This window comes from Panthera tigris, chromosome B4 (assembly GCF_018350195.1).
Source record: "Panthera tigris isolate Pti1 chromosome B4, P.tigris_Pti1_mat1.1, whole genome shotgun sequence".
Taxonomy (NCBI): Eukaryota; Metazoa; Chordata; class Mammalia; order Carnivora; family Felidae; genus Panthera; species Panthera tigris.
This window is the reverse complement of record NC_056666.1, coordinates 100,911,530-101,033,505: the sequence shown is the minus strand read 5'-3', so window position 1 is coordinate 101,033,505 and position 121,976 is coordinate 100,911,530. Positions and strand designations below refer to the sequence as shown.

Sequence of the window (121,976 nt, the reverse complement as noted above, 5' to 3'; positions counted from 1 at the left end):
CAATGTAGGGAAGCAGTAAAAGCAGTGTCTTTATAGTCCTTAGTGGGAATGAGTTCAGGTTACAAAGTTATAAGGAGAGTGTGAGGCTAAGCAGGGAGTTACTACTCTTAAATCTCACTTAAGATTTAGGGGTCGTTAACGAAGGGAAAACAGTCTTGTCTTTGCATTATTGCTACCTTGTCACTTCAGTCTTCTTGGAAATAAGACACTTAGAAATTTTCTGGAAAAAAATCAATATGGCTTTTGGGGATGTTAAGACCTTTAGTAAATATTCAACAGTGGTAACTTGAGGATATAGATCAATTATTTCAACCTCGACTCCAGTATGTGCTCTTACTCTTGCTTCCACATTATGGAATCAAGGCTAGCAGACTCTGACTCTACTGAGATATTTTGTTTATTTTTCCAAGCCTGATTGTCTTCTCTCAGATTTTTCAAATAGGAATTGTACCAGCAAGCCTTTTGCCAAACACTAAATTTACAGAATTGTACAAGTTTTACTATAGACTCTTTCTCCTATTGCTATTTTTTCTCTATTGGAAATTTACGGCATTTGCTAATAAAATCAGCAATGTAAAAAAGAAGAAGTGTTTCCACACATTCTAATATTTAACTAGTTCAGCCTCAATTCACTTTAGGTTTGCTCAGGGGTCCAGTTTCTTGAGACAGAAGTAAAAGACTTAAAAATAATAGACTATATTTTCAAAGACAAAAATTCTAGATTGTTTTTCTTCAAACAAAAAGCAGACACCCAAGACTGCTTATAGCTGACTTCAAACTTCATTTCTTGGAAAATTAAATGAAAGATGTCTGCTTTGCAAATTTAAGAAAACCATTTGGGGTTGTGTGGGAGGCAAGTGACACATCAGGGCTCCTCTTACAAGCCTCAGTGCAGTGGGCTCCAAAAGCCATGAGGAAGCGAGGACAGCTTTCCTCCTCACTCCTTCCATCCTCCATCCAGATGGCTTCTTTCTTAAGAAAGAGGAAATCATTGTTCCTTTTCACTTGGCTAAAAGTAGAACTTACTCTATGACATTACCTTCTCTGGGAAAGGTGTGAGGGAGACAGGTTTTGGATCCCTGTGACAGCACTTTGAAAGTAGGATCCCATTAAACACGGACATTAATTTGGACATATATAAGAGGACCATGTGTGGTAAGAACTGGAAGGTACCAACACAGAGAGGGTTGATGGGAATCTCTCAGAAATCTCATAGCTACGGAACTTAGAAGAATACTTTGTGATATGTAAAGCACTCATACAACTCAAGAACAAAAATCCCAAACAATCGTAGTCAAAAAATGAGATCTGAGTAAACCTTTTCCCAAAGAAGACACACGGATGGCCAACAGGTCCACAAAAAGATGTTCAATATCGCACACAGGGAAATGCAAATCAAAACCAAAATAAAGTATCACCTCATGCCTGTTAGAATGGTTATTATAGAAAGCAATACATAACAAGTGTTAGTGGGGATGTGGAAAAGAGAACCCTTGTGCACCATTTCTAGAAATGTAAATGGATGCAACAATTCTGATAAACAGTATTGAGATTCCTCAAAAAACTGAAAATAGAATTATCACATGATCTTGTAGTTCTGGGTATTTATCCAAATAAAACAAAAATAATTCATAAAGATATATGCACCCTCATATTCATTGCATTAGTTTGTAAGAGCCAAGACATGGAAAGCACCTAAGTGTCCATCAATGGATGAATGGATACACAAGTTGTAGTATATACACATAATGGAATATTACTCATCCATAAAATAGAATAAAATCTTGCCATACGTAACAACATGGATGGATCTTGAAAGTATTATGCTGAGTGAAATAAGTCCTAGAAAGACATATATCATCTCACTTATATGTACAATCTTTAAAAAGCAGATTGGGGATGATGCAAGAGGCAGGAGATAGAGGGGTGAGCAAAATGGGTGAAGGGGTTCAAGAGGTACAGACTTCCAGTTAAACAGTAAGTCATGGGTATGTAATCTATATCATGGCAACTACAGTTAATGATAATATATTGCTCATTTGAAAGTTAAGAGATTAAATCTTAAAAGTTCTTATCACAAGAAAAAAAACTGCAACTATGTACGGTGATGGGTGTTAACTAGACTAATTGTCCTTTCACAACATATACTATATTGAATCATTATGTTGTATACCTTACACTAATGTCAATTATACCTCAATTAAAAAAAAAAAAGGTTACTGCCTGTAGGCATCTATCTGTTCACTTAATAATGAAAATAGAGGTTTAATTAAAATCATTAGGATTATTTTGCCTTAATTCTCCAACATTTTACAATGGGATCTTGCTACAGGAGTCTTCAGTCTCAAAATTTAGGCAGTTATCTAGTTAACTGATTCACCAGTGACTTGCACGTATGTTAAACAAAGTCCTAGGATTAAACTTTGATAGTTGAAGGACCAACACTCTCAAGGATCTGGGATTAGGACTGGCAGCATTATCACATATCAATTGCAAAACAATCTTCCATGTTTTTCTCTTTTGTTTTGGGGGGAAAAGGTATTTATGAAGCCTGTCAGTAAGAAGTCCCCGAGTAAGAGAGCTTTGTTTAACATCTGTCAGCTAACTGCATTACTGTAGGGAGACCAGCAGAGTCTTCTGGCATTTAAGCACGAGTCCTTGTGTTTGTCAAAAGTAACTTCCAGCCCATTTTTCACACAACAGGGGCTGCACACACTGCACAATTCGAGAAAAAAAATTATCTTACTACCTCTATCTTTTCATTTTCTATTATTTAAGAAATTTTTGGACACAGTCTGAGTTGTGTAATCTGCAGGCTTGGAATTTTCCATTGCCCTTTTTTGTTAGTTTAAAAAACAATGTGTAATATTGGGGTGTTTACAATGTATTTCATTTTTAAAAGGATACAGCCTTCTGGAAAAAAAAAAGAAAGGAAACAATAGACTAGAGTATCTCTTCCTCTAGGAAAGGTCTAGGCATTTCATTTTCAGGGTTGGCACGAAAATGTGCACAGAAAAGATTTCTGTTTAAGTTACCATAAAAGTAATTTATCTAGTTGTTTTGTTGGCTTTGAATTTTATTTAAAAAATTCTCTAAGTTTGGAAATCTATGAATTTCTATCACATTCAAGTACTAAAGGAAATTTGCTATTTCATGGTTCCTGATGAAAATGATCAACATCCATATTTCCAGGAGCTTTTAATTGGACATTAATTTGTAAGGGATAGAATGCTCATCAGTTCATCCAGATCAAAGGCACAGATGGAAGAATGCTGAAAAATGATGCTTTTAAAGTAGGATTACTTTAGATTAAAGCAACACTGCTGCCATTTAATTTCATGTATACAACATGAAATTTACCACATAGTATCTATAAATTATTTGGTAAAACGTCTATGTAATTATAACCCACCCATTTATCAGAGATAAACTTAAGAAATGTCATTCTTTTACCCATATGAATACACACAATTGGTATGTGGTTTTGGGAAGTGGAACAGAAATAATCTTACAAAGTCTCATGCTCAAGCAGCAAACACACATGATGGGAAACCATTTTAACAAATTATCTTCTAAAATCGTTGCCTTAGGTTCTGGTTCAAAATGGCAGTGTATGAAGGTCCTGAATTCATCTCCCACAGACACATACCAACGATTTCCTCTGCACACAGACCAACAAAAACCCCTGAAAACTAGTGGAGCAACTCCTTCCTATTGGGCAACTGAAAATAAAACCACGTCAAGGTGGATAGAAAGGGCTGAGACACAGTTTTGCTATAAACTCACCCCCCCGCCCACATTGCCTCCACCCAGCACATTGACCCATAATTAGGAAGGAACTTAAAAGCCGGAGCTTCTCTCTGAAGAGCTAAGTTTTCATATCCCACATCAAACACCCCAACTTTTAAAACCTGCACCTGAGAGATGAGCGCCCACAGCGTATAGTTTGAAATCCAGTGGGGGTTACGCTCATGAGACCCGTGGGGCTGTGGGAAATGGAGGCACACCTCTTAAAGGTAGCGCACAGACTCAATGGCACACACTCACCCCAGGGCCCAGGGCAGAAGCAGCCATTAGAAAGTGCCCAGGTTTTACATGAAAGGGGTTCATTTGCTATATATGGTGTTGTATGTTAACTAGACTTATTATGTTAATTATTTCCCAATACATGCAAGTATGAAATTATGTTGTACACCTGAAACTATTATGGTGTTATGTCTAATATACTTCAATAAAAAACAAAAGGCTCTTAGGACTTGGATCTGAGAAACAAGGCAAATGGGAGTCATTTGTGGAGACAGAAACAACATTTTCTGTCTGGAAAAGATGAAGTAGGTGGATTTAATTAAGATTTTTTTTTTCAGACCCACTAGGCTTCCAAGTGGTAGTTGGTTAAATACGTGCAAACTTAAGAATTATAAGTTTTGGATCCATCATCTTATTGATTCTATTTTAGACACATAGAGTTGAGTGCTATTTTCCGGGGAGTGAGCACGGTAAACTGTGTAGACATGTCTTTTAAGGAGTTTTGCTTTAAGAGAAGCACTCAGAAAAGTAGCTGCCTAAGCACATTCATTAAACACCTGTTTGGTGTGCTTACCTGGATATACTGAAATAAGCCTCAGGTGATGGGAAAAGTCACTTTTAAAAAATGTGGTGAGGGGCACCCAGGCGGCTTGGTCGGTTAAGCATCCGACTTCGGCTCAGGTCATGATCTCACAGTTCATGAGTTTGAGCCCCACGTCAGGCTCTGTGCTGACAGCTCAGAGCCTGGAGCCTGCTTCAGATTCCGTGTCTCCCTCTCTCTCTGCCCCTTCCCTGCTCATGCTCTGTCTCTGTCTCTCATAAATAAATGAACAATAAAAAAAATTTTTTTAATGTGGTGAAAGGCTTTTTCTCTTCAGGAGAAGAATATCCAAAACCAGCGTCCCCGACTTCAGTTTGTTTTTTTTTTTTTTTCATCCCATCAGCTCACATAATTTTCTAAACAAAATCAATAGTTTCTGGTTCAAAACGGTCTCTGACTAGGAGTTTCTAAGACAACCTCTATCACTAAGATTTCCAGAAAGACAATTTTTTTTTTAAATGATTCACCACCACTTTGGAAACCACAATGTCAGAAAATATAGTAACAAAATGGTAGAGAAACTGACACCAATTATTAAGTAGACAGAACTAAAGTGGGGGGGGGGGGAGCGGATCACGTAGCACAGCTTGACTTTGCTTCAAGTGTTAAGTACAAAATGGAGACCAGACTTGAGAATTCCCGGAGCAGACAAAAATATTTAAGCCACACATATAAGTAAAAACTAAATTGAGCTTATTTCATGAACATAAGCAAAACTCAAGTTATTTCTTGTAAATACTTCTAACCATCATAAAAAAAAAACATTTAAATCATCTTCCTAAAAATGGTAGGAGATAATCACTTTTAACCAATCCCTTACCATCTAGAAACCCCCACTGATAATCACGTAAAGATTAAAACAACTTCCTCATTTTCACTTTATAATCCATCCTGTAACTTCATGCCCCTAAGCTTTACATCAGTTTTTATTTTTGGAAGCTTCCAGTTCATGAACTGTTCTTATATGCACAATAAACTTACTAAATACTATTGATTTGATGATTTAAATTTGGCTTTTTCTGAGGTTTTGACACAAGAAAGAGACAAATTAATAAAGACACTTCTCCCAGTGAAAGAATGGTATTCCTTGCTTCCAAACAATAAAACAGCATGATTTTTTAAAGTTGAAAAGTAAATAGAAAAGAACCAACTTACTCACCAGTCCTCACAGCGCTGGATCCCAAAGCAATTACAGAGAAAACTCGAAAACAGCCCAATTTATACTATAGAAGTTAACACCTGAAAATCTTAATGAGTAACACCTCACACCTGGTGCCTGTGAGGCAATGGTGGAAGAGGGGCTACGAAGAGAAGCATTCATTAACAGTTTGCCCAAGTTGGTAGTGCCTCAATTCTGCCCCTACTCCCTGTAGCTGGATGTCTTTCCCTCTCCAATCCTGGCCGAAGGGGGCAGATTTGTTCTCCAAAGATTGTAGAACAGATACTCTTCAGATGGGGGAAAGTCAGGCACAGTTAAATGTAGGAGTACCATACTAACAAATGAAGTAAGTGAATATTTACATTCTAAATGCTGCATCCACTTCAGAGGCAAACACACCCCTGGCTACGTGTAGGAATGAAAGCTATAAAGCTCTTGGGTGAAAGCTTGGGTGTAATCCTTCATAAATTTGGACTAGACAAATATTTCTTAGATGTGGTACCAAATGCATAAACAATAAACGAAAAAATAAAGTGGGCTTAATCAAAATTTAAAGCTTTGGGCTTCAAAGGACACCATCAAGAAAATGAAAACACAACCCAGAGTGGGAGAAAATATTGGCAAACCATATGTCTGATAAGGGTCTAGTATGAAGAATATATAAAGAACTCTTAGAATTCAACAATAAAGAGACAGCTTGATTTTAAAATGGGCAAAGGATTCGAATAGATACTTCTCCAAAGAAGATATACAAGTGGCCGCTGAGCACATACAAAGGTGCTCAACATCATTAGTAATTAGGGAAATGCTAATAAAATCCACAAGGAGATGTTCACGAGGAGATGGCCACAAGCAAAAAGACACAAGTTTTGGTGAGAATGTGAAGAAATTGGAATGCTCCAATATTGCTGGTGGAAATGTAAGACAGTGCAGCTACTTTGAAAACCAGTTTGCGGGTGCCTGAGTGGCTCAATTGGTTAAGCATCCAACTTTGGCTCAGGTCATGATCTCGTGTTCATGAGTTTGAGCCCCACGTCAGGCTCTGTGCTGACAGTTCAGAGCCTGGAGCCTGCTTTGGATTCTGCGTCTCTCTTTCTGCCCCTCCCCCCACTCATGCTCTGTCTCTCTCTCTCAAAAATGAGTGAACATTTTTTTAAAAAGTTTGGCATTTACTCAAAATGTTAAGCATAAAATTACCAAATACTCCAATTATTACACTCCTTGGTATATAACCAAGGTGAATGAATACATACATCCACAGAAAGATTTGTACAGGAATGTTCATAACAGCATTCTTCATAATAACCAAAAAATTGAAATGTCCACAAACTGATGAATGGATAAAGAAAATGTATGTGTGTATATATATGTATATATATGTATATCCATACAATAGAATATTATTCAACCATGAAAAAGGAATAATGTTCTGATACACACTACAACATGGATAAAACTTGATAACATCATGCTAAGTCAAAGAAGCCACAAAGACTAAATACTATATGATCCTATTGATACAAAATGTCTAGAATAGGCAAATCTATAGAGACAGAAAGTAGGAGCTGAGGAAAAGGGACAAAGGGTATGATTCTATTGGGTATAGAGTTTATTTAGGGGGTGATAAAAATATTCCAGAATTAGTTATCAGTGATTAATATGCAATTTTGTGAATATAATAAAACCACTGAATTGTATACTTTAAAAGAGTGAACTATATGAATTAGGTCTCAATAAAATTATTTTAACAGAAGAAAAAAAATAAAATAAAATGATTGCCTTAAATGGATCCAGAGAGGACTTAACTTTTCCTTGAATCTTGTTCCTTGTTAACAAAACAAAGCAAAACATTAAAGTTACACGAAACATACAAGATTGTTTCACATACAAGATTGTAGGTTTTTTCTTGGGCTCCTAACACATAGTAGCTTGTTCTGAAGGAGGCAACTTTGGTCTTCTTTTTCTTTGTTCTTTTTCTCCTTGCCTTGCCTTTTCAGTTCCTTTTCATATTTTGAGCCAGAATGTCTTCATCTGCTCTAATCTTGTAACCTATCATGTCTGCAACAATTATATAATTATGAGTCCATCCGGTCCCACCTCTCCAAATGCCTACTGGGCTTTTATATTTGGACATACCATGACCGCCTGTCTAATGCTGAATATAAAATTTCTGAATTCTCAGGTTCTCAATTTTTCATTTCATTTTCGATTGTATTTCTTAATATGCATGCTCTTTATGTCTTTCTCTATAGTTATCTATTGATTTGTCATGTAATAATAATTGCATACCACGCTTCATGTTTATTTCTTTTGATGTTACTCTACTTCAGGACTATTTCACATCTGTGATTAGCGATCATAATATTTATTATTTACTAAGCATGAAAGGGTAGGTATTTACCCAAAGGATACAAAAATGCTGATTCAAAGGTGTATTATACATCCCAATGTTTATAGCAGTGCTATCAACAATAGCCAAATTATGAAAAGAGCCCAAATGTCTATCGGCTGATGAATAAAGAAGATATATCTACATATATCTACAATAGAATATTACTCAGTGATCAAAAAGAATAAAATCTTGCCATTTGCAACAACATGGATAGAATTGGAGTATGTTATGCTAAGTGAAATAAGTCAGTCAGAGAAAGACCAATATATGATTTCACTCACATATGGAATTTGAGAAACAAAACAGATAAACAAAGGGTAATGGTAGGAAAAATTAGACAAGAACAGAGAGGGAGGAAAATCATAAGAGACTCTTAAAGAACAAGTGGAGGGTTGCTGGAAGGGTGTTGGGTGGAAGGATGGGCTAAATGGGTGATGGGCATTAAGGAGGGCACTTGTTGGGATGAGCACTGGGTGTTATATATAAGTGATGAATCACTGGGTTCTATTCCTGAAGCAATACTAGTATAGTAGCTAACCTGAATTTAAAGACATTTAGAAAATAGAAATAAAAAAATAAAATCACAAAATGCTTAAAATCAACTTCTATTCTCAAACAACTTTTCTATTTCACTCTGTTCAAATCTGGGGAACAATTCTGAATCTTGAGCTGAAGAACGTGTCATGCTCTTCTCCAATGCTTCTATGCCTCCCCATTATATAAAATTTCAAAACTGAAGCTCACTTTCTAGTTCCTCTTCTGTTGAATTCCTTACCTGAGACACCTACTTCACTGAGTTGACTTCTAGCACCCCTGCCTTAATAACTTTACTTTCTACTTTGTTAATGCTTCACCTCTTTTATTTTCAGTAGGCTTCTCACCATCTTGCTACATTTTCATATATGCAATGCAACCCAGCCTTTAGCTTTATATAATTTCTCCTTTAATTAAAAAACTATCTATTGAGAACATGGTTTGCACTCAGCACTGTTCTATCTATGAAATAGCACCAAAGTCCTCTCTGCTTCCTAGGAGCAAATATCTTCTTGAGAAAGTATCAATTCTAATAGTGTAAACAATGAAGGAGAGGGGTAGGAACCAATATTCCTTGACCACTTGTATCTCTCAGGCATATTATGGGCTATAGACAACCCAATGAAACAGAAATGATTTTCCTTACACTTGGAGAAGTGGAGACTTAGAAAGGTTAGGTGAGTTGTTGACACACACAGCTAGCAAGAGGCACTCTGGTCTGCATGAACCCAAAGCTTCCCATGCACTGTGATGCAGTGAAAAGTTGGTTCAGGAAACTTGCTCTGTTTTGAATCCCTACCATATTTTTTCTGTGCCATATATTTGGCATTTATCATACACCAGATTAGTTATTTCTTGTGTTTACATGCAACAACATTGTTTGAAAATCTAGAAACTGCCTGACATTGAACTAAGTGCTAAGAATTAAAAAGAGGAACATGATAAAATCCTTACCTTTAAGAAGCTTTCCCTCTAGTGTGAGGAGACAGCCTAAAGGGACATTTACCAAATAGTGTACCAAGGTCTCTATCACGTGATGGTTCTACATTTAAAATGTCAAAATCCTGTCACATTCTATTTCTTTAATGAGTCACCCTGCAGCAGCACCTAATCTCTTCAGGTCTGGCTGTGTTTGGGCTTCTTTAAAACAAAGTGGGTAGGGACATCTAACAGCCTTAGGGTATCAGAGAAGGTTTACTTAGCAAGGGACTGTTTCAATAGAATTTTAAAGAGTGACAAGGGTGACTAGGGGAATTCCACTTTATAAGGAAAGAAAGTTCATTCCAGGGAGAAGGAAAATCATAGATAAACACACAGTTGTGAAATAGTATGTCATATTCAAGAGACAGCCTACAATCCCGAGTCTGCTTAGAGAACAGGTAAGAAATGGGACTAGAAAGACAGCCACAGTCATTATATGCCATCATAAGGTACTTAATCTTAGGAAGCTTTAAAAAATGTTGCTGCCTGGGCCCCACTCAAGAATAATTAAATCAGAAACTCAGCATCACAGTGGGGAGGAAAGGCTGGCACCGGACATTTTTTAAAGCTTACCAGGGTGATTCTAATGCGCAGTCATGGTTGAGAACGAGTGCTTCAGGCAAAGGGGGAACCAAATAAGTTTAGGAAGACAAGGGCAGGATGAAATCTGTGTTTCTGACAGAGCATTCTGGCAACAGTGCAGAAGATAAACTTAAGAGCAGTATAGCAGGAGGCAAGAGATGTAGTATGAATCTGTTATAATAGATCAGGCAAGAGATGATAAGCCCTTAAAATTACTTTTGATACCTTTTTGCCTTTATGTTAACTAGATTGCAAGCATGGTGTCTCATGGGTTCCTGTCATATTGATTTTCCTTAACAATTTTTTTTTTTTTTGCCAAGTGCAATGTAGGTTTTTTAACAATACTTGTTGAATCAAACCAGTTTGCAACAAGACAAAGGTTAACAGTAATGAAAAGGAAAAAAAACATCTTAAAAGTGTGCTTCATAATTGTAATACAATGCATGATTTAAAAAAAAATTGGAAAATGCATAACGATATCAACAAGAGAATAAAAGTGGAGTCCACCACTTTAAGATATACATTCTTCATATTTTGGCATGTGTTCCCCTTCTCTGATTTTTGGTTACATAGCTATTATTCTCTTTATAAAATTGGGGAAACTGAGTCACGATGTACTGTGATTTTTCTACCTTATTAAATCTCTTGATCAGGTTTATTTAAAGGATTGAATAACATGTGTGATATAATTTACATAATTCTCCAGTTGCTGAACATTTAGGTGATTTCTAGTTTTTTACTATCACAACTGAGCATATTTGATAAAATCCTATGTTTTCTGATTCTTTATTATTATTATTATTATTCTTTTATTTATTCACAAGTTAGTTAACATACAGTGTAGTCTTGGCTTTGGGAATGGAATCCAGTGACTCATCACTTACATATAACACCCAGTGCTCATCCAAACAAATGCCCTCCTTATTAGTGTCCATAACCCATTTTCACCACCCTCAACAACTCTCAGTTTGTTCTCTGTATTTATGAGTCTCTTATGGTTTGCTTCCCTCTCTGTTTTTATTTTTCCTACCCTTCCCCTATGGTCATCTGTTAAGTTTCTCAAGTTCCACATATAAGTGAAATCATGTGGTATCTTTCTCTGACTAATTTCGCTTAACATAGTACCTTCCAGTTCCATCCACTTTGTTGCAAATGGTAAGATTTCATTCTTTTTGATCGCCAAGTAGTATTCCATTGCTTGCAAATATATATATATATAGATACACACACACACACCACACCTTCTTAATCCACTCATCAGCTGATGACATTTGGACTCTTTCCATAATTTGGCTATTGTTGATAGTGCTGCCATAAACATTGGGGTGCGTGTGCTCCTACGATTCAGCACTCCTGTATCCTTTGGATAAATTCCTAGGAGGGCACTTGCTGGGTCATGGGGTAATTCTATTTTGAAGTTTTTGAGGGAACTCCACACTGTTTTCCAGGGTGGCTGCACCAGTTTGCATTCCCACCAACAATGCAAGAGGGTTTCCTTTTCTCCACATCTTTGCCAACATCTGCTGTTTCCTGAGTTGTTAATTTAACCACTCTGACCAGTGTGAGGTGGTATCTCATTGTGGTATTGATTTGTATTTCCCTGATGACAAGCAGTGTTGAGCATCTTTTCATGTGTCTGTTTGCTATCTGGATGTCTTCTTTGGAAAAGTGTCTGATTATTTCTTTAGACTGGTTTTCAAGAAATGGATTTATTGCAGAAGAGAATGTTTGGAAGGATTTTGATAAATATTGAAAATTATTTCCTTCCTAACCATGTAATAGACTTAATTTTTACCTATAATATTGCCACCATTATGCATTTCCATATGTATTTTTTCTTTTTTTTTAAGTGCTGAAGAATATCAAATCGAAAACAAAATTGTTGCTTTCAAGATGTTCTCAGTCTAGTAGGAGAGAAAGGTAAAGGAGCATATACAGAACAATGTGCTGAGGACTTGCTCAGAGTGATGTTTCTACTTTGGAAATGTCAAAAGCCTCTATCATCTTTCATTTTCTTGCAGTGGCCCATGCAATTGAAGCACCTGCACTTGCTATGCCTGGATGTTTGGATTTCTTTGAAGTAGAGTGGTACGTGACAATACATTTCGTGATTTTAATTTGTATTTATGTGATGTGGAACTTCAATCATTTTTCAAATTGTATACTTCCTCCTTTATGAGTTATATGATATATATTTTCCACATGTGTACATTAGGATTTTAGGATTTTTCTCTTGGATATATATCAGGTGAGTTTTAATTTTTAAAAGATTCTCCTTCAAAATATATTTAAATATATTAGTACATGACTTTGATAACTGTATCATCAATCTTTAAAAAGTCATCTCTGTATATTTTGACAATATCAATGTCTTCTTAACATGTTTTCTGCTTATAAAGCTTTTTATTAATTTGATTTTTCAGAGTTTTGCTTTTTTTTAATGTTTTTTTTATTTCTTTTTGAGACAAAGAGAGACAGAGCATGAGCAGGGGAGGGGCAGAGAGATAGGGAGACACAGAATCTGAAGCAGGCTCCAGGCTCCGAGCTGTCAGCACAGAGCCCGACGCGGGGCCCAAACTCATGAACCATGAGATCATGGCCTGAGCTCAAGTCGGACGCCCAACCGACTGAGCCACCCAGGCGCCCCTTTGGAGTTTTCTTTTTAAAGTTAAAGAATAATTTTCTTAATTGTAATGATTTTTGGTGTACTAATTCCAGTATTTACTACTGTTTAGGACTTATTTCTTGCTGTCCATAAAACTGATTTCTTAATATTCACGTTATAGCTTCCTTAGTTAAATGCCTTTTTAATGAGTTTATTTATTTATTTGTTTTGAGACAGAGAAAGCACAAGGAGGGAGGGGCAGAAAGAGAGGGACAGAGAGAGAGAGAGAATCCCAGCAGGTTCTGCACAGAGCCCAACTCGGGGCTCAGTCTCGCAACCATGAGATCATGAACTGAGCTGAAATGAAGAGTCTGATGCTTAACCGACTGAGCCACCCAGACGCCCCACCTTTTCTATTTTAGTAATTATATTTTTGAGGATTGCAATCTACTTTTATTTATTAAACTCATGTCATTTTCAAGTTCATAGAAGAGGATAGAGAATAATATGGCATGCCTTTATAATTATCACTTAGTTTTATCAATTTTTAAATGTTTCTGGTACGTGCTGTAGATAAATTTCAAGAAATAAAAAAAAGTGACTGTATTAGTTTGTTAGGGCTGCCTAACAAGCTACCACAAACTGAGTCACTTCAACAACAGAACACAGTTCCAGAGGCCAGAAATCTGCAATCAAGGTGCTGGAAGGGCCATGCTCCCTGTGAAGGCACTAGGGAAGAATCTGTTCCAGGTCCCTCTTCTAGCTCTGGTAGTTCCTTAGGTAATGGCAGCCAGTCTTCACATGGTATTGTGTGTGTGTGTGTGTGTGTGTGTGTGTGTGTGTGTGTCCGAATTTTCCCAGTATAAGGATGCTAGATATATTGCATTAGAGGACCACCCTACTCAGTATGAACTCCTCTTAAGTAATTACATTTGCAGCAACCCTATTTCTACTATTTCCTTATAAGGTCACATTCTGAGGTACTAGAAGTTAGGATTTTAAAGTATGGATTTTGGGGGAACAAAGCACAACCCACAATAATGATAAATATGCTTAAAGCTTTTTGTATAATCCTTCTTAAATGGTGTTTTTCCTCTCAAATGGAATTTTAGAAACTTCTCCAGTATTTTATACTATTTTACATATGAATTAATCCATAAGTGAGACATACATTTGCTTGACATATTCTCAATCTTTATATAAATATTACATTATACTTACCACTTTGTAATTTGTTTCTTTTGTTCAATCTTATGTTTTTGAAATGTATGCATATTGACATATTTAACTCTAATTCATTCATATCAAATGCTGTTTGATATCCCTATATATAAACATACTAAAATTGACTTATTCAATCTTCCAGTAATGGATATTTTGGATGTTTCCAGCTTTTATTACTATAAACATGCTGTAATTATATACGCATACATTCAAGAATTTCTCACAGGAATATACCTATAAATGGAATTCCTGAGTAGGAAGATATGTGTTTCTTCAATTTCCTAATTTATCAATTTACTCTTTGAAATTGCTTACCAGTGGACACACCCATCCACAATGAGGGTATTTCTCATGAATATTTCCTAATTTGTACTTGTTTTTCATAGCATTTTGAACATAGTCAATTGGATGACTGCAATGGTTTACTTTTTGGTTTAGCTTCTTTTTGTACTTTTACAGTTTCTTGGTCAATTGGTTTTTGCTCTACAGATTGTCAGGATTTTTTAGTTGTCTCTTTCCCAATGTTATTATTTTGGGAGCATGCATGTTTATAATTTGACAATATTTATATTCATTCTGGATACTATTATTTTACTGGTTTTGTGCATTTCAAATATCTTCTCCCACTTATGGCCTCTCTTTTCATTCAGGGTGTTCTTTGTGATATAAAAGTCTTTCATTTTAATTAAAATATTCAGCTTTTAAAATGATGTGTATTATTGGGGCATTTTCTAAAAGAAATAAAACCTTATCTTGAAATCATGAATATATTCTCTTTTTTTCCTAAAACTTTCAAGATTTTCTCAAAGATTTAAGTTCAGTTAGAAATTGTGGTGTGTGTGTGTGTGTGTGTGTGTGTGTACATATGCATATGTATATAACATGATCAGAATCTACTTTAATGTTTTTTTTTTCTTTTTCATTTGGATGACCAATTTACCTTGGCATTATTTTTCAGTGATTCATTCTTTCACCTTTCCATATAATAATTATAGAGTCTGTTTCTGAGCTAACTATTCTGTTCCTTCACTATATTTGTCTATACTAAATTGTCTTAATTACTATGACATTATAATAGTATATTTTGATATCTTACAGGAAGAAAATCATGACATTTTGTTATTTTTCGAAATTACCTTAGCTGTTCTTTCTCTTTTGTACATATCTATGCTTTTTTGGGTCAGCTTGTTCTGTTCTTTGAAAATCTTTACTGGAATTTTGATTGGAGTTGCATTGAATTTATACATTATTGAGGACAATTTGATATGTTCAAGGTATTGAGTCTTTCTGTCCATAACCATTTTATAATTTCCATTTAGTGCAGTATTGTTTTATGTTTCTCAATGTTTTAAAACGTATACAATCTTGCATACATTGCTATATTTATTTCAATGTAACTTGATTGTATGAATAGTATTTTTAATATTTTATAGTATTATAAGGTTAAGTATAGAGAAAAATTATTAAATTTTATATTTTAAGTTTTTTATCTAAAAATATTTTGCTTAATTTTCCTGTAGTTTTAATTGTTTACATAAATTCTCTTAATTTTTTTATGAACACAAGGAAAATGGCATTGAATTTTTAATCTAATCATTTCTACCAATTTTCTAATACATGAGTTTAAGACTCACTTATATTATGATTAATTTTGTATTTACCCGTTCTGCCTTTTGGTGACTTCACAAAATTTTGTCACCCTCCTCCATCCCGCTTTTCATCTGCCGCTTTTGGAGCTACATACTGTGTTTCTGATTTTTTGTTACCCTTTTGAAACATTCCTGTTTAATTGTAAATTATAAGTGGTAATGCATTTAAAGTTATTTTACATTTTGTAGTGTAAAGGAACAAAATTAGCTTTGCAATTGTAGTAGAAAACTTCAGCTATACTTTCTTAAGTACAAAATTATCATTATTTTATAATTCATATACAAAATATTGTATTAATGTATATGTTCAACATTCTTTCTTGCTTGCTGATTTTACTTGCTTTTCAAAAAAAATCCTTAAGTACTTTTTTTTTAGTAAACTTTCTTAAATCTGGTATGACTACAAAATACCTTTATTGCTCATGCTCATAATTTATAGTTTATCAAGCTACAGTATTTTAGTTTTACATTTATTGTCCCTCATCCTTTTAAACTAATTTCTTTATATCTGTTGATCATCTAATGTGTTTTATTTGCCGTTAACCTAAATTTACTTTGTTAACTTTCCAAAATTTGTCTCTGTATCTCCAATGTTCTCAGGTTCCAATGTAATATATTTAGATGTGATTTTATGATGTTTATTGGTCCTTACCTACAATAAACGTTTAATCTGAGAAACTTTGTCTTTAATTTTGGAACATGTGCAGTATTTTCCACTTAAATATTGCTTCTTTACTATCTCCCCCCATTCTTGTATTCAAAAAGCTCAAATTGTTTGAGCTTTTCAAGCTATCTTTCAAATCACTTACCTTTTCTGTCCATACGTGCTGAATATCTGGTACTATTCTCCTCAGTTCACTAATTCTCTACAATTGAGCATGATCAAATATTTATTTCAGTGAATATAATTTTAATTTCCAATATGCCTAAGTGCTTTTTCTTCATATACATTTTTCTTATTTCATTTCTGCCAACTTTTGTTTCCTAATTTCTTGTTCATTTTAATATATACCATGACTTCAAATGTGTCTTTCAGAACATTAAACACATGTATTTAAAGTTCTTATTGACTGGTCCACAAAATTAATTTCACCTGTAGTGACATAGCAAAGGCTGGGGAGAAAGAGGGATGTGGGAGTAGTCTGCCCTGAGGTGCAGGCAACAAGGGGGTATATTGATAGAGAATTTAAGAACAATTTTTAAAAACTGACTTAAGTTTACTCTACTTTTTGTCATTCTCATAGTCTAGAGTTCCTGAACAACATTAATGAGATTAACCAAGAGGTCCTTAACATTCCTGTTCCTCTTAGCTTGACTAAACTTTAAACCAGTTTCTTCCCGACTATAAGCCAACCATACTTCTTTTTCTTATAGTATCTCCCCTTTGAGATATAAATCTTCTCCCAGCCTGTTGCCATTTTTATAAGCCAGGAATTCTTTTTCAAGAAACTGGGAGTCAGGGGTGCCTGGGTGGCTCAGTCAGTTGAGCACAGGACTCTTGATTTCTGCTCGGGTCATAATCCCAGGGTCGTGCAATTGAGCCCCGTGTTGGTCTCCATGTTGGGTGTGGGACCTGCTTAAGGTTCTCTCTCTGCTCCCTGCCCCTCTGCTCTGCTTGCTTGTATACGCTTTCTCTAAAAGGAAGGAAGGAAGGAAGGAAGGAGAAAGAAAGAAAGAAAGAAAGAAAGAAAGAAAGAAAGAAAGAAAGAAAGAAAGAAGAAAGAAAGAAAGAAAAAGGGAAGAAGGAAGGAAGGAAGGAAGGAAGGAAGGAAGGAAGGAAGGAAGGAAGGAAGGAGAGAGGCAAATAAGAAATGGAAAGAAAAGAGAAAGGAAGGAAGGAAGGGAAGAGGGAAGGAAGAAAGAGAAAGAAAGAAAAGAGAAAGGAAGGAAGGAAGGAAGGAAGGAAGGAAGGAAGGAAGGAAGGAAGGAAGGAAGGAAGGAAGGAAGGAAGGGGGAATCATCCCTTCAAAGTGTAATCAAGATAGCTTGCTGTCTTCCGGTCTCTGTGGAGGGTAGAAGCCTGACTTCCACAAGCACCAGGTGGCAAACACAGATGGCCTGATCAAACTGATTGAGCTCCCCTCAAACCAAGGCCTTTCAGTACTTTCCCCTTAGCTCACCAGAGTGCTTGCAAGTTTCCCACCTTCTGTTCCAATGGAGTTTAGTTCCATCTCTTTGACCTCTTGCAATCCTCTTATATAATGTCCTCTTTGCCTGTTTAACTCTGTATGGTATAATTATTCTTTGACAGTTCAAAGTACTCTGCTCTACAGTCACCTGTAGTACTCTACTCTTCTTATTAAATGAGATTGTATTCCAATTGCTGGTTATGTTTGTCTGTCTTAACATGAGGAATTCTCTTACCATTCGCTTCCAGGACTGTTGTTATTGGACTTGATATGTGACTAAGTGTGCTATTATACCCATTTGTCCTTTTGTCTTTACTATTTAGTTGAATGTGGCAATATTTCCAATTAAAAAATTAATACCTTGCAGGGAGCATTGGTCAGGTGGCTAATCTCTGGATGATGAGATACAAGCGAAAATTAAATCATCTTTCCTGACAGAAAAATAAACTTTACTTTGTTTAATCTGCTATATTTAGGTTTTTAGTTACATTCAATAAGCCCAAACCTTAACTGATTCAGCTTCCATGGCACATCGAATCTGCCACAGAAATTACTCCTTTCATGAAAAAGAACTGGAATTTGAAGAAGCAGTACTGTTTTGTGGCAGCTGGTGATGAGTGTAGGTCACTGACTGTGTGTCTCAGTCATGCATCTCCTTACTAGTCGATATTCTTTCCTGGAGCTTACAAAGCATTGATTTTATACTTACTTTTCAGACATCCATACCAGCTTAGACCAGAATTTACCAAGCGTTTTTTTTTTTTCTTCTAACAAAATTAAACACACAACATAGCAGTAAATCTACACACTAAAAGTAAAAACAGGGAGACAAGATAGTAGCAGAGTGGCCTCTGGAGTGAGAGAAGAGGAATATCAGACCGACCCCAGAGTGGCATTGTGTGCTGTAATGGAGTCTATTAGCCTGTAATCATATCAGCTCATTATCTTGCATTACAAGGTAGTTTAAAATGCTATTTTCTTTTTGGATAGACAGGAGTGCTTTCACTTAATTCTCTCTAGCAGTCACAGATGTGCAGGTGCATTACCCTGCATGCTCAAATTTCTAACGAAGAGGGAGAACACTGAGAAAAATTCATACTGACTAATCATCAGGCTTACTTGTTTTTCCCACATATACTGGAAATTTTCTTCATTCCAGGTCTTGGGTGTGTTATTCTGTTCTTGACTAGCATTCTTTTGATATCTAATATGTATTGTCTGCCCTCAAGTGGAAGTACGCTCTTATATATTAAAAATTAATATTAATTAATAAACTAGGTACCAGTTACATTTAGTGATCCGGAAGAACATTACATCTGTGGAAAAAATCGTTACTGCTAGCTAAAACTCAACTATTTCATACTTACCAATGTAATTATTTGGAGATCCCCACCTCTGCCAAGTTTTGTCCCTACTAGGGGAAAAAAATCATACATATCATTACTTTCAACCATACTTATGAAAGTGAGTATTTTGGTGACAATATTGGTTGAAAAGATAGTACACAGAAGGAATTTGGAATAAAAACCTGAAATAGTTACATCCTAATAAAGACATTATTTTTAAATTATATTCCTAAAAAATTATATCCTATGTAATGATCAAGGTTTCCTATAATAAATGTTTGATGGGAGAATGTAAGTATCATGGAGAAGATTTATAAATCAGGATTTGGATTTACTAAGGTACAGGGTGGGACATTGCCTCCTGACATCACCTGAGGATTTCATCTTTTTGGCCAAAGACTCTCTCACACATGCCCATATGATGCCACATAATTTGAAATGTCACCGTTTGGTAAAGGGTATCAAGATGCTCACCAAATTAATAGGAAGACTGGAGAAACACTCTACAGCAGGAACCAAAGAACTTAAGGCTCAACTAAGTGTCAGCCATGTAAACATATGCATAGAACATGTGGCAGATTACATTATGCTCTCAATTCTCCATTCCATTATGATAACATTATACACTCACATCCTTGCTGTGGTCTCTTGGTAGAAAAAATGTATTTCCCTAGTCTCTTGATTTTGGGCTTAGCCATGTGACTTCCTGTGGCCAATGGGATGTCTGTGGGCATGATAATAGCAAACACTTGGAATGTGCCTCCGACATGCATGTGCCAGGTATCCCACTGTCTCAGAAGAATGTAAGTGATAGGGAGAAATTCTAAACACTAGGCATGGCTTGGAGCCAAGTCCAGCCATGTACAGTCTAGATCAGCAGAGCCCCAATTAACACGTAACTCACAAGTAAGAGGCAAATGCTTTGGTTTTATGCCACTGAGATGTTTGTGGCTGTTTTCTGGTGCAGTAAAAGCTACGTAAAACAGGAAAACAATGGCTCCAATGCTACTGGACACTGGCAGTCACAGAATTTGCCAAAAGCAGCAATAAATATCCTGTACCTTCCTAATTTTCCCTCAGGTATCAAACTCCCAGATAAAAATAGGTAATAAGACATCAGACCTCAATAGATGACAGAACTCCTTTTGTTTTCATGGTGGTGAGTAAAATCCTGTTTCCCAAATATTTAAGGGTTATTCCAAAAGAGGAAATGTATTCCAACATTGGATACCCAAAATAGCAAAGATCCACTACAACACTCAATGTAGGCATTGAACAGAATCCCAATTTAGGGGAATAAATACTAACTGTGCAGCATCTTCAAAAGAGGTTCCTTAATAAGCATTACACCAAAATAATGGTTCAAAGTTTACTTTTCAAATCTGGAAAACAAAAGAAAAATTGACGTCTTTCCTTCAGGTCTTCTATGAACTTTAAATTGTTAATATATTTTGTGATTTTCCGAAGGACTAGAAGTCATAGTGTGTAGCATTCCCCAAACTTGACTGTAGTGACCTGTTCCTTGACATCTCATAACAGGAATTGAAACACTGTTAAAGGAAATCACAAAGTACTTTTGGAATACAAGTAACTAATAGGAAATAGTAACTAATTGTGTCTGCATTTAGATGTTGCATTTAGAGAGGGATGCTTGTGAGCAGAGTCTAGAATGCTGCGTAGGACTTTTCCAAAACAATTTTTGAGAGAAAAATATTTCAAGTATAGGAAGCACAATCCAATGTGAAAGACAGATATACAATGAAATAGGAATTTTAGTCAGAGATACACAACAAAGACAAGGAAGAATGATGGCTGTTTAGATAGCTGGAATTATGATTAAAGTGAAGGCAATATGGGCTATGCGACATTGTGTTTAGATGCATGAATGTTGGCCTTGAGCACACCAGAGTAATTGCCTCCATGAATCTGGGCAAAGCATGTTACTTCCCTCTTCCCCAGTTTCTTCAGAGAAAATCTTGTGAGATTCTATGTTAAGTAACGTTAAGTAATTCAAATAGGCTGTAGTAAAGTATGTGAGTAGGGAAGGGCAAGTAAGGTAAAGCCATAGACTAGAGTAGGAGCCAGATTTAAAAGCAAAACAAAACTAACTAAAACAATGTAGCCTCATAGTGTCCAAACAATAGGGTTAACATTGACTGAATACATACTTTGAATCAGGTACTTTTTCATACAATATATATACTTATTAATGTTCAAAATAATCACAAAGGTAAATATTATTCTTTGCCTAGTTACAATGTGAAAACTGAAGCACAGTGATATTAAGTAATTTGCCCAAAGTTACACAATTAGTACATTGCAGAACTGAATTTGGAGCTCGGGTTATCTTGCCCCAGAGTTCATGCTTTGAACCACTATGCCAGTGGCATTCAAAGTAATTGTTTTTTTTTTTTTGTTTTGTTTTGTTTTTTTTTGTTTTGTTTTTTTACCGCAGTCAGTAGTGAGAAATATATTTACGTGATAAATTTGTGCGTGTGTGTGTGTGTGCGTGTGTGTGTGTGTATCACGTTCCACAAAATTATAGGTATTTATACTATGTGTGATTTATTTGGCTATTTTGATTCTAGTACAGTCTTTTTAAATTGTTTCTAAAGAAACAATTTCATCACAAAAGAGGAAATGTTCATCACAAAAGAGGAAATTTATTTTGGAACCACTAAGTAATCATAGTCTACTGTTTAAATAATAGTGCACTGTTCCATAATTTGCACATCTTTCTAAGGAATTTAAAGTTTATCCTACAAAAAGAAAAGTAGAACAAGTGAAGGACTCTAAATAAGGGAATAACCTAATCAGATGATATACTTTAGAATATCACTCCCAGTGTGGAGCTTAGGTTGGAAAGAGTTGGCGCTGGAAGTAACAAGCCTACCTAAGAGACTGTTGCAATACCACAGAAGAAAACAAAATGTGGAAAGCAGGAGTCAGGAAATGTAATCAAAGGGCATAGTGATTATGCCCTTTTCCTCTTTGCCAAGTGTCAAAAATTAAGTAGAATCACATTTTGACCTGATAGTAGCTAATAAACAACTAATTACTCTTTAATTTTATCTATTACTTTTTTACCTATTACCAAATTTTATCTATCTGTATAGTCTAAAACAAATTAGCCACTTTATTCTGTTTTCACATTGTTGACTTAGCTTGAGTTTAAAGTCTACCAACACCACTGTTTTCTTTTCATATGAACGTTGGGCAGTGGTTTTGTCTCCCTGTTCAGTTCTCTAACCTTAAATATTTCATCCACTCCATCCCTGTCCATGTCAGCCTTCTCAGGTCACATTTGCAAACATAATTATGCCACCACCTATGCTGATTTCTTAGTGAGCTCAGGTGGGCCTGCCAGCAACCACCTCTTACTGTTGGGAGGTTCATAAACTATGTTTAATCATCTCATCTAGAGCTTTACAGAAAATCTATGTTTGCCACTTTGAATTTTTTTTAATTGTTAAAAACAAAATATGAGGAAACTTTTCCCACCTCAATTCTTTCGGCATCACTTCTTTTTTTCCCAAAATGTAAATGTGATTACTCATAATGATTCCACAATTAAACATGTAAATTCCTTATATAATACGATGTTCCATTACTTTGGACTAGGGATTTGATTTCAGTTAAAGTGGCTATCTACCTTGAGCACTGTGTCGAAAACAGTCCAAAGTGCTTACCACACCATTTCCTCTTCCTAGGCATACTGTTTGATAAATTCCCCAGCCTCCCTCGAGGCTCCGTTTAAACCATGTGACTGATGTGGAGAGACATTATCTATCTATCTATCTATCCATCCATCTATCATCTATCTATCCACCTATCTCTTAAACCATTTATCTATCTATCTATCTATCTATCTATCATCTATTCGTCCATGTATTTGTTTTTATCTTATAACTCTGGCTATAAAATCCCTATATAATTTCCCACCCTTCCTTACTATAGTGAACTTGGGCACCATGTAATTAAAATATCAGCAACACAAGACGAAAAGAGCCTGTAAAGCTGTTTCCTGCCAAAGAGAGTCCCAGACCTACACTGGACTGCGGAATTATAGGCTCTAATTTCACTCCAGAATAGACTGATCTATCCTGACATGTGCAAAGATTAATTTCCTTTTTAATATTTGTTCTTTCCTTTCCATTTTGAGAACATTCTAGTTATAGAAGATAAATGTAAAGATAAACAGTTATGCTTTCTGTTATCAGTTAACTTTATATGACCTTCCCTAATTAATGCACTTATATCGTCTTTGTTCTTGATCTAAAAGTCACTTACACATTTCACAAATTCCCTTGTTCAACAAATAATAGCATGCACTATGGGCCAGGTACTGGTCTAGGTGCTTGCAGGATCACAGTGAATACTAAAGTAGATCAGTTAGAAGCCTGACGGAAATAGAAGTCTCTAATTCTGTGTGTTTGTGAATGCGTTACTAGAATATTGCTTAGAGATGCAATGGGCTACTTTTAACTTTGAATTTTCACAATCAGAAAACAAGAGGAGATTTAGGAAGCAACAGCTGCTCTAGAGCTATGTCTCTGATGTTCAGCATGAATCCTTGTATCTTACAAAATCACTGAAAGAATGTGATGAAAGGCGCTAGAGAGGATGGTCACTACTTGGTAAATCAAATAACAAAGTAGTGTGAAAAAAATAACAAACTAATGTGAAAAAAATCACAAAGGTAAGGAAGCAGACTTTTTGAAAGGATGAAGTTTTTGGTACTGAAAAAGCTGTCTTCGACTTCAGGTATGACTACATTTACATTTCAGTAATTAACAGAGGCATCTGAACAAATGTGTGTAATATGTGTGCAGTGTATAGAGTACTGGGACCTAGAAATTTTTGTTAGTATGTAGTGTCATGAAAATTTTTAACAAATTCTCTTCCTATATTTTCAATGATTCCATCTGGTAATAAACTATCATTTCATCTCCATTTTCTCACTGGAATCCAGGAAAAAGTTGTCTTTATTGTTTTCACTGTCTTTTGAAAATTCAAAGTACAAGCAAAATAAATTAAGATGTACCACATACTCTCTTCTTAGTACTGTAGTAGTTTTTGAGTGACACATCTTGCTCCTTTACTAACAGGTAGACGATTAGGAAGAAATTGACATTATTTTTTTAAAGCAATGATATAAAATTTTTTTCAGAAATCATCTCTGATTTCTGTTGAATAGAAGTGTGTGTATGTGTTGGGGGGAGGGCAATCTAGCCAGCCTGGAAGGCAGCTACATTTACTGCTAAGAACTTGGCACGGATGATGTATCATCTTCCACACTTGTTAACATCTACATGGAATGCTCCTGCTACCTGAGAGTATGCATCGTGACATATCACATGTTGTTTCTATAACTTTAAGAGTAAGATTTCCAACAACACAGATATCATGTCTCAATTATGCAGTGAGAATAAAACTCTCAGGGAAGTTTTATCATGTTAAGAATCGAAGGAATAAATGAGTCATTGTTTATAAATTGAATTTTTACAAAGATGAACTCAACCGTAACAGATTCATTTTGAACAGTTTGTGCTTCTAGGGGAAACAAGTGCTCCTCTGAAGAAAGATGGTATATTTGAGTGTGTGTTTTTCATTTTTTTCCAGAATTATCCACATGTATATATTACTAAGTTGAAAGATAAATGCTCAATTTTAAATGTTACGTTACCTTAATATGCATAGCTTGCCAGCATAGGCTGCATTTAAGCCATGACATGAGTCCAGATTTTACTCATGAAAGAAACAGAAAAGAGAATGTATTATTAACATTTAAACATGTACAAAAGTTTAAAGAGAAGAGACAATAACATAAAGAAATTCTCTCTACCTACCTGTTTAATCCCTAATTCTTAATAAAGGAATCTAGTAATACCAGAAAATATACAAAACATAAATGGCACATTGAGAAAAATTCTCCAGTGGTGATTGAACTAGAGCTTTACATGTAATGCAGAAGTATATGGATTCATGTGCACAATATGCATTGAATACTTACAATGCTCCATTTTTGAAGTCTTAAACCTGTACCATTGCTTATATAGCATTTGAGGCTTGCTATGGGATTACTTTACAAAGGAGGTAACTTTGCATTTGTACATCATATATATATGTATATATATGTATATATATAAACATACATACACACATATCCATACATGACTACAATCAGAGCCTTATCAAAGTTTACACTATAAATTCCTGAGGGCAATGATCAGAAAGTTTTGTTTGCCACTCTATTTCAGCATAAATTCTTCATAAATACAATTTATTTACAATTGATTTACCAACCTAGGCAGTGTTTTGCAAACATTTATTTTTAAATACTTAATTGCCTATTTTGCATGTTTTTCCATTATACTGTTGGAATCTTTGTTTTTTTTATTCCGCAGCTCTTTAATTTTTATTTATTTATTTATTCATTTTTAATATGAAATTTATTGTCAAATTGGTTTCCATTCAACACCCAGTGCTCATCCCAACAGGTGCCCTCCTCAGTGCACATCACCCACCCTCCTCTTCCTCCCACCCCCCATCAACCCTCAGTTTGTTCTCAGTTTTTAAGTCTCTTATGCTTTGGCTCTCTCCCTCTCTAACCCATTTTTTTCTTCCCCTCCCCCATGGACTTCTGTTAAGCTTCTCAGGATCCACATAAGAGTGAAAACATATGGTAACTGTCTTTCTCTGTATGACTTATTTCACTTAGCATCACACTCTCCAGTTCCATCCACGTTGCTACAAAAGGCCATATTTCATTCTTTCTCATTGCCACGTAGTATTCCATTGTGTATTTAAACCACAATTTCTTTATCCATTCATCAGTTGATGGACATTTAGGCTCTTTCCATAATTTGGCTATTGTTGAGAGTGCTGCTATAAACATTGGGATACAAGTGCCCCTATGCATCAGTACTCCTGTATCCCTTGGGTAAATTCCTAGCAGTGCTATTGCTGGGTCACAGGGTAGATATATTTTTAATTTTTTGAGGAACCTCCACACTGTTTTCCAGAGTAGCTGCACCAGTTTGCATTCCCACCAACAGTGCAAGAAGGTTCCCGTTTCTCCACATCCTCTCCAGTATCTATAGTCTCCTGATTTATTCATTTTGGCCACTCTGACTGGCATGAGGTGACATCTGAGTGTGGTTTTGATTTGTACTTCCTGATGAGGAGCGACGTTGAGCATCTTTTCATGTGCCTCTTAGCCATCTGGATGTCTTCTTTAGAGAAGTGTCTATTCATGTCTTCTGCCCATTTCTTCACTGGATTATTTGTTTTTCGGGTGTGGAGTTTGGTGAGCTATTTATAGATTTTGGATACTAGCCCTTTGTCTGATGTGTCATTTGCAAATATCTTTTCCCATTCCGTTGGTTGTCTTTTAGTTTTGTTGATTATTTGCTGTTAAGAAGCTTTTTATCTTCATAAGGTCCCAATAGTTCATTTTTGCTTTTAATTCCCTTGCCTTTGGGGATGTGTCAAGTAAGAAATTGCTGCGGCTGAGGTCAGAGGTTTTTTCCTGCTTTCTCCTCTAGGGTTTTGATGGTTTCCTGTCTCACATTCAGGTCCTTTATCCATTTTGAGTTTGTTTTTGTGAATGGTGTAAGAAAGTGGTCTAGTTTCATCCTTCTGCATGTTGCTGTCCTGTTTTCCCAGCACCATTTGTTAAAGAGACTGTCTTTTTTTCCGTTGGATGTTCTTTCCTGCTTTGTCAAAGATTAGTTGGCCATACGTTTGTGGGTCTAGTTCTGGGGTTTCTATTCTATTCCATTGGTCTATGTGTCTGTTTTTGTGCCAATACCATGCTGTCTTGATGATGACAGCTTTGTAGTAGAGGCTAAAGTCTGGGATTGTGATGCCTCCTGCTTTGGTCTTCTTCAAAATTACTTTGGTTATTCGAGGCCTTTTGTGGTTCCATATGAATTTTAGGATTGCTTGTTCTAGCTTTGAGAAGAATGCTGGTGCAATTTTGATTGGGATTGCATTGAATGTGTAGATAGCTTTGGGTAGTATTGACATTTTGACAATATTTATTCTTCCAATCCATGAGCACGGAATGTTTTTCCATTTCTTTATATCTTCTTCAATTTCCTTTATACGCTTTCTATAGTTTTCAGCATACAGATCTTTTACATCTTTGGTTAGGTTTATTCCTAGGTATTTTATGCTTCTTGGTGCAATTGTGAATGGGATCAGTTTCTTTATTTGTCTTTCTGTTGCTTCATTATTAGTGTATAAGAATGCAGCTGATTTCTATACATTGATTTTGTATCCTGCGACTTTGCTGAATTCATGTACCAGTTCTAGCAGACTTTTGGTGGAGTCTATCGGATTTTCCATGTATAATATCATGTCATCTGCAAAAAGCGAAAGCTTAACTTCATCTTTGCCAATTTGGATGCCTTTGATTTCCTTTTGTTGTCTGATTGCTGATGCTAGAACCAGCAACACTATGTTAAACAACAGCGGTGAGAGAGGACATCCCTGTCGTGTTCTAGTGTATTTTTCCCCATGGGGTGAATTATTTCCATTATATTATTTTTCATTATTAAATTATTTCTGATTAAATGTCACCCATTCTTTGAAATTGTGGCCACCTTCTACATATCTTCCGCAAGCAGAATGTATTCTCCCTCTCACCCCTGGCATCCTATGACTCTTTACTCTTTCCACTACCACAGCATTTATCATACTTTGTTGTGGTTATTTGCATATATGACTATACCTTACACTAACCTGTTACTCCTTTGAGACTTTTACTTTATCATTTTTTTAATCTCCATCCTTAACACAGGATTAGACACATGTATCAGTCTCCATATTTTTTCAATGTAATTGCCCAAGAACCGAAGACCCCCTGGTTTGGAAAGAATTGTGTTTTACAGTCTTTTTCTTGTTAAATGTTGTGATTATGGGTTATGGCTTAACAAGGGATATGGCATTTGGGAAACATGTAACTCTTGGCAGATAGAAATTCCCAAAGAGAATTGTAGAGAACAGCTAGGCACTCCTTGAAAGGTGCCTGCCAGTCATAAAGTACCCATCTTAAGAAGCTTGAGAACCACTGTTACGCACTCAGCTTCTTCTGAAAGTCTTCTTTTGCAGGGTCACTTTTTAACCAGAGAACACCTGAGGGAACCTAGAATTGGCACCTACTGTGCCAATGAATCTGACGAGAGACTGGCTGGTACCCTATGAGGTTTTCATATCTCCATGTGTGTTTTCATATGTTTTTTTTTTTTTAAGACCTATTTCCATCTTTCCCAAAATGTTTTCTGGAGCATTTTTTTTCCATAGAATGGCAATAGCTGTTAGTTTAAGAAAGCATTTTGTCATTAAAAAAAAAAAAGAGAGAATGAAGGGTAAAGTAAAACAAAACAAAGCAAAAAAATGTAGGAACCTTGAATTAGGATTTTTCAGAGCCTCTAATACAGAAATGAATGCTAAATTTTCAAGGAAAATAATATGTAATGGTTTTCAAAAATTATTCAACCATGGAAACTTGTTATTTAAAAATTTTTTTTTTTACATTTATTTATTTTTGAGAGACAGAACACAAGTAGGGAGGGGCAGAGAGAGAAGGAGACAGATCCGAAGCAGGCTCCAGGCTCTGAGCTGTCAGCACAGAGCCCGACACAGGGCTTGAACCCACGAACTGTGAGATCACGACCTGAGCCGAAGTTGGACGCACAAACAACTGAGCCACCCAGGCACCCTGGAAACTTATTATTTTTATCTTTTATGATGTAACTATAAAAATACACTTTATGAAATATAAATCAAAACCATTAGATTTTTCCTACTCCTAGACACCCTCATCAAATGTTTCCCTTATTCATATACACAACTCTTCCTGCATGACTCAGATCCTGAGAGAAGTTCAGGAACATTTCCTCAACTGGTGCTAATGGCATTACAAGCCATGCCACATGAATATTCTTTCCTAAATTAAGTTTTAAACGAATATGTCGGCTCAAAAGTAACTGCCACATGAACAAATAAAAATGTCATGCTAATGTACAAATTCCAAATCTATTAGACTTTTAAATAGTATTATATGTTATTACAGTGACAGTATGTTCTTCTTTTATCCCTTTGTCCTTTTCAAAATCAATTCTACCCTTACTACAGTAAAAGTAAAAATTTAGAAACATGAAATGCAAATTACCAAGGGTTTAACCATAAAAATGCAGAATATGTTCATGCTATTGTATGAAAAATAACTTTGGTTAAAATCTCAGCTTTCATCTAGCTTCTCAATACACAGGAAAAGTTAATGGAAGTGACTTCAGAATCTTGGTCTGTGCACAGGGATACATTACATTTATTATTCAAGCTACTGTGCAATTCCATTTACATTTCACCACATGTAGTTCTTATGTATTACTTTTCTGTGGCAAGAATTTACTTTCTTACAATTCTGGGATTGTTTAATAATCACTGTGCTCTATTCCAAAAATAATGGGAATAACAATAAAATTGTCGATAGAAGCAGAAAAATAAGAATATGACTAATTGTCGGAGATTTATTAAGCAAACCAGATATTGGTAAGTAAACATTGAGCCAAAACCCGTACCTTAGACATTGCACAGATATATGCTTGAATGTGATAAGGTCAATGAAATTTATTGAGAATGTCAAATGAGTTCACTTGTTAACTCATTAACAAGACTCTGGTTGTCTCTTTACAATGAGGTATATATCTCCTTAGTTGTTTAAGTAAAGGAATAAAAATATTTTCAATGTTATATTTTAGAATTTGTCATAAATCAATAATTTAATGTGTCAGTTTGAGATGCATAAAAAGATTCATAGAATTCAAACCCTCAAATTAATAGACTGAACGTTGATATTGATGTGTAATGTGTACATTGTAATATGTAATATAAAATTAATAAGTAATAGAATATTACTCTAATATTACTCTATTTCCTCAGGCTTACTAAACACCTATGATATATTACAATTTAGTTATTTTTCAGTTCCCAAATACTGGGCTTGTAAATTTTTTTAAAGACATTTGCTTACAAGCTTTGGTCGTTGGAATCACGTCACACTGATGAGTATGAAATATTTCCACTATCAATGAGTTGGAGGCAGCTCTGCTCACATCCACAGCTGGAATGGATCTGCTTCTATAAAAATGGGAAGTAGCAGCTGCAGAGAACATAAATTGTGCAATTGATTTGATTTTGCAAAGCAAACACATTCTTCGTGTTATGATTTAGCTTGCTAATTAGGCCTTGCATAATCAAAGGAAATTTGAAAGAAAATAATACTGAATTAAGCTCAACTTCTACACCTTCTGACATGTCCTTGTAATAGCTTTCACATTTTCAAGATCACTGTATCTTAAATTGAGTGCCTTGAACAACAAAAGAATGATTGGCAAATAATGTCCCTTTGAGTGAATGTGTCTTAGTACAAAATGCAAATAAAGCCAAACAGAAGAATATCAACTGATCTTTGACACCTGCGTCTCAAGAACTATGCAAACCAAAAGCATGCATCTTCTTTTATTTTGTAACAAGTGTCTGCAAACTCTTCCTGTAAAGGGCCATGGTAAATATTTTTTGCTTTGTGTGCCACATACTCCGTAACGCATCTAGCCAACTTCTCTTCTTAGGTGGAAAGCAACTATAGACAATATATAAATAAATGGGTGTGGCTGTGTTGTAATAAAACTTCATTTACAAAAATAGGTAATGGGTCCTATTTGGCAGCTCTTGGTTTATTTAATTCTCAGGAATGAAGGTTAACAATGGTGTCAACTATACTTCAATTTAAAAAAAGAAAAAATAGACTATTAACCTAAACCATGACTAGAGATAAAAAGATTTCCTATATAATGACAGTTTAATTATCAGAAAGATGTTATATTCTAAACATATATGTATTTAGAATACAGCAATAGAGTATAAAAATACATTTTAAAAATGAAAAAAAAACCTAATGATCACCTATGCAACAGTAGTAAATGTGACTTTATGTTGTCAAGCCAACATTGTGTCATATATATTTCACATCCTATATATGTTATATATAAAGAAATCTGCATATGTGGTATGTATATATGTACTTACAAATGCTTATGTGTATGTGCACATATATATGTATATACAGAGAGAGAGAGAATGCATGCAAAGCACATTTTGTGAATTATGTGTGGGATAAGAGGGGAAAATGGAAACGTATTATGGAACAAGTCAAACCTGACTATTTGGAGTAAAAATAAATCTATTAGCAAATTCACAAATTGTGCTTGTTTGTAATGTACATGTAGCTGTTTAATCAGTCAACATACATGTTGAATATTTCTTATGAGCTGACAATTCTTCTGCTGTCAATAGAAATAAAAGAAGTAAATTGTACTTGCCTTTAGAAGCTCACAATATAATTGACATACATGCATATATTCTAACTAGAAAATTATAATATAAACAAATACCTACGTATAATGTGATATATATCACATTATGGGATAGATAGATAGGCAATAGATAGTTCAAGGTATCTCACATTAGTAGCACACACAACAGATGTTATAGAAATCGGGAAGGAAGAGAGAATTGTGAGCTGTGTGGTGTCAGTGAAAAACCATTAAAACAACACAGGCTTTGAAATATGAGTAACATCAGTTAGATTTACACTAGGGGGAGGGAAGTATTATTTTAGATGGTATAGGACACAGTGCACAGATAATGGGTAGGAAATTTCAAGCTGGGCTAATGGGGAGATAAGAATTTCAAAAAGTAGATTGGGGTGCAACTGGAAAAAGAGCCTTGAATCGCATACAAGAAAGTGTTAACTTTATTCCGTAACCAATGTAGAATCAGTTATTGATCAGAGAAGCAACCAGACAAAACTGCTTTTCAAGGTGATTACTCCAGTAGGGGTTGTGAAATGAGATGAACCCAGAAGGTGGCAGAAAACAGTGAGACTGATTGGGGAGGTTTTGCATGATGAGGTGAGAATGATTGACACAGTGTAGTGGCAATGCCAGTGGAACTGAGCAGACGTATCACTGAGCCAGTCTCAAGGAACTCTCAGAATAACACCTGGCATTACATTTACTTAATGCAAATTTACTATTATGAGTCAGTGTATATGCCAGGCAATGACATTTTTACTTGTATTCACATGTTTTATCTTACGCACACAAAAAAGAGACAGAACTTGCAAAATGATTGGGACTTTGATGTAAAGTGTCTAACACACCAATAGGTGTTTAAGGAAAAACAGCCCCAATAATAAGTACAGTTTGGAATCAAACAAACTGGGAAAGTGGTTGGTAACAAATTTTAAAAAAGATTCTTTGAAGCTAATATGCTGTTTGTATGTAGTGAATCTCCCTACCAGGAATGCTTCTGGCTCAGCATCTTCATATTCCTTTATCTAGGATGTTCTTTGCTCAGGATCATTTCCTTACTTTATTCAGGACCCAACTCAAATGTAACCTCTTCTGAGGCCTTTTCTAACCACACATCCAATCGCAGTATCTCCATTACTTCCGATCCTATCATCCCCTACTTCATTATTTCACAGTTCTTAACACTATACAAAGTTACTATTTTTTGTTCTTCCCTAGTCTTTGGCTGTAAATTTTTCCAGAATAGGGATGTTGACTTCCTTTGTCATTGCTGTATCTCTTGTGCCTAGCACAGAACTTGGCCCATTGTAAACATTCAATATATAGTAACTGAATGAATAAATGAGTGAATAAATTGAAAAATAACTGTGTATGTGAGTAGAATTAGCCATTTCCCATTACCACCTGGAGCTCAGGCCCTAATCACTGCTTATATAGGTTAATGCAAATACCTCCTATTTCTCTTGAGTTTCCAATTTTCCATTTCAAATAGCCCTTACACAGAGAGAGGTTAAGCTTACTAAAACACCATTCTAATCAGGTCAATTCATGTAATTGGATGTCTTCCTCTCTTCTGTCTGATAACACTGAAATTCCTCATCCAGGAATTCAAAGCTCTCAGGAATCTCAATCTAACTCAGTTATCCAACTCCATTTCCTAAGACTACAAAATACTTTTTTGTTCTCAGTCAGGCTGCTTTCTTGAAAGTTGCCTGTAAACCCTACGCTCATTCTTGTCTTTTTGCTTTTACATGGGGACTGTTCTTATACAGAAGACTCTTTCCATTCAAATTCACTTTCCAAAATCTTGCAAAGTGTTCACAGACCACCACGATTAATGCACATATATTAATATATTAACTTCTCAATAAATATATTTTTAAATGTTTTCTGTTACACCGTTTTAGGATGACTCTATAAATGTTTTTCTTTCACAGGGAATTTACACAGATCTCAAGGGCATTCATATTTGGGAGTTAAAGGTAACTATTTCTCTTATACTCTACAAAAAATCTATAATGAGAGGTGCTTATTTGTAACTACTTCAATTCAAGTATAATTTAATTATGTTTTCTCTTTCTTCTGTCATGGTTATTAATCTGAGTTTATATATATATATGTGTTTGTGTGTATACGCATATACATATATATGTGTGTGTATGTATATATACGTGTACATATATATACACATACATATATATGTGTGTATATATATACATATATGTGTGTGTGTGTGTGTGTGTGTGTGTGTGTGTATATATATATATATATATATATATATATATATATACACTTTATATCCACATATTAGATGTGGAAAAATAATTTCTGGTCCTCGAGTTAAAATGCCTAAGAGAGGCGCCTGAGTCGTGCAGTAGGTTAAGCATCTGACTTTGGCTCAGGTCATGATCTCGCAGTTCATGAGTTCGAGACCTGCGTCAGACTCTGTGCTGACAGCTCAGAGCTTGGAGCCTGCTTCTGATTCTGTGTCTCCCTCTCTCTTTGCTCCTCCCCAACTTGTTCTCTGTCTCTCTCTCTCAAAAAAAAAAAAAAAAAAAAAAAAAGCAAAAAACATCATTAAAATGTATAGGGAATATTCTTTTCCAATGTTCTGCCATTAAGAGTGCACTTTTGGTCACAGACACATCTGGTTTACAGGACCTACCACCCTGCATAACTTTGCCTCTTTGCCCATAGTGTGATCTACTTATTTTTGTATTGTTAGCAGCAAACTGGTAGGTTTGCTTCCTTTAGCTACCCTCCTGGGCCACGTCATTCTACCTTGTGCCACAGCATGCTTTATCCTTTTTTGCTTCTGCTTCTCAAGCATGAAAGTGTATTACTTTCTCATATGTAACAGCTGTTTAATAATTTTATGACAACCTAACCACTACATACACACTACATAGCTGAGCTGTACCAAGTACTACTATGATTATACAATGACAGTATTCTCTAAGCCCATGTTGGGTCCTATGCTGTCATTGTATTATACACAAGTTTTATAATTCTTTTAAAAGTTTCATTTCAAAGGAGAGGTTTTTTTGGCATCTTTTAAGAGTCACGCATTATGGATAATCTCCCCTTCATTATATCCTTAGTTTAGTGTCCCTACTCTCTCACAGATGCTTGTTGAAGGTTTCTTCTTTGTAGTTTAGGTAATGTTCCTATATAGCCACATTAATGCCTTTTTAGATTACTAGTAAAAATACAAATGCCAAATTGCCCTGTTTAGCCTATTTATGTCCTATTTTCACTTCCATGATTTGTGATTGCTTCTCTCTTTACACACATCTTTTATTTTGTTATCTTTTTTACATTGTTTATTTTTTATTATTTATTTTGTGTGTGAGAGAGACAGACAGAGAGATGCAGAGAGAGAGGGAGGGGGGAAAGAGAATTCCAAGCAGGCTCCATACTCAGCACGGAGCCCAACGCAGGGCTCAGTCTCACAACCAAGTGATCATGACTTGAGCCAAAATCAAAATGCTCAATCGACTGAGCCATCCAGGTGCCCCTACATACATAGTTTGAAAGGAAACCATATCACATCTGAATCCCTGCGCCATGCAAATTTCATTTGTTGCTTACGTCAGTGAATATACTTACTCTCCTCAGTTAAATAGGGCAGGATGTACTGTTCATACAAGCTTTAATTCACTTAATGACAGTGAATGATTGAACAGGTCTTCCCTAATTATGTTTTCACGGAATAGCTTTTGGGCTTCAGCGTATTTCTCTGAAGAGCCAAACAGCTTCCAGAGCTGTAAGGCTGGATCCGTTCTTGATACCAAACAGCCTCTGAAACTTATGGAAATAAATGAGAAAAATTTTACAGTGCTCTTTAGTGTTTATTGTATAGCAAAGACGACACTTTCTCTTTCACACTAATTGCTCAAGAAGCGTTGTGAATTAGGAACAAGAGAAGAATTAGAAAGGAAGGATAGAGATATACAGACTGAACATCTATGTAGTGGAGTAAGTACTCCAGAAGGAATTCAGTCAAGATTTTTCTGGGGATGAAAATCAAAAAATGGTGGCATAGACTGATGGGTCATATGAGTGTAAAGGAAAAAAAGGATTAAAATATTTAAGCATTGTATCTTCTTTTTTTTTACTTTTTACTCTGGACAATTTCAGACAAGAGAAAATACATGAACAAGATAGTGAATGCACCAGCCTAAGTATACAACGTAACCCTCTCTTATTTCACTCTCTCTTCCTTTGGAAGGAAACATTAACCAAAATATTTTACCTGTTTTCTCAGGCACACTTTATTCTTACTATCCCTTTATTTTTACTATCTTTGTGAAATAATATTTTTATTCAATATAGTTTGTGAAATTCATCAATGTGAATATATGTTGCTCTAGGTCATTTACTTGCCCTTCTATATAGTATTAAATGAACATACTACGCTTCTTATGGCTGTTATAACATTGCTACTATGCATGTCTCCTTGTGTGACGAGTTTCTCTATATACCTGGAAGTGGAATATCATAGGCTATTTTCAGTTTTTATTTACCATCTAATGTACAGTCCACTTTCTCTCAGAGGAGGCTGTACCAAATACATTTGTGTTAGTAGTACAGTTTTCATGTATTTATCTTTTTGAATGATTAAATTATGTTTTGGCCAATGTGGTATAAAATTATATACGATTACGGTTTCAGCTTGAATTCTCTTTAGTGCATTGACAATATTTCTATAATATTTTGTGTTTTGGCGTTTATCTCTTCCATCAAGACCCATTTTTGCCATGTTTCCACTAGATTGTGTCTTCTTATTATTAACCTGGAAATGGTTCTCATATAGTCTGTGCACCAATCCTCTGTCACTTACAGGCATTGCAACATATTTTCCCTGTGCCTGCCTTGTAACCATCACATATCAAGAAGTTTTTAATCTCAATGCAATAAGTTTCACTGTCTTTTTTTTTTTTCATGGTTACCGGTTTTTTTTTTTTTTTGTCCTGACATATCCTTTTCCAACAAAAGCCATTGTAGGATTTTTCTACACATTTTTTCATATTTATATTTTTAATCAATCTGTAATTGGAGTGTGTGTGTGTGTGTGTGTGTGTTGCAAGGTGGGGAAGATAACTGTGCTTCATTTTCCATCTGATTAACTAATTGACTAACCACCACTTTTTACTAAATAGTTCACCCTTTCTTCTCAATCTGTAACGCTTCTGCTGTCATAAATCAAATTTTCATAGATGCATGCTTATGATTTACTCATAAGTCTTGGTATCTTATAAGTACATGATAATAAATCTTGGAATCTGGAAACTCTCATCTCCTTTTATTCTTTTTCAAGATTGAGTTGTCTATTTTTGGCCCATCCACTCTTCCACATACACACACACACACACACACACACACACACACACACATTTAATTTAGCTTGTCAAGCTCATGAAAAACCCAATCAGAATTTTGATTTGGATTGTAGTGAAGAAACTGTCATTTCTAAGATAATGAGGACTGCCATTAATGTGATATATCTCTCTACTATTCTTTTAGACAATTTTAATTAATTTAAATAAAGTGTTACTTTTTCCATAGAGATCTCAAGCATAATTTGCATTTATAGCTAGGATTTTACATTCTTGTTCCTAATAAAGTGAAATTTTAAAATTATGTATTTTTGAAAATTGCATAGAAAAGCCATTGATTCTTTACCAAACTTGTGTCAGGCCATCTTGCTGTATTCCTATTTTTCTAATATTTTTTTTAGGTTCTTTTGAGCCTTTTATGTGGATAACAAATAATCCATGAATGATTATATATATTTTTATCATTTATAATCTTTGTTATCCTTTACTACTCCTCTTTTATTTTCATGATCACCAGAAATTTCAGTCCCAGGTAGAATTAAAATGGTGACAATGGAACTCATCAGCCTACTCCTGACTCTAAAGGAAATGTTTATAAATTTTGCCAATGAGGCTTTGTAATTATAAGTAGTCTGTCTTTATCAGAGTAAGGGACTTATAATCTCTTCCCAGTTTAATAGAAGTTTATGATTACTTATCATTAATGATTGCTATTAATGAATGTTAAAATTCATCAAATGTTTTTCTTGAGTCTGTTGAGATGGCTATATTGTTATTTCCTTCGATCAGAGTGGAGAATTACATTGACAAATTATCTAATTTAAAATAATTTTTTCATTGCTGGCATAAGTACTTTGTTTGATACATTAGTCTCATATATAGTTAGAAAGGATTTAATCATTCTCATTTTGGATTTTTGTATGTCTTTTCAAATTAGATATACTTATAATTTTCTTCTATTATGTCCTTGACTATTTAAACATCATCAAGATCACACTAGTCTCAAAGGAGAATTTGGGAATATTACTCCTTTTTATCCAATTTACACCATTAGGACTTTCTGTATTTGGGATAGTTTTTAGAATTTGTCTGTAAAATAATATAAGACCAGTAGTTTAATAGTTAAAGTATTTGATTGGCATATTTATAGCTACACATTAATCTGATTAAATTTTCTTGATCTATAATTTATCCAGATTTTCTATTTCTTTTGGAGTCATTATTAAATAAGCTACTTTGTTTTAGGAAATTTATTGTTTTATGTATTTTCAAATTTAAGGATGTAGAGTTTTCTCTAATGTTTGATTTTATTTTCTAGCTTATCTGTAATTATATTTTTTTCAATTTTTTTAATGTTTATTTATTTTTGAGACAGTGGGAGACAGAGTGCGAGTGGGGGAGGAACAGAGAGAGAGGGAGACACAGAATCGAAACAGCTCCAGGCTCTGAGCTGTCAACACAGAGCCAGATGCTGGGCTTGAACCCACAAACCATGAGATCATGAGCCGAAATCGGACGCTTAACCGAGCCACCCAGGCCCCTGTAATTATATTTTTTAAAAAATTGGTAATATTTATTGACGTCTTTTCATTTTTTCCTTGATTACTCTTGTTAAATATTGTCTGTCAGTCTTTTTTATTTTTAAACAAAGTTATGGTTTATTGATATTTCCTAATATTTGCTTTTATCTTTATTTTTTCAGTTATTATGCTTTATTTAGATGTATTTTATTGTTTTCTCTCTAAGGTCTTTAGCTAGATGTTTAGCCTGATAATTTTATCCAATGCAAATGGTTAAGGTGTGTTTCTTCCATACCTCACTTCAGCTATTTCTTCATAGGTTTGATATATAATGTTAGTATAATTCAAATTATTTTTAAATTTTTTAATACTGCTTCTTTGTAGTGTATTTTAAAATTTCCAGTTTCTCTTTTTAAACTTTTGTTGTTGTTGTTATTTGTATCTAAAGGGGTTTATTGAGGGAACAATTGCTTTAGAGAGCATCCTGTTTTATGTATACTTGAGAATAATTTATTTTCTTAATTGGTGTATGTTTTATTTTGTTATATTCTATGTAAGTTTTTCAAATTAATTTTCCAGTTCACTAATTCTATTTTCAGCTAGTTTGCCTACACTTTCATTATGCATTGAGTTTTAATTTAAAAAATTATAGCTTTCACTGCTACAAATTTTCTTTAGTTCTTTTCAGATACAACTTGCTAATTTGTAGTTTCTTTTTTGTTTATATCTAATACATGTTTTTTACTCTTTTTCTGAGATTTCCAATGAAAATATATTCTTACAAGTTTAATTATACTGACTGTTGCTTCTGATGACTTTCACTCAAGGTGGTTTAGTTCCTTATGTGCTCTGTAATTTGGTTTGTGTTTCATGTGGCTTTAACTGTATTAATTCCTTGAGACCCAGCAGGAAGGTATGTCTCTCAAAAAAAAAAATGGCTTTTACTTCTGTCACATAACTCTGGGAGCCATGAACTTAAGACCACTGCAATTTATTTATTTATCTTATTTTCTGAACCTTACATATAATATAAATGCAGACCTCAAACTTGTAGAAGAGCAGTATTATGAATTTTAATTCTCAGGAGCTTACTTTATTCCAGGTTGAAGATCACCACAGACTTAGTTCCTCGTTATCTCCTTAACGCAATAAGTAGATTTATTTTCAGACTTCCTTTTCACTGGCTGTATGTAGTCTTTTAAGAGTCCCAGGTTTGTGTGGATCCTCAATTATTTATCCTGGGCCTAAGTCTTTTCATTCTCTCTAAATTTTTAAAAAAATTGTAGTTAGTTAACATACAGTACAATATTGGGTTCAGGAGTAGAATTCAGTGATTCATCACTTACATATAACACCCAGTACTCATCATAACAAGTGCCCTCCTTAATGTCCATCACCCATTTATCCCATCCCCCACCCACTTCCCTCCATCAACCCTCAGTTTATTCTCTATTGTTAAGAGTCTCTTATGGTTTGTTTCCCTCTCTCTTTTCCCCTCTTCCCATAGGTTTATCTGTTTTGGGTTTTTTTTAATTCCACATATGAGTGAAATCATATAGTATTTGTCGTTCTCTAACGTATTTGGCTTAGCATAATATATGCTCCATCCATGTCACTGCAAATGACAAGGCTTCATTCTTTTTGATGGCTGAGTAATCCACATCTTTATCCATTCATCAATCAGTGGACATTTGGGCTCTCTCCATGGTTTGGCTATTGTTGATAATGTTGCTATAAACAGGAGGGTGCATGTACCCCTTTGAATCTATATTTTTGCATCCTTTTGGTAAATACCTAGTAGTGCAATTGCTGGAGTATAGGATAGTTCTATTTTTAACTTTTTGAGGAACCTCCATACTGTTCTCCAGAGTGGATGTACCAGTTTGCATTCCCATCAACAGTTCGAGAGAGTTCCCCTTTCTCTGCATCCTCACCAACATCTGTTGCTTCTTGTGTTGTTAATTTTAGCCATTCTGACTGGTGTGGGATGGTATCTCATCATGATTTGGTTTGTATTTCACTGATGATGAGTGATATTGAGCATCTTTTCACGTGTCTGTTAGTCATCTGGATGTCTTCTTTGGAAAAGTGTCTATTCATTTTTTCTGCCCATTTCTTAACTGGATTATTTGTTTTTTGGGTGTTGAGTATGATAAGTTCTTTATAGATTTTAGATACTAACCCTTTGTCACATACGTCATTTGCAAATATCTTCTCCCATTCCATAGGCTGCCTTTTAGTTTGTTGATTGTTTCCTTTGCTGTACAGAGATTTGTTGTCATAATAAAGTCCCAAAAGTTCATTTTTGCCTTTTTCTCGTCTCTGGAGATGTATATAGTAAGAAGTTGTTCCAGCTCAGGTCAAAGAGGTTGCTGCCTCTGTTCTCCTCTAGGATTTTGATGGCTTCCTGTTTTACATTTAGGTCTTTCATCCATTTTCTGTAGGTTCCAGGGTACCTATCTTTTACCTAGTTGGCTAAGTTTATTCCTAGGTATCATGGTTTGTGGGATAATTGTTTACGGGATCAATTTGTTCATTTTTCTTTCTGCTGCTTCATTATTGGTGTATAGAAATGCAACAGATTTCTGTATGTTGATTTTATATACTGCCACTTTGCTGAATTCATGTCTCACTTCTAGTAATTTTTTGGTGGAGGCTTTCAGGTTTTCTACACAGAGTATCATGTCATCTGCAAATAGTAAAAATTGGATTCTTCCTTGCAGATTTGGATGCCTTTTATTTATTTTTGTTGTCTGATTGCTGAGGCTGAGACACCAGTACTATGTTAAATAGTAAAAATGAGAGAGGACATCCCTGTCCTGTTCCTGAGCATAAAGTAAAAGCTCTCATTTTTTCCCCTTTGAGGATATTAGCTGTGGGTCTTTCATATATGGCCTTTATGATGTTGAGGTATGTTCCATCTATACCTACTTTGTTGAGAATTTTTATCAAGAATAGAAGCTGTATTTTGTCAAATACTTTTTCTGCATCTATTGGAGAGGATCATATGGTTCTTATCTTTTCTATTATTAATGTGACATATCACATTGGTTGATTTGCAAATATTGAACCACGCCTGCATCCCAGAAATAAATCCCATTTGATCATGATGAATAATTATCTTAATGTACTGTTGGATTTGATTTGCCAGTATCTTATTGAGAATTTTGACATGTGTTCATCAGGGATATTGGCCTGTAATTCTGCTTTTTGGTAGGATGTTTGTCTGGTTTTGGAATCAAGGTAATACTGGCCTCATAGAATGAGTTTGGAAGTTTTACTTTCATTTCTATTTTTTGGAACAATTTGAGAAGAATAGGTATCAACTCTTCTTTAAACGTCTGGTAGAATTTCCCTGGAAATGCATCTGGTCATGGGCTTCAGTTTGTTGGGAGATTTTTGATTACTGTTTCAAATTCTTTGCTGGTTGTGGGTCTGTTCAAATTACCTATTTCTTCCTGTTTCATTTTGAGTGGTTTATATGTTTCTAGTAATTTGTCCATTTCTTCCAGATTGCCCAGTTTGATGGTATATTTTTTTTCATAAGATTCTCTTACAATTGTTTGTATTTCTCTGGTGTTGGTTGTGATCTCTCCTCTTTCTTTCATGCTTTTATTTATTTGGGTCCTTCTCTTTTCTTTTTGTCTAAGGGGTCAAAAATTTTATTAATTCTTTAAAAGAACCAGCTCTTAATTTTATTGATCTGTTCTACTGTTTTTGTTTTTGTTGGTGGTGGTGTTGTTGTTCGTTTCTAAATTGTTTATTTCTTCTCTAATTATTTTCCTTATTCTGCTAGCTTCAAGCTTTATTTGTTATTATTTTTTTAGATCCTTTATGGGTAAGGTTAGGTTGTGTATTTGAGACTTTTCTTGCTTCTTGAGGTAGACCTGTTTTGCATTATACTTCTCTCTTAGGACTGCCTTTGCTGTATCCCAAAGGTTTTGAATTGTTGTGTTTTCATTTTCATTTTCTTCCATATAATTTTTTATTTCTTCTTTAATTTCTTGGTTAACCCATTTATTCTTTAGCAAGATGTTCTTTAACTTTCATGTATTTGTAGTCTTTCCTAACTTTTTCTTGTGGTTTGAGTTTCATAGTGTTGTGGTCTGAAAATATTCATGGTATAATCTCAGTCTTTTTGTACTTGTTGAGGTCTGATTTGTGACCCAGTGTGTGATTCTAGAAAATGTTCCACGTGCACTTAAAAAGAATGTGTATTCTGCTGCTTTAGGATGAAATGTTGTGAATATATGTTTTTTTTTAAAATTTTTAACCTTTATTTATTTTTGAGAGAGAGAGAAACAGAGAGCAGGAAAGGGGCAGAGAGAGAGGGAGACACAGAATCTAAAGCAGGCTCCTGGCTCTGAATTGTCAGCACAGAGCCCAATATGGGTCTTGAACTCATGAACTGTGAGATCATGGCCTGAGCTGAAGTTGGACGCATAACCACCTGAGCCACCCAGGGTGCCCCCTGAATATGTCTGTTAATTTCATATAGTCCACTGTGTCATTCAATATCATTGTTTCCTTGTTGATTTTCTGCTTAGATGATCCATCCATTGTTGTAAGTGGGGTGTTAAATTCCCCTACTATTATTGTGTAATTGTCAATGAGTTTCTTTATGTTTGCTATCAATTGATTTATATATTTGGGTCCTCCAAGTTGGGGGCATAAATATGTACAATTATTAGAGGTCCTTGATTTATAGGCCCTTTAATTATAATATAATGCCCTTCTTCATCTCTTTTTACAGTCTTTGATTTAAAATCTAGTTTTTCTGTTTAAGTATGGCTACTCCAACTTTCTTTTGACATCCATGAGCATGATAGATGGTTCTCCATCCACTTACTTTCAATTTGCAGGTGTCTTTAGGTCTAAAATGAATCTCTTGTAGGCAGCATATAGATGGGTCTTGTTTTTTTTTATCCATTCTGATGTCCTATGTCATTTGATTGGAGCATTAGTCCGTTTACATCGGAGTGATTATTGATAGATATAAATTTAGTGCCATCGTGTTACCTGTTGGGTTGGTGTTTCTGGTGATGTTCTCTGTTCCTTTCTACTCTACCTCTAAAACTTAAGACTTTGCACTCTGCTGCTTATAAAAAACTCGTGGCATTAAACCCCTCTCCTTTCTCCATCAATGGTTTTGGGGAAGAGTTTTCTTGTGCAATCCTCTGTGGGTGTTTTTACAATTTTTCACCCTTTCACCCTTGTTCCTCTCTCTGGTCAGGACTCGCTCCCCTCTTCAGTACCCATGGCTTTTTTCTCCCCCAAATCAACTCTCTGCAGCTCCTACCTTCCATTAGGTGGTCGGGTTTCTATGTGTAGATGTGCAGCTTTGTTCTTTCAGTCCTCATATCAATTTATTTGGTGTTCACAATGATTTGATAATTTATCTAGCTATGTTGAGGGAGGAGGCAAACTTAGGTCACCCTACTTCTCCACGATGTTAATGGCTCTCCTTTTTTCTTTCTTTTTTTTTCTTTTCTTTCTTCTTCTTTTGTTCTGCTCTGAGTGCCTTTTACAGTCCTAAATTCTAGATTTCTGAGATCTGTAGAGACTCTTGGGGCAGATACAGCCTCAGTTTCAATTGAGAACTCTGGTTTTCTAACTTCTTTGATTTTGGAGTCTGAGTATTTTCCATTAATTTCATGTGAATTTAGGTGTGCATCTGAAATGTTGTATTTTACAGAATATTTCTGAAAATTTTATGGAGAGAAGACTATTATTTTTTAATCTTCCATAGTACTGGAGAAAAAAACCCTCTCTTTTGAAGTTCCAGAATGTGGGCTTTATACCTAACACTTATTTATGAGAATGAAATGAAGGCATTTTCACTCTAACTCAAATATTAGTAATATCAAAACAATAACAACAAAAAGTACAAAACTTCCAAACTTATAGATTCCCCCCCTTAAATAATTAACTTAACCTTCATTATATTTGCTTTATTACCTATTTTTATCTCTCTGCAATCAAGAATAACATCATATTATAAATTTACTTTCTGATCAAATAATCTTCTATTCCAATAATTTACTTAAATATTCTGTCAATGATTGATTCCATAATTGCTGTTATCTGCTTGGTGTACTTCCAAAGTCATTTTACTCTTACATCCATCAAGATGTGTAATACACAGTTCTACTTTGAGTCACATCCTGAAAATCAATTAATGAAATACCTCATTAGTGGGGTGCCTGGATGACTCAGTGGGTTAAGCGTCCAGCTCTTGATTTTGGCTCAGGTCATGCATGATTTCATGTTTCGTGAGTTTAAGCCCCTCACTGGGCTCTGGGCTGACAGTGAGGAGCCTGCTTGGGATTCTCTCTCTCTTCCCTTCTATCTCTTCCTCCCCCATCTGTGCTCTCCCTCTCTCTCCCTCAAAATAAATAAACTTTAAAAAAACCATTAAAAAAAACCGAACAAATGCCTCATAAGATAGATTCTCATACCTAATGCCTAATAAACTAATAAAATTAGGACAGGCAATGTTACAAATGATAGGGATTAAATTTATTTCTTATGCTTAATTTTTTTACCTCAAGCGCAACTGTTGTTTATGTCTTTGTTTTTAGAAAATCTAATAACAAAGTCCTTGAAATGAAACTTGAAATCTTAAGGCATGACAAGATTTTATTGGATACAATGATCCTTTCTGTCCCTTAACCTACTTACCAGATTATAAAGTTTCATGGATGTTTGACTATCAACTGATCCACTAGGATTGTTTATATAAGAAATCTAAAGGTACACTGATCTACAAGTATATTATTGATTCAAATGGCAATTTATCTTATTGGATAAGAAAACAACATCAGGTTTAGTTAGTGGAAAGGTCAAGTAAATGAAATCACAGAAAGTAGTATGTGTCACCAAATATTATGGAGAAAAGGTAAAATTAATCGAGTGGTAATAAAAAGTTTGAATTCTTGCACTTGAAATGAGGGGGGAAAAAGCACAGTTTGGACAAGTAAAGGTTTTAGTTACTGCTAAACTAAGTAGCTATGACTTTTGGTTACTCAGCAATCAGACTACTCACTATTTACAGGATATCATAATGAGACAACTCACATATAACAAGAATATGGTTGCTTCCACCACTTAGGGCAAACATTGGCAAAGAATGGCCCACAGAACAAATTCAGCCCATTGCCTATTTTTGTAAATAAATGTTTCTTGGAACATAGCTACTCTCCTTCACTTATGCATTGTCTTTTGGGACATTCATACTGAAAATGGCAGAGTTGAAAAGTTGGGACAGAGACCATCTGGCTTGAAAAGTGTAAAGCAGTTACTAGTTAGCCTTTTACACAAAAAGTTTCCCAATTCCTGGCTTTAAAGAATGTCTGTGGAAGTCTGGGAGATTTTTTTATTTCAGGAAAAGACAAGTTATATATGAGTTAAACTGTAGTGGTTTGATTTAAAGATGATTAACCATTAATATTTATTTATGTTATTGTTGATAATCAACACTCATTTGTGTGTTCTATACATCATCATTGTCATGAGGGAAGCTGACACTTTCCTAGGTTGGGGAACACAAGGGGAGAACTATAAGGGAGTTGTGAAATTCTTACTTGATTGCTAATGTCATAAACTAGTTTCAAGTTCTATGACCCTGGCCAATGATTAAACTGACTCTCTCCTGGAATATTTGTTCTTCCGAAATCTGCCTTTGCTGGGACCCCTTTACTTGCATTTCCCTTGACACAAATGATGTAGTATCAGCTCAATTTTTAGTGCTTCTTTAGTCAGTAGATATCTAGCAATATTAATTTTCTTCCTCTTTGTACAAGATCAAGAATAATCCATGCTGCTGCACTCATTTATACAGATACAATTGGTCCCTGCATTCTTTTCTATAATCAGATAATACTTCAGTAGCAGCTTCTACTTACCTCCTGCCATCAAATCAGCCATCTCTGACTTGTGAGATTTTCCAAATGGGATTCAGGTTCAGGAGACAAATGTTTTCTTGGTTAATCCTGTAGAAACCATTCTTTCCTCCTAGGCTTTTGGTGATGGATCAATATCCCTAGCCCTTTACCTTCTAGGAGTAGAGCTCATAGCATAGCTTGCAAGAAGGAAATCCATCTGGAAACAACCCTCTTATTCCCAGTTATTTAATAACCTTGGCATATATGAGAAGTTGAAAGTATATAGTTAGTTCTTGGAAAGCAACTTTGAAATTTATGCTAAAAGATATATCTCTGTTACCTGATGGTTATCAAACCATGGTGGTTCAGACAAACTAGATGAGTCCCGTTTATACACATCTTACTGACTTAACTGTATGACAAGGCATTGGTCAATCCAGACCTCTAATTGATTGCCATGGTTGCTGAAGATTTTATAAGTTAGGCACTGCCTTCATCATGGCTATGTTCTTTGAAAGTGCATATCAAAATACCTATGATACAATATAATAGGATTTAATGAGATAACATGCATGAAAGCTACTTCTACAATGCCTGGCACAGAAAAGAGACTTAATAAACGCATGTTCCTAATGATTAGCATACCAAGCCCTTTTATCAGAAGTGTCAAACATACAACTTGTGAGCTGAATTCCCTGTATGATGATAACCAGTTAGAACTTGGTACCAGAAGCCCACCTATGACAAGGCCTTTATTCTCCAGGTCACCAAAGTTTCCATCAACGTGCCTCACACATTTTCCTTATCTGACAAGTCCAGGCATGAATTTACATTTGAAAACTTTGGCTTATAAAAGTAAGGTCCAAAATTCCTTTTCTCTCTGTCCATTAATGAAATCATCTTAGCAACCTGTTTGTATGTACGTCTCAGATCCCTGAAATCCCCAACTACAACCTGTTGCTAACTACCTCTGACCTCATTTCTTACCTCTTCTCTATCTTTCACTCTGTTCTGGTCACATGGGCCTCTGTTATTCCTAGAATATAAAAAGTTTAAACCATTTCAGGACTTCTCAATTGCTACTTTCTCTGAATAGAACGTATTTTTCCCATATACCTGCCTCGTTCGTCCCAACACTTCTTTAGGTTCATGCTTGAAGCAGAAGTATCACCTTCACAGAGACTTCCCTCACCACACTGTCTAAAGTAATTTCTCTACTATTCTCTACTCAAAACCCTGCTTAACTTTTCTTCATAGTGGTTTTTATAAAGGTAATATATAATATAGTATATGTTAATGTTCATTTATTTAATTACTGTTGTCTATGGTCCTTAATAGGATGCAAGGTCTACAAACAGGCTGCTGTGCTATGGCCAGGACCAATGCAAAGAACCCAATAAATAGTCAGTATATAAATAGTCAGTATATATTTGTTGTTGCTGTTTACTGAGATACATTATATTTATTTTAGGTGTACAACACAATGATTTCCTACACGTATATATTGCAAAATGATTACCACAGTAAGTTTAGTTAACATCCATCACCACAGATAGTTATAATTTTCTTATCTTGTGATGAGAACTTACTCTATTAGCAATATTCAAATATATAAAGCAGTATTAACTGTAGCCATTATTCTGTACATTATATCCCTAGGACTTACTTATTTTATAATTGAGCATTTGTACTCATCTTGTGATGAGAACTTACTCTATTAGCAATATTCAAATATATAAAGCAGTATTAACTGTAGCCATTACGCTGTACATTATATCCCTAGGACTTACTTATTTTATAATTGAGCATTTGTACCTCCTTTACCCATTTCACATATACCCACCCCTCACCTCTGATAACCAGCAATCTTTTTTTCTTTTTTTTCTTTTTTTAGATTTCACATATAAGGGAGATAATATGGTCTTCCTATCTGACTTATTTCACTTACTATAATGCCCTCAAGATCCACCTAAGTTGTCACAAAAGGCAGGATTTCTTTCTTTTTTATGGTTGAATAATATTTGTGTGTGTGTATGTATGTGTGTGGGGGGGGCATGTTTTATTTATCCATTCATTTGCCAATGGACACTTAGGTTTAGTATTTGCTGAATATTCAGAATTAGGGGTGACTGGGTGGCTCAGTCATTTAAGAATCCAACTTCAGCTCAGGTCATGATCTCATGATTCATGAGTTCAAGTCCCAGGTCAGGCTCTGTGCTGATAGCTCAGACCCTGGAGCCTGTTTCAAATTCTGTGTCTTCCTCCCTCTCTGCTCCTCCCCACTCGCACTCTGTTTCTCTCTCTCTCTCTCTCTCTCCCTCCCTCCCTCCCTCTGAAAAATAAACAGAATTAGGAACATTTTAGTGAATAATGCAGAGCCAATATTAGAGTACGTGGTGGTTGTGATGGGCTGGCAGTAGTGGGGATGGTGATTCACCAGTCTAGTCAAGTCATATGAATTAAAAAAATTAGCCTTTGACTCACTTCCCTCCTTAAATTTTAAGAAGGTCTAAAGTAAGGCAAAGATGAACTTTTGACTTCTGTCTTTTGACTTTTGACTTTAATTTTATGTGTCAGCTTGGATGGACCTTGATGCTGCAATGAGTGGTAAAACATTCTGAATGTTTCTGGGAGGATGTTTTTTGGTAGAGATTAACATTTAAATATGAGTAAAGAAGCTTGTCCTCTGTAAGGTGGAAGACTGTAATAGAACATAGAAGAAGAAATTTTGCCAGCAGACTGCCTTGGACTTGAACTGCAAAATGGATTTTCCCTGAGTCTTCAGCTTACTTGAACTTCCTATAGATTTCTGACCTGTCAGTCTCCTTAATCGCACAAACCAATGCCTTAAAATCAATCCATCAATCTCTCTCTCTCTCTCTCTCTCTCTCTCTCTCTCTCTCTCTCTCCACACACACACACACACACCTGTTGGTTCTGTTTCTCTGGAGAACTCTGACCAACATAGCTTCCAAAGTAGAGTTAACACCTTAAATATATAAAACTAACATTTAAGCCCCAAACCTCATATAGTTATGTTCTGTGGCTCATACGAGACTCAACTATTTTTGAAGTTGGCCTGAAGATAACAAAACACATTAAAAGGGAACAAAATAAAGGATTAAGACATGTTAATAAAAATAATTGGATCCATCCATACAGACTAAAAAGTCTATACATTGAAATTCTGACTTGTCACATGTTAAGCCTTTTTTTTGTTCTAAAGTATTTATTTCTCAATACTATAATATCAGCTGCACTTTTGTATTACATTATATATTATATAATATATATAATGGTGGTCTAAGAATCTGGTCCTCAGATTGCCTAGACAGTTTGCTATGCAAAAGAAGAGAAACGAGAGGAAAAGGCCTCCTCCAAGTGAAGGTAAATTAGCCTTGGCGCTTCAGGAACAGCATCAGCAAAGATCCAGGTAATGAACAAGATACAGAGTCACAGAAGCACTTGAAAGCAAGATGGCGGCACCTAAAGAGTGAATGTTGGATTAACTTATCTATCTCTTTACATTCTCAGAGGAGGCAGAGGTAGAATAGTACAAGGATGACATCTGCCTCCAAACATCTAGACGTTACCCAGTGCTCCTCATCCCATGAAGGCTGGCAGTAGAGTGAGCAAAAGGGAAAGCTGCAATGGGGTGACCTCATCCCATAACTGTGGCCCATTTGATGTCTCAAATTCTCATCAGTTTCATTGAACGCTTTCTCTTCTCTTGAGGATGATCTAGGAAAAGGAATAGTACCATCTTCACAGAACATACATGGGTGAAAATACAGAGAGAAAAGCAATGAGAAAGTACTAAAACATGGAAATTCTCTATATTTACAAGGAATGACGAGGAAAAAAAGATACTAAATTATCAGGGAGGTAAGAGATGAATCTTGGAATATTGTACTTTGATGCTAGAGAGAGTTTAATGAAGAGGAAGTGATTAATAGCCAGAAATGTTAGTGAAAGGTTGAAGATAATGAGAAAAGGTTATTGAGTAAGTGACTGCATGTCTAAATTCTATGACCCATGGAAGGTAATAACCTTTATTTAGTTTCTGAGACCACCAGGTAAATTCTAAATAATTCTATAACATGCAATACCTGGCATGGCATTTATTTATAGGAATCAAATTTTAAAAATAAACTTGCATTCAGCAAACCTGCCCATGAGGAAAAAAAAAATGATTGTGCTAGCAAAAAGTTAGGGTTGAGGTTTTTAAGAATCACATTTATATTCTGACATCCCATAAAATTTTTTATTACTTTATATTAATGATATTCTTGATCTTGCTTCCTCTTTCCCAGAAATTCATAGTTTGTCCCAAATATAGTCACATATAGGTTAAGATGAGGCTGCTTTTTTTCAGAAAGTTTTACCTGAACTTCTGCACTTGTACAACATACTGGTCTTAAATTAACTATTTTTGGATTCAGAATTCAGCAATATTCTTGACACATAATAAGCATAAAGATTTATTGAATAAATAAAAAAATGAATGATGATCAAGTCGTTGGTAAAATAAACATGAAACATGCTACCATTGTTATATTTTGACTCCAGTTTGGGGCACCAAATTTGTAGAAGTGGAATTCACGGTTCAGAATATATGTTTAAAATATATATTTATGTATTTAAATATATATTTATATATTTATATAAAAGCCCAAGCCCAGGTGGCTCAGTTGATTAAGCATCTGACTCTTAGTTTGGGCTCAGGTCATGATTTCACATTTCATCGATTTGAGCCCCACATCAGTCCCTGTACTGACAACATAGAGCCTGCTTGGGATTCCCTCTACCTCTCTCTCAGCCCCTCCCCTTCTTGTGCTCTCTATCTCAAAATAAGTAAACAAACTTAAAAATAAAAGTAGTGCAAAATATGAGTTGAGAGGGATACAGGATGAAAATAAATAGGAGTATGGCCAGAGAAGACTTCCTGAGGGAAGCCAATTTCTAAGCTAATCTTAGAGAATTCAACAGGCATGGAATGGAAGTATATGCACGAGTGTATTTGGTATATGCACATTGAGAATAAAGAGAACATTCAAGGCTGGAAAAGAATGAGGAGGAAAAAAAAGCTAGTTTCTGGAAAAAAAATATGCAAAGGAAAGCAAGCCAATATATTTGAATGGACTGGAGAGGGCCTGTTTGCTGGTACAATAGAGGCAAGAATCAGTTGGAGAGAGCCACTGGGGATGCCAGGGCGAAGAGTTTGGATTTAAGTTGATAGATACCAGGGCGCTCTTCCATAAGGGTCCTTGAGTAGGGATGACATGATGAAAATGGTGCTTGATCAAGAAAGATTATTCTCGAAGCAGGGGGTCAATAGCCTAATACTATGCAGGGAATTTTCACCTAACACATTCACCAAAACATTCCACTTTGCCACCGTAACAGGCCTCAGTGATTACAAGAGATTATTTTTGAAAGGCCCTGCACTTTTGGTGGCATATTTCATTCATGCTCTCTGCCAAGGGATTTCTTGTCCCTTTCTCTTCTCTTATCTTTGTACTTTAACAAATGCTCTGCCACTGGCGAAGATAGGAACCACAATCATTTGTTTTCTGCCGCCTGTGGCAGATTGATGAAAACAGTTGCATTTTTAAGCTACTTCTCTGTGTTTCCTTGACGGGGACTTCAGCTGTGACAGGGGCATTAACCTTAGGGGAGAGGAAACAATCCTTACTTCATGCTCTCTCAGTTTAGAGCTTCTCCTCAGCAGGGAAAAAGCAAATCACGTACGTTATTTGAAGCAATTTTGTGATTTATCCACCGGGTACTGACCTACAATCAAGTGAACTTTGCTTAAAACCTTCGAATGGATTTTTAACTGCCGCTGTGGAGCAAAGGGAGACACGTTCATGCAGCCACCAGAAGCAAACTTCTCTAAAAAAAATGGCTGAAAAGCCAAGGAACATGCTACATCTTTAAGCTTACATTGGCTTGTACCCAGTTTCAAAAATAGAGCAAAATCTCATTTTATTTCTCAAAAATAAGTGCCAGTTGTGTAAGCATAACAAATACAATGATGTGGAATCCTTGAATTCTGTTTTCTCAAAATTGATGTTGCAAAGTTAAACACCATTGTGATTTGATACATGGAAACTGAAAATTAACTGACATGAAGTTATTTTCCATGCCTGCCCAAAAGAATCTCACTAGAGAATTTGAACTGGAGATGGTTTAAGAAATTCACATCTTGATTAGAGATTAAATTATCAGATTAGGGTTCACACACTATATAGTTCCACTTCACTGACAATTTACTTGGCTGAAAATTGATGAATCAAATTGATAAATCTAATGACTAATCAAATTTTTAGTAATAAATTTTAAATGAGAATAAGTTGCTCCCTAACCTGCTCTTCAAAGCAATGGTTTACCACCTTCTGGGATTGTACAAATCTTACACTCTGATCTCCTGTCAATCTTTATCTCCTTCGCCAAAAATAAAATTAACTGAATTAAATACAATTTCATTTTGAATTGAAGATTTTTTTCCCTACCTTGAGGGTGGAAACCTTTAAGGATGTCATATTACAGGCCCTGAATATCAGGGCCACTGAGAAGTGGCATAGCTATTTCACAGCAAGATGTTTCTGGGCAATGTGTCAGAAGCTGTCAGTTTCAGAGGTGCCATGTGGAAGGGGGCTGATCAGACAATGGATAGAGCGGGAAACAGCAAGGACAGTGAGAAGTGACAGCCTTGTAATCCAGAATGTGATTGCTTTTCCACATCGTCCATGGTAAATTTTATGATCACCTGAGTGGCTAAAGTGCCACGTATATGAAGACTTAACAAGAGCCTAGAGAGTATGTCCAAGAAATATCTCATTCTTAACAGCCAAAAGGAATTGCTCTTGTCCAGGATTTCTGGTCACAGGGTTAGGGCATAAGCACTGGCATAAAACCTTGGAAATATTGATAGGTAACAATTATTTAGTGCTCACTATCTGCCAAATATTGTGTTAATGGCTCCATAGGATTATAATTCAATTCTTATAAGCAACCTATGAGGTAGATATTTTACCAGCATCAGTGTTTTTAGATAGGGAAATTGGGGTAGGGAAAAACTAAGTAACTTTTTCTAAGAGCACATAACTATTAAGGGATGGAGAAGAACGTAAACCTACATATTATAAAACTAACAAGCAAACATTAAAAAGAATTATAGGGGCGCCTGGGTGGCGCAGTCGGTTAAGCGTCCGACTTCAGCCAGGTCACGATCTCGCGGTCCGTGAGTTCGAGCCCCGCGTCAGGCTCTGGGCTGATGGCTCGGAGCCTGGAGCCTGTTTCCGATTCTGTGTCTCCCTCTCTCTCTGCCCCTCCCCAGTTCATGCTCTGTCTCTCTCTGTCCCAAAAATAAAATAAAAAACGTTGAAAAAAAAAATTTAAAAAGAATTATATACACGCATGTGCTTATGTGTGTATATGTGAGTCAAAACAGGACAGTGTTTGAAATGTATTAGGAAGGGAAAAAATAAGACAGTATGATAGCACTTATCTACTATATATATTTAAATGCACAAATAGACATATATTATTTTGTGAAGTAGCAAAAATTTTGGCTGCATTATTTTCTGCCATTGGATAGAAAGTAGAACTTTAAGTGATCAAGTGGTAAAATCAGCTGAGGAACAAGTTTCGAAGATGCAGCCTGGTTTCTCCTTACTGCTTATGGCCAATGTGGTAGAAAAGAAATAAGTTAAAAGAGGAAGTGTTAAGCAAAATGGAACCAGAACTTGATGACTTGGAAGATTCTCAGCCTATCCAGACAGTGGGCTCTGAAATTGGGCCCCAGTGGCTGTACAAATTTTTGCTGTAGAGATTAGACATGCAACTCATATATCCAATCAACCACTTAATCAGAAATACTGCCAGCTTGGATGGAAGGGGACAGAGATGGGATGAAATAAAGAAGGCTGCCAGAATTCCGGGACCCTACAGGCAGGAAATGGGCCAACAGAGCTACTTGGCTATGGACATGTGTTATCCTTTGACAAAAAGAAATAATAATTTCTAGGGTGACTCAGAGGCCCACAGGGCTGCTGCTGCCAACATAGGCCCAGAGGGTGAAGGTCCCAGGTAATAGGCCACCTCCTTTATTACAGAGGATAGAGTTGGCACCAAAATCTGAGAGGAAAGGGCTACCTCTCAAAACTCAATGGAAAAATAGGCATGATGTTTGAATAGAGACACCACCTAAGAAGACATTTGCATGGCCAATATGAACATCGAAAGATACCCAAAATTATTAGTTATTAAGGAAATGCAAATCTAACCAAAGTGAAATACCACTACAAACTTACTGGCATGGCTGAAACTAAAAAGAATGGTTACACCAAAAGTTGGTGAGGATGTGAGTAAACTGGAAATTCATAACCTGCTCGTGAGAATATAAAATGCTACAATTATGTACATTGAAAAGCCATTTGGCAATTTTCATTTAACAAGTTATACATAACACCTACCATATGATCCAGACCTTCTACTTCTAGGTATTTCCTCAAGAGAAAAAAAGCATAAATCTACATGAGGACTTTTACGTGAATGTTGATAGCAGTTTATTGTAATAACCCAGAATGGGAAACAACCCAGATGTCCACTAATAGGTGAAAAAATAAATAAACTGTGGTATATCCATACCAATACTCTTTAGCAACAACAAAAAAAGTAATGATACCTACTAAAATATGGATGAATCTCAGATTATGCTAAGTGAAAGAAAGAAGACAAAAAATACACATCTGTATAATTCTATTTATGTAAAATGAAAGCTACAAAGATAGCAGATGAGTGGCTACTTGGAGATGGGCAGCAGTGGGTAGGGATTATAAATGAGCAAGAGAAAATTTTTGAGGCTAATGGATTTATCTGTTATTTTAATTATAGTGATAGTTCCATGCATACCTATTGTATCAACATTAATCAATCCATACACTTCAAATATATGTGGTGTATATCAGTTATATCTCAATCAACTAATCAAAAATATATCAGGATAATTTCCCCATCTTATTATTTTCCCAAATATCTTGCATAACATATTACTATATGCTAATTTGATTATGATCAAATCATATTTGATTCGGATAAATCACAATTTACATAACCATCCTCTAGTTATTTAAAAATATTTTTAGTTTATATTTTATCTTATTTATTAAAATAATGAGCAACAAGGGATACAAAGGAGGTTGCTTTTCATAGAGAACCTAGCAGATATTTTACAATAGACATAGAAAAATAGCTGTACATTTTTGAGTAGAGTCCCTTCCTTTTACTCAATAATTTTTTGTTTTTATGTTTATTAGTGCTAGTTGAAAGTAAAGCATATTGAGATAGACTTTTGAGAAATACTAGTCAAGTAGTTACATGTGATGGAGATGGCTAACACAAACTGAGGTCTAAGTTCTAGTTTCTTCCTTGGCATACTTTAAAACTATTTCTAACTGTTCTTGAAATTTTATATGAGGGCACACGATTTGGTTTTGTGGCCAGTGGTTTGCCACAGGTAAAAGCAATGTATGCCATCTTCAGGCCTGGAGCACAGACATCTCCTAAGCTGACCTCCATGCTGGTCAGCTGGTCAGCTGGTCAGTTGCCTGCATATAATGTGCCTACTGGAGGACTCAAAAGCCTCCACGGATGATATGGACAGAGACACAAAGAGCCCAGGTCCCTAACCACATGAAGCATAGCCTTTTCTCTCCCAACTAATTCACCATAGGCTGTGATATAAGAAGGATAATACAACCTTATTGTATTAAGCCACTGAGATTTTGGAATGACTTGTTATAGCAGTTACCATATGGTGACTAAATATACCTCTGTTGTGTGTCAGATTTTAAAGGAGTATATATTATGTTTAAAAATAAAAGAGGTTGGCCCTAAAGACAATTACTTAACAAGTCTAAGACCAATGAAATGAATTTTGATTCTACTTTTTAAATTTACTTCAGGTATTTGCTGTTTCCTCTTATTTTGGTGACATGGCAAGGTATGAAGTCCACGTGGATGGAAAGGAGAATATGAGTGATGTGAGACCCTCCTATGTGAAACAACGCTGATTTTCTAGATGTTGGGGAATTAATGGCTTGAAGTTACTTGTAAAGCTGGAATAAACAGAAGTGGCACAGTTGTTGAGATGATATAAATAAGATGTTAGACATATGCTTAAAGTTATTTAAATGTTATTTTCTACAATGTAAGTGTTGGGCATCTTAACTGAGCTGGTTCTAATTTCTTTGATTTTTATGTCCATGAAAAATGCTAATCTCTCGTCACAGCTACACGATTCTAAAACTGCCCTTCCAAAGAACCGTGACATTCTCAGATCTACATTGTCGCTTTTGTGTTCCCCGTGACTTGGTTGTTATTTCTCACTTTCCACAGGAATACGCAGTATAAATGTTGAGTCCTTGCTATTTGCAGCTTGTTTTTCCTAGCTGGTAGCATTGAATAACACTCCAACGCTCCTACTGAGGCAACAAATTACCCTGAAAGGTTATATGTCAACCATCTGTGTCCCAGAGTGACACGGCCTGAACCACTTAGGCCCTTTTGATTTCCCGATGCCTAAACATGCATCACAGAGGAGCTTGAGGTATGGTCTGAGATTTTCCCAGAGAATTTCACTCTAGAAACCAGCTCAGGTACTTACAGAATAACTGTGTGGTATCTTAGAGCCACTAGATCTACAGTTCGGTTTAAGGTGGAGGCTTCCCAGGCCATACTTGCATGTAAACTTGGAGCAAGTTCCTTATCTGGGCCTCTTCAGTTTCTGATCTATAAAATTTTGATAATAACTTACAGGGAGGTTATGAAATTCATTGAAGTAGAGTAATAAACATACATGTTTTGTAATAAAACTGTTTCATAGATACATAATATATAGGACAAGTATTAGGTTTTCAGAGGTGTTCCCATTACGCTTTTATAGACATGTGAGTTTTACAGAAACTCCCTCCTCTCTGGTGGTGAAGGTCTTCCAGATAATGGAATAAGGTGTGAATTATTCAGTCAGACCCAATTTGGGCGCAAGCATCAGCATGAGGAACTAAATCCAAACTAAGATTGGGCTTGGTAAAATCTGCCCCACAGATGTGTTTTCTTGATGGGCATATTTTAAAAATGTATATTTAAATAACATTCAATTAGAATATGTCTATGACATGGTTTTAAAACATATATTTATATGAGAATTACCATAATATTAAATTATTAGAGTAAATTAAATTTGGATATCCTTGCTATATTAGGTATATGATTCTTCCTGTTCAGAATTCTAATTGTGTCACACATGCCAATTTCACATATTTTTATTACGTGACTGTCCCCTAGACCAAGTGGGTTTGTTGTTCCTGGTACAGTTCTCACACCTGTACTACATAACTCACCTGCAATCAGCCCAATTCTTCCAATGAACATGTGTATTTAGTGGAATCATGATATGGGGACCAAAGGAGAAAAACAGTCGCATGTTTTCACTACAGGAAATACTTGTTCGTTGCTATAGATTTCACACAGGAAGTATTCTTTTTAATATTTAAAGTAAAAATTATGCTTAAGAACTTAAGTCTTTATTATCAGTATAGCAATGAGCAAACAAGTTATGGTTGAATTGCTTTATATGTTTGCTTGCATATTTGTAAAGAGATTATATTGGTATTGCCTGTTTGAAGGAAATTCGGCAATAACTAACAAGGTTGAAATTAATTACACTCTTGAACTAAAAGGAATCCATCTTACAAATTTTTTCACACCTGTGCACATACATTTACATAAGAAAATGCAATGCATCATCATTGCTAAATATGGGGAAAATGCATATTACTTAAGTGCCTGTTAGTAGTGGTGTGGCAAAAGTAATAATTACACATCATATTACGAAACATTATACTTAGCTATTAAAAATAATAAGGTAGATGTACATGTACTAATATGATAAATTTCCCATAATACATTATGAAGGATAAAGAGCAAATTCCATTATGAACACACACACACACACCCACACACACACACACACACACACACACACACATATATATATATATAGCATATAAAAATGTCTAAAATATACATCTAAAATATTCATAGTAATTTCCTATCTACTTTCTACTTTTTGGTTTGAAATTTTTATAAGCATATATTATACCTCTAAGTAAAAAAAAATTGTAACGTTTATTTATTTTTGAGAGAGAGAGAGAGAGACAGAGTACAAGTGGGGGAGGGAGCAGAGAGAGAGAGAGAAGGAGACAGAATCTGAAGCAGGCTCCAGGCTCTGAATTGTCAGCACTGAGCCTGATGTGAGGCTAGAACTCAAGATCCGTGAGATCATGACCTGAGCCAAAGTCAGACACTCAACCAACTGAGCCACCCAGGTGCCCTAAACTATACCTATAGTTTTAAAAAGAAAATTAAAAAAAGAACAGAGAAAATAACCATTCCACCATAAATTATGGACTTTTAAGCTATTTAATCCATTTAATTAAAATATCTTTATATATTTATGGAGCAACTACAGGGTCCAAGATCCTGAATAGAGTGGTAAGCCAGCCAAACATGGCACTTTTGTGGACTTGCATTTTGGTATTTAAAGTTGAATTTCAATTTCTTTTTCCTCGACCTGAAGGAGTTCAAGGACGGTCGCTATACTTCTGCTTCCTATTATCACATTAATGTCTAATGTTGTCATTGAACAAAATAGCTTCTTATAGCTTTTTATAGCTATAAATATTTTATAGATATCATATCCATAAAACTCCAGATTTTCTTCAAATTCCCCTAAATAAAGATTCCTCAAAATATGTCTTGGGCTCTCATCTTCTATTTAATCTCTCCTTTCTCAATTACTTTAACTCAGATGTCTCCCTAGTATTATTTATCTCTGGTCTTTGCCTCCTGCAAAAGTCAGGCTTACCTGTACAACTATTTATTCTCAAATATATTAAATACATGTCACTATAAACACATGTTCAAAATTAAACTTTTCATCTTCAAAGTATTCCTTTTGCCTTCCTTATATATGTATTCTTTGTGCCATCAAATTCACAAACTTCAGGTTTACAATTAGGAATCATCTTTGATCTCTTCGTTGACTCTAATCCCCATCAGTTTTTTTTTTCAACATATGAAGTTTATTGTCAAATTGGTTTCCATACAACACCCAGTGCTCATCCCAAAAGGTGCCCTCCTCAATACCCATCACCCACCCTCCCTTCCCTCCCACCCCCCCCATCAACCCTCAGTTTGTTCTCAGTTTTTAAGAGTCTCTTATGCTTTAGCTCTCTTCCACTCTATCCTCTTTTTTTTTCCTTCCCCTCCCCCATGGGTTTCTGTTAGTTTCTCAGGATCCACACAAGAGTGAAACCATATGGTATCTGTCTTTCTCTGTATGGCTTATTTCACTTAGCATAACACTCTCCAGTTCCATCCATGTTGCTACAAAGGGCCATATTTCATTCTTTCTCATTGCCACGTAGTATCAGTTTTCAATTCTTGTCAGTTCTATCTTCAAAACATTTACTAGTCATAGCCCCTTCCTATTGCCAAGGTCACCGTCCTAGTCATGGCCCAGTTAGGTTCACTGCTGGTCCCTTTCCACCCTTTAAATAATGTTTTCAGTTGGGTGTCTGGGTGGCTCAGTCGGTTGAGCGTCCAACTTCAGCTCAGGTCATGGTCTTGCAGTCCATGAATTCAAGCCTGGCGTTGCAATCTGTGCTGCACAGCCCAGAGTCGGGAGCCTGCTAAGGATTCTGTGTCTCCTTATCTCTCTGCCCCTCCACCCCCCCCCCTTTCTCTCACTCTCAAAAAAAATAAACATTTAAAAATTTTTTTAGTCATCGGTCTTTTGTCATTCACTTCATCTTGTTCATCGATATGTCTAACAATTAAAAATGAAAAGTCTTAGTAAGCATCTGGTTTCTGCAAGGCTATACTTCGATACTAAAGAATGAGAGGCAAGTGAGTCATAAACCTTTCCTTTTCAGAAATCTCGTTGTATTCATTCCCTTTCCCAAAAACATTATAGACCTACAAATTTCTTCTTAATCCCAATTCTTTCTTAGGATATTCAAGGTCCCTCCATGAAGCTGTGCAATTTTTTTCCTTTCAACTAATCTTTATGTTCAAATGCAACATTTAAAAATACTGGATAGAGCAAATAGAATCCAGTAAAAGAAAGAAAAAGCACACTTTCAGAGACACCATGGCCAGATCACCTACCCCCTCCCACCAGACTCTCTCACTTTCAACTAGTCCCAGCCAAGCCTCACTGCCAATCTGGACAGACTCAGTGCCAATCTGGACAGATCTTTCATGCTTCAGATCAAAAGCCTGGGTTGATTTTATGCATGTGTCTGGGGGAGGGAACACTAAGGATTGGGAACATACTCACCACCTTTTAAGCCCCAAATTAGTAACATGTTAATCTTAGATAAGGCCAGTGCCATCCTCCAAGAAGAAATGAAGACCCAGGCACTGATCTGCAGGAGTCTCCCCTCGTCAAACTGATCTACCAGTCTGGAGTTTTTCATACCCGTGCTTTTATATTTTGATCATTGTGCTGTCCTTTCTCTCTGCAAAGATCTGTCATTTTCTTATCTGCAAACCTAAATCCTCAAATTCAGCCCAAGGGCTACCTGCTCACCAAATCTTCCCTGATTATTCAATCGCATGTAATATTTTTCCTTTGTCAATACCACCACTTTGGACGGCACCTTCTATATGGCATATATACGGCATTTCAGTTATTTAAATGCAAATCTTATTTCCCTGTTCCACTCTCAACCACTTTATGGCTGGATTCACTTCTCCTTCTGTGGATAGCTCCTTGCATGTACTAAATATATTTTAAGGTAAATGAGTAAACATAATTTCTGTTAGAAAATAGATTATATTAAAATAGCTTATTCAAAGAGAAAATGGTTAACATCTTCCTCTCTAACTTTGCTTTACCTTGCATTTTACTTCCTTCCCAGCCACATACATTCTTAATGATTGAAATTTTTCCATCATCACTTCCTAAATTACCCAATAACCCTGATTAAAATTGTAACCAAAACCAAAATTATTTTTAACCCAAAGTTTTGATATATAGACTTTTGATTAAGTAATATAAAGAATGAAATGAAGCATTTATTAAATTAGTATATAATAAGCATCTTCAAATAAAGGCTTTGATCGCATATCTGTTAAGTTCTTAGATCTCTTTGATCTAGTATGAAAAAGTTTTGATGAAGAGACATGATTCATAAAAGAAGCTCTATACTCATATTTTCCAGGCCAGATATAAAGAGATTTTCTTCACTTTGCCTAATACAGAGCCAATGAAGAAAAATAACACTTTAGGGCTACCTTATGACTTTTAAAGGCTGGACTCCCCAAGCAGCCTTGCTAAACTAGACTTGCTTTCATGAGGCAGCCTAAGTTTAAATTTTCATTTACCTTGTTGGTTCTAATTTGTGATACTAATAGATTGCCAGCAGAAAGCTTCAGCCTTGTCCCTCTTTCTGAGCACCTCTATAAAGCAGGAACTGTGAGAGAATTATTCCCATTCCTACTTCTCAGCATAACTGCTGCATATATCCTGTTGTGTACAAGAGACTCTAGGAATCTACATTGTTTTTGAGTATGTGACTTTATGGTTCTTTCCTGGAACTCAAGGATAGGGAGGTCACAATAAGAAGAGTTTTCTTATATGAGCGACACTCTTCAGACACCTAAAGATCTGAGGTCACGAAGCGGCACTTGGTCAATCGTTTGGAAAGAAACAATATCTTTATCAACAAAAGGGAAATGAGGCAGAAAGCAAAGAATTTTCCTTGAGACTGAGTGAAATGTAAAGACAAATATCTTGGGAGACAGACAGCTGGAATCAAGACCTGCTTTTGTTAGACTACAAAAGTAAATTACATAATGTCTAAGAACTTCCATTTCTTCAATTGTAAAATGTCACTGGAACCGTGTTGTGACAATTAAATGTGATCATTCATATAAAGTGCCTCATACTTTTCTTGATATATTTCTCTGAAACTATTAATATTGTGAATATTTGTAGTGTAGAACTGAAGCACCTTGCAGCAGGCATTACTGATACTGACCCTCTAAACAACCACCCTGCTTTGTACTTTTCCTAACAGATCTTCAGTTTTGTATGCAATGAACACAATATCCATATGGCCAAGGGAACTGGACTTCATGCCTCACCTCTAGCAGTGGTTCTGATCTGTGCAGCAGTAATTTCCATCAAGTAGTATAATGCTGGCCAATGATACTAACCTCTCCTCAGAGGTTAGTTGGAGGCTTCTGAGAGAGATACAGACCGACTCACTCATAAGAAAGAGGTAGAGAAAGCTTCTCTTTTTACCCCTCTCATGAGAGCCTGGAAGCAGATATCTTGTTTGCTACTGGCAGCCACCTTCCACCATGAAGAGCCATTTGGGAAGCCAGTGTCAGGATGAAGCCAGGGTCAAACAAAGCCTATTAATGGGAAACACCTTGTCCTTGATGACAACACTAGTCACAGCATCAGAAAGCCTTTTCTACAACTAGTCTTTTGGTGATGTGAATTGATACATTTCTTTATTGTTTAAACTACTTTGGTTTTGACTTTCTCTTTATTGTAGTTATAACTGTTTAACTCATATACTCTGTGTGGAGAATGGAGAATCTCATATTAAACAAATATTTTAAAAAATGAATTCAGTGATCATTTCAAACATTTTGACTTTTCAAATCCATTTCCAATTTGAATCCATAGTGAGGGAACGATATCCTCCTGTAGTAAGGATCCTGTTGTTCAGGATATCCTACAGTAAGAAGGGAATCTGAAGGAAGGGACAAGTCAATTGCATGCCACTTTGTGAACAAATATCTCTTAACAATTTTTCTACATCCCATCTCTCTTCCAGTATAGCTTCATCTCTCCCATAGCTTTGGTTATTATTTACGGTGATCATTTTCAAATGTTATCTCTAGCCTAGACTTTTTTTTTTAGTTCCAAAGCTATACATTTACTTGATTTATGGGAATTTTTACTTGCAATTTAGCAACTTATATCTAGTGTCCAAAAGTGAGTATCATTTTTTTCTCCAAAACTTAATCTCTTCTGTTACCGCCCCTATTGTTCACCCCGATTCTGTGAATACTATTATTCCTTCCAGACTCTTCCTTGTCACCAACCTCCAATGATGACCAAGTACTATTGATTATATCTGTTTATTAACTCTCTTGGTTATCATCTTTCCTGCATTTCCACTTCTTCTACTGAAGTCAAGCTTTCAACATTTTTTGGCTTATCTATCAAAAAAGCTTATCTATGCTTCTGAAAATATTTGCTTCTAATTTTTCAGATTGCCTCAGTCTCTTTTCTCTTGTTATCCGCAGTGTCACCAAAGCAAACTTTTCATTCATCAAATCAATTCTCATAGCGTTTCTGCCCCCCCCCCCATAGACTGTTAAAAGTGTTTAAATAAAACAGGTTTTTAAAATGATCTATGCGTGGCTAGCTTTACAGTCTCAAGTTTTGCAGGCTTCACCATCCCTTTTAGACCCATGTTCTTACGTCACAACTCTCTCAGATCAGGATCCTAGTGTGCCCCCCCAAGGCAGCTAATAGTCTACCTACTCCAACTAGATCATGAGATCTAATTCATCTTGAACCTGCTCCAGGTTCTGTGTCTCTGCTCTTTCTGCCCCTTTCCCACTTAGGCTCTGTCTGTCTCTCTCTCAAAAATAAATATTTTTTAAAAATTTAATAAATAAAATAAAATTATTTTCACTGATGAAGTCCAAACCCCAGATGGAAGCAGCACTCCTACTCCAGGAATATACTTTTTTGATTGGGTACCATTTTCTTTTCATTTGTTATACAGATCTATCTTACATGAATCTACTTTGTGTCTCACTGGGGATAAAACAGTGATAAAAATGGACAGAAACACTTGCCTTCAAGGTGTTTATCTTCTAATGATGTTCAATATCTGCCTCATCTCTTCTGCTCCCTGAGTTTATAGACAACATACACACACACACACACACACACACACGCACACACACACATGCACACACATGTATGCATCCACTGCATGGAGTGTGCAGATAACTCTGGGTCATGTTGATATTGGCACCTTTAAGTAAAGAAAATCAATGAATTTATACTGATTAATACAAGTTTATGTTTTTCTTCCTTAATCTAGTCATAAAGTTTGAATTACTGCTGTTTTTCACCTTCAATAATGGGTTCGTTTATATGTAATAGTATTCACTGTGACTAAGAGAGGTAAGAGAATAGACATTATTTTTGTCAGTTGCTGTATCCCTATATAGAAAATATATTTAATGATATAATAGGTTAATAGCTTGTAATTCTTACTTTTATTTATATTATAAATTCATATATTTCATTATTCTAGCAATAAGAAATTACTTGCAGTTCTGGTGACCCTGTGGTGGGTGATGTTATGTGGATAATACTATCAAAGTATTTCCTGACACATAATAATGAAAAAGTGTGCAAAACACTTAGCTATTTCACTGTAATTATTAATTGCCTGTGTAATACAGTAGTTGGTCCTTTAACTGAAGCCGATTGAGTTAATAACTGAATGTTTGGAATAGTGATTCACAGCTGGCTTTCTCTCTGTGTTTGAATTTACCATGGTAACTATGAATTGGTTTTCTTACAGTGTTGTGTGTTGCTTTAAATTAAACTGATGGGATTAATAAATGAATAGCAATTATAAAAGCTGTATAGCTGATGTTTCATTATCTTGGTTATTTTCTATTACGTTCATGTACAGACCCTATAACTTCCCATCTGCCTATCACTGCCTATTATGGGTTATGCATGTTAAACATCACATGCCTTAATCAATGTACTAATATGGACATCATTCTTACATTTTCATTATTTTTAATTCTAAAGAGTATTTGAGAAGGCATGGTGTTGAAATTACCACCTGTGTTATCTTTATATGATATTAAGAATTAGTATTTTGTTATATTTTCATCATAATTTTTTTACTGTATATTTTCTTTGAAGGTATAACACATTTTTTTGAAATAGCACATGAATTCATATATTTTTTATTGTGTAAGATAGTGGAATCACTCCTCTTTCGTAGGCTAACAAATAGAGGATTAACTTTTTCATATTATTTGCCCCAGTCTACAGAAACAGAAAGAACAAAGTGAAAATTTTCTATTTCATTGACTTCCAGTTTACCTTTAGTAAATTTTTTTCTGTCAGGCACTACTGGAATTATCTCCTGAGGTCAAAATTTTTGTGTTTTTTGTTCCTGCTCTAAAACTTTTAACAACTTTCCATTAGCTATACGATCCCTCTAGTCTTTGGCCTGGTGGATGCCCTAGGTAAACTCACCAATTTTTTTTTTTTTTTAAGTAAGCCTAATACAAGTTCTACTTATCACAAAAATATAAGAAGGTGTACATATTCTAAAGATAACTCTATTTTCAATATGAAGGATAAATTAGGGATTAAACTTGAAGCAAGCAAGCTGGCTAGGTTCTATTATTAGTTCGTGTCAGATAAGAACCTGGGTTTCCAGAAGCAAAATAGAGACCAGGAAACCCTTGTGGGATATGCCTCTTACACTGGTCTTTAACTGTAGGGCATTTTTATGTAGTGAATATTAAAAGGTATCAAACGTAATATAGCTGGTGAATTGAAGGGAGACATGATCCTGGGTTCACTTCATAGCTGGATCCTTTCTGTTTCATGTCAAAACACCATCTCTATAAATAGAAGTCATCTGGCTAATGTACTTTCATGGTCACAAAGATATCAGGCAAGAACAACATTTATACACCTTAGTAATAAACCAAGAACCAAGGTCATTTAGAACCTCATTATTTTAGGATAAACTATAGTCAAACTGTATTAGATTTATGTTTCTGTGTATGTATGGGGGAGGGGAGATTTTTTTGTTTTGTTTCGTTTTTGTTTGCTGTTGCACCAGGTGCAAAATCTCAGGTGGGTAATTAAAGAATTCCACTTAAGAAATCAGGGTGACAACTTTATAAATAATTCCATTCATTTAAATTCATTTCAACAGGTGAGCCTTGAGGACCCACTGCATTCAATGCATAAAGAATGATTGATGGAACTGTTTTGACATGAAAAAGAAGACATCAGGTTGAGGGGGGTGGAGGTGTTATAAGAGCTGACTTATCTTTTGAAAGAAAGATGTGTTCTTTTCTGTACTTGATCATAAATGCAGAAGCAATGAATGAAAGTTGTCCAAAGGCAACTGTCAACTTAATATTAGAAAGAACTTAACAATTTAGAACTATCTAAAAATGAAATGGGTGACAGTGTGCTAATTTCTATTTAATCAGAGAAGAAATGGTCTTTTTTTTTTGAGCTACTGTAATCTGGATTCATATATTGAGTAGAAAGTTGATTTAAATTATTTCTAGGCTCATTCTATGCATGGTAACGTGTAGTAGAAGAGAAAACGGAGGGCTTGAATACCTGGTCCTGGTAATGGTATTTACTAGATGATTGAATTAGGTCCAGCATTTCAACTTTGAATCTTAAATCCCTTCATCTCTCTCTATTAAAGACATCACTTCCTTAACAATAAATTAATGGTGTTATATTCATACGTGAGGGAAAATAAAGGAAAATAATTCAATTGTCATGAAAAAAATATGAAGAAAAAGGGGACCAGTTTGGATGTATCATCTTCCTGATGAATTTTTGTAGAATACTTTTAATTATAACTGCACCTTTTATAACCAGATAGACTAGCATTCTGTATATGTGACAAGCAGTGGCATTATTTTAAAATTATTTTAATCAATTCATAATTAGGTAACCTAAAGATATTCAAGTCTCTACATTCCGATTTTAAAATTCCAGAAGAGTTCCTCATGTTAATAAAATATAGAGTAGATTTATTTGACTTTTGTGCATATATCCATGTAAGTCTTAATTGGATTTATGCCTCAGGGTTCTCATCAAAGATCAATTAAACACATTAACCATCTGATCTAAGGCTGTCATCTGAGGAACATGAAATTAGCCTTTTCTCAGGTCTTTCATTTAATATTTTTTAGAACTACATTTATCTCTATGGATTTATTTAGTCAAAATGTGTGTGTTATCTCTGCAAAGAACTCAAACCACTTCAACAAAGCAGTTTGATATTAAAATCATAATTGTTATTTACAACAGCCATCATGATGTCTGCTCCTTCCCTCAGCAGAGAGATGAGATCTCTTAAGAATATCAGTGATTCCTCTAATCCCAGGCCATTCTTTAGGACTTGAGGGGGTTCATTCCAGAAATAAACAGTATCTGTTACAGTTCATTTCCTTGTTGCTTCTTTAGGGAAATGAATATAACACTTCGATGCCAAAAAAGAAAACAGCTATGTGGGGGGGAAAAAAACAGCTACATTTTCAAATGTCAGTAGGCCCATATGGCATCTGACCTAGGAACAAATTGTCAACTAGAATAATTCTCCCTGCCCCAGTCTGTCACTGAGCACTGACCTCCTACTGCTCTTGCTGATGTGTAATAAAAAGTGCTTTTGTGCTCCCTGACTGGAATATTTTACATTGGAAATATACTGAATTTCACCCAGCCTTAACCATCTCGAGCTACCACGTGAATACTTTTTGAGTCCGATTGAAGGGAATAGATCATTCCCTCGTCAGAGTGATATTTGAGGCAATTATTTTTTAACTACTTATGCTACTTTCTAATATGTAATCTTTGATACATCCAAAACATGTTTACTAATGTGTGTTAATTGTATAGCTCTGTTAATCAATAGATAATATGACTACATCGTATTTGTGTATTATTTATCCATGTGACTTATATACATTATCCCAATTTATGCCCATTGCGATATTTTTGAATTACATAACAGGGCCTCGAACGTCTAATTTTTGAGGTGAAGGAACTGAGCCACATAGTTATTAAGTATGTTAGTCAAAGTCAAGCAGTCACTAAAGACCAAACAAGGGCAACAACAGCAGTATCAAAAGCAGCCAATGTAAATTGTTTACTTACCATACGCGAGGCACTGTCTGTATATCTTCATTTTGAGTCTGCATAGAGATATGGGAGTGGCATGTTGAACCATATATCACAACATACACAATCATTAAAGGCACTAGGATCAGCTGGTTTTGAATTTGGGTTAATATTTTAACAGCTCCATGCCAGAATTTCTCTACATGCAATGCTCACCTGGGAAGTAAGGAGGAAAAATAAGTAAGTTGAAAAAAGGGTGAACGATTTTCTGGATAGAAGGTAATAGAACATTTTATAAACGCTTTTTTTTCCCTATAAAAGAAGGACCATAAAACCAAGACTTTTATAAAAGTACTGCCCTTTATTTCTCCACCTTTAGAGATAGTATAGCCTGTATTATTTGACGTTCAGTGTAGCACAAGATATGCCTAAAAGAATGGATCTCATTTTCTCCCCCACCTTCCATTGCCTCTTTCTTCTGCCAGAGTACCCTTGTTAACTTCTAGTTAACAGAGTACCCTTGTCAAACTCCCTGCTTTGCTGTTGTGCCCTGAATTTTGTTGGGATTGACACCATAACTGGTGCATATTTGATCCAATTTAGATTTCTGAGGATTATAAAGACTGATCAGGGTTTCTGAGACAGTTTCTCTCTTCTCTGGTTGTGTGACGTGCAGCTCTGAGGCCAGGAGCATGAAGGACGCCAGCAGGGGTGAAGCAGAGGTAACAGTCTTGATGGAACCACACCCATCCTTTGAACTTTTTATTATGCAGGTAATTTTACCCTTTATTTTTTAAAGCAAATTGGCTTGTTGTTGTTTTCTTAGTTGCAGATAATAGCAAACTAAATGATATAGTGGAGAATCCAAGTTAGAGAGTATTAGTGGATTACTCTGGCAGTTGTAACTTATATTAGTTATGATCTTAATTTGCCTCTATATTGTAATATGAAGTGAGAATTACATCTGTACCACATCATAAATTTTTAATTTGTAGCTTACATGCTATAAATTCTAACAAGGTAAAGAACATCCCCATTTGATTTACTTCCAATGACCCTACATCTACCACATTTATGGCACAGAGTAGGTGTTCATTAAGCTTCATGTAAAAAAAAAAAAGAAGAAAAACAGAGGAAGGAAAAAAAAATAGGTTCACTATTGTTCCTAATTCAGAGACAGGGAATAGGTACAGGAGACTAGATTATTATGAATGCTTTAAAAATAGAATAAAAATTATACAATGGCTCAATAAATACCCATCATGATTTTCTTTAAATGTTACCATAGAATACATTCTCTTTGAATAAAAACAAAATAAAAGTCACTTAAAAAATTCTAGATAGTCATCCTGGATGCTTAAAATATATAAAAGTGTACCCTTTTGGTTTTTCTAATGTGTAATAAGAGTATAAGCAAATTATAAGTGCTACATTCAACATTAAAGTTTGTATCAGGTTTAGGATGACCTTATTAACAGCTACTTCAGATTTAAAAACTACCAGAGCAAGAAGGACTATATTCTTAAAATTAAGTTTCAATGCTTCAAAGTACTCTATTTTGTTTTACCTTCTTTGTTTCATAACAAAAGGACACTCAACTCTGTCATCACTTTTCTACTAGGGATCCTTCAAATGATATTCATATAAATAACTTAGGACAAATATTGCTTTAACTTGATCTATAACAACGCCTTACAAAGAAGAATGAGTGTTTCAAACACCTAATGGTCTGAATGTGAACAGTTTATTAACATCTTTTCAAACCTTATTTTCTCGGTAAATAAGAACCCCTTGGGGATGTTCAGACATTTGCTATGATCCAAAATTTGAGTCATTTTTATCACAATTTACCTCCTTTCCCTGCTTTTTGTTTCTTTGTTTTTTAAATATTTATTTATTTTGGGGCACCTGGGTGGCTCAGTCGGTTAAGCGTCCAACTTCGGCTCAGTTCATGATCTTGCGTTCATGGGTTCGAGCCCCATATCAGGCTCTGTGTTGGCAGCTCAAGAGCCTGGAGCCTGCTTGGGATTCTGTGTCTCCTCTCTTTCTGCCCCTCTTCTGTTCACATTCTCTCTCTCTCTCTCTCTCAAAAATAAACATTAAAAAAAATTAAAAAGTAGGGGCACCTGGGTGGCTCAGTAGGTTAAGCTGCCGAATTTGGCTGGGGTCATGATCTCGCGGTCCGTGAGTTCGAGCCCCGCGTCAGGCTCTGTGCTGACAACTCAGAGCCCGGAGCCTGTTTCAGATTCTGTGTCTCCGTCTCTCTGACCCTCCCCCGTTCATGCTCTGTCTCTCTCTGTCTCAAAAATAAATAAACGTTAAAAAAATTTTTTTAAATTAAAAAGTAAATAAATATTTATTTGTTTATTTTGAGAGAGAGATAGAGATTGAGTGGGGGAGAGGCAGAGAGAGAGGGAGACAGAATCCCAGGCAGGCTCTGCAGTCAGTGCAGAGCCCAATGTAGGCCTGAACCCACGAACCCATGAGATCGTGACCTGAGCTGAAATCAAGAGTTGGTTGCTTACTGACTGAGCCACCCAGGCATCCCCTGTTTTTATTTTTATAGACGCACGCCCACACTTAGACATGGTTTTAGCTTTAAGTACATCATGAAATAAAAATACTTGCTTAGTGAATACCTGCCTCAAAGTATATAAATGGTTTTTCAAGATTCGCTTAAGGTTTAATAGTTTATCTCTTTACTTACAATCACAATTATCTTGGTATCTTAAACAGACTTTGTTTACAGATTATTCTGATGGGTTAAATATTCATTTTAATCCATTTAGCAGAATGAATATGAAACTTGTTATGTATGTCAGAAACCTGTTACCCTAACATTAAATTTATGTTTAAAACACATTAAATTTTATACAGCCAAGTATCTCTTAAACAATAAATGGTTATAAATGATTAATATCAACTAACAATGCTCCTTGGGCATCAGGTCTCATTTTACTGTTATAACAATTCTTAAAACTCTAATGTTGCATACTTTTAAAACATCTGAAGGTTTCTAAAAGTTTTGGGAAGTATCAGCGTTTAAGAGCAATACTGATTGTGTGCTATATGTCAGCACTGCCCAAAAGAAATTTCTCCAATGACAGAAATGTTTTGCATTTTTTAGTACTTTACCCACTAGTCACATATAGATAGCAAGAACATAGAATTTGGCTAGTTGGTTGAGGAATTAAATTTAATTTTTACGTTTATTTACTTATTTTTTTTTTTGAGAGAGAGAGAGAGAGAGAGAGAGAGCAAGGTGGGGAGGGGCAGAGAGTGAGGGAGAGAGAAATCCTAAGCAGGCTCTGTGCTGTCAGTGCAGAGCCCAACACAGGGCTCCAACGCACAAACTGTGAGATCATGACCTAAGCCAAAACCAAGAGTCAGAAGCTTAACCGAGTCACCAAGGTGCCCCTAACTTTCGCTATTTGCAAATGACATGATACACTATATAGAAAACCTGAAAGACTCCACCAAAACACTGCTAGAAGTGATCAAGGAACTCAGTGAAGCCGTAGGATACAAAGTCAGCATATACAAATCTGTTGCATTTCTACACACCAATAATGAAACAGCAGAAAGAGAGAGACTAAAAAATCAATCCCATTTGTAATTGCACCAAAACAATAAGATACATTGGAATAAACTTAACCAAAGAGGTGAAAGACCTGTACTCTGAAAACTATAAAACACTAATAAAAGAAATTAAAGATGACACAAAAAAGTGGAAAGACATGCTCATGGATTGGAAGAACAAATATTATTAAAATGCCAATACCACCCAAAGCAATCTACACATTTAATGCAATCCCTATCAAAATACCAACAGCAGTTTTCATAGAACAAACAATCCTAAAATTTGTATAGAAGCACACAAGACCTCAAATAGCCAAAGCAATCATGAAAAGGAAAAGCAAAGCCGGAGGCACCAAAATTACAGATTTCAAGTTATATTACAAAACTGTAGTAGTCAAAACAGTATAGTACTGGCACAAAAGTAGACACATAGATCCATAGAACAGAATAGAAAACTGAAAAATGAACCCACAATTATATGGTCAATTAATCTTTCCAGAGCAGGAAAGGATATCCAATGGGAAAAAGACTGTCTCTTCAACAAACAGTGTTGGGAAAACTGCACAACATCATGGAGAAGAATTAAAATGGATGGCTCTATTTCACCATACATAAAAATAAACTCAAAATGATTAAAGGTCTATGTAAGGGAACTAAATTAATACAAGACCTTGAAGAAAGCACAGGCCATAATTTTTCTGACATTGGCTATAGCAACTTTTCCTAGATAGGTCTCCTGAGGCAATAGAAACAAAAGCAAAAATAAAGTATTAAGACTACACAACAATAAAAAGCTTCTGCACAGCAAAAAAAAAATCATCAACAAAAGTAAAAGGCAACCTACAGAACAGAAGAAGAAATTTGCAATAATACACCTGATAAAGGGTTAGTATCCAAAATATATAAAGAACTTATACAACTCAACATGCCAAAACAAATAATCTAATTAAAAATGGGTAGAAGACAGAATTTTTCCAAAAAAGACATACAGATGACCAACAGACACGTGACAAGGTGCTCAACATCACTGAACAAGAGGGAAATGCAAATAAAACTACAATAAGATATCACATCACACTTGTCAGAATGGCTAAAATCAACAACACAAGAAACAACAGGGGTTGGCAAGGACTTGGAAAAATGGGGAACCCTCTTGCAATGTCGGTGGGAATGCAAACTGGTGCAGCCCCTGTGGAAAACATTATGAAATTGCCTCAAAAATTTAAAACTAGAACTACACTGCAGTCTAGCAATGGCACTATAAGTATTTACCCAAAGAGTATAAAAAGCAGCAATTCAAAAAGATGCATACACCCTGATGTTTACTGCGGCATTACTTGCAATAACTTAGACATTAAAGCAGCTTAAATGTCTATCAATTGATAAATGGATAAAGAATATTTATATAATGGAATATTTTATAATTTATATATTATATATAATAGAATATTTATATAATGGAATATTATTCAACCATAAAGAAGGGTAAACCTTGCCATTTACAATGATGTGGATGGAGCTAGAGAGTATTACACTGAGCGAAATAAGTCAATCACTAAAACAAATACCATATAATTTCACTCATGTGTAATTTAAGAAACAAGCAAAGGGAAAAAAATGAGAGAGAAAGGCAAACCAAGCAAAAGACTCTTAACTATAGAGAACAAACTAATGGTTACCAGAAAGAGGTGTTTGGGGATAGGTTAAATAGATGATGGGTATTGAGGGCACTTGTGATGAGCACTGGGTGACATATGGAAGTGTTGAATCACTCTATTGTACATCTGAAACTATGTATATGTTAACTAACTGGCATGTAAATAAAAACTTTTTAAAAAGAAAAATTTTAGAAAATTATTCAGGAACTATATCACAGAAGATCTCATAATGATGACTTTTATCCATTATACAATAGAAAAACATGCAAGGGTTTAAAGTTGGAGTATAATAGAGTTAGTTAGTTTTTTTTTTTATTTTTTAAAGTTTATTTATTTTTGAGAGAGAGAGAAGAGAAAGAGGGAGACACGAAATCCAAAGCGGGGTTCAGTCTCTGAGCTGTCAGCACAAAGCCTGATGCGGGGCTTGAACTCATGGACCTTGAATCATGACCTGAGCTAAAGTCAGGCGCTTAACCCACGGAGCCACTCAGGTGCCCCTGGGTTAGTTGTTTTTTAAATTATTCTGGGAGTGTTGATCTGTATTACAACATGATAGTGTTCTTCAATTCTCTCTATACTGTGTTATAATTATCTATGTATATGTCTGTTTCAACAGCCACAATCCAGATTGTTGAGGGAAGAAATTAATCATATTTATTTTAGTAATTAAAATACCTGCCATAATGTCAGGCTTATAGCAAGTACTCATACACTATTATAGATTATTTCTTAGATGCATGCATTATATTCCAAACTACAAATATGTCTATGTGATCCTTAAATAGTTTCTTTTCCTTTTATATAGCAGAATTAGAATGTGAATTTCATTTTTGCATTAAATATGTTATCCTTTTATCAGCAGCTATAGAGTGAGTTTTTAAACATGAGGTACAAAAGAGAGAGAGAGAGAGAGAGAGAGAGAGAGAGAGAGAGAGAGATCACCAGGACGCCTCAGTGGCTTAAGCATGTGACTTGGGCTCAGGTCATGATCTCACGGGTTCGTGGTGGGTTCAAGCCCCCCATCGGGCTCAGTGCTGACAGCTCAGAGCCTGGAGCTGCTTCGGATTCTGTGTCTCCTTCTCTTTCTGCCCCTCTCCTGCTCATGCTCTGTGTCTCTCTGTCTCTGTCTCTGTCTCTCTCTCTCCCAAAAGTAAATAAACATTAAAAACTTAAAAAAAAAGATCACAATCTAAGTTTACTATTCATAGGGGGTGGTCTTTCTCATAACACTATTCCTTCTTGCTTTACATCACAGGGGCAGGAGAATCTGTTCATTTCTTTTGCCCAGATATTAGGAAATTAAAGATTCCTTTTTATGAAAAAAAAAAAGATAATGGATATATATAGATTTAGGGTAAGCTAGGCCAAGAGAGGCCAAAGAGGTTAGAAAAAAACAGAACCAGGATGTTCCTTCTAAAATCATCATCCTTTCGGCCAAGCAACAGATAACAGAATATAACCAACCAGGGACATTAAACATTTCTGTCTTGACCATCTCAAAGATGTCATTCACATGAACAACAGGAAACCTCCAGTAATGGTTACTTATTCTCCCCATTTTTATAGAAATTCCTGTGTTAACTGAAATAGCACCATCCCTTATTCTCTGGTGAACCCAGACTTAACAGCGAGCCTTAGCACCACAGAAAGACCAACAAATCTCAGGCCTATCGTTAGCCCCATAAGCAAAAAGTAGCCACACGGAACAATATAAGGGAAATACCGGTTAGCATAGAACAGCAGGAAAATGGATCCTCAAAGAATTCAATTCAGAGATGCCAAGTGAGTTGGTTAAAAAACAAACAAACAAACAAAAAATGACAGAGGGGTTTCCATGATGAAGTAGAGATAAATATCTCTCAACAGCAGGTGGTGCAATGCACAAAACATACAAAATGTAATTGTTTCTAAAGTACGTTTCTTAACCTTTAATTATAATGTCTTAGATTACTTAAAATTACTTTTATAAAGTGTATAAAATGTATAAAGAACAATTCATGATACTTGCCCTAAGTGAAATTATAGTTCAAAAAATCGGGTCAGATATACAAACTTTAATCATTAATGTGATAATTTAAGATGTTGCAGTAGAGTTATATATACGATACACTGAAGGCTGTAGAGGGAGTTTATTACCTAAACGCCTCTAGGCAGGAAGGATAGCGGGGAGGGCTTCAGAGAAAAAGCAGTGTGTTAGCTGTTTGAGGGATGAATAATGACTTTCAAGTGATCAAGGGGAGACAGCACTTCAGACAGTGAGAGCAAACTGCATTAAGTCATAGGGGCATATAAATCTCAAGAAGCAGCTAGGGACCTCCAAGCAGATTCATCTAGGCTCAGCTGTAAGGTATGATCATAGAGGGAAGAACATGAACTTTGAAGTCAAACAAGCTCACAGCTCTGACCCACCACTAAGTAGCTGAGTGATTTTGAACATACTAAATAACTTATCTGAGCCTCATTTGTTAGGAAAAGAGATGAATAATTTATAGGGATTTTGTGAAGAGTAAACAGGCATATAAAATATCTTCCTAGCATCTAGGTAAATAAGGTCCTCCTCCTCCTTACCTTCAGATGGAGAGGTAAGCTTCTAGGAGCCTTATACTGACCATATCCATACCTTCAGATGGAGAGGTAGGCTTCTAGAAGCCTTATACTGACCATATATGAATCAACAGCAGAAAGAGACAAATAATTACAAGAAAATATCATGAAAAACTATATGCCAACAAACTGGTCAACCTACAAGAAATGTGTAGATTCCTAGAAACATATAAACTACCAAAACTGAAACAAGAAGAAATAGAGAACTTGAATAGACTGATAACCAGTGGGGAAAATGAATCAGTAATCAAGAAACTCCTAGCAAACAAAAGACCAAAATCAGATGACTTCACAGGAAAATTCTACCAAACATTTAAAGAACAGTTAATACCTATTCTTGTCAAACTGTTCCAAAAAACAGAAATCAAAGGAAAACTTCCAAGTTCATTCTACAAAGCCAGCATTACCTGACACCAATACCAAAGACTCCACTAAAAAAGAGAACTACAGGTCAATATCCCTGATGAACATGGATGTAAAACTTCTCAATAAAATACTAGCTAATCGAATCCAGCAGTCTATTAAAAGAATCATTCACCACGATCAAGTAGGATTTACTCCTGGGCTGCAAGGGTGGTTCAATACTTGCAGATCAATCAGTGTGATACAACACAACAATAAAACAAAGGATAAGAACCATATGACCCTTTCAATAAATGCTGCTGTATATGTAGAGATGTTTAAAGACTTAAAGCAGAGGAAAACGAACCCAGTTTCATGTCTTAGGAAAATCGCTGTGATGGCGTCATGGAGGATGGGAAGAATTGCACCCAGAATCAGGGAAAACAACGAGGAGACAGTGACACTACCCTTGGAAATATGAGTCCAGAACTGAGACACCAATGTTGAGATGGAGAGAGGGGATGTCACCATGTTTAATTTCTGCCCCTCTTCTTTTTTCCCCATGTCCAGCCTAAGTGGTTTATGAAAGGCATCCAATACAAAGTCACCGTTAAGTTTGCTGTCATTACAATGGTACAGAAAAAAATACTGTGCATCTATTTTTCTTGCCACATTCTTAAAACAGTTATTTTATCACCCTGTATTTCAGAATATTGTGTGATAGCTCATCTTCGGCCAAGAAAGTTTTCTGTTCTAGCTTTCCAATGTAAATATAGGATATAAGAGGAAGCCTGTCGCTCAAAACTTACCTCTTGACTCGTCCAAGGTATTTAAGATTCAGTACATAATGCCTGAAAAAAGTGTAGAGTCATGTAACAGTGGATAAGAATCAGTCAATACAAATATGGATTTGGCTGCTGGGTACTGCCATTGTCACTCAGAGTACTATCACTACACAAAGTCTCTGTCATTACCAGTGCTGTTTCTTGTCAAGGATGGTTAGTTTTCATTTTCATAAAGTAAGCAGCATAACATAGGCTTTGCAGGAAACTCACCTGTATCTTCATCTAAGGCTGCTGTAAGCTTTAATTTAATTCTTCTAATTATTGTTTTCAGTTCATAATGTTTTCTGTTAATATATTTCTACTCAGTGGGACACAAGAGACAAATCAACACCTACCCGCATTGTCATATGACATTGACCTGGCCTATTTTTTATGGTCTTCACTCTCAAAATCCTTATATCCTAAAAGCAGGGCAGACTGTTAACAACTGAGTATAAACATAGTACATAAGATAAATAATATGCATATTGTATATAACAATTGAATGGGTATGTAGCAGATAGGGTAGTTATGTCTCTGATACCTGTGTACTCTCCAAAGCAACGTTTATAAGTTCCAGAGCTGATTGTTCAACTCAGATGGATGCTTAGTCATTTTAATGGTATTTCCTGTAATACTAGGAAAAATATGATAAGCTTTGTTTTTATTGTGCTTTATATTTCACAAAGTGCTTTCTTATTCATTAATTCATTCCAGGAATAAATATTTATTGAACCCTTATACAACAGACATTGTTCTGGGGATATAGCAGTCAACACAACAGACCAGGATCCTTATCCTGATGGAGCTTATATTCTCATTCTCTTTGGGGAAGTAATGATGCAGTGTATAACATGGTGATGAATGCAACCAAAATAAATCAAGTAGAGGAAAGAGACAAGAAGTGCTGAGATTTGCATTTTAAAGAGTGAGGTCAGGGAACAAAGATGTAAAGGAGAAAAAGGAGCAAGCTATGCTGATACTTAAAGAAAAAGTATTCTAGGAAATGAAACCAAGATTACAGAGGTCTTATGTAGCAACATGCTAAAGATATTCTCTAAACTGCAAAGAAGCCAGTAGCTGGAGATAAATAAGGAAAGGGATGAATATTTACAAAGAAGGTTTAAAAATTACTGTCAGACCAGATTTAGGTGGGATTTGAGGATCATTTTAAGAATTTTGCTTTTTACTTTGAGTGATAGGGGAGTCATGGAAGGGATCACAGCAGATCAAAAACATGATGTGACTTATATAGTTTCAAAAATATTACTGTATTTCCGGAATGAAGGAAACATAGGAGGGCATGAGTAGGAACAGAGACCACTCAGGAGGATATAGCAATAATCCAGGAGAGAAAAATGGTGGCTTGGACTAGAGTGATAGCAGCAGAAGTGAGGATATGTCTATTTTGGATATTTTTAAAAAAATGTTTGTTTTATTATTTTTGAGAGAGGGAGAGAGACAGAGTGTGAGTGGGGGAAGGGTTGAGAGAGAGGAAGACACAGAATCCAAAGGAGGCTCCAGACTCTGAGCTGTCAGCACAGAGCCTGACGTGGGGCTCAAACTCACAGAGCAGTGAGATCGTGACCTGACCCAAAGTCGGATGCTTAACCAACAGAGCCACCCAGGTGCCCCGACCATTTTTAAAGTGGGAACTGAAAGGATTTTCAATTCATTAGAAGTATCAATGATGACTTCAAGGTTTGGGGCGTAAAGGGCTGGATGGATGACTGTGGTCATGAATTGAGATGGGGAATACTCTGGATAAATGAAGCATCATGAGGGAGATTAGGAGTTCCATTTTGGCCTAGTTGATTTTAAAATTTATATTAAAAACCCAACTAGAGATGTCCAGAGGGCAGTTGAATATATAAGTCCACAGAGTTCAGGAAGGAGTACAGACTAGAAAGGAAGCACTTGGCAATCATCAGCATATAAACTATTTAAAACCATGTCATTAGGTGTGGTCATGAAGAGCTTAGGTGGACGGAGCAAGAGTCCCAAAAGGTGAGCTTGGAGGCACTCTAAAATTAAGAAATTGGGGAGATGAGAAGGAACATCACAAGATACTAAGAAGCAGCCTGTAACAATAGAAAGAAGTCATGAGAACTCGGTGTCATGACAGCTACATAAATAAAAGTATTTCCATGAGAAAAAGAAATCAACTGTGGCAAGATTGAGCATTGACTTTTGGATTTAGTAATGTGGATATCACTGCAGATATGACAAGAGTGGTTTCTGTGGAGGGGTGCAAGGTTTAGTGCAGTGAGTTTTTTTTTTTGTTTAAATGGAGAGTAATAGAGTATTCTAACTATAGCAATCTCTTTCAAAGGACATTGCTCTAAAGGGGAACAGAGAAAGAAGAAAGTTGTAGACATGAAAATGGAGTAGAGAAAGGGTTTAGTTAAGATGAAAAACTAACATGTTTATTTGCAGATACATTACATTGTTTAATAATCCTAGCAACCAGGTGGGTAGATGTTATTTTCTCCTATGTCACTGGGAAGAAAAGAGAGAGAGAGACAGAGAGAGAAACTGAATCAGATTATGACACTTTCCCAAGTCTTGTCCTTGAATTAGTGTTAACAAGGATTTACTGTCAGACCCTTTGATTTCCAAGCCTGTACTCACTTGCTACACCAGGGAGTCTTTCCCTGTGAGAAGATAGGAAGGGATTCTTATCCCTGTGACGAGGCACCAGGGACCCCCAGTAGATTAGTAGATAAGGGACCCTTATCTAATCATAAGTTCAATATTTACATTATTGAGGTATATGTTTCATTTCCAGGACTGACTCAGGCACCCCTATTTAAGATTCTCTCTTGGGGCACCTGGGTGGCTCATTTGGTTGAGCATTCCATTTCAGCTCAGGTCTTGATTTCATGGTTCATGAGTTCGAGCCCCGCATCAGGCTCTGCGCTGACAGCTCAGAGCCTGGAGCCTCCTTCCGATTCTGTGTCTCCCTCTCTCTGCCCCTACTCCACTCATACCCTGTCTCTCTCTGTCTCTCAAAAAAATGAATACAAACGTTAAAGAATTGAAAAAAAAAAAAAGATTCCTTCCTAATACAGTACCAGGAACAAAGCACTGCTTATATTTATTGTTCATGATAGTTTGGGACTCTGAAATTTAAAAAAAAATTATATCAATTTATGGAAACAAGTGCTTGCTACTTGATAGAATCAGTGGATCAAAGTAGAAACTAGTTTTGTAGTATCATGCATCCTAACGTGATACAACGTATCTAAACTCCTGAACATTTTTATTTTTAATATTCTTTCACTTAAATCTTTTATTTTATTTTAATGAGTTATGTTCTTCTTAGGAACTAATATGGATACATATTATTTGGTAGAACTGGAGCCTCAAGTTCACATTATTTTACAAAATGGAACAATAAATTTTTAGTTATGAAGATATAAATATTCTATGCTATGAATGTCCCACAAATTTGTACACTCTTGCTTACAAGAGAAACTATAGTTTATATTTTGCTTTCCATGATAGAAATTAGCCAGTGCATATTTATTTTGGTGTGATGATATCTACAGGCCTTAAATAAGTACTCACAGAAAGAAAAATAGTACTATAGATAGAATATGTTTTCATTGTCACTACAGATATCTGTCTTATTTATTGCCTTGAAAATTAAATATAATGTTACCGTATTTATCCAAAAACTAATTAATCCATTTTTTTCTCCAACATCACTGAATTGGACTTACCCTACTGGTGGGAAGTGTGGAATACCAAAAGAAAATAATTTTGAGATGGTTTAAATTCATACTTGTGAAAATTAATGACTGTGAAAGGAGAAAAACATGCTTCCAGCAAAGAAGCGAACACAGAGATAATTAGAGTACATTCAATAATATAAAACTAATATTTTATGACTCATATTCATGTTCTTGCATTTGATGATCATTTCAAAGCTTGGTAAAGGATATGTTACCAATTAGTTTCTTTGAAAAGTACATCCAACTGAAAAGAAACTATCAAACAACTGAAAAAAGTTATAGGAGATACAGAAAATGTTCACGTATTAATGCATATTCTTTTATGATATAAATAGATTTCTTTTGACTGCAAAAATCATATCATGTCAAAATGCAGTCAGTTCTATACTTATGAACTCTATGCATGAAAAACTGCCTAGAAAAATAATTATTTCTCACTGCTCTTTTGATCATAAGAGTGATGTATATACAAATATAAGAATATATTTAATTTTTTCTTTTTAGCTTTGACTGCTTCACCTGCTGCTATATTTATTTATTTTTTTTAATTTTTTTTTTCATCGTTTTTTATTTATTTTTGGGACAGAGAGAGACAGAGCATGAACGGGGGAGGGGCAGAGAGAGAGGGAGACACAGAATCGGAAACAGGCTCCAGGCTCCGAGCCATCAGCCCAGAGCCTGATGCGGGGCTCGAACTCACGGACCGCGAGATCGTGACCTGGCTGAAGTCGGACGCTTAACCGACTGCGCCATCCAGGCGCCCCATGCTGCTATATTTAAAACTCGTGGTTTAAATAATACACATGACATGACATATAGGCAAAACTAAATACTATGTCACACATATACTCCTTATTTGCATCCCCACAGAAGCGTGAGAAAAGCCATTGATAAATATTTTCATGTGCTAATATTCTCACACTTTTTTTTCCTTTGTAGTCAGTAAATATAAAACTCTTTTTTTTTGTACCACTACTATCTCTAATGCACATACATATTTATGCACACGCATGTAATTTTACATAAATGTGATCATAGATACAATTTGGTGCTATTTTCTTGTATGTACGTACCTCCTCCTCCTTATTGCTTCTCTCCGTTCCATCCCTCCAGATATCTTCACCACAACTGTAACCAGAAGTCCTAGGTAATGTGTCTAAATCACCTGAGTGTAAAAATCTGCATTTTCCATGTGCTTAGAGCCAGCCATATACACACAGATGAGTTTGCATAGGCTATTTTACCTTATTAATAAGAGTATATTCAAAATAATTATCACGCTTCTGTGTGTGTGATCTTTACTCAGCAATAGCTTGTGAAAATTGCAAATCATGCCAGGTCATCTGAGTCCGCTTCATTCTTTTAGACAGCTATGTAATAGTCTATGTTGTAAACACCCCATCATTTATTCGATAAACTCGCATACTCCTAATTTTATAGAATAATAGAAGCATGTTAGTTTTTAAACGATTTTGAGATACTGATTTAGTAAAACATTTGCGCAGGTGCTCATGTTTGAATTCTTTTTCCCCTTGTCTTGATCTCCCAAGGGAGACCTTCTCTCATCAAGACTGGACCAGCCTCGGAGTGAAAGGAACGGAACTGTATGAAATTTTAAAAGTAAATAAAACATTTGCAGATAAACCAGAATTGACTGCAATCAGACTTCATCTCAAAAACCTTATGGCCCAATTCAAAATAAGACTGATATAAAATGGAAGAAAAAAAAAGAATATCATCCTAGAATCCACTTCAAAAAATTCAAATAACTATTTGGATTTTTGAAGTCTATCAGTTTCTCAGAAGGTGCCAGAATGTGTTTTTTTAAATCCCTCTTTTCCCCCATTTTAAATTCTGTGCTCATCTGCACTTAACTTTTAAAATATTATCACATTAATTGAGGAAACTGAGCATACAGACATATCTGAGTTCATTAAAATGAAGAGATAATAAGATTCTAGTCATTTTATTCATTGCTGAAGTAATAATTTTGATGTAAAATTATATAATCGAGTTTTAACAAAATTTCAAAGGAACTTGTTCATGGTTTACCAAAATAAAAGTGTGTGTGCAGAGCATGACAGAGAAGTTGTCTTGCTCTATAATTCTGTCCCTGCCATTTACCATTTGAATAAATTTAAGCAAAGCATTTTTCCTCCATCCATAAGTTGAATAAACTCTATTCAGTTGTCAGAGTAAATGGGGTAATGTATGTGGATCTACTTCATTTAGCTACATAATAAATACAGAACAGTGTTATAAAGCAATCTCATCAGAAAATTATTAATCACTCATTCATTCATTTAAAAGTGCATTCTGGGTATTTCTAGCTATCATAAATGGGACTAGAAGTAGGAATGAGCATGGACCAAATAATAATAAGTAAAGGGGAGAGCCTCCCTTCAAGGCCTTCTGTGTCATATGTGTACATAAAATGGCATGGAAAATTAAATGCGTTATCACATCAATTTGCCAGTTCAGCTCTACCTTCTTCTGTGTATTAGTCAGTCACCACATGCCCCTAGGCATAAGGTATAAAGGGCCACACTCAGTGCAGTGTGTGTTTATGCAATATATACAAGAAGAGTTGCATTTAATCAAATGAAATACAATCAAAGCCCTAAATACAAGGATAATTTACTTAAGCTCTTTGAGTCTCTTTAAATATAAAAATGGGGAAAATAATACCTTTCTTACAGTGTTATTTGTAGAATGAAATTAAATGACACAATATCTATTTATCTATGATCTATTGTATGTATGTATGCATCCATCCATCCATCCATCCATCCATCCACCTATTCCAATCATCCATGCCATCTATCTATCTATCTATCTATCTATCTATCTATCTACCTACCTATCCATCTATCCATCCATCCATCCATCCATCCATTCATCTAATCATCCATATCATAAAATGGAAAACGAATGCTAGGTCAGTCTTCTCTTTCCAAATATCTCTTTAATTCCTAGTGTACAATAAAGGATAGCATTTAATAGAATGAACACATAAAGGGGAGACCTATACTAGATTACTTAATAGACAACCCAACCAGATATTTTGGTCACTAATAAAGTTACAGAAAGTTTTTTTTAATGGGATTTTTTTTTTAAAGTATCAAATTCTTTCTTGTTCATGGACATGAGACAGACCTTAGTTGGATTTCCTTGCACATACTTTTATAATTTGGTACTGTTGGATGCTGCAATCTTTTCAGGATTTAGGGCTTATGTGACAACCTGGCCTTGGGAAAATACTGTTTATTTTGTTATAGAAAAGAATCACATTTTATCCTAATACCCAAATATTAGGTAGATATACAAATGGAAATATTATACAAGCTTAAATTTTGTTGAAAGCTGTGGTTTAAAAGTTTAGCCACTGGATCTGTAGTCAGAGGGAAAGCCCTGATTGGAAAATATTTATTGATTTTTAATTCCACTATGGCTGATTTCAAGATGCCCACATGATGCCACTGAATAGAGAGTTGGGTCAGGGATAGCTGCTGACAGCAAGCCCTCATGAATTGGTGCAAGCCAAGTCCAACATACCAGTGGTTAGAATATACCACTCTGAAACTTCACACTTGGTAATCTGACAGTTATCAAGATTATCTGCTTTACTTTGTCAATCAAAGCTAAGTCTCTTCTACAACATTCCTACCCAATGTAGTCCAAGTTTAGTTTTAGACACTTTCAGGAACTGAGAGAACTGACTTTCCTAGGCAGCAATCTATTCAATTTCTGGACATCACATACTAACAGATATTTCTTTCTTACATACAGCCAAATCTGTTTTGAAAAGCCTGATACTAACAGGTCCTAATTCAAAAATAATAATTCATGATTTTCCAAGAGATTTAACATATATAATTTCCTTTTCAAGAACTTTTCAATGATATAAAAAGATATCTAAAGTTCCTCCATAATTGACCAAATATCCATTTGCTCTGAATTCCAAAGCAATCTACAAATGCTACTTCATATTCTAGTTCCTGATGTAACAAAAGTCTGAACTTTTTAGTTTTTTTCTCCTTTCTATTTCCCTAGGTTTTGTCATCTGACATTTATAGACCAAATTATTGCTATATCTCATGTTTTTCATGTAAATTTTACTTTTCAGCATTGTACATTTTAGGCCTTTAAAATGATAATACCGAAAATTATTTTCACTTATATGCTATGACTATACAACATAATTACTTGATCTTTACATTGACTTTATGAAATATCCTGATTTTACTGTTTTTTTTAATTCCCAGAGCTTACATAATTTATGCTGTCAACCACAGCACATGCTTTATATCCTATAGATAATAATATTTGTCTTTCAATGTTTATTGCATATGTTTCAAAACTGGTTAATTACTTTTGAAATTTTAAATTACACTTTAGAAAACATTTTCTGTTACAAAAGTAAAGCTGGGTAAGAGGGAAAACTTGGGAAATAAAAGAAAAAGAAACCCCTAGGGATAAATTGTCCCAAGATAATATTTTAGTGACTATCCTTTTAATTATTTTATGTGCCTATTTTAATCATAATTGTGATTTTTCATACCACAGTTGCGCATATTTATTTTTAAATTTCTATTTTCATATTTCTCTTCATCAGCTTGAGCTGCTAGGATAGAATACAATAGAATGGGTAGTTCCAACCACAGACGTTATTTCTCACAGTTCTGGCAGGAAGACCAAGGTGCCAACTGATCTGATTCCCGGTGAAAGCCCTTTTTCTGGATTACAAATGGCTGCCTTCTCACTGCTCTGTTGTTTCTTCCTCTTCCTATAAGGGCACTAATTTCATTGTGGGGGATCTATCCTCATAACCTCATCTCAACCTAATTACCTTCCAAAGACCTAACCTTCTAATACCACTTCCTAATACCATCATAATGGAAGAAAGTGCGTCAACACATGAATTTTATGGGGATACATTCAGTCCATAGGACTTTTATAAGAGTAATACATATTATCATCTAAACTTTGTGAAATATACCTCCAAAAGTTGAAGTAGACAAAAATCATCCAGAAACTTTCTACTCTTTGCTAATCAGTGCTATTCTTATTTAAATGGTAAAACTAAGTTAGGAAAGACCCTCAAGCCATATTTTATGTCAATATTCCTATTAATTCTTATTTTTTGTTCTTCATTCAGATTCCTAAAAATACCTAAAAGAACTTTTCATCAATAGTATATTTATGGCATACTTTTGGCTTTCATTTGATCTTCAGAAATTATTTGGATGAGAAAAGATTTGTAGATTGCACTCCCCATCCCTAACCAAAGACACACACACACACACACACACATCTTTGGACACTTACATCTTTGACCTTCATTATTACAGAAAATAAATTTGAAAGCCTCATTTATATTCCTTTAACTATGTGACTTTTCTGAAATGTAGCTGACTGTGTTTCTTTATCTTTAAACGGCAAAATATTTTATAAAATGTTTCTTGGTGTGCAACTGTACAGCTTCCAGAAAGGACTTAAGCCCTGCTGCTACCTTGATTATAGCCTGGTGAGATCCATTTTGGACTTCTGACTTCCAGAACTGTAAGAAAATATATTTTGGCTGTTTCAATCCATTTTGTGGAAATGTTACTGAAGAAATAGAAAACTGATATATATGGGTACCCCCATAAGGACCCATTAGTCTTGCTGAATTGAGCTTAGAAATATGAGTTAAAGGATAGGCCATTAGAAATTTAAGAGGCCAAAAATGAGGGGCAGGAGAGGTGCCCCACAAATAGAGAATTCTGGAATTCTGCAGAGATTCCTATTAAGCCTTAATGAGTAATGACTGGTACATGCCTGAAAGAAACTACTTCTGATCAGGAAAGGCCAACTGCAAAGCAATAAGCTGAACATTTTCTAGAACTCTTACAAGATTGGGAATGGTATGCTTTTCCACCAGTCACAGTGGAGAGATATATAACACCCAGGACATCAGGGAGAGTTCTCAGGTAGTTATTACCTTAGAAGCCATTCTCTCACCACATGGAATTAAGCTGGGAATCAAAAACTGAAACATTTCTGTAAAATTTCCAAGTACCTGGAAACTAAACAAAAGACATAAATAAAATGTGGATCAAAGAAAAAAATCATAAGGTAAATCAGAAGTTATGTTGAGCTGGGTGATTTAGAACACAGATATCAACATTTATTCAATTCAGCTAAAATAGCAGTGAAAAACATACATCAATAAACACTTGTATGAGAAATATGAAAGGTCTAAGACTCGTAATCTAACTTTCCACATTTACAATATAGAAAGAGAATAAAAAATTAAATTTAAAGCAAGAAGAAGAAATAAAATAGAAAACACAAAACAACAACAAAATAAAGCCAGAAGTTGTTTATGTATTTTTTAAGTTTATTTGTTTATTTTGAGAGAGAGAGAGAGAGAGAGAGAGAGAGAATGAGTGGGGGAGAAACAGATTTTTGAGAGAGAGAGAGAGAGAGAGAGAGAGAATTTGAAGCAGGTTCTGCACTGTCAGCATGGAGCCCGACGCAGGGTTCGAAACCACGAACCATGAGATCATGACCTGAGCTGAAACCAAGAGTTAGACGCTTAACTGACTGAGCCACCCAGGTGCCCCCAAAAGTTATTTATTTGAGAGACTAATAAAATCAATGTCCCTCTAGCCAGATTAATAAAAAAAAAAGGAAAAGTTATAAATTATGATACCAGAAATGAAAGGGTGATGATCCCTAAAAATTCTATAAACATTTAAAAAAGATAATAGAAAATATTGTCATCTACTTTGTGGCAATCAGATTGACAACTTAAGTGAAAAGAATAAAATCTTTGAAAGACACAACTATCAATGTTCGTTCAAGACTAAATAGATCACCTCTACGACCCTATATCTCTTAAATAAATTAGATTCAGAGTTAAAAAAAAACAAAAACAAAAACAAAACAACCTACCCACAATGAAAAAGTCCAGGCTTATCTGCCTTCAATGGTGACTTCCACGAAACATTAGGAAGAAATAATACCAATTCTACACAAACTTCCAGAAAAGAGAAGAGGAAAGGATATGTATGTTCTGACTCATTTTATGAGGTCAGCATTATAATGATACAAAAATCTAACAACTATTATAAGAAAAGAAGGCAAGAGACCAATGTATCCTCCTGAACATATATGCAAAACTCTTTAAAAATTATTGGCAAGCTAAACTCAGAAAAATACAAAAAAGAGATTTTATCCAAACAGATTTCTTACAGGGATTCAAGACCATATAAGAACTTCAAAAAATTAAAAGTCATATGACCTTCTAAAAATGATCATATACTAAAAAATCATTTGATAAAATTTAATAACTGCTTAGGATAAATTTCTTAGTAAACCAGGAATGTAAGGAACTTCTTCAATCTAATGGGGGATACCTATGAAAACCTCGTGCTGACATCATATTTAAATGCAAAATACTGAATGCTATTCCCCCAAGATCAGGAATAAGACAAGGAGTTTTCTTCTCACCATTTCTATTGAACATTGTTTTGTGGGTTCTAGCTAGTGAAATAAAGCAAAAGAAAGAAATGAAATAAAGTAAAATTGCTTTAATTTGCAAGGAACGTTGTCAAATTTGAAGAAAACCCTAGGACATCTGTAAGAAAGTTACTAGAAACAAGTAAATTAGTGAGAACACAGAATATAAGGCAGTATACAAAATTCAATTGCATTTCCACATACTAACAAAATATTAAAAGTGCCATTTATGATTTTTAATAAACAACAAGCAACAAGTTCTAATAAATATGAAACGCCTGGCATGAATTAACAAAATGTGCATAAGTTGTATCTTGAAAGCTACAAAAGACCAGTCAGAGAAATTAAATAAGTGAAGATACTTATCATGGTTATGGATTAGAAGACATAATATTTAAGATATGGGTTCTCCCCAAATTTATTTTCTACATTAAGTAAATAAATAAATTCATATATATGCTCACATATGTATGAATAAATACTGCACTCTCAACAGAAGTTCCAGGAGTTTTTTATAGAAATTGACAAGCTGATTCTAAATGTTACCTGGAAATTTAAAGGATCTAGAAGTGTCAAAACAACTTTAAAGGGCAGTACAAAATTGGAGCGCTTGTGCTAACTGATTTCAAGACAACAAAAGACACAATAGTCAAGACCATGTATTACTGAGATAAAGATATAGATAAAGGTCTATAGTTCAGAGGAAAAAAGAGTGTTCAGAAACAGACACACATATTGCTTTATTTTACTTCCAGCTCAACAATCTTTCATGTTTGTACTAGTTTTTGTTTTATGTTTGTGTGGGGGGGACAGTTAGAGTGAGTGTTGAATTTGGCTAATCATTTTGGGAGGCATTTATCTAGATAAATATGTAATCTTCCTCTGTCATTAATTTTGTATAGAAATACATATGTATGTTTTCATGTGTATGATTTTATTCCATTCTTCACAGGGCCCATCTCTCAGGCTGACATCCACTGGTTTCTAGAACTAGGAAGCTCTTCTAGAACTTCAGTCACTGGCAGTTTTGAAGGCCAAGTTTCTTAGGAGTTTGGGTTGTGTCACTTGGAAGCATCAAGACAGCAAAGCATTAGGAGCCTTGACACTGACATCAGCCAGACCAGAAAGGGAGTCCTGTTTCTTCTGCTAACTAGACACTTGTCCTTGGATGAGGTACTTGATTTTTCTAAATCTCCTCTGAAATGCGAAGATTCAAAGCACAGATCTCACAAGTTTATTTTTAAGAATTAAACGAGATAAGGGGCGCCTGTGTGGCCCAGTCAATTGAGTGTCTACCTTTGGCTCAGGTCATGATCTCACAGCTCATGAGCTCCAGCCCTGCATTGGGCTCTCCGCTGTCAGGGCAGAGCCTGGTTCAGATCCTCTGTCCTCTCCCCTCTCTGCCCCTCACCCACTTGTGCTCTCTTTCTCTCTCAAAAATGAATAAACATTTTTAAATGAGATGAGATCATTCAGATAAAATACAAAGAAAGGTGTATGACAAATGCCAAATGAATAATAGTTATGATTATCATTTTATTGTTTCTACTGCTGCTGCTGAAAAGCGCCCACATACTCCCTCTTGGATGACAACCCCCTGAGACAGGGTTCATGCTTTTGCAAGAAAACTGTGAGCTGGAATTGAAACAGGCTCCACGCTCCTCAGCACAGAGCCCGAGGTGGGCCTCGATCCCACAACCCTGGGATCATGACCTGAGCGGAAATCAAGAGTCCAACACTCCACTGACTGAACCACTCAGGCACCCCAGTATGTGAAACTTACTGATGTTAGTCTAGATTACAGGTTATATTTTGCTTTAGTATTATGTGTGTATAAAGAACTTCTGTCAAGCATCAAATGAATCCTAGATTTTCACATTTTATTGTTTCTTAAATAAGATGTGTATGTGATGCATTAAGAGTAAAATGTACATTTGGTTTCTTAAAAAGTTATTAATTTGATGTATCTTTCATCCACTGGTATCCTAGAATCAAAAAACACGTAACTCCTTTTGAAAAAAATTTAAGACACATATATCTATTTGATTACAAATGTATGTCTTTGATTACTGTTTCCATTAGATCCAAAACCTACATATTTGGTTATCTGTATTAAATCCAGAGTCATGGCAAACCTGGGATCCAACTGTTCAACCTTGTTTCTTCCCCTCCCTCTGGAGGGTGGCTTTGAGAGCCCATCACTAGTCACTTGGGGTAGGCTACCCTCACCCATAAGCCTAAAGTAATACACTGACTCCTCAATCTGTTTCAGTTGGATTCTGATCGGTCCTAGACAACTTCGCTCTTCATTTCTTTTCCCCTTCTAAATTAGAAGGAAAATAAAATTCCTGCCACTCTGATCCTATCTGATACCACTACATGGTGTTTTCTTCCCCATTAGTATCTACGTTTACTTCTTGTTTCCATGGCAACCAACCACTTTTAGCAAAGTCCTTGATACCAGGTCTCTCATTTTCAGCAGATAATCTGTATTGTGCATTTCACTCCCCCCATTTGGGGCCTGAAATCTTAGTACCATCCAACTCATACTTCTCTAACAGAATCTATTTCTTTTTAAGTCTCTTTAGAAAAATTGTACATTTGTAGCATCATGTTTTCAAACAAACATAAGAAAAGAGATTCATAAATGTATCCACATTTTGCTTTCAGAAAAGACAGTTCAGTGGCCAAGGAGTTCTCTTTATTTCTAGAAACAAATATTCCGTGGCTTCTAGAATTTATACAACTGTTTTTATATTCCAATAACATGCTGATTTTTAAAACTAGCACCATGACCCATTTTTGATTTTTAGTTCACTAGCTGGCTCTATTCTGCTATGCTGATGTAAAAATGGAGTGCTTAAGGGCAGAAATGCATTCTGTTCCTTCTAAGACAACTTACACAATTTTCTCTAAAATTTTACTGAACTTCAACTGCTTTGTTATTTGGGGTTTCATTTCAGTTATCCAGATGCTACATACCTCATCTAATGAGCTATGCTGAAATTACCACTCAGGTTGGAAAGTCATTGTGTTCTACTGATTGATTTACAAGCTAGAATTTCAGTAGTTTTGTTTTCTAAGAAGTACAACAGTTTATTTCTAACCACAAGGGAGAAACAAGCAGAATCTTTCAAGAATGATGTGAGCTCTCAAAGCAAATAGCCTCTTCTGAGAAAATGGTTTATATGGACAAGTGAGATGATTGGATTTTTATAAAGAACTATGAAGCTACTTACCATAAAAGAGAGAAAAATAAGAGCATAAGGAAATTGCACTTCAGGTTCATATAATAAAATATAAAGGACGGTGAAGTAACAGACTAAACTTACACCACAAAACGCCAAGAGCATAACCTATTTAATTAGGACATGCAAACTTCATAATTTTTAATGTTTTCTGACATTTCAGACAGGTTTTAAGAGGTAGAAAGATATTGGGAATTTACAAATATCTATTTCATCAGAAAAAAATTCTGAAACACTATTTCCGTACAGTTTAAATAGAGATTTAGACAAAATAATGCCTAAATATCTAGATTTTTTTTTTTTTCAAATCAATACTCTAGATGTTTTGTTACACGATGACAAGTAAACTGAAGTTTCCAATTATCGTCAGGGATGGAATATCTGCACATGGAAAAGACCTGCCCTTTGAGGTCAGGGGTCTAAAACAGGAGACAGTGTGATTTGGCACACTTCATATTTATTTCTGTCTAGTCTGTGGATTTACTAGTCTGAGAGATGACCTTCCTTACCTGCCAAATTCTCACACATTAGTCACTAAGGATTTGTTGCGAATACTAAATGCAGTTTTGTGCTTTTCTCTGTTCTAATCTAGCCTGAAAAATCTTTGCAATAATCACCGTAACTTCTTCCTAGAAAATTTCACATAATTTTAAATATTTTGATGTTGGAAATTTCTGTATGTATTTATATCAAATCCAGATTTTCCGCAGTAATACCAGACATAGCTGTATTGCAATGGAAGGACAGGTGGATTTGAAAATAGAATGCACAAATAGATGCACAATGTAGCACAATTAGCTTTCATTGGCATTTCATCAAGTGCAAAAGTGTTGCTAGACATACTCTGAAAAGAATATGACTTCTCAGCACTCCTTCCTTCCCTTATTCCACATGGAAAGAGAGAAATATAAATCTGGTGGATCATATTTCCTACTCTGGGAAAGATTGCAATTGTGATGGTTGGAATTTTCAAGAGGTGAAGGATCAAAGGTAAATAATGATCAGATAGAAGTGGTCTGTTCTCACTTATTTCAAAGTGACTGGAGGGATTCACGCTAACCATCTTTCTCTCCTCTGTGGCACTTTCTCACTTGCAGTGTGGCAGGGAGTCCTTTGACAATCATTTGTTGTTCAACAACGCTTAGAAAGAGATGATGATGGTTTAATACCCTTCCGAGTGTGCCCCCAGTGGAGATATACGTAGACCGACAGACAGATATTTCTGAGAACTTTCTTAGTATTTTGGTGCTAGCCCAGGTTTTAGCTCCATTTCATTTGGTTGGAAGAACTTTCTCAAGGATGAAAAGAAAAAAACAAAGAAATATTTGAAAACTCTGAAATCTTGGAATTGATAAAGAAGAAAAATATTATCATATCTGAAAAATTTCCCAATTTGTTCCTTTCACAGTTATTCTTAAAATATCTCATTGAGCTCCCGTGACTGCTAAAACTTTTCATAAAGTGGCTTTCATCAGGTTTACAACTTAGGATGGAGAGGGTATGAATACAAATAAATAAGCAAATAAGTAAATAGCATAGTATGCTATTATGAATTTTGTTAATAAAGCTTATACCCAAAGAAAAAGAGTAGAAATGGATCAGGGAAGCCTGCTTACATAAGGCAGTCAGGGATGGGGAGGAAACCACAATGTGCTATGAGTCTCACTCTTCACTGAAGGATGAGAGTACAGTCATGAAGAGAGCAGTACCGGAGCAGCCCAGGTGGAGGCAGGAGACTAGACAGAAGCCTTAAGTTAAGAAAAGTCCTGAAATGATCAAGAGCCTGAAAGACCCAGGCAGTTGGAGCAAAGTGTCCAGGAGGAAAAGTATAGGAAGTAGTTTGGTAGAGAAAGGCCATGCTGGGCAGTTTTAACTATGCTAAACGCAATGGGGAGTCCTTGAACATTTTTGAGAGAGCTCTCATTTCTATGACCAGGCTGTTTACTTATTTCAGTACTAATAACATTGCTGTATATTTCCCACAACACATTCCACCTTTCTTAGCAAGCCTGAACTTCCTTAAGCAGTCTTATTTATTTTTAAATACCAAGGTCTGATATGGTGGTTGGCATATAGAAGGATCTATATTAGACCTTTGTTCAGTGAACAAATGATCAAATAAACTACTAGATAAATGTCGTGTTATCACCACCATCCCCTGGTTTATTGTAAAGGAAAACAATTTTAGTAAGGAATTTATCAGACTTCACTTTCTGCACCAATGTTACACTCCATCAGAGTTTCTCTTTATGTCTTTTTATGTATGTGTTTAGTATAGAAATATTTAAATTATCGACAATATTTGGTCAATGTGGTCCTCTATGGTCCTAAAAATGTCTGCAGACTGGCCTCTGAAGCCTCATTCCTTGTTCAAATCTACTTAGTAATTTCCAAAATACTAACCAGAACCACAAATAATATTCTAAGCCTAATCACCACATTTTCCTCAGTAGTACAAGTTATAATAATAATAATTGTTAAATAATTTTTAAATAGTAGTTATTTCAGGTCAATCCAATTCCCCCTAAGAGTAACTGCAATAAATAAGACATTTTAAACTTCTTTTAAAAGCAATATTTTCTAGGATATTTGTTTATTGAGATCTTAAAACAAACCACTATGAATTGGCCTCCTCATAATTTCCCCCCAGATTGAAAAGTGTCTTAAAAAGACATCTAAATAGTTCATGTGAAATGTCAGAAGGAAGCCTCCTAGGAGAAGGAAGATGTAACATGTCTCAGCAGGTTCTAGGCCCTACCTAAATGTGAATATGCAATAAAAAGTGCTAAATATAATTAAGAGCTAAAGCAAAACAAGTGGGAACAATATGAGCCTGGAGTGAGGATCAGTAAAATTCCATTTTTTATTGCTACCATTTGATCGCATTTCCCATAGAGTAAGAAAAACATGAAATATTTTAGCATCTCACTGTAACGTTAATAAATAATGTTCCAAAGATGGTCTCTTGAGAGGTCATTCAATCTTTAGCACTGAAGAGTTTGCCTTTGTCAAATGAAAGCAGATCATTAGATGATTAAACGAATGTGTATGCACGCACCCATGTGGGTGGTTTATATGTATTTTGTTTCCAACCTTCCCTAAATCCTTTTACGTAATAGGAGCAGAATAAAGCACGTTGTAGTCCCATTGGACCATCTCCTGCATTCAATACAGTTAATTCCCTCTTCTAAGAAATGAAGATGCTGTGAGACTGATTTGAACCATGCATTTGACCCCTTTACAGAACAACATATCCCCTCAGGCTCTTCTTCATGTAGTCTGTGGTTGGCTTGTAGTTAGCATTTAGCTAGGGCAGGTCTAACCTGTTGAGAATTGGAGAGATCACTGTTTTTTAAAGCCCTATGGCTGAAGACTGCCTTAGCAATCTCCATTTGACTTTGACATTTGTACCTTAGAAAAAGAAGCAAATTCCATGTCTTTGGTCTTATCATGAATCATTCGATACACGTCCCTTTAGCCTGGTCCCAAAAAAAAAAAAAAAAAAACCCGGAATTAAAGTCAAAGATAGATGTTTTCCTCGTATCTCAATTGACTGCTTACAAAAAGAATTATTTCACACAAAAAGTTGTTCAGATGAAATAGATCGATACACAGAAGTATAAAATCTATCTTCCTGTTCAACCAAATTGCTAAGATAATTAGCATGGGGGACTTAAGAATCCTTTAGATACTTTTTGTTTTTGCTTTAAAGGTCAGGAGAGACTTTGTATTCTGAGGGATGGGAAAAATCCTGTTTTGTTGTGAATTGACACAGAGTTCATCAAAGTTAACTGGCAAAAGACTGAACTATGAAGCTATGCACAACAACTTTCTGCCTCCTAAGTCAAAAATATATTTGAGACGGGAACAAGATCTCCTGCCCTATGAAGACAATAGTAAATTAAGATGTTTCAGCCAGCTGTGAGAAAGTGTCTGGTCTGAAGATTAGAACTAGGAAGAACCACTGGGTAGAGGGGTCATTCAAACAAAGGGGAAATGCATCTCTTTTCTATACATTTATTGGCTTCTTCCTTTCAGAGAGCTCTCTGATTGGGTTTTCCAGCAAAATCAGCCATCCTATGTTGGCAAAGTGATAATAAAACCGGAACGTGGAATCTAAATGTTTTACTCATATTAGTGGGCCTAGAGGTTTTTCTACATTGCCTTAAGTCTGATTACTAACAACCAGAAATTGGTGAGGGCCTCAATTAACAATTATTAAACTCCAAAAGAATTTTATTCGTTTCCACTGGTATTGAAAGTTATTATTGTTATCCAAAGGTAAGATAGTCATATAACTAACTTTCTTTCCAATCTTGACCACATAAAATATATTTTGCCTAAAATGTCTTCATAAACTGTTGGAAGACCTACTTATGAGGATGATGGAACAGTAAGATATTGATATGCTTACATTTTTTTGTTTTAAAATTGGCCAGTGAATACCTAATACACAGTAGGTACAATGCCAGGGACACCAAATTCAAAGATGGGGTCTTTTATAAGAGATCACAATCTAATGGAGAGTTCTAATTGGTCACATCTAACAGCTAGTATCAGAGATTCAGGAAATTCACTCAATTAAACTTAAGAAAAAGCAGGTTTATGTAAGGATATATTTATTTTTATATCATTATATGTAATATATCCTTTCAGTATATTGTAAATATAATTGTATACACATAATATATAATAATTTCTGATAATGTCTTTAGTGCATTTGTAATATATTTTATATGTATGAACCTGAAACTGACGGAAACAGCCCAGAGGTCACCTGTGCTTTGCTCTCTCCCCACCTCCTTCCTTCTCTTTTTCTGTTTCCTAAGCATATTCTCCTTCCTTTTCTCTCTGCCTATGAGAGTCTATCTTTTATGTTTCCCTCCTACCATTTCAAAGGTTTTGTTTTTATGAGGATTTGCATCCATTTATTTACTTGACAAACAGTTCTTAACTATATACTATGTGCAGGCACAATATATGGAATGTTAAAGAGAAATAAGAGGGATGTGAGGAAGAAATTACACTGGATTCATTGAATATGGCAAGACAGTTATTCAAGTTACTGCTGTGGGGGAGAGGACTTCAACACAGAGCTGCACTCACCCCCATCGAAACAAAAGACAGGAGAGTTTTTAAGCACTTGGAGTGAGCTGGTAGAAAAGTACTAGAGAAAGTTAAGGGGGACTTCAGTCAATGTGACTAGGTCACCAATGTTTGCTAATTGGTGCTTACTGACCTTAGGCTCCCACCCTCCCACAGAGCTGGGGAGATTGGAGTTCAATTTTTCTTGATGATTACATTTGAAAGGGATGTCTCTCAGGTCTTTGAGAAAGACATCCTGTGCGTGGGTTGTAAAACTGGCTGGAAGAAAATTTACATCACAAAGAAGCAGAGAAAAAAATTACTATTGCAAGTTTTCTAAAGCAAATGCTCTAAGAAAAAGGAGGTCAGGAGCTTATAGTCAGAAATTAACTTGTCTAAAGTTTAGTCAAGCTGAGGGGACTATTAAGACTGTATTGGTCAGATATAGCAGGCAGAAAATTAGGTACTAATCCCTGTCCTCTTGAAGCTTAAAGTCTAGGAGACTATATTGATAAAAAAGAGTTTGAGTAAATAAATAAAAGGATATATCTGATTAAGCATTGTAGTAGGAAACAAAGCAGGGAAGAAGGCATTGACCACGGTGGGTGAGGAGGTAGTTCAGTCTTAAATACGGGGTCATGGGTGTCCTCATGAATAAAGTAACCTTTGAGCAAAGTTGTGAGGGGAATAAAGTTAAGTCAAGGAAAATTTAAGGGAAGAGAATTACAGACAGAGGTAAGAACCTGTGTAAAAACTCTGAGTCAGGAGCATGTTTGATGGGAGCCCTGTGACCAAGGAGGACAATAGAAAATGAAGTCAGGGAGATAACAGGGAGGAGGGAGACCAGAGCATGTAGTGACCTTTAGGTCATAGCAGGGATTCTGACTTGTGTATTGTACGAGAGGGTCACAGAGGAAGGGGAACATCCTGTGACTAATGTTATAAGAGCATTGCTCTGGCTACTGCATTAATAAAAGTGTATCATGGAGGGGTAAATGCAGAGGTTGGGAGACATAAGCGGTATATGTCTAAGAGACATTTGGAATCTACAGTTAAGGGAAGTAGTATGAACTGGAGATTAAAATGTGTGAACTATCAGTGTATAGATGTTATATAAAACTACCTAGCTGAATGCAAATACTAATAAGAAGAGTCTAGACAGAAAAAGAGAATTGACTTAATGCATGGAAAAAATGAGAAAAAACAGCTGGAGAGGCTGGCTCCCAAGGAGAATCAGTGAGGTAGAGGGAAACCTGGACAAGTATGATCTCCTGAAGGACAGGTGGACAAAGTGTTTCATGGAAGAGGGGTTGACCAGTAGAATAAAACCTCTGAGTCATCAAGCAAGAGAAGGACCAAAGGGTACCTCTGCAGTAGTAGAGTAAAAGCTTGATTTGAGTGGGCTCAGGGAATTAGAGAACCCTGTTATTACATCTATTAGAGATGACTTTATCCCAGAAATTTTGCCATTGAAGGGAGAAGAGAAACAGGTCAGTAGCAAGAAGGAGAGATAGAGTCAAGAAAAAACATATACATATGTTTTCCGATCGAAGAAGTTATAGGATATTTGTAGTTGATGAGAATGATTTATTAGAGTGGAGAGTGATAAGGTAAGAGAAAAAGGAGAGAATCATGAGACTGATATTCTTGAATACATGAGAGAGATAGGATCGAGTGTACCAGGGGAGGGTTGCCCTTACACAAGCACTGTCAGCAGGTACATCTGTAGTAAAGATGGGGAGGCAGAGTATGTGGGTACAGATGTAGACAGGTAATCAGACATGGAGATATGGACTTGCAAAAGTACTCCCAGAAATTCTTTCACCTCCAATTTAGGACTCAGCTCTTTGTAACTAGGTTTGCCCAGAGAACCTGATCAGTCACTCAAATGTTCATAGCTGGTATGCCATTGGTCATAAGTCATAGGTCATTTTGGATCCTTTGCATTCTTTAGACTAACGGCCTTCATGTTGGCTAAACATTCCTGGATGGAAGTCCTTACCAGAACAGAATTGTGGTCCAACTCACAGATCTTTATATAGCAGGGATGAAGGGAAAACTGTTTTCCTTGGAAGAGTTCATGACTGGTAGTTCTGTAAATATGTCTTAGTGTGTGAAGAAAGAAAGATATAAACACTTACAGAGATAACAAAGTGCTACAGGCCATGACATAAATCATTATAAAATACAGAGCTTGAATAAACTCAGGAGAGGAGAAAGTCATAGCAGAATGACATCAGAGAAGAAAAGAGCTGAGTCTGGAAAGCTTAGTGCCAATTTTCAAAAAGATATACAAGGAATAGAAAAAAATTGAGCCTTAAAATATAGATAGAGCACATTCCAGGAGCTCCAAGTTGCTCAACATAGCAGGTGTATAACGAGGTGGGGTAGGGCAGAGGGAATGAACTGCGAAGTCAGTTTAGCAAGAAATAAAGAGGTAAGAGGATAAAGACTCTACAAAATATGCAAAACAAGTTTTGAGTTCATTTTATGTGTCACACAAAGCTAACAGTGGTTTTAGTCATATTGGTATTTTGTGAAGATCTCTCTGGAATAAGAATGTAGTTAATTGCTGGTAAGGGAGACTAGAAACTATGGAATAACCCAAGTGAGAGAGGATAGGATCGAAACTGGAATGGCAGCAATAGAGATGACAAGCTAGGAGACTACTGCCCCAGTGAAAGTTTAAGGGAGTTTATCTTATAAGAAAAACTAGGAGAGGTTATTTTCTGATTTTAATTACTAAACAGATTTAAATTAGGTACAAAATGTTCTATCCTATACTGATTCCCACTCTAGCATAAATGGTTTGGAAGGTTCTAATATATTCATTACACTTAAGAAAAAATAGTTAAGTAACAATAAAAGTTCACTGCAGATGTTCAACTGGGAAAAAATGAAGATGGGTAGAAACTGTTTCAATATCTTAAGGGTGTTCATGTGTAAGAAAGAATTAAACTTATCTGCTCCAGCGAGCATAATGAGTTCCAATGGCTGGAATTTGCAAGGAGGCAGATTTCAGAACTTTGTGACATTAGAACTGTTGAAAGCAGAATGAGTTGCTTATTTAAATGTTAATTCCTTGAAAATAGCTACTATTTGTGATATGGACTCCATGCAAGCCACTCTATTAGCCACTTGACATGGTATCAATTCATTTCATTCTTAAAATAACCCTAAGTGATAGGTGTTATTACCGTCCTATTTTATAAATTAATAAACAAGCTTAAGAATTTCACTGGTCACTGACTAACCCAAGGTTATTCAGCATGCAGGTTCTAACTCAGGCCCTCTGATTCCCCTATAGGGGTTTTGCCACCAGCCTTTCCATGAAATGGGTGACAGCAGCTGTGAAGAATATCGTGACAAACTGAATTAAAAGCTCTTCTACAATTCCTTTTAAGCACTAAGATATTTGAGCTACTCAGGGAGGGGATTCTGCTATTTTTGTACACTCGAAGCTTTTTACAATGCCTAGAGCGTAGCTTATTCTCAATAAATGTATGTTAAATTAATAGTTGAAAATTATACGATTATAAAGAAGGAGTGTAAAGCACTGTTTGGAAAACCTGTTGATGTGTTATTTTTAATCATCATAATGATTAAGAATTATATTTAGTGGGGCGCCTGCGTGGCTCAGTCGGATGAGCATGTGACTCTTGATTTTGGCTCAGTTCATGATTTCACAGTTCATGGGATCGACCCCATGTTGGGCTCTGTGCTGACAGCTTGGAGCCTGCTTGGGATTCTCTCTCTCCTTCTCTTTTTGTCCCTACCCCATTTGCTCTCTCTCTCTCTCTCTCTCTCTCAAAATATATAAACATTAAAAAAGAATTATATTTAGTATATGTCAATATTACTTGGTTTGGCTAAGCTAAAAATAACTGAAAATCAATAATATTACAAGAATAATAGATATAGAAATGACCTTGGGCCCAAGGGAAGTAAGAGTTTTATTTAATTGTTTTTGTATGTTGAACTGATATGATTGGGTTTGGATCCTGGAAAAGCTAGAGCAAATCTTTCCCTGATGTATTTTCCTCAGAAAGCGAATTTTATGAATAAGATATTAGCTATTTTCAGCTTCCACGAACATCAGTCAGATGGCTTTTGTTGGGTTAGAAAGGGGAAGATCTATTAAGTACTTACAAAATGATGTGGATTGTCTTCAAATTCTATACTTTATTGTAGCTAAGGTTATCATGTTAAGACAGTATGATAGAAAAGAAATATCAAAATAATAGGAGTCAAAAAGATTTGTTCAGTTCTTTCTTTACCACTAGCTAGTATTGAACTATGGCTACCAGATTAGAGTATATAATTACAAATTTAGGGGCACCTCGGTAGCTCCACCAGTTAAGCCTCTGACTCTTGATTTGAGGTCAAGTCATGATCTCACAGTTTATAGGTTCAAGTCCCTGCATTGGACTTTGTGCTGATAGCACAGAACCTGCTTGGGATTCTCTCTCTCTCTCTCTCTCTTTGTCTCTCTCTCTCTGTGTCCCTCCCTCACTTATTCCTTCTCTCTCTCCCTCTCTATCAAAAATAAATAAATAAAACTTAAAAAAAATTAACCTTATTAACCCTGTAGAAAAAGGAGACAAACAGAACAACAGAGAACTTTGCTGTCCATTTGTCCATCATCTGAAGCTTGATTTCCTGCTAGTTGCTACGATTACTTCTACCCCACTTTTCCCAAGCATCATGGCACAACCAGTTGTAAATTTCTTATGTTAAGACATGACCACTGAGATGAAACAAAAGCATTAAGTTCAGGAAGTCACTTAGTTTTCCCACTTGAAGTTAAGTCCTCTTTAGTTTCACATGCAAATGTATGCATATGACATGCAGATTTTGTGGCCTCTAGATTCTCTGAAAATATCTGCAGCCTTATTTCATAATGACCAAGGTTGGTGTGGGGTTTCATTGAGCAGATTTGGACAATAAAACCTGTGGCCAACATGTTGGCTGCCTGTCTAACATAATGTCTGTAATCTTTAGTGACAGATTTTTGAAGGTAGGTTTCCATCACCTTGAAACTTAAAAATATATTAATAAAATTATGTTTTGGTGAAAGCTAATTTGGAAAATATATATGTATATTTTTAAATTTCTTATAGGGAAAAAATATATGAAAGACCACAGTGCTCAGCTGTGCAGAGAATTATGTATCTGCAATTTAGCAAAATTGAAAACAAACAAGCAAAAAATCAGTACGCACATGCACTGTTCTTCTTTAAATCCAATTTGGCAGATATTTTTAGCTTTGATGACAAGGCTTTATAAAAAGGCCCAAGAGGCCACCATGCACAGAACAGTGTAACTTAGAGATAGAAACTAAAAAGACAGAGGGTGAGGGAAAGTTTCCTCCCCTCTGCTGAAAGCTTTGGTGGCAACTATTTGAATTTCTATTAAAAGATACACATGCTGAGTGGTGTCTCACAGCTTATTTAATAGTATTATCAGATTGAAGACACTTCAGACCTGTATACATCAACAGAACAGTCATTTGTAACAAATTTCATTTTGCTTAGTGAAAAATGATGATATAGTAGGGCAAGCATGGAAGCCGGATCCCTCAGATTATAGATCCCTTGGATTAGAACCGGTCCCTCAGTGGCTTTTTCTAAGTCACTCTGCTGGTCCTTGAGCTCTTCCCTATATAGCAGCAAATCTCAGTGGATGGCTGTCTCAGCCCTCCTTCTGTGCCCTCCCCCTTCACGTGCACTCTTGTTATTATCCATCTACTTCCAGGTGATGTGTGCTCTTAACTTATGCTGGCTTCCCAGCCACATGCCCACCACAAGTCAAAGGAACACCGATGACACCAAGAGACAATGTTGGGGACAACTCCTGAATGCTTATGGCATAGGGCACAAACTTTAGTGTGAATTTTAAATACAGTTCAGCTTAATAATGTTTTGTTTTCACAAGTTCCATTGCTCTAGCACAGATCTCTCTTCTTTAAGACAGGGAATTCAATTAATGTCCAATATGTCACTTTACTTAGCCACACTTTATAGCCATAAGACATTTTATGTCCCTTAGGGAACCTAGGATTTGATGGGCAAGTCTATAAATTGCCTATGATTTCTTTAATGTGTTTTTTCTTCCCCCCAAATATCTCTAATGCATTGATGTTCCAATCTGTAGAACTTCCATTTAAAAAAAAAAAAAAAGGAAAAAAATCTGACAGCTTAAACACATCTAGCTGCTAATACCCTACAGTTGGCCCGAATTCAAATACTTAGAAAAGAACTAGATATCTCCTCTGTCTTGTTGCTAAAATTCCCATGGAACTGGCAGGCTTACTTTAGCATCTGCTGAAATAAACAGAACACAATATAATATGTAAGTACTAAAAATGAATTTTTAAGTAAGTATTTAATAATGTTTGAGAAGCTTGTTATTTCAGTCAGTAGATTTATAATGCAAGCATATTTAAAAGTGGCAGGGATGTTTTCTTATTTTAGACACTTTCCTATCTTAATTAACAAAAACAGTCTCATTTGGGCTTTTATCCCCAGCTATCAAATCGGGGAGATTGGAAAGGTAGAGTTAGTAGGTTATAAAATTGTCCTAATTTAAGGCTTGACGATGACTATAATTACTGCCAACTTTCAGGATATTTCCACCACAGTAAGAGTATCCATGGAGTTTGAAAATACCATTTTCTTTTGAAGGACTCTAGATGAGAATCAATGCAAAGTCGAGGGTTGACAACTTGCTTTCCAGCATCTCATTTTGGATCTTTGGATCATCTCCTCTTCCTCTCATCTACTCCCTAAATGTCTCTCTAGAGCACAGGCTTTGGTGAGTGTGCTTGGTTGAACGAAAGACTCCTACCACTGTCCTGGGGTTAGCTCTGTCATCCTTGCTTGACCTGTGGGCCTACCTCTTAGACTTGTAGTTGATACCTTCTGTGAGACCCCAAGTGTGAAGGCATCTGATAAGCCTCTAAGTCCACATACTGCTAAATACCTTTACAATACATGGGAATCTGCTAAATTTCAACAGTGACTATTTCAATCTTCTAAATTCTTAGAGCATAATATGTTTTCATTAGAACACCATCTGAATTAACATATTCTTAAATTTTGTGTACCTAATTTCCAGATGCTTAAACATTTTAAAAATCCCTTACCACCTCCCATTTCCATCTAACACAAAATACTTAACATTTTTATGATATGTATATATCATATGTATGTATGTGTGTGTGTGTGTGTATGTATATATATATATTTTTTTTTCCTCAAAGAATATTGCCCCAATTAGCCAACTAGTGTTCAAAACACTCTTACAGAGTGTTTTTGGATATAGAAAATGAGGTTTATCTCAAAGTCATGGCAAATTCATGGAATGATTTGGCATCCACCTTCCTTTCAATCTCAAATAGTACTTTTGCCATTATAAAAGAAATACTCACTTACTCTCAGTGAATGATGTTGCATATGGATAAGCTTCCTTACATCTTCACAGAGAATGCAATGTGCTATACATTCAGCCTCAAAGACTGTTCAGGAATGATTAATGGTGACCAAATCACATGAGCTTTTACAACTATCTAGAATAATATTTGTTCAGAGGTCATCCAATTTCTGGCATTAATTTGTTCATTCATTCATTCATCATATATTTACTGACCACCTACTATGTGACTGACATGTTAACCCGCCAAAAGAATTTACTGACCACATAATGATTGCTGCTCTTGTAAACACATTAAAGACTTTTAAACACATACCTCATTTAATCCTAACTTCAGTCAGGCAAGGTAGGCTTATCAGTCAGTGTTCTCCTGAGAAAAAGAACCAATACAATGTAGTATATAGTTATATAAGTGTGCACACGCAGGCACATACATTGCCTACACATCGCACACCTGGGATATGAGGTAGAGAGAGAAAGAGAGAGGATGAGATTTTAAGGAACTGGCTCATACAATTAGGGCTAAATCCGAAATTTTCAGAGCCAGCCAGCAGGCTGAAGATCTAGGGGAGGGTTGATGTTGCAATGTTGAGAGCAAAATCTCCCCACTGGAAGCTGAGGCGGGGTTTTTATGTTGCAGTCTTGAGGCAAAATTGTTTCTCCTTCAGGAAACAATAGTCAGTTCTCTTAAGGCCTTCAACAGATTGGATGAGCCCTGCCCACATTACAGAAGGTAATCTGCTTTCCTCAAAGTCTACTTATCTAAATGTTAATCGCATCTAAAAGATGCTTTCCTAGCAGCATCTGGATTGATGTTTGACCAAACAACTAGGCACTATGTCCTTGGCAAGTTGACATAAAGTTAATTATCACAGTGGGTATTATTATATTTTACACATAAAGATGTTGAATCTCAGAGAGATATTTACTGTGATCCACTCAGTTAATATTTGAGAATTTGGGGATTTAGGCCAGTTTTATCCAAAAACTAGTATGGTTTCCTCTATATCACAGTACATGGTGGTATGTTACAAAATCAAAGATATTGTCTTAACATTTTAAGCACTTAGGATTTTATTTTTGGTAGGGGATACCTGGTTACAATTTATTCATTCCTCCATCAAAAATTTTAATTAAGAGTCTACTATATAAAGGGCACTATGCTAGGAGCTGGGCATAGAACAGTGAACAAAACAGTCAGTGGCCCTTCCCCCTAGTGGGGGAAAAGGACAATAAACAAATAAACATCAGAGCTACCTCTATCAAATGCTACAATGAAAAATAAGGGGCACCTGGGTGGCTCAGTTGGTTGAGTGTCCAACTTCGGCTCAGGTCATGATCTCATGGCTCATGAGTTCGAGCCCCATGTCGGGCTCTATGCTGACAGTTCAAAGCCTGGAGCCCGCTTTGGATTCTATGTCTTCCTCTCTCTCTGTCTTTCTCCCCCTCATGCTCTGACTCTCTCTCTCAAAAATAAATAAACGTTAAAAATAATTTTAAAAAAAGAAGGAAATGCTACAATGAAAAATAAAACCATGTAAAAGTGATGAGGAGTTCTCTGTGGTGGTGATATTTGAGCAGAGAGCCCTGAGTAAGGTAAGAGCATAAACCATGCAGATATCTAGAGAAAAGCATTATTTTCAGTTAAAGGGGAAGGAAAGCAAGTGCAATGGCCCTAAGAAGGATTAATGCTTGACATGCTTCAGGAACAGCAGGAGACCAATGTGGTTGGAGCAGAAAGATTTAAGCAGGCATATGGAGTAATAGATTCAACATAGTACAAACAGAACATAATTGTTCTAAAGGCAGAGGGAATACAAGAGTGGTCAGTTTAGGAGCATTGAGTAAGGACAAGATTCTTGAAAAGCAAGTGCTAAGCAGAACGTGTGACATTAGCAAAAATTAAAAAGTAGAAAAGTAGGAATGAGGTAAATGTATGAATCAGTCATCATATTCTATACATCAGGCCAAAATGAAGATCCATGAATATGCATAATGGTTTGAGTGAGACAGAGAATCTCTATTGTGGACCAATCATGTTGGTGATTGGAAGTCTAGGAATAATGGAGGAAAGAAGACAAATGAGTATGTATGCAGGCTGAATGTACTTTATTTAGGCAGGTGTCAAAGAACTTGGTATCAATTGATTAAAAGGAAGTTAATGGAGAACTCAAATACACATGCATTAATTTCATATAACGTGAAAAGGTGGTCATTGTAGGTGTTCAAAATGGGAGGCCAAGGCTGAAACAAATATATGAAGATGATTAATAATAAAAAATAAAAATTATGAGTGCTTCCTACATATTAGGAAGTTTTTATTCATTATCTCCTTTATTTCTTATAGCCATCATTATGAAATGAGATACTATTATTATATTCTTATTAGAGATGAGGAAGCCAAGATACGAGATACTAAAAAGAGATATTGCCCAAAGTTAAATAGCTAATAAATGGTTGAGCTGGCATTTGAATCCAAACAGTCTGGCTCCAGAGCCCAAGTCTTAACTAATGGTGACTTCCAAAAGAGTCTAGAAACCCCACTTAGGATATAGCCTAACAATCTCTATGGCAAGTAGTAGATTCAAAATAATGTTTACTAAATGGAAAGAAATTTTAGTTATATTAGATGGGATAGGGAAAGGTAAAGAATTCTGAACATAAAATATAGCAGTATTCCTGGTAAGCAATGATGGTCTGAATTAATAACAAATGCAGCCATGGACACAGAAAAAGAGAGGCACAATAATTAATAAAACATGGCAATACATTTGATTTAGAAGGTAAAGAAGTGAAAAAATCAAAGATAATTCCAATGTTGGAAGTTTACAATTAGCAGGAAGAAAAACACAAATTGTTATCACTTATTGTATCAAACATAAAGATTGAATTTCATTTAATCCTCCAAATCCTGTGAGGTTTCTACAGAATTATTATTTCCATTTTATAAATAACATAGGTCAAGTATATGCCCTGAAGCTACACTGACAACAAGTGGCATAGCCAAGTTCAAATCTGGTCTGTCTGAACTCGAGAGCCATGCTCTTTTTGTCCTTCATGCCACTTCAACTTTTTGACAGGTTGGGTCTCAGCATTTAGAGGATTCTCCAACTACTGCCACAAGGTTGTCCAGATATTTCCTTCAGAAAGGCACTGAGATTCAGGGCCAAACTGAATATTCAGGAATTACCAGCAAATCATAGAACTCAATGTGCTTACAAAAAAAAAAAAAAGTTCAGAAAGGGAAGATCTGTGGTCCAGAAATGATGCTCAGGTCTAGAGGAAATGGGGAGAAAGGTGGACACCAGCCAGTGATACAGAGCAAAGAAGACCGAGGAGCTGTAACTCTCTGGCATATGAGTTCTTCAGAGCAACAAAATCTAAAACCTTAGCAATGGAATGACACCTCCACTGTGCAATTTCAGCTGTGTCCCCTCCATAAGCGAACACCATCTGCCACGGAGGCGGAACACTGGTGAATTGGAATAGCAGTCCAGACTCGTTTTTGAAAACTTGGCAATGACTTTACATGGCAATGTGACTAAAGTTTGCAGGGATGTAAGAGCTTCCTTGGATAAGCCAACTTATTGCACACCCTCAAACAGAAAACAAACAAACAAACTGCCCAATTCACAAAAGATTTCTGTGACTTTATTCTAAGAAACAAACTTTCAAAACAATAACCTAGGTTCCAATTACTATCTTCCTAAATACTGATTTGGGATGATTTAATCATACAATGTTAATTAGAGGGTTGCACAGGTGAAAGGGATGGTGGGAAATTTGGAGGGAAAGGCCTGACTTAGAATGTTGGTAGCCACATCTGTTATGTGGCACACTAATATCTTTTAAATGGGCTAATTTATTCTTTAGCATTTAATTTTGATTTTGGAATATTCTACAACAGAATAAGCCAAAATAAGTCATGCATTTAAAATGTAAGTGGAATTTCATGAAAACCGTTTGATCTTGCTTCTTAAAGACAAACCCAAAGGAGCAAAGTGATCCACTTCCAGCAGATGTAAAATACACTAAATACTTATTTTCTAGCTTTTCCTATTTTTTAGAAGGATAGCCAGGAAATATCTGGGGGACCAAAAGGTGGGCTTGTATGAGGCACATACCCCAGACAACCAGCAGTGGCTTGCTCAAACCCCTAAAGTGCCATTTGAGCAGATGGAAAATTCTGCTCACCTTAGAAACTACTCATCCATCCCTGGGGCTTAATTGCCCCAGGTGTTGTGGCCATCTGCCAGACTTATTGACAACAAATGCTTGCTTAAAAAATGGGACACTGAAATCTCACAGCTTCCACAGGACACGGTCAAAGAGCATATGGAATTGAAAATTAAAGCTCAAATCTTATATCCACCACTCCTACCATTGCAGTTTCTGCAGTGGCAGAGACAAGAGAGATTGATTAGGGAGGTTGAGCTGTTGACATATAAAGTGAAAGCAAGAGAACATTTCAAGGGTAGAGGGTGAAGAATTCTGAGAGATGTTGGAAATTGGAAACAATGACATTTCCAGACAAAGCCATTCATTCAGTATTCGTGGTGTGGACTACTGGTCCTTTCGGTTTTCGTCAACAAAATGTTAAGAGAGGTAAGCAAGAGAGGAAATGATCATTACTGAAAAGAAACCTATACTTTTTAATAGCGCAAGTCCTTATAATACTGTGAGCATTAGGAGTAGGACACTCTGGAAGCTTCTCTCATGAACACCTTGGGCCATGGTGCACTGCCCACCGAAGTGTAAATGCCTGCAACAGAATTAACCAAAGCTGTCATTTCAGCCAAGAATAGGATATTTGGTTGTTCATGAATGGACAAGTTCATAATCCATTTTCAATCTGCTATAACAGAGCTAAGCAAACTGATACAAGCCCAGATATTTTCTATCTTCTTTAAAAATAAACAAGTTTAATGGTTTTGAAAACAGAACAAATTAATTTGTTTAATTTAAAACAAATTAAAATTAAAAATAAACATTGATACCCACTAACTACTCTGATTCTTTTAAGGAATTTGGTGACAAACTGCAATGACAAAAGTCTAGCACTTCTTTGCCAACTATTTCTAAAGGTGTTGTTTTTTTCTTTCTTTCTTTCCTTCCTCTTCTCTTGTTTCCTGTTTGTTTCCTGCCTCTTTCTCTACCTGAAAACTGAAGACCTGTTGTAGTTCAGTATCAATGTCACTTAAACCTTCTAGAAAGTGTTTCTATTTCCTGCTCTGTGTGAACATTTTAAATAATCTGTTACAATAATTAACAATTAATTAACTAAGAGTTCCCTCTCCTTGTTGAACTCATAGTAGCAACTATAAGAAACATAACCCTTTCAGGAAAACAACTCTTGCTTATTTGGGTTGCCTAGGAAAACAGCCTGTTTGGAACTATAGAGTGTGACCCAACCTTCCCACATTTCTCTTTCTTTGTGTGCTTTGTCCTTATATCCATATGAGTTCTCATATGTCCTAAGTATTTTTATTTTATTTTTTATTTTTGTAATTTTTTTTAATGTTTATTTATTTTTGACAGAGAGACAGAGCATGAGTGGGGGAGGGGCAGAGAGAGAGGGAGACAGAATTTGAAGCAGGCTCCAGGCTCTGAGCTGTCAGCACAGAGCCCGACGGGGGTCTTGAACTCATGAGCCATGAGATCATGACCTGAGCCGAAGTTGGATGCTCAACCGACTGAGCCACCCAGGCACCCCTGTCCTAACTATTTTAAAAATAAAAATGGTCAGGGCACCTTGATGGCTCAGTCGGTTAAGCGTCCAACTTCGGCTCAGGTCATGATCTCACAGTTCATGGGTTCAAGCCCTGCGTTGGGCACTGTTCTGACAGCTCAGATCCTGGAGGCTTCTTTGGATTCTGTGTCTCTGTCTCTCTCTGTCCCTCCTATACTTGTGCTCTGTCTGTCTTTCTCTCTCAAAAAAATAAACATTAAAAAAAGTTAAAAAATAGAAATGATCAAATAGAAAACATTTCCCCAGATTATGTGGAAGATGTAAATTTCAGTGAAATGTGGTTTGTACCCTTAAAGGAGCTTAAAATCCACTTGTAAACATAGACATGCACATAATTAATGCAACAAGTAAATAAAGATCATAAGAGAAATTATGGAATGTAGGATGCAAAATATATTACTACATATAAATTCTGAATTTCATGAGTGAGTCTGATTCTGAAGGCATTTCTAAAGAGGAACTTACCAAACTTCCTATATTCCTAAAGATCATTTTAAAGATTACTTTAAAGATCACTTTATTTAAAATATATATATATATTTATTTTGGGAGAGATAGCAAGAGAGAGAACACAAGCAGGGGAGGAGCAGAGAGAGAGAGAGAGAGAGAGAGAGAGAGAGAATCCCAAGCAGGATCCATGCTGTCAGCAAAGAGCTCTACTCAGGGCTCAATTCCATGAACCATGAGATCATGACCTAAGCCAAAATCAAGTTGGACACTTAACCGACTGAGCCACCCAGGCGCCCCCAAAATCATTTTCAACTTAGAAATATATTTCCTTTTTTTCCCCCAAACCTATGATTTTATTATCCTATATCCTGTGGGGAATAAGCTTAGAAATTCCCTGAGCTTGCACCTGAGGTTAACAAGGCATAAAGAATTAGAAAGCCATAGGATGTACACACCCAAGTTTGGGTAAACAAGATTAGGTAAATAAGATTAGGTACATGGGGCAAAGGCCCCCAGTATAGGACAAAGATATAGGAATAGGAAACCTCTGAATGAAAACATCCAAGGTTAGGTAAATAAGATTAGGCAAATGGAGCAAAGGCCCCCAGTATAGGACAAAGGTGTAGGACAATAGCAGAAAGCTGCTTTTGGAATGAATTAGGCAAACAGGTAAATAGGGCTACAGACCACAGTGGGGCAGAGTTGCCTAGAGCAGAACTAATTAACAAAAGAAAGATGCTTTGTTGACCGTGAGTAGCATGCTTTGTGTTTCTTGTCCCTTAGGCCAGTTTAGGTAAACAGAGGTGGGGCCTCATGTTTGCTGTCAACAACCTCCCACCCAGCACCAGAATCTTGTTTTATATTGACCCAAACCCCTAATACCACACTTCTTCAAAACCCCCTTTTCTCCATGTCCATGAGTTAATGTTCATGGTTTCATTGTCTCTTTGTGCATGTCTGTCATGCTTGTAAGCCTTCTGATCCTAATAAAAACAGAGCAAGGACACTTACTCTGGGCTCCTGTCTCCTCCCGGACAGTAGCCTCTCTTGCATTTTCAATCCTGCATCCTGCTCTCTTGCTGGACAAGAGAGACCTCCAGACCCAGAATCTACAATATCTCAAAGTAAATAAGTGAAGTAAACACTGGTGATGATAGAATAATAAATTTGTATTCATTATCTTCATATTGTACACATCAAATTTATGTTCATTTTTATATATCATGGGTATTCCATTATAAATTACATTTTCTTCCCAAGTTCATTGATACTGTTGATACCAGAGGTATGAAATCTATTTTTTGCTTTGCTACCACTTTAAAAGATCCACAGAAATAAGGCACATATTAATTAATGCACATGTTATTAATTTATTTCCCTAATTTTAACCTGAGTAGCTCATTTTTTTTTTTTTTTTTTTTACTTTAGGAAAGGATCAAGAAGATGTTATATATAGAGATTTTACTTTTCTTTCAAAAGTCAAGATAAAGTTCTTAAGTTCCCTCCCAAAACTGTCTGCCCTAATTCTGTCCTACTTTTTGTAGTAGGAGGACAGTTTGGTTTTCCTACATATTAATTATTTGACTTGTTTGTGGAGACAGTCTGTGAGACTGTTAGAGAAAATGCAGTCGGGACTTCTCTGGGTAAAAGCATGATGATTGCATATAACAATTTCACCACTAAGAGCCTTAAAATGTGAGACAAATGTGCCATTAAAAAATCTAAAATCCTTTAACATTGTAATCAATACTCTGATTAGTATGTGTAACCTACAAATACTCATCCTTTAGCCTGGAAAAAGTCAACTGTTGTAAAACTTCATTAAGAAATTCATTTCTGTGGCTAAAATCAACAACATAGGAAACAACAGGTGTGGGCGAGGATGTGGAGAAAGAGGAACCCTCTTACACTGTTGGTGGGAATGCAAATTGGAGCAGCCACTGTGGAAAACATTATGGACATTCCTCAAAAAGTTAAAACCAGAACTACCCTATAACCCAGCAATTGTGCTACTAGATAATTTACAAAAAGGATACAAAAATACTAACTCAAAGGTATACATACACCCCAGTGTTTATAGCAACATTACTTACAATAGTCAAGTTATGGAAACAGCCCAAATACCCATTAACTGATTAATGGATAAAGAAGATGGCGAGATAGATAGATAGATAGATAGATAGATAGATAGATAGATATGAAATCTTGCAATTTGCAACAACATGGATGGATCTAGAGAGTGTAATGCTAGGGGAAATAAGTCAGAGAAAGACTGATACCATATGATTTCATTCATATGTAGAATTTAAGGGAAAATAATGATCAAAAGGGGAAAAAACAGAGACAGGGGCAAACCAAGGTAAAGACTCTTAACTATAGAGAACAAATTGATGGTTACCAGAGGGGAGGTTTTGGGGGATGGATATAATAGGTGACAAGAATTAAGGAGTGTATTTGTTGTGATGAGCACTGGGTGTTGTATGAACGTGTTAACTCACTATATTGTACATCTGAAACTAATATTACTGTATGTTAAGTAACTGAAATTATAAATAAAAACTTAAAAAAATTCATGTCTGCCTCTACAGACTGAAGCAGACTTCTTGGGGAACAGGGCTTCAGGAGAATAAATGTAGCCACTATCAACTTTCAGTGTGATATACAGGATACCTTGTTTTGCTGTGCCTTGCTTTATCACACTTCTTACAAACTGAAATCTTATGGCAACCCTGTGTTGAGCATTTTCCAACAGCATTTGCTCACTTAATGTCTCTGTGCCGCAGTTTGTTAATTCTCACAAGATTTCATCTTTTTCATTATTATTATATTTGTTATGGTGATCTGTGACCAGTGATTATAACTCACTGAAAGCTCAGATGATGACTAGCATTTTTTTTGGTTTTTACTTAAGATGTGTACTCTTTAAGACATAATTATATTGCACACTTAATAGAGTACAGTAGAATGTAAACATAACTTTTATATGCACTGGGAAACCAAAAAACTCATTCGACTCACTTTATTGCAGTAGTCTGGAATTGAACCCACAATATCTCAGAGGTATGCCTGTATTTCACACTGTCAAATGATTTAGTTAGTCCTTTAGCAGGTGTTCAGAAAAAAAAAATCAAATTTACATTAGGAGTCAAATAATCTCTTGCTCAAGCTCCATGGAATGCACATGATAATTGAAGTCCTACAAATAATTCAGGTTCTATCTGCTACAATGGCAGCCAGCATTCAATTCAGCAATATCCCAGGAAGCAAAGGGAACTCAGTGCTCTCACACTGCAGTGTAGGGACTAGGCCCTTTGCTGGCATCAGAAGATGACCCAATTCCTGTCCAATGCGTGACCTGCTGCATATGAAGGCAAAGATAATTGCCCTTCAGAGATCTTTTCCAGTAAATCTTTGCCTTGACTATCTCACCACGTTTTGTTAGTTCTTTCATATGGACTTCATTATTCCCTGCATCAGTTTCTCCAGCTGCCTATACAGGACATTTGGTGGTAGATTTATTTTGAACATAGTTGTGGAGATGATGGGTGTTTTAAAGGTCAGGGTTACTAAGAAGTGTTTTATTTTAGTTCAGATGTGACTGGCATGGTGGTGGATTATTACTTCTGCCCACTCCTCTGTCTCTTGCCTACACCCTTTGGGAAAGATTTATAGGGCTTTCACCTATGGCAGCATGAAAATTTAGATAGAAAAACACTGAGCTTCTGAAGTCAAGGCTATCTACAATATTGTAACCCAAAGGTTCACAACAGCCACAAAACTCATTTCCAGGTCAGCGTAGACACTTTTCTCTTTCTACCAAATTTACTGGAAACTTGGAGAAAATGTGTCTCACCATTGAAGTGCCTCAAACAAGCTGAAGTGAACCTATATAAAGGGAACATACAGAGCAGGAGAAAAACACAGTCGCAGCTTTGTCCCAAAAGGGTAAACTCTAAGCCATTTTGGAGAGAGAAAGACAAATATTCTCAATTAGCACAAAAGAAAATAGCCATTTCAAAATAGACAGTGGCAGAAGCCAGATTATCGGTTACAAACTTATTTTCATTTGCCAAAATCCCATGGAATCTGCTCTTAGCAAGGTAATCAATGAGATCTTTGGTACTTAACCCAAAGGTTGCTTTTAATTCTTCAGTTTACTTAACGCTTTTCAAGAGAAGTGGACTGTTCTCTCTCCTTAAGTCTTAGTGCTTTTGTTCCCAGAGTACTGTCATGCCCTCTCACTCCCTACAAATTCTCCATAGATTGCAAATCCTCTAATAGTTGCAATTCCTGTGTAAGCGTTGATAGTTCCCTAATCTAAATGGTCACCAGAGAACTCTCTCCAGAGTCTAGAGTGCTGTCCCAAACTCAGCTCAGCTCCATCTGAATATTTCACATGTGCCCATAACTATCATTTCTTCACCCAACTTCAATATGCTCCTTTCTCTGTGGTTCATGTCTTAGAAAATGACATTTATTCACTCCACCAGCTGGTAAAGATACCCTGATACGCAAGACAGATGTTGCCCCTGCCTTCGTTCACTTCCAATCCAATAGCGAAGAATACATTTTAAGAAGAAATAACAGATATTAAGACTGTTACAAAGGATAAAATACATACAGCATACAAATGAGGCACTTAAAATTATTAGAAGTGGCCATCACTGATTCTCCCTCTTGTTGATTACCCCCAATCTAGCACCAAGTCAGGTAATGAATAGCTCCCCTAATCCCACTGTCCCCATTTAGTTCAGGCCACCATCACCTTGTGGTGATGGACCTAACATCTTGCATCTTGCAGGTGTTTCTTCAACTTTAGGTGCTATTAACTTATTCAATCACAACAAAGGACACCTTAACAGGCTTCCGTTCTAACCCTCCTTGCCTTCTTCATGTCCTAAAATGTTACACATTTGGAAAATTATTGTTATTTTTGATATCACTCAGATACACAGAAAAGCTATTTTGGTTGTGATCAGAGAACCACCCTAAGACATTTCTGTCATCTGATTGAAGAACAGTTGAGTGTACACCAAATGGCCCGCTGTTGACAAAAAGCCTGAGAAAGCATCTGTCACACAGTGTTAACAAAGCAAAGTACAACCTTCTCTGCCACACAAGCAAAAAAGGAGAAACACTCAGCTGGCAGGAAGGCAACTTCACACACCCACAATGTTGTCACCTCTCCGAGTCTAATTAGAAACTTAAATCCAGAATAGAATGAAACAAATTAGATTTTCCCATCTAAAGATGCCACAGTTGTTTCGTGTTTTAATAGCAGCAGCATAGAAGTTAGTTGTGAAAATGTATCCAGACAAAGTGAACACCTACAGCTTGCTATATACAGGAATGCATAGAAGGAGCAGCCGCTCCCGTCCATGTTCTAAATGCCACCACCAAAGTCAATGGCCCTCTTGAATGTGCCGGAACTCCCCAACACAGAAGATGAATGGACAAAGGAAGGCTGTCCAAAGGAAGATCTCTAGTGTTAAGTTGATCCTACACTTGACTGACCAATGCACACCATTGGAGAAGTCACCAAACTTAATCTTGTGTTACAGATGAGGGGGTGCCTGCAGGAACCAGTTCTGATATTAAGAGTATTAGATTGCTGAGCTTAAAAAAAAATAGCTGAGCAAAGTTGAGAGTCATGGCGGCATGAATTGCTTTTTCTTCAGTGGTTCCTTAAAATTTCCACTCCTCAGGGAAATGGTGGGTATATACTCTAGCGTGGCCCACTTTCAACCCATAGCTAGAATAAATTACACAAATACATTTTATTTCCCAAACCTCTTTGCTAAACTCCAATCTCACATATGATACCTATGCTAACAATTTACTGAGCACCTACTATACCAGAGTCTCTCTGCATTTGGCCGTTCAACTGACTCAGTATTTACTGAGTACCTACTGTGTTCCAGACACAGTTCTAAGTACTGAGATACAGAATTAAACAAAAGAGACATAACCCCTCTTCTCAAATAGGAGTCAGTTCAGTTGGTCAGATAGACCCTAAATAATTACATGTGTGATCATACTTAATCTTCAAAACAAATTTTAAGGCAGTTATTTTAAACCCATTTTTACTGGTCATGAACATAATATTTTAAGACATTAAATACATAATTTGCTTAAGGTCATGCAGGCGATAGGTGGTGAGCAGGGCTTGAAAGGCAAGTCATGTTAGCTTCACAGATGTGATCCTTAATCCTGGGTTATACTGTTCAGTGCTCAGAGATACAATACATCCAAAATATGCCAGCCTAAACTCACTGTGTCTTTTCTTCAGATTTCAAAATTTTTCTCTCAGTAAGTAGCAGCACCACCTATTTTGGTTCCCCAAACCACAATTCTGATAATTATCATAGATTCTGCTTTCTTTCCCATCTCAACCAATCATGTTTTATAGATATTTACTTGTCTAAATCTTTCATATCCCCCCTCCTTCCATTTGTACTGCCATGCTGTGTTTGAAACTTTCTTTCCTTTTCCCCTGGGTGACTGTGATGGCTTCCTTGTGTCTGTGTCTTTAAACAATCCCTGTCGTCCCTCCAAACAATCTATTGTGCTGGCTAAACAAACTTCTCCAAACACAAATTCAGTCATATCACATTTCTGTAGGGTTCCCACTTCCTAAACAAAAGGCCAGATTTATTTTCAGATTCTATCAACCTCCTTAGGAGCTAATGTCTGTCTTCCAATGGCTCAGCTCCTTCCACTTCTTTATTTTCTATTTCAGCCTTTTTTGCAGTTCTAAATTTCCCAAATGCATCCTGGCTCTTCCTACCTCTGTGCACATATATGCTTTGTCCTCTCTGCATGGAGGTAATCTCCCCAGTCCTTCTTAAACTAGCATTTACTTGTTCTTCAAAATTCAGCTGAAGAATTGATTCCTTTACAAAGTCACCTTCTCATCTCACTTCCCAATATTATCACTTAAACCTGTTGGTTCTTACTTGATTTTGTGCATACATACATACCAGGAGTTCTATAAAAACATTGGAAATGCACCTGTCTCCAATGATAAACTGGGCTTCACGAGATCAGGCTTAATCAGTCTGATTAGAGGTCTTGCAAAAGAACAAAGTAGGGTGCTGTTCAAAAGATATGTGAACTGTAGTCAGAAAACTGTTTCTTGAAGCCCATGTTCTTCCACTTAATAGCTGTGACCACAACTGTCATTTAAACCCTTATCTTTAGTTTCCTCATCTGTGAAAAAGTGAACGATAATGGTAAGAAATAAGTTGCAGAAAGAAAGTGAGGTAGACTCGAAATAGGAAATTATCTTTTTACCTATAAAATGCTATAAATGCATTACTTTCCCATGCCCCTGAGAGCTCCTTAGGAGCAGACCCTATGTTTTGACATCTTTGTATGATTTTTCCCTCTTCAGTCAGATACAGCTTAGGACTGATCTGCTACACAGTTCAGATTTGATAAAATACTCTTTTTTATTTCAAATTAGTGGTGAGATAAGTAAGATTTTGCTTTAAAATTTGTACAGAATTTTTTTTCTATAGAATTTCCTTGGAAAAGGAAAACGCAGTGTAAGAAGCCTGAAAACTTAAAAACTAAACTTAGCACATTAATTAAACTCCTGGAGAGTAAAAACAGTAAGAATACAGAAATAACAGAATCAATAACGTCTACAATCATGTGTCTTGATGGCTTTTTTTGGGGGGGGGGGTGCAACTTATAACGAAAAAAAAACACAACAATTTGAATTTGAGGGCCTTCTTCTCAGAACTTGACCTGGGCAGAACTGAGAAGGAAGCTCTTTGTTTTTTTTTCAATTTGCCCCAAGTCTGTAGCCACTTCCACCACATGGAAACCTGTCCTCTCATTTGGAGGCTCCTGGAGTCTTGCTTCCAGGTGTCTTTCTAGAACTGACATTGCCAAAGATTTCTCATTACCTCTGACTGCCCCTTCTTACTCCTTCAGCTATGATTCTGTCTCCAAGTTATTTTTAGCAAGTTATGATACAAAAACTATTATATCCATCACCTCAGGCAAAAACGACTGTTAGAAATACCATACATGCAAGATTTTAGGAAATCCAACATGGGTAAGATACAGTCCTTGTTTCTAGGTAGCTCCACAGTGTTTTAGGCAGTATAGACAAATTATGATATATGGTCAGGTAAGTGCATTACGAAACACAAAACGAGGCATTGTGAAAACTCCCAAGAGAAGAGCAGCTCACCATACTGGAGGATTTGAGGAAGACGCCACAGAAGAAATTATTTTCAGGTGGGTTTGCAGGGTGAGTACAAGTTGTCAGCTAAAGTCTATACTGTGCAGGAAAGGGCGAGAACATGTGCATTCCAGGCAGAGAGAAGTGCATTTTCAAAGGCCTAGTTATAGGGCACAACATATTTAGAAGACAGTTGGAAAATGAATATGTTCTAAAAGCTCCTGAACTCAAGTGAGGATGTCTCTAAGTGGTAGAATATTGGGCTACTTAAAAGAATGCAATGGGGAAGTTTCGGTTATGTGTATAAGGAATATATTTGGTCTTGGGGAACCTGCAACATGGATTGCTGCTTAAACCTGTCTACGCACCCCCCTCCACCACTCTTTCTCAACCATCTCCTGCCTGCAGCCCAGAATGTGTCTCCTCTACCCATCTGTTCCATCGTCACAGCCTGATGACTGGTTAACCTCACATCCGTCTCTTCCATGTCAGCAATACCATCACACCCTCTCTACGCTGCCTAGCACAAGTTTATACATGTGTCCAATTGAACATAAGTGTATCTCATTTCGTTATACTCTAAGGAACAATAATAAACATGTGAATTGCAATTTAACATAGCGTTTATGCTATATCCTTATTAACTTTTTAAATATCCACCAGCGTGGGTTTATTATCATTCTCATGAAATAGCTGGATACACTGCAAAACAGGAAAATCTTCATGTTAAAACACTATTTATTATTTTTAACCTACATTTTGATGCCAATTTATTTGAAAATAAGGATTATTTTTTTCAAATGTGTGGAACCATTCTACATTTGTGTACATGTTTGTGTGTTTTACAGTGAAAATAATCTTTACTAGACACATCATACTAAACGATTCCTCCAGAGAAGGAAATAAATGCAAAATTTTTGAAATGATGATCACACATTACGAATTCCTCTGTGTTTGTTGTAGGTACTGTGAACCATCTGTACCATATCATTGGTGCAGATGATGTATGTCTGCAGACATATAGCAGAATAGTAGGTACCCAAATGTGCAATTTCTTGTGACCTGTGAAATGTGCAAGTTTCTTGGAGTCAGGGATGCAGGAATTTCATGGTTGAACCTCTTCTCAGAATCATCTTAAAAACCAAAGATTCTTACCTTTTCTGTGATGTGTGTTTCTATTGCATTCTTTTTGCTTTACAGGAAAGGTAATGGTGTGTTACAATTTCATCAATGAGAAACACCTACTTATTTTTTTTTAATTATTTAGGGCTCAGACTAATGTTTAGGTTATCACAGAAAATAGACTAATAGGCATATTAATAGCTTATAGTCCCATCAATATTTTTCAAACTATGAGGGAAATCAAACATTTTAATCCTAAATGCATCCACTAAAATCTAATACCTACGTTAATTATAATTTATGATAATCTATTTGTTGAGGCAATTTATCTTGGAGAAAATGTACTTTTTATTCATCAGAATCATATTTTATTGTTTTATTTATTGCTTTATAAATGTTTACTTAAAATATTCTATAATTCAATATTAGATTTTTTTCTCACTTATCTAAATAGATGAGACATAATTTTGCTTTCAATGCAACTTATGTATGGCTTTATGGATTCATCATTATTATCCTCCTTAAAGTGCATATATACATTCTCTCAGTAAGTTTATGAAGCCCCTATTGGATAAGTCCAGCTAATTGTTTTAGTCAACTTCTAAAACTACCTTGGGAACCTCTAAAGAAATCTGTGTTTCTCTTAGGTATGGATTGATTCCCTAGGACTTTGTTGTCTACTGAGAAAGAGTTGAGTTAGTATAGACATTAAGCTTGATGAGAATCTAGGCAAATTTGGTCATTCAAATAGAATTAAATGAAACAATTGATTTGTTCTATAGTTTAGGAGCTACACAAAAGTTAACCAAAATATTCCTACACTCTAAGTCTTACATTGTGAGCAAAAAGCATTTTCATAGGTAGATAAAAGAAAAATGGATTCTTAAGTTGAAATGGACCTTGGAGTCCTCTAGTATAGCTTTATGAAAATTGTCCAATTGGTAATGAGTTCTTATTTAACTACTTTCTTTAACAACAACTGGTGAAGGTGATCCCAATGCTTCCTGAGATGGTTAATTCCATTTCAAAAGCTCTAATTGTGAGAGAGGTCTTTATGTTTCAATCTAACTTACTATAGTTTCAAAGACAAACTAAGTGATTTGATCTCTTTTCCATTCAGCAACTATTAATAAATGAGGATATCTATCCTTCAGAACAAAAGTACATACTAATAACCTCAAAATTTGCTTACTATGAATTTGTTATTTAATAGGGAAGGAGTCATATCTCAAAATATAATATGCCTTATTATAAAGATAGTCTAGAGACCATAAATATATTGGCTTACTTTGAAGAAAAAAATTACAATCACATTTAAGATCTTAACACAGTTAATAAGTTAATAAATATAAAAAAAGGCAACTCTGATCAATTGAAAGGCAGTTAATAAATGGATTTGGAATTATATAGTTAGCAATATAGAAAAGCTTCAGTGTGGTTCTTATAATAGTATATATGAAACAGATTGAATTTTAACTAAGTACTTAAATGTAAACACTAAACTTTAGTCAAGCTATAAAAAGATACTGCCTATTAAATATTTTTGGGGTAAAAATTTTATTAATCTTGAAGCAAGAGGAAAAATCTCAGAGGAAAGTATCTACACAGTTTTGCAGGTAAAAACAAAAACTGGAATTAAAAGCCAAAAGGAGTAGGAAAAATAGTGGTAGCAAACACGATAGATCAAAGGTCAATCTCTTTAATATACAGAAAGGTTCTTAAAATTAATAGGAGAAAACGTATCTCAAAAGACAAATGGGCAAATGAACACACTTTCCAAAAGCACAAATACAAACAATAAACAGACCTGTGGGAAAATGCTCATTCATAGAACTAATCAGATACAAATCAAAATAACAACAAAAAAATCTATCAGCAATAATTAAAAATTATAAAATTTAGCTGGGCAGAACCTTCATCATACACAGGCATAATCTCTTTGAATTTATATTTGGGATGATATACCAAAACAACAAATATATGCATATAGTGGGATAATAACTCTTTTTTGAGATTGTCTTCAGGAAATAATTTAAATATGGAAAAAAGTGATATTCATTGATGTCCATT

General features: G+C 35.8%; 2 long non-coding RNA genes across 2 annotated transcripts; both read right to left on the bottom strand.

The window, feature by feature from the left end:
• Positions 1 to 20,630: 20,630 nt before the first annotated feature.
• Positions 20,631 to 30,387, bottom strand: LOC122240124. Its single transcript, XR_006219464.1, has 3 exons — positions 30,270 to 30,387; positions 24,915 to 24,976; positions 20,631 to 20,778 (listed from the first exon to the last, which is right to left on the bottom strand). It is a non-coding gene; the product is annotated as an uncharacterized LOC122240124 (long non-coding RNA).
• Positions 30,388 to 35,226: 4,839 nt separating this feature from the next.
• LOC122240123 lies at positions 35,227 to 61,962 on the bottom strand. The gene is made up of 5 exons (XR_006219463.1): positions 61,813 to 61,962; positions 47,341 to 47,389; positions 46,375 to 46,607; positions 39,563 to 39,733; positions 35,227 to 35,418 (listed from the first exon to the last, which is right to left on the bottom strand). It is a non-coding gene; the product is annotated as an uncharacterized LOC122240123 (long non-coding RNA).
• Between the last annotated feature and the right edge of the window lie 60,014 nt (positions 61,963 to 121,976).